Source organism: Uranotaenia lowii, chromosome 1 (assembly GCF_029784155.1).
Source record: "Uranotaenia lowii strain MFRU-FL chromosome 1, ASM2978415v1, whole genome shotgun sequence".
Classification (NCBI taxonomy): Eukaryota; Metazoa; Arthropoda; class Insecta; order Diptera; family Culicidae; genus Uranotaenia; species Uranotaenia lowii.
In genome coordinates this window covers 181,935,852-182,080,030 of record NC_073691.1, presented here as the reverse complement: position 1 = coordinate 182,080,030, position 144,179 = coordinate 181,935,852, and the positions used below count along the sequence as shown (strand labels likewise).

At 36.6% G+C, this 144,179-nt stretch overlaps 9 protein-coding genes, 1 long non-coding RNA gene and 1 other non-coding gene across 11 annotated transcripts; 4 read left to right on the top strand and 7 right to left on the bottom strand.

Annotated features, from left to right (window-relative positions):
* Positions 1–19,932: 19,932 nt before the first annotated feature.
* On the bottom strand, positions 19,933–21,433 carry LOC129738198 (odorant receptor 49b-like). The gene is made up of 7 exons (XM_055729388.1): positions 21,367–21,433; positions 20,940–21,300; positions 20,625–20,876; positions 20,462–20,561; positions 20,291–20,395; positions 20,043–20,204; positions 19,933–19,986 (listed from the first exon to the last, which is right to left on the bottom strand). The coding sequence occupies exons 1-7, from the start codon at positions 21,431–21,433 to the stop codon at positions 19,933–19,935; spliced, it is 1,101 nt and encodes a 366-aa protein (XP_055585363.1).
* Positions 21,434–52,616: 31,183 nt separating this feature from the next.
* On the bottom strand, positions 52,617–53,364 carry LOC129739337 (uncharacterized). The gene is made up of 3 exons (XM_055730749.1): positions 53,087–53,364; positions 52,855–53,013; positions 52,617–52,794 (listed from the first exon to the last, which is right to left on the bottom strand). The coding sequence occupies exons 1-3, from the start codon at positions 53,301–53,303 to the stop codon at positions 52,691–52,693; spliced, it is 480 nt and encodes a 159-aa protein (XP_055586724.1). The 5' UTR covers positions 53,304–53,364; the 3' UTR covers positions 52,617–52,690.
* A 16,462-nt stretch (positions 53,365–69,826) lies between these two features.
* LOC129740747 (U6 spliceosomal RNA) lies at positions 69,827–69,933 on the top strand. Its single transcript, XR_008736364.1, has one exon. It is a non-coding gene; the product is annotated as a U6 spliceosomal RNA (small nuclear RNA).
* Positions 69,934–71,861: 1,928 nt separating this feature from the next.
* On the top strand, positions 71,862–74,236 carry LOC129739327 (odorant receptor 49b-like). Its single transcript, XM_055730740.1, has 6 exons — positions 71,862–72,471; positions 73,294–73,545; positions 73,615–73,714; positions 73,772–73,876; positions 73,939–74,094; positions 74,160–74,236. Exons 2-6 carry the CDS (start codon positions 73,370–73,372, stop codon positions 74,208–74,210), a joined length of 588 nt encoding a protein of 195 aa, XP_055586715.1. The 5' UTR covers positions 71,862–72,471; positions 73,294–73,369; the 3' UTR covers positions 74,211–74,236.
* Positions 74,237–84,399: 10,163 nt separating this feature from the next.
* LOC129738197 (uncharacterized) lies at positions 84,400–86,413 on the bottom strand. The gene is made up of 6 exons (XM_055729387.1): positions 85,890–86,413; positions 85,139–85,390; positions 84,978–85,077; positions 84,814–84,915; positions 84,598–84,753; positions 84,400–84,505 (listed from the first exon to the last, which is right to left on the bottom strand). The coding sequence occupies exons 1-6, from the start codon at positions 86,411–86,413 to the stop codon at positions 84,446–84,448; spliced, it is 1,194 nt and encodes a 397-aa protein (XP_055585362.1). The 3' UTR covers positions 84,400–84,445.
* Positions 86,414–89,294: 2,881 nt separating this feature from the next.
* LOC129739323 (alkyldihydroxyacetonephosphate synthase) lies at positions 89,295–110,302 on the bottom strand. Its single transcript, XM_055730734.1, has 5 exons — positions 109,505–110,302; positions 100,003–100,089; positions 90,616–91,804; positions 90,436–90,540; positions 89,295–89,829 (listed from the first exon to the last, which is right to left on the bottom strand). The coding sequence occupies exons 1-5, from the start codon at positions 109,588–109,590 to the stop codon at positions 89,440–89,442; spliced, it is 1,857 nt and encodes a 618-aa protein (XP_055586709.1). The 5' UTR covers positions 109,591–110,302; the 3' UTR covers positions 89,295–89,439.
* Positions 110,303–123,008: 12,706 nt separating this feature from the next.
* LOC129739322 (aurora kinase B-like) lies at positions 123,009–124,321 on the bottom strand. Its single transcript, XM_055730733.1, has 2 exons — positions 123,806–124,321; positions 123,009–123,744 (listed from the first exon to the last, which is right to left on the bottom strand). The coding sequence occupies exons 1-2, from the start codon at positions 124,129–124,131 to the stop codon at positions 123,135–123,137; spliced, it is 936 nt and encodes a 311-aa protein (XP_055586708.1). The 5' UTR covers positions 124,132–124,321; the 3' UTR covers positions 123,009–123,134.
* Positions 124,322–126,354: 2,033 nt separating this feature from the next.
* LOC129739271 (uncharacterized) lies at positions 126,355–127,354 on the top strand. Its single transcript, XM_055730697.1, has 3 exons — positions 126,355–126,749; positions 126,812–126,960; positions 127,042–127,354. The coding sequence occupies exons 1-3, from the start codon at positions 126,453–126,455 to the stop codon at positions 127,127–127,129; spliced, it is 534 nt and encodes a 177-aa protein (XP_055586672.1). The 5' UTR covers positions 126,355–126,452; the 3' UTR covers positions 127,130–127,354.
* A 691-nt stretch (positions 127,355–128,045) lies between these two features.
* Positions 128,046–131,686, bottom strand: LOC129739259 (DNA polymerase iota). The gene is made up of 3 exons (XM_055730686.1): positions 131,575–131,686; positions 131,001–131,513; positions 128,046–130,612 (listed from the first exon to the last, which is right to left on the bottom strand). The coding sequence occupies exon 3, from the start codon at positions 130,560–130,562 to the stop codon at positions 128,499–128,501; it is 2,064 nt and encodes a 687-aa protein (XP_055586661.1). The 5' UTR covers positions 130,563–130,612; positions 131,001–131,513; positions 131,575–131,686; the 3' UTR covers positions 128,046–128,498.
* Positions 131,687–133,309: 1,623 nt separating this feature from the next.
* Positions 133,310–134,485, top strand: LOC129739321 (uncharacterized). The gene is made up of 2 exons (XR_008735820.1): positions 133,310–134,025; positions 134,096–134,485. It is a non-coding gene; the product is annotated as an uncharacterized LOC129739321 (long non-coding RNA).
* Positions 134,486–134,622: 137 nt separating this feature from the next.
* LOC129738196 (glycoprotein-N-acetylgalactosamine 3-beta-galactosyltransferase 1-like) lies at positions 134,623–138,156 on the bottom strand. Its single transcript, XM_055729386.1, has 6 exons — positions 138,147–138,156; positions 136,866–137,267; positions 136,101–136,239; positions 135,821–136,041; positions 135,597–135,752; positions 134,623–135,529 (listed from the first exon to the last, which is right to left on the bottom strand). Exons 1-6 carry the CDS (start codon positions 138,154–138,156, stop codon positions 135,285–135,287), a joined length of 1,173 nt encoding a protein of 390 aa, XP_055585361.1. The 3' UTR covers positions 134,623–135,284.
* Between the last annotated feature and the right edge of the window lie 6,023 nt (positions 138,157–144,179).

Sequence of the window (144,179 nt, the reverse complement as noted above, 5' to 3'; positions counted from 1 at the left end):
GAAAATAGATCCAATCCAGTGCAAAAATTGGCAACCTCAATCTTGTTCCATAAACTGTCAAACGGTTTAGAATTGCGTCAAATTGGATCCAAATCTCATCAGTTTTGGATCAATCCTTATACCGGTTCTAAAAAATGTTGAGATGAAACTGGTATAATGGAACACGGCTGCGGTTGCTTAGGTCGGAATTTGGGCCTAACCGGCTGTTTGGACCAAGGATACAGGTGCTCGTAAGGATAAGTTCTCGCGAAAATTTTTCCGCTGAAAAAAAAACACTTCCGGCATCAACGATCACAGCCTACCGAGTCTCGGCAACTAAAGTTTTTGATGAAAAACTGGTTTTTCGTACTTCTCCCGAACAAAATCCCATACAAACTTCAGGCTCGTTGAGCGATCCTGAAGTTTGTATCCGAACAAACCCAAATTTGGCAAGAGATCGTGTATTGTGCAAAGGATTAACTCTAGTGTATATGCCGAAGAAAAATCAGTTAATTTGCGGCTATTGGTAAAATGGGTTGTGAAGCTCAGTCTGTGATTTCAATAAAAACAAAGTAAAGCAGAAATTACAAGAGACTCAACCGGCGAATCTGACAATGTCCTTTTCAAATGTTTATGCTGCTATGTTGTTTGTTTTCAAAAGATATCAATTTTTTATCACTCTTATACATATATACATTCTTCCTAGAGCTAAGGGCGAAATCTGGAGTAGTCAATATTTTCAAGGCGTTATTTCGAAAACAATTAAAACCAATAGACTTGTGTTTACTACGATTTAATAGTAATGGTCAATTCTCGCGTGAGTTTTCTTTACGTCTCGTATGAAACACCTCAAGAATTCAAAGAAAAGTACTGCAAAAGTTATCTAAACCATTTTAAAATTTGCATTTCACATATAGAATATTTATTCCAGGCTACAAATATTCTAAATGGAAAGAAGTTTGCGGCTAGTTTATGTCAGTTTTTGTGTTTTTTCGCAATAAAACTCATTGTTTCATACGACGTAATGCAAGCTCCCGCGTGGATTGATAAAAACTGCACGTTAATATCACTCCATAAGAAAGATAATAGTACTTACTTATTACAAATTGATCAACTATTCAATGCTTAATTTAGAAAAATTTCTACACAAACGAATATTTAGCATTAACCATTGAACATTTGCTGCATTAAAGTGAAGAAGGAGTACGTCATTTTCAAGGCCTTAAATTAAAACTCTATTAAAAAATTGTTGAAAATTAAATAAATTTCACACCTACCGACATGAAGGAACTCCTGGTTACGTGGAAAAAACCACCAGCCGTTAGAAAAGCTTTCTTCTGAGCCCGCATCATCATGAATTGAATGGCAAAGCTTTGCTCTCTAGTTTTGAGCAGATCATACCACTGCGAATCGGCAACAGCATGAGCTGATGAAGTACTCTTTAACAACAATAAATTTTGAAAAGAATAATCTTTTCCCTAAATAACAGTCAAACTCGAACAATTTGAATTTGGTTGTACGTACCTGCGTTTCGAGTTCGGAGCCCAGCATCGAGAAAGAAAATATTTGAAACACAATCAAATTAAGTATTACCGCCATTTTCAGAAAAAGCATCTTGTCGTCAAAAGCCTGTTTAGGAAAAAAAAAATCTAGTAACTTCAGTCTTATTTCAAGAGAAAGCGATATTTACAATTGTTAGATTTAACAAAACCATGCATAATATCACGATACACATGCCATATAGCACAAAGATATACGTACTTAAAGCGTTTTCAATTTTTTTGGAGCTTCTGAAATTTTTTAAATGTAGGTAAGTATGCGAATGAAAGTATTCTTGCTTTAAGATTTTGTACCTGTATGCTACTTCCTGTAGTTCAAGAATTTTAAATATATCCATCCGAAATTTCGCCGAATCGTGAAATTCGTGGAGCTCCATAATCTTGATGCGAACGATTTGAAAAAGACCACAGGTTTGTTGCAACAGACACCACTTGAAGCAGTCAAGTGCAACAAGATCCAATGTCATACTGAAAATTAAAACCATTACTGATATCGATATGGCCAACCAGATCCAAAAATTTGATCGATAGTCGAAGAAAATGTAACTGCAAATAACAACTTTAACGTTAAGAAAGAAACAAACATTTGCTGGACCGCTCTCTAACATACTCAACTTGCATCAAAAATGGGAATGCCGGCTTGGAATCATGAAAAATGTATATCACTATTGTCGTCAGGATTGGAACAATCGTATAAAGTACGCAAGATCCCATATTAGCTAATATGTATCCTTTAAAAAGTAGCTCCGGGGATTCCTCTAGCCAAGTCAGCTGTTTATGAACGGCTTGAGAAGAATCCCTACGAAGAGCGTTCAAAGTTGCCTCAATATCGTAGAAAACCTCTCTCAGCAGCTCCTGATAGAAAATGATGATAACGAGTTGAATTCCGCCTTTTGTGAGGTACACAACTTCAATGAAGCCAGTGATGATTCCCTTCCAATCGTGGCCATTGTGATAGATGCACGCTAGCTCTGGCATAAAAAGCCACCAAAAGTAAAGCCAATTCTTGACTTTGGCTCGTAACATCCGATCCTTACCGGAGTTAGAGGTATTTCCACTCCAAAGACCCATGATACCCATTAACCGGATGATAGAGTGCATCATTTTGAACGAAAAGTAAGAATACGTGTGAGATTCTATGTTCTGCTGGTGGTGCTTAAAGCTTATAAATGGGATTCCAAAAAGAATGTAAAAATGAATTGATAGATTGACAGACTGATTCAAATACTATTTGAACGTATTGAGTAAATTAAAAATGATTTCTAGATACGCTAAACTCGTACATCTCATTGTCAGGAGACTTGACCAAAGTACAAACAATTACCACTGACTGTACTGACATGACTCTTAAAACAAAATTCCGTTCATTTTTTGACTGAAAATCAGGCTACCGGCGACATTACGCGACACTTTGATATGTGTTGTGACTCACAACTCACAACTCATCATTTGTGAGCCTATTTGGTACAATAAGTCTACTGAACCATAGCAATCGAAAGAAGATGAACAAGAAGGAGTGCCTGAGAAAACGTTTTCTTCCACTGGTGATTTATTCCCAAACAAAGTGTCGCAAAAAAAAATAGAAACCCTGTCTAACCTACATATTTTCAATCATATTTCTGATTGATTCTCGACCTACTATAAATATTAAACTTTCAACTTTATATATGATGGACAATCTGATTGATTTTTTGCATTCAACAATACATATGATAGATTCAACTATGACTGTATGATTGATTTCATGCATTCAACTATAAATATAATAGATTCAACTGTAATTGTATGATTGATTCTACGCGTTCAATAATACGTTTAGTAGATTCAACTATACTAACATGATTGATTGATCTATGGATATTGTAGAATCAACTATATCTTTACCATTGTTTTTTTATGCATTTAACTATACTTATATGATGCTATGTTAAGATCTGTCCCACAGCGACATTAAGACACGATATTTTTATTACTTTTAAAGGGTGATACGGTCAAAATTTAGTCAAGGGAAAACGCGTGTAAATCGGTGAAATCATAACATTCAGGAAAAATATTCAGTTGGGCCTCCGCTTTTCCAAATCCGAATTGCCGGGCCTTACGCTTAACCCCTGCCATCAGATTTTGTACAGCCACCTTCTTCGCCGCAGAAAGCCAGTTTGCCTTGAACTACTGCTCGTCTTTAGCAGTTTTTTTTTTGGTCTTCTTTAGGTTCCGCTTGACAATAGCCCAGTATTTCTCAATTGGGCGGGGCTCTGGCGTGTTGGGAGGGTTCTTGTCCTTGGGAACCACCTGCACGTTGTTGGCGGCGTAACACTCCATGGCTTTTTTTACCGTAATGGCAAGATGACAAATCCGGCCAAAACAGTACGGAACAACCGTGTTTCTTCAGGAAAGGCAGCAGACGTTTATTCAAACACTCTTTCACGTAAATTTCTTGGTTGACAGTCCCGGAAGCTATGAAAATGCTGCTTTTCAAGCCACAGGTACAGATGGCTTACCAAACCAGATATTTCTTCGCGAACTTCGACAGTTTCATGTGCTTGAAAACATCTGCTACGTCCCAAATCCGAGGTGGCCGCCGACCCGCCGTCGGAAGCGACGGCCCTAAGACATTGGTCTAGGTCCGCTGGGGCTTCCTAGGTCTGCGTGAAAGCTAGGGGTGATCCTTTAGCCCCGTCCGCCACGCGACAGCGTGAAGGACAAAACGTCTTTCAAGTTCGAACGCGCAGCGTGAGGAGTCGGATACCAAAATGGGTTTTAAAGGACCATGGTAAGCATTGAATCAATTAAAGTACCCAAACCATAAACAAAGCAGCACAATATTGGTTCTAAAATAGGAAAATTTTAAAGTTGTAGTTTCGTTTAAAAAATAATTCTGAAAAAATGAATTTCGAACCATATGAAATTTACAAGAATTCATCAGAAAAAAAAAACAAAATAAAAACTAGAGGAAAAAATCTGGGATTTGTGCCATTCTGGGGAAAAAAAATCTGGGAAATGGTGCATTCTGGGGATTTTTTTCTAGGAAATGGTTCATTCTGGGGTTTGATTTCGGGTATTTGTCATTCTGGGAAAATTCATTCTGGGCAATGGTTTTCGGGTAAATGGGATACAATCGATTTCAAGACATATCGTTTTTTTATCATTCTTTTACATACAATTTTTAGTTTAAGGAACAGCTGAGGGTGAAATCTGGCGCAGTCAATATTTTCAAGGCGTTACTTCGAAAACAATTAAAACCAATAGACTTTTCTTTACTACGATTTAATCGTAATGATCAATTCTCGCGTGAGCTTTCTTTACGTCTCGTATGAAAATCTTAAGAATTCACTAAAAAGTACTGCAAAAGTTATCTAAACCATTTTAAAATTTGCATTTCACATATAGAATATTTATTCCAGGCTACAAATATTCTAAATGGAAAGAAGTTTGCGGCTAGTTTATGTCAGTTTTTGTGTTTTTTCGCAATAAAACTCTTTGTTTCATACGACGTAATGCAAGTTCACGCGTGAATCGATAATAATTAAACATTCATATCAGTCCATAGGAAAGATAAAAGTACTTACTTATTACAAATTGATCAACTATTCAATGTTTCATTTTGGAAAATGTCTACACAAACGAATATTTAGCATTAACCATTGAACATTTGCTGCATTAAAGTGAAGAAGGAGTACGTCATTTTCAAGGCCTGAAATTAAAACTCTATGAAAACATTGTTGAAAATTAAATAAATTTCACACCTACCGACATGAAGGAACTCCTGGTTACGGGAAAAAAACCACCAGCCGTTAGAAAAGCCTTCTTCTGAGCCCGCATCATCATGAATTGAATGGCAAAGTTTTGCTCTCTTGATTTGAGCAGATCATACCACTGCGAATCGGCAATAGCACGAGTTGATGAAGTACTCTTTAAAAACAATAAATTTTCAAAGAAAAATCAGTTTCCTAAAAATACAGTCAAACTCGAACCATTCGAATTTGGTCGGACCTACCTGCGTTTCGAGTTCGGTGCCCAGCATCGAATAGAAAACTATTTGAAACACAATCAAATTAAGTAACACTGCCATTTTCAGTAAAAGCATCTTGTCATAAAAAGCCTGTTTGGGAAAATAAATCTAGTAACTGCAGTCTTATTTTAAGAAAAGGTAATATTTACAATTGTTAGGTTCAACATAATCATGCATAATATAACGATACACATGCCATACAGCACGAAGATATACGTACTTAAAGCTTTTTCTATTTTTTTGGAGCTTCTGTAAATTTTCAAATATAGGTAAGTATGCGAATGAAAGAATTCTTGCAGTATGATTTTGTACCTGTATGCTACCTCCTGTAGTTGAAGAATCTCAAGTATATCCATCCGAAATTTCGCCGAATCATGAAATTCGTGCAGCTCCTGGATCTTGATGCGAATGATTTGAAAAAGACCACACGTTTGTTGCAACAGACAAAACTTGAAGCAGTCAACTCCAACAATATCTAATGTCATACTTAAAATGATCACAATGGTTGAAATCGATGTGGCCAACCAGATCCAAAAATTTGATCGATAGTTGAAGAAAATGTAACTGCAAATACAGCATTAACGTTTAGGAAGAAACAAACATTTTCCGGACCGCTCTCATACATACTCAACTTGTAACAAAATTGGGAGTACCGGCTTAGAATCTCTTAAAATGTATATCACTGTTGTCATCAGCACTGGACCAACTAAGTAAAGTACCCAAGCTGCTACATGAGATACTATGTATCCTTTAAAAAGTCGCTCCGGGGACTTCTCTAGCCAATTCAGTTGTTTATTAACGGCTTTAGAGGAATCCTTACGAAGAGCGTCCATAGTTGTCTCCATATCGTAGAATATCGCTCTCAGCAGATCCTGATAGGAAATCATGATACAAAGTTGAATTCCGCCTCTTGTGAGAAACACAGATTCAATAAAGCCAGTGATGATTCCCTTCAAATCGTGACCATTGTGGTAGATGTACGCTAGCTCTGGCATAAAAAGCCACCAAAAGTAAAGGCAACTCAGGGCTTTGGCTCGTAACATCCGATTCTTACCGGAGGTAGAGGTATTTCCACTCCAAAGACCCATGATACCCATTAACCGGATGATAGAGTGCATCATTTTGCGCGAAAAGTTAGAATACCGAATGAGGTTCTCTGTTCTGATGGTGGTGTTTAAAGCTTGAAAATATGATTTTGATAATTACCCCGCGTTACTGTATGCTGTCAGACTCACCTGCACCATTGATTGAAGTAACAGTTTATTACTGATTGAACATGATGTCCCAATCGGGTATGATATCAAAGATGTATGATATAACCTTGTTAGGGCTTATGTGCAACCATATATCTCGTGCGCTTATTAACTTTTCCCCAAGTATACGCTCTCTTCGATTGAGGAGGGCACAATAGTTGCTTAGAAGTTTCTCCGCAATTTCATTTGCGAACCTGCAGAACCTTCAGTTATCGTTTTGAATAGTGTTTATCCTTTTGAGATGCTGTTTTGTTGGACAACGCCCTGTCAAGAGACCTGTGTAAGTACATAACTCGTGTTCACATGTTTAAGTTCAACATGTTTTTGAAGAGTCGTGCGTTCGGTTCAATGAATCTAATTGCCTGAGTTACTCAATAGTGATGCTTTCCCAGTCCTCGAGCTCCATAGTCAAGCACTCCTCGATACTCCGCAGAAAGGTTCAGGTCCAATCAACAGTCCCTGGGATCCTTCCCTAGCTAGCAAGTGTGCTTCTTCGTTCCCTAGGGTACCGCAGTGATCTGGAACCCAGACCACAACAACGGTGAAAAACCCCCACCTAGGGGACATCGCTCAGTTGTAGTGGCACTGATTGTAGGTCCTCCCAAGCTTGCATAAATAGTCAGTCATATCTATTAGCATGGTACAAGTCCAGTCACCAATTGTCGTGTGGCACCCTCGTCTTTTCATAGCTGATTCGATTGAGTTATGATATGCGTTGTCGAATGCCCCTTCAATGTCTAGAAAAGCAGCAAGTGCTTCTTCATAATCTTTTCTAATTTTCTGTTAAGGTATGTCAGGCCGTAACCGTTGACATCCCTTTATTGACGGACATCATTTCTAAAAGACATATTAAGCCCGCTCATCGTTCATTGGCTGGTTGAAAATGTAAAAAATATTATTTGTCTGGCTTTGTAAGGTATAAAAAGAAGGGATCGTCCGCACGGCTTTATTTTTTGTTTACTCATTGAGCTGAATAGTGGTTCTGCTGCAATTCGATCTGCGTTGGACCCCATCCAGTGGTAACCCAACGCAGATATCGCTTTGCCGTTCAGCATCAGACATCAGGCGAACAAGAACAGCGGCGGGGAAAAAGTTCAGCGGCAAAGAAGTGCAGCAGAGGCGCTAAACACCCAAACGGTTGACCACCTTAGAATGAAAAATTTCAACATGAGATGAGCTCAGAGACATGTTGAAATGACCAGACAGGACATGAAAATGTTGATACAATATGACCTGAAAATATTGGTATGACATGATTACAAAATCTTGACATGACATGACATGAAAATGTTGACACGATATGAAAAGAAAATGTTGACATGACATGACAAGAAAATTTTGACATGACATGACATGATATAACGATGTTGACGATGACATGACTGCTTTTCCCTTCAGTCATGTACACTATCACTTAAATTGATCACAAATCGACCAATACCAACAAAGCAAATGCGTAATAATAAAATAATGACGAGAAGGAATTATCGTAATTTTACGCTAACTTATCGGGTGTACTTTAATTACAAAATCTTCACCTTTTTTCCCGGATTTTGGGATGAAGATAACGCGATCCTTTTTTCCACTGGGAGGGCATATGACAGAGGGTCATACTGGCGACGTACATCTCAACTGAAACTGAGGCTGGTGTTATCATTTGTTTTACTTGGTGTATCTGGATTGGAATAATTCCATCTTCACCTTTAAATGGCTCGAATGTACTGAGAGCTTCATCACGTCTGACAATCCGACTGGGTCTTCCAGCCGGATTGTCCATAAGCTCTATCCCTTCGATGGATCCTGGAAAATGCGTACTTAGTAGTAATTGGAGCGTTTCTACTGAGTCTGTAGTGAATTCCTTATTGTGTTTCTTCAGTTGACTCAGTCCATTCGGGTATTTTTATAGAACTTTTTGGAGCCTGGCAGCTTCTGGCGTAGAATGAACGGATTCACAAATGTGCCTCTTACCTTTTCGAATGTTTTTATTGTACTCAGTTAGGGACTTACGATAGTCTTCCCAGTTTGAGTCAGCTTTAACTTTGTTGAAAAGTCTCCTTGTTCTTTTTTTCTAACTTTTCTAGATGTCTGTTCCACCAAGGAACTCTTCCGTTTGAAACACGTTCCATCAGTGCACAGTGGTGCAGAACATTAATCTAGCCGTACGAAATTAATAGCGTCCAGGAATGAAGAGATAGCCACTTGATGTCTTCATTGTTCAGTTTAACAAGGAGCATATTCTGGTTTAAAAATGTTTGGCGAGGGGTTAACTCTACTTTTTTGGGCTACTTTTATCCATTGAAAACGAATTCTGTTGACTTTGGCTCTTACTCTTATACTAGGGTTGCCATCCGTCCCGCAAAAGCGGGACATGTCCCGCTTTTTTGTTGAATGTACCGCCGTCCCGCTTTTTCCTCAAAATATCCTGCTTTTTTTTCTTGGAAAACTTTAACAAACTTTTACAACTTTTACACTGACTTACATTAGTAAAAATCAACCTTCAGCCTTAATTTGAATTCATTGGTTCAACAAAAAAACTTCCAAATAGGTTTTTTTTTCTCAAAATAAGCAGCATTTTTAATAGTTTATACTAGACAATACTTAATAGCTCTTATGTTCTTAGCATTACAGTAAGATTTTAAATCAGTTTAGCGATCTTAGAGCATGTTGAACCGATGCATGTAAAGAACTTTGGTATGAAGAAAATATTTTTTAAGTTGCTTCCAAATGATTATAAATCTTAATTTTTCGTCGTGATATTTATTAAATTTCCTTATTTTATGCACCATCTTTTTAAGATTCAATTGGCGAAAGTACACAATGATGGAAATTTCCTTGAGTTTTCTTATTTTTTTAACAAATTCGTAGTATGTTTGTTACTACACAAATGTTTTATACGCGGTATCAAATCCGCCGTTTTCATGTAGGACTTGAAATATTTTCTTTCAAATAGCATGTTAATTCGCGAGAACCATGGAAAATTAACGTGCTTATGGCAAAAATACCTTGTAAATAGAAGTCATTTAAGAAAAAAATTGAGCAAAAGCGATCCGCGTAACAACCTTAGTGTACTTTTTATGAACAACTTTGGCTGATGGTATTTGAATGAGTTTGGCTAAACAATCAAGCTTTTTTTTAAAAAATTTTTCAAATGTCCCGCTTTATTCGGCTGTGTCCCGTTTTTTTTTCTCTTAAAATGTCCCGCTTTTTTCTGAAAGTTTCTGGCAAGCCTATCTTATACCCTTTTAAAACGTTGGTGCCGATATGCTATTAGTTAAAAAAATATATTTTTTCTAACATTTTATCAATTTTATGCTGCAGCTAAGGTCCAAATCTAGAGTAGTCAATATATTCAAGGCATTATTTCGAAAACAATTAAAACCAATAGACTTGTCTTTACTACGATTTAATCCTAATAATCAATAAATAATAACATTCATATTACTTCATAGGAATAGATAATACCTACTCATTACAAATTAATCAACTATTTCATATTTCATTTTGAAAAATGTCTACACAAACGAATCGTTTGTTTTAACCGTACATTTGCTGCATTAAAGTGAAGAAAGAGTACGTCATTTTCAAGGCCTTAAATTAAAACTGTATGAAAACATTGTTGAAAATTAAATAAATTTTACACCTACCGACATGAAGGAACTCCTGGTTACGGGGAAAAAACCACCAGCCGTAAGAAAAGCTTTCTTCTGAGCCCGCATCATCATGAATTGAATGGCAAAGCTTTGCTCTCTATTTTTGAGCATATCATGCCACTGCAAATCGGCAATAGCGAGAGCTGACGAAGTACTCTTTAACAACAATAAATTTTCAAAAGAAAAATTTGTTTCCTAAATCCCAGTCAAACTCGAATAATTCGAACTTGGTCATACGTACCTGAGTTTCGAGTTCGGTGCCCAGCATCGAATAAAAAATATCTGAAACAAAATCAAATTAAATGTCAACGACATTTTCATTAAAAGAAGCTTGTCATCAAAAGCCTGTTTTGAAGAAAAAAAAAACTTGTAACTGCAGTCTTATTTTAAGTGAAGGCGATATTTACAATTGTTAGGTTCAACAAAATCATGCATAATATCTCGATACACAAGCCATATAGCACGAAGATATACGTACTGAAAGCTTTTTCAATTTGTTTGGAGCTTCTGAAATTTTTTAAATATAGGTACATAACTATGCAAATGAAAGTATTCTTGCTTTAAGATTGTATACCTGTATGCTACTTCCTGTAGTCGAAGAATCTTAAGTATATCCATCCGAAATTTCGCCGAATCATGAAATTCGTGCAGCTCTTGGATCTTGATGCGAACGATTTGAAAAAGACCACAGGTTTGTTGCAACAGACACCACTTGAAGCTGTCAAGAGCAACATAATCTAATGTCATTGAAAATTGTATCGCCGTGATTGCCATCGATATGGCCAACCAGATCCAAAAATTTGATCGATAGTCGAAGAAAATGTAACTACAATTACACATTTAACGTTTAGAAAGAAACAAACATTTACCGCACCGCTCTTAAACTTACTCAACGTGCAAGAATGTCGGGAGTGCCGGATTAGAATCACTTGAAATGAATATCACTCATCAAGACTGGGAAAGCCGTGTAAAGTCCCCAAGCTCCAACGAAAACTACTAAATACCATTTAAAAAGTACCTCCGGAGACTTCTCTAGCCACATCAGCTGTTTATAAACGGCTTGAGAGGAATCCTTACGGAGATCCTCCAAAGTTGCCTCAATATCGTAAAATATATCTCTCAGCAGATTCTGATAGGAAATAATGATGAAAAGTTGAATTCCGCCTTTTGTGAGGAACACAAATTCAATGAAGCCACCTGTCGTACCCGAAACACAATCCGTGTATTTTCACAATACTGGACTAAACATTAAACCAATTTACACAATTTTTTTTACTACATTCATAACACAAGAACCATTCTTCCCAAAACTCGTTTACTGACTGAATGTTTTTTTTTTCTTTTTCTTTTGTTCTCCTCCGCAATGCACGCTAAACATGGTTTAGCTTATTTTCTTCAAATATCATACTGTTCCTATACATATATTACGCCTGTTCAATATTCATTTTTTTTGTTAGCTAGAAACTAAAAATTAAAACCGATATTATTTTAACTTCATTTCATTCTATTCTCGTTCATTTGCTTAATTCATCACGTTTATTCTTTTTTCGTTTGTTCATTTCCTATATTCACCACACCACCCGAATAGAAAAACATTGTGAAAAGACCGTGAATTTCATTTTCACGCAACCATGAATTTTATGATTGAAACTATGCGAATCATGGCATATGTAACCTTGAATACACTATGAAATTCATAGTTTTCGACAGTGAAGTTTATAATTTTGGCAAAATTCACCATGAAAAAAGGGGGTTGTTAAGCAACTTAACAATGAAAAAATGAACTTTTTTCTATACATTTCTGAACACAAAACCGTTATGTTTATGGTCATTTCAGCTTCCAATTCTTACTCGAGTAAACCGTAAAATTCATCTTTTTTCATTGTATTCATATTGTTTCAGATGGTGATGAAATTCAATGTTTATTCATAATATTATCATAGCGCGCGTGATTGTGAAATGTCATGGTTGCAATTTGTTTTTATTTGGAAAAATAATTGATAAACAAACTTTTCTTACTTAGTTTCAAGATCATTTATTTGCTTTTATATATTAATTTATACACTGTGATACACTAATACACTCACTAAAACACATTTTTAATTTTTTTTGTCTGTCACTGCGCACCTGCGGACCTCCTTCTGCGTAACATTTTCTGGGAGGTTTTCGTCCACTGCACACCTCTAGCCCCAGGCGCCGGATATTCGAAAACTTTAGTACGGGATGTGCTCCGGATCTCTATCTGGTATAAGTCAGTCATCCTATGCGGCCCACGTCTGGAACTCCAGCTGCAGTACTCTGCCTTTTGCATCTGCCCCTGGAAAAAAAAAATCAAATAAGGTTTAAGGTGTTTTATTCACATTCACAGTACTCACCGTCACCATCGTAATTCTCCTTTGTATCAGATTTCGTCATTTCAGAGCTTTGTCCGGCTGGATCAATTGGTTCCTATCTTTCCATCCGCAAATGACGCGATAAAATCTGTCCGACTAAATGGCGCGAAATTTTTTTCTTTACACGAAAAATCTTAAATGTGTAAAATACCTGAATTTTACCAATGTTCGGATTTACATTTTACCATCAAATACACTGTTACTTTGAACATCACAAGAGGATTACTGTAATATGATGTTTCCCTCCAATTCGCCAACTATGAAATATCATGAATTAACGATATATTTTACAGTTACATAAAAACCTATGGTGATTTCAAAATTTAAAGTGGTTGATGAAGACTTTGATTTTAGGATGAAGTTTATTGTTAAATTGAAAACCACTGTTCTGTTATATTAATATCATGGTCTTGGCTATTCGGGCAGTGATGATTCCCTTCAAATCGTTACTGTTTCGATAGATGTACGCTAGCTCTGACATAAAAAACCACCAAAAGTAAAGCCAATTCTTGACTTTTGCTCGTAACATCCGATTCTTACCGGAACTAGAGGTATTTTCACTCCAAAGACCCATGATACCCATTAACCGGATGATAGAGTGCATCATTTTGAGCGAAAAGTGAGTGAGGTTCTATGTCCTGCTGGTGGTGCTTTTAGCTGGGATGGGATGGGATTCCAAAAAAAATGTAAAAAATGAATTGATAGATTGACAGATTGATTCAAATACTGTTTAAACGTTTTGAGTAAATTAAAAATGATTTCTAGATACGCTAAACTCGTACTTCTCAATTGTCATTCAATTTCTTCAACTGTCAAGAGAAATATCAAAAGTACAAACAATAACCACTGACTGTACTGACATGGCTATTACAACAAAATTCCGTTCAGTTTTTGGTTAGTAAGCCAAACCGTCGACATAACGCGATACTTTAATATGTTTTGTGACTCTCAACTCGCCATTTGTGAGCCTATTTGGTTCAATAAGTCTACTGAATCAAAGCAATCGAAAGATTCCTTCCCAACCAGGGTATAATAAATGGTCTGATACCGGTATTTCAACAGCAACTATCAATTCTTCATTAAGCGTTTCCGATTGAAAATCAATCGAAAACTTTTACTGTAGAAGATAGTCAGTTGCTGTCGAAACACTGATGAACTGATATAACACTGGGCTCCCTTTCCATCAACCATCATCTCAATAGTTAGTTATAATACCGTTCGTAGTGATGGCGCAAGTAGAAGAGAAGGTTCGGGAATGATGAGCTGAATGTCGCCTAGAGCTCTAGGCGATAAAATTTTCTTTTATTTCGCCTAGGGAGATATGTACATCAGTTCCAATGAGGTACACAGAAAGGCGACGAACAAACACGCACACTATTCCAGTATTCGTTGTTCAAAAAGTCAAATAGTAAACAAATCCTACGTCATTTGCCAGGATGTTTATGTATCTTAGGCGAGAATCGTAAACAGCAGTTGGCAATGATTTTTTTTTATCTAGTTTTCGCTGTTGATGGTTGGTTGTTTTAAAATGCAACTGGCGTCACGATTTGTGATGGTTACAAAACAAAACTTTTACTAACACTTAGCACGGAATTTCCATCGCCACCTGAGATATGTATACAGGTTGCATCAGTTTATCAGTGATCGAAATACCGTTATCTGAACTTATCTTATACCGTGATAAATTAAAGGGAATCTTTCGATTAACTTAAACAGATATTTAGAACGGCTCAATCCAGTAGGTTAATGGAGCCAAGATTGAATTTGTTTTTGCACTTTTTACATTGTATTGCTTAAACTATAAATAAAGCATGGATCATCTTAAATCTGGACCCACGGTCATGGCGAGACACCCATGTCAAAAACCCGAAGTGGTCGGGTTCAAAAATCGTAAAATCTGTAAAGATGGTCAAATCGACTGTGTGCAGCGTTCTCAAACGTTTCCGTGAGATGCATACTATCGATCGGCAGGTTCATACCAAGCGTCATAGTGGAATTAAGAATCGGAAACTGCATTTGAAGGTGTTGAGAACGATCAAGGCAAACCCAGGGCAGTCGGACTATGACACCGCCAAGAAATTCAATGCCGACCGGTGCACCGCCAGAAGGATTCATCTGCGCGAAGGAAAACGATCTTATCGAGCCAGTAACCAACCAAACCGGACATTGAAGAAGAATGTAGAAGCCGAAAGACGGGCCCGGAAATTATACAACAAGATTCTAACGAAGTACCGACGGATGCATCCTCATGAATGACGAAACGTACATGAAGATGGATTTTGAGCAGCTTCCTGGCCAAAAATTTTATAAAGCCATTGGTCAGGGTGATGTCTCGGACAAGTTCAAATTCGTTTTTGCCGATAAGTTTGCAAGAAAGTGTTCAATCTGACAAGGTATTTGTAGCTGCGACCGAAAAACCCCGGTTTTTGTGACAAACAAGACCATGGACTCCAAGATGTACAAAGAGGAGTGCCTGAAAAACGTTTTTTTTTTCGTACATTAGATCTCACAAAAAACCAGTAAAGTTTTCGCCAGATTTGGCAAGCTGCCACTACAACAAAAAGGAACTAAAGTGGTATCGGGCAAACGGGTGGATTTTGTCGAAAAGAACAGGGGATTTTTTTTTATTATCTGACGGGTTTGCGCCGGGGGTCTTCAGATTTTCCCCAAAATTGAAAATTTGGTTCATTTTTGCGACCTTAAAAACACATGTATTTTTTCAGATTTCTAAGATTTTTATTTTTTGAGTTAGCTTCGGTTAGATTTTTTTGTCAATAAAAAATAACCATTTTTCAAAGCTACATAACTCTGTTGTTTCTCAACGGAAATTATAAAATAGCACATCAAAATGCATTGAAATTTTATCAGCTTTCCAAATAGAATAGGTGAAAAAAATTAAATAATGACCTTCATCATTAAAAGTTGTAAATAAACTTTTAATTGCGTCTAAAAGTACCGTCTGCACCACCGAATATTTTGCAAAAAATACCATTGTGTAGCTCGATTTATGATGCAACTTTCATCTGAAGACACCAAAGTGGGCCATTAACACCTTGAAGAGTTATGAAAGAAATAATGACAATAAATCTCTTTTTTTGACAATCAATGGTCGAACAACCGCACTCACATATGGAGATAGCAAGCACTTCTAACAACATGGAAACAAAAAAACTTATCAAAGCTGGTAAAAAACACTATTTTTTCGTCCTTTTCAGACTGCCCTTACTCGCATAACAGTCCCATATGAATTTTCGTCATTCTAGGTCAACATAAGGCTTCAACATAAAAGACTTAAAAAAGAGGTTTTGTTCTAGAAATTTCGAAAAAAAATATCAATTCGTGGCTGTCCTATATGAAATATACTTGAATAACAGTCCTATATGTGAAATACCACGGATTTGGTTACTTTTCAATGTTTCTTTCGGCGAAATAGTCTTTGGTTTATTGCTTTGAATCATTTAAACATTTTTTTAACTCACTTGATGTCGAATGATGCACACTAGTTTTCGAAGGCAGGTCTGACTTTCTTAGGAATGACTTCCTGAGTGAAAACTATCGGATGCAATCAAAAATCGTAAAGAGATTCAACTTACAATGTGGAATTTATGATATTTTTTTGCAAAAGTATGTTTCTTTTTCTGACAATTGCATTTAGAAGTTCAAAAATGATCAAATTTAAGTCTTAGAAAGTAGCTTGGTGAGAAAAATATATTTTTTATGGGACTGTTGTGCTATATTGTTGCAGCTTAACTGACTAATAACGTATTCGTTTATACTCAGTTTTGCACCAGGTCACAACAAGTTATGCACATTTTACTGTCATTTTTAGAAGTTTATGCGCTAAGTTTTGCATCCGTAATTCCCCAGATTTGATTTAAAATGGACGGTGGAACACTGAAGATTCGTGTGTGAGCGATCGAGGTAGCAAAACACTGACGACGAATTATGTTCGTTCTAGTATGGTAAACCTCAAAACTGGGTGAATGTAGAAAACGAATACGGTAAAAGTATCATATTTTCATCATTTTACAGCCTGGGCTGGCCATACTGAGCTCTTTGATTATTTCTACAACATTTGTGCCACTTTCTCATACTTTTTTGATCAATGGGAAAGGATTTTGGTGTCCAGTGCTTAGCTCCCGATATAAAAACTATGTAAAGCACGTCTATATTTCATTTTTTTAATCACATTTTTGTGATCCCAAACACAGGGACTGAACCTTCTACTAAAGCTTAGTTCTTTTAGAAATGGGACAGTTACGAATGCGTGTATCTCAATGACCTTTCGTTTGATCTAAATACTTTCTTTGAAGGAAATGAAGGTAATCTTATGATAATTCATGAAAAAATTTAAAAAAAAATATTTATCGATTTTTGTGAGAATAAATTCTATTTTATTCATGGTACCTCCCTTCGGCCAGCGCACACTTTTTTAGTCATGATAATGATCAATTTTTCAAACTAATACTTCGTCTAATCTGTATTTTAGGTGGCTACATCCTCCTCCTTCAATTTCTGATACTTTTCGGACCAATACTTCTCTTTTAAAAGAAACTGAGGCCACTTTAGTGGATACAGCTGTTTTGAAATTAACAAACTTGATTATTTTTGAGTCACTTTTTGAGCGTTTTTAATGGAATTTCTGCTGGCAAAATCAGGCAATAACGAAGTAAAACCATTAGGAGATTGAACTTGAAGTATAATCGGTTAGTATAGATCGTAGGTTGCGAAGGGTACATAAAAGATTGCTCTTTTTAGGCTTTTGAAAAGAGTGAAAACCATAGTTTTCGTTTTGAAAATTGTTTTTTTTTCCACAGGAGCAGAATTTTAGCAAATCATTATATTTTATACAAAATAACCAGCAAATACATACTTTAATATACTCGGGACCTTGCCACAAGCAGGCGTGGTATAGGATTCAAACGCTGGAATTTGTTTAAAATAAGGTATTTCATAAGTTTTGTCGTTCATCAGAAATCATCTGTCCCATAGCCTCGGAACCAGATATACAGCTAACGAGCTGTGGATCTAGCAAAAAATTTTTGTTTGAGGTTAGGTTTGAATGACTAATTAAGAGGCAACACTTTCAGCTTATCAGAAAAAATTTTTTTTTTGAAATTTCAGCGATCTATGCTTAGTTTTTTGCTTACTGAAAATTAAAATTGCTGGTATGAGACTTGACTTCCCTGATGACCCTTAGCCGAAGTTGCCGATCATATGCTTCACTCCAATGGTTGATTTGAACTTGGTGGACATTTTTGACAGTATTTCCATACTTTTCCACCACTCACACACAGTAGTTCTATGAATAATCAACGGTTTTGTCGGCTATCAATTTGATAATGATGGATTTTGAATGAAATTGTGCAAAATTATTTTTTCCTTTTTCTCTTGCATCGTAAATATCTCAAAAACGCGTAAATTTTAAATTTTGAAAAAAATAGGTCGGATAGTACTTTTTACAGGCAACAAAATGCTGTCAAAATTTTGAATGTCTGATCACTAGTAAACGAGCTATTAGCAAATGAAAGTGTCCCATTTCTAAAAGAACTAAGCTTTATTGGCATTGATTATGCTTCACAATGATCTTTGATCGAAAAATTAATAAGTTATATAGTATATGACTAGGTTGTAAAAGCAACATTCCCATTATTAGTTATATCACTTAAACAATACGATACTCAGAATTTTGGTTAAAATTTAAAGTCAGTTTTGCTGCAAACACTCTGCAAAGCACGAAAAAGTTGTGTTTTTTACCTGCTTTGGTAAGTTCTTTTGTTTCCATGTTGTTAGAAGTGCTTGCTATCTCCATATGTGAGTGCAGTTGTTCCACCATTGTTTGTTTTCGATGCAAAAAAAGAGATTTATTGTCATTATTTCTTTCATAACTCTTCAAGGTGTTAATGGCCCACTTTGGTGTCTTCAGATGAAAGTTGCATCATAAATCGAGCTACACAATGGTATTTTTTGCAAAATATTCGGTGGTGCAGACGGTACTTTTAGACACCATTTAAAGTTTATTTACAACTTTTCATGTTGAAGGTCATTATTTAATTTTTTTTAACTATTCTATTTGGAAAGCTGATAAAATTTCAATGCATTTTGATGTGCTATTTTATAATTTCCGTTGAGAAACAACAGAGTTATGTAGCTTTGAAAAATGGTTATTTTTTATTGACAAAAAAATCTAACCGAAGCTAACTCAAAAAATAAAAATCTTAGAAATCTGAAAAAATACATATGTTTTTAAGTCGCAAAATTGAACCAAATTTTCAATTTTGGGGAAAATCTGAAGATCCCCGGCGCAAATTGTCAGATAACAAAAAAAAAATCCCCAACATCAACCCATCCAACTGCCCTCAATTCCGCCCAGTTGTCTAATCGAGCAGAAGATGGAGAAGAATGGTAGGACGACTCGGGATGCATCAGAGATGAAGAGATTGTGGAACAAAATGGCCGCTGAGGTCAGTGAATAGGGTGTCCAAACTATGACGAGTGGTACTCGACGAAAAGTTCGAAATTTCATCAAAACAACATCGGAATAATTTTTTTAATATTTTTAGTGAAATAAAAACCCTGCATTTTGATGCTAGTGATATTTTGCTTTTCCCTTCAGCCATTTACACTATTACTTTAACTGAGTTAAATGGCCCGTTGATCACAGATCGACCAATACCAACAAAGTAAAAATCCCGTAAAAACAAAATAATGACAAGAAAAATTCATCGTAATTCTACGCTAACGTATCGGTCGTACTTTCATTGCAACATCTTCAAATTTTTTCCCTGGTTTTGGGATGAAGATAACTCGCACCTTTATAAAATATATATTTTTTATCGTTTCATCAATTTTATGCTGCAGCTAAGGGCAAAACCTAGAGTAGACAATATTTTCAAGGCATTATTTCGAAAACAATTAATACCAATAGACTTGTCTTTACTACGATTTAATCCTAATGGTCAATAAATAATAATAATAATAATAATTCATATCACTTCATAGAAAAGATAATAGAACCTACTCATTACAAATTGATCAACTATTCAATTTTTCATTTTGAAAAATGTCTACACAAACGAATCGTTTGTATTAACCGTACATTTGCTGCATTAAAGTGAAGAAAGAGTACGTCATATTCAACGCCTTAAATGAAAATTCTATGAAAACATTGTTGAAAATTAAATAAATTTCACACCTACCGACATGAAGGAATTCCTGGTTACGGGAAAAAAACCACCAGCCGTTAGAAAAGCTTTCTTCTGAGACCGCATCATCATGAATTGAATGGCATAGCTTTGCCCTCTATTTTTGAGCAGATCATACCACTGCAAATCGGCAATAGCGCGAGCTGATGAAGTACTCTTTAACAACAATAGATTATCAAAAAAAAAAATCATTTTCCTAAATTACAGTCAAACTCGAACAATTCGAATTTGATCGTACGTACCTGCGTTTCGAGTTCGGTGCCCAGCATCGAGTAAGAAAATATCTGAAACATAATCAAATTAAATGTCAACGCCATTTTCAGTATAAAAGTCTTGTCATCAAAAGCCTGTTTTGAAAGGGAAAAATATAATGTAGTTACTGCAGTCTTATTTCAAGAGAAGGTGATATTTACAATTATTAGGTTCAACAAAATCATGCATAATATCTCGATACACAAGCCATACAGCACGAAGATATACGTACTTAAAGCTTTTTCAATTTTCTTGGAGCTTCTGTAAATTTTAAAATATGAGTAAGTATGCGAATAAAAGTATTCTTGCTTTGAGATTTTGTACCTGTATGCTACTTCCTGTAGTTGAAGAATTTTCAGTATGTCCGTTCGAAATTTCGCCGAATCATGAAATTCGTGCAGCTCCTGGATCTTGATGCGAACGATTTGAAAGAGACCACAGGTTTGTTGTAACAGACAAAATTTGAAGCAGTCAAGTGCAACAAAATCCAATGTCATAGAAAAATTTATCACCATGAGTGAAATCGATATGGCCAGCCAGATCCAAAAATTTGATCGATAGTCGAAGAAAACGTAACTGCAAATACAACACAAACGTTTAGAAAGAAACCAACATTAACCACACCGTTCTCAAACATACTCAACGTGTATGACAACCGGGAATGCCGGATTAGAATCACTTAAAATGTATACCGCTGTTGTCATCAGGACTGGAACAACCGAGTAAAATACGTAAGCTCCTACGTAAGCCACAAAATACCATTTAAAAAGAAGATCCGGCGACTTCTCTAGCCACATAAGTTGTTTATAAACGGCTTGAGAGGAATCCTTACGAAGAGCGTCCATAGTTGCCTCAATGTTGTAGAATACCTCTTTCAGCAGCTCCTGATAGGAAATGATGATAAAAAGTTGAATTCCACCTCTTGTGAGGAACACAACTTCAATGAGGCCGCGGATGGTTCCCTTCATATCGTTACTGTTGCGATAGATGTACGCTAGCTCTGGCATAAAAAACCACCAAAAGTAAAGGCAACTCTTGACTTTGGCTCGTAACATCCGATTCTTACCGGAGGTAGGGGTATTTCCACTCCAAAGACCCATGATACCCATTAACCGGATGATAGAGTGCATCATTTTGAGCGAAAAGTTAGAATTCCTATGAAGTTCTTTGTTCTGCTGGTGGTGCTTAAAGCTTATAAATGGGATTCCAAAAAGAATGTAAAAATGAATTGATAGATTGACAGATTGATTCAAATACTTTTTTTTTGTTTATTTGTGACACTTTACCAACGCTTTGGCATTCGTGTCAATGATTCAAATACTGTTAGAACGTTTTGATTAAATTAAAAATGATTTCTAGATACGCTAAACTCGTACTTCTCAATTGTCATTCAATTTCTTCAATTGTCAAGAGACTATCAAAAGTACAAACAATTACCACTGACTGTACTGACATGACTATTAGAACAAAATTCCGTTCATTCTTTGGCAACCGTCGACATTATGCGACACTTTAATATGTTTTGATACTCACAACTCACCATTTGTGAGTCTATTTGGTTCAATACGTGTACTGAATCAAAGCAATCGAAATATTCCCTTCAACGCAACCACGGTATAACTTCGAAAAGTTCAGATCTCGGTATTCCGACAGCAAATTACTATCTCCTTCAAAAAGTGTTTTCGATTGAAACTCAATCGAACCAGTATTTCCGGAAACTTTTCCAACCAATCAAGCTGGTCAAGCGATCTTTTCGCTCTTAAAAGGTACTCTCGACATCGTAGAATTTGTCGTACAGTTGTCGCTGAAATCGTACTATTATATACATCTGTATCAGTCTTTTGAACAAAAGTACGGTCTCGATTGTACTGGTTACCATTTCCTTGAAATCGTGACTATTCCGATACATAAAGCCGCATTCTGGGACAGTAAACCGTAAACAGAAACTAAGAAACGCCATGGCCTTGGCCTGGTACATCTTCCGTTTAATGGGTTTGGTGGAATCTCCAACCCAGAGGCCCAATACAGTCAATAGACGTACTACTGTTTTCATCATTTTGGCAAAAGTTAGTGGCAAGATTGTGGAGGTCGCTGTAATAATGTTGTTTTATAAGCTCACTTTTTGAAAATTCTTTCCCGTCCGTCGTCGAGTGATTGAAAGCTTTTTGATTTCCTTGTAGGGGAGAACCCACTGCGACCAGTAGTGGATCTATTGTGGTAATTAGCCCGCGTTACTGTATGCTGTCAGACTCACCTGCACAATTGATTGAAGTAACAGTTGATTGCTGATTGAATATCTTGTCCTTATCGGGTATTTTATCAAAAATGTAGGGGAGAATGAGGATACTTGATCCCTGGGGATACTTGATTCCTTAGCTATATCTCGAAACTGGAATGTCTTACAAAGATCAAATGTTCTAGAAAAATGTGCCAAAATGAGCAAAACAACAATGCTTGTAGTTTAAAATTTTTTAACAAAACAATTGTATGAGTAATTGAACTTTGTTTGAAAAATTTTACAAAATGTAACTTGAAGATCTTTTTTCATCACTTTAAAATGTTCCTTACATGGAAAAAATATGAAAAAAATATTTGTTCCAATGTATCAATCATTCGAGCGTAAAATGAACTTCATAATGCCATATTTTCAAAGCAATGGAAAACTCTCAACTTTTTTCAGAAAAAGTTTTCTAAAATGTTGATTATGGGTACAATTGATCCCCTAGAGTTGGGTATAATTGATCCCCCTTCCAAACGGCATATTCTTCTTCTGAATTGATCGTTATGATTGCTGATTACGAAATTACTAATATTTATCCAAAAACTAATATTTATCAAACAATTGTTTGAAGAAAAGAGCAAAAATAAATAATTTTATCTTATTTAAAAAAAAAGCGCCTTTAAATATGCAATGTTATTAGCGTTGAGACAAAGTTATAGAATTTTCTTCTTATGTCTGTTATAAATTGTGAAATGAGAACAAACATGACCAAAATAGTCAATTAACATTCTATCTTGGGGTTTTGTTTGATTTTTATACAAGGATTAGAGCTTCCTGAATAAAACATCAAGGCTCCTTCAATAGGGGATCAAGTCTCCCCTAACTTCAGGAAAATCGCAATTTTTTTACTCCCACGAAAATGCTTCTAGTTCATCAACGGGTTCAAGTATCGTTCTAATTTTTGCAGCATGAAAACTTGAAGTTACAAGCTGTCAGAAAATGTCAAAGACAGCGAGTTGCTAAATTTTTCCAAAAAGATATGGTGAAAATAAGAAAAGGGGATCAAGTATCCCCACTCTCCCCTATAATCTGCATAGAGAGCGTATGTGCAACCAAATGTCTTGTGCGCCTATTAACTTTTTCCCAAGTATACGCTCTCTTCGATTGAGGAGGGCACAGCAGTTGCTTAGAAGGGGCTCTGCAGTTTCTTTTTCGAACCTACAGTTATCGATTCGAATAGTGTTTAACCTTTTGAGACAATGGCCTGTCAAGAAACCTCTGTAAGTACATAACTCGTGCTTAGTTAAGATCAACATGTTTTTGAAGAGTAGTGCGCTTGGTTCAAAGAATCTTTTTGCCTGAGTTGGAAACAATAGAGGTGCTTTCCCAGTTCTTAAGCTCTATAGTCAAGAAGGCACTCCTCGATACTCCGCAGAAAGGTTCAGGCTCTGAATCTTAGTCCTCCCAGGCTTGCAAAAATGGTCCCATCTATTAGCATTGAGAAAAAAGCAAACATTATTTAATTTATAGAAAAGAAAAGTAATATAAGAGATTAATTATGTGTCTGGTTCAATATGAATTATTATTTATTTATTATTTCATAAATAATAAAGTTGAAATTCGACAAAAGATTTCTGAATAATACATTAATTTATACCTAACACCCCTCGAATGGATGAACTCCACTTTTCCTTACGGATCAGATTTTTTCCATAAATTTCACTCATAACGAAGCATTTCAAACCCGTATTCGTTCGAACATTGGCAACTTCAGTACCTACTTCCGGAAATACTGAAAATTCGAATAGCTTCCAAATACCGAATTTGACCTCTTTGTCAAAGTAGAGTAATTGCATGAAGGTTACCCAGACACCTCTTAAGAATTTAAGGGAATAAGAAATAGGCATTTAAAAGCAACTCGATAGCAACATTCCACATCTTCAAATATTCCACCCTTCCATTATACTCATGATTGATATCCGAATCTCTAAATTTGTATTATCATCGAAATATATTCAAAATTAATGTAAGGTACACCGGGGTAAGTGGGGACGATTTTTCGTATAGTTCAACTTTAAAAAATCATTGAAAAATCAGCAGTGGATCAATTTTGATAAAATCGCGTTCAATGTGATGCAGAACATGTTGTTCACAAATGCTGAAGAGATGAGCTTGATAGACGTAAAGCGAAAAAAGTTAACATGTAAATTGTTATGGACTACTGGTGTCTTCACTTACCCCGCCTTATGGGGTAAGTGGGGACGGTAGATTTTCCCTTTGATTCCTCAGGAAATTTTCAACAAATTTGTGCTTTTACGGTTGAACGCGTTACTTTATTGCTCGAACAGTCCGAAATTTTGAAAAAAAGTTCATGGTACTATGAATAAGGCATCTTTCAATGATTATTGTGTGTAATCCGATATTATCGAAAATATATACTTAATTTAGAAAAAAAACAAGTACTTTTCCCAACTTTTCATGATCTGAATGCTAAATAAAGCTAAATTGTATTGAATGAAGGAGAGAAAATTGAAAAAAATGTGTAAACATCAAGTATGTATAAAGCCGTCCCCGCTTTCCCCAGGTAGGGTTTGGAGACAAAGTTTTAGATTTTTGCAAATAAATTTTCTAAGCGTGTAGGAAAAAGAGAGAAATAAAAGTACCGGTAACGACATCTAGTGGCTCTTAGCTGAGATGCGAAAATTGCGTCGTTTATTTATTTCAAAATCACGGTTGGTATTTTACGCACGGTGGGGTCTCCAGCCTGAACTCTGGTTCTCTGTGTCTCTACTAGGATTTAATCCTAATGATCAATATTGAACAACATTCATATCACTTCATAGGAAAGATAATAGTACCTACTCATAACAAATTGATCAACTATACAATATCTCATTTTGAAAAATGTCAACACAATCGAATCCTTAGCATTAACCATTAAACATTTGCTGCATAAGAGTGAAGTAAGAGTACGTCATTTTCAAGGCCTGAAATTAAAACTCTTTGAAAACATTATTGAATATTTAAACAAAATTCACACCTACCGACATGAAGGAACTCCTGGTTACGGGGAAAAAACCGCCAGCCGTTAGAAAAGCTTTCTTCTGAGCCCGCATCATCATGAATTGAATGGCAAAGCTTTGCTCTCTATTTTTGAGCAGATCATACCACTGCGAATCGGCAATAGCACTAGCTGATGAAGTACTCTTTAACAATAATAAATGTTCAAAAGAAAAATCATTTTCCTTGATTTCAGTCAAACTCGAACATTTCGAATTTGGTCGCACGTACCTGCGTTTCGAGTTCGGTGCCCAGCATCGAGTAAAAAAATATCTGAACCAAAATCAAATTAAATGTCAACGACATTTTCATTAAAAGAAGCTTGTCATCAAAAGCCTGTTTTGAAGAAAAAAAATCTATTAGCTGCAGTCTTTTTAAGGAGAAGGCAATATTTACAATTGTTAGGTTCAACAAAATCATGCATAATATCTCGATACACAAGCCATATAGCACGAAGATATACGTACTGAAAGCTTTTTCAATTTTTTTGGAGCTTCTGAAATTTTTTAAATAAAGGTAAGTATGCGAATGAAAGTATTCTTTCTTTAAGATTTTATACCTGTATGCAACTTCCTGTAGTCGAAGAATCTTCAGTATATCGATCCGAAATTTCGCCGAATCATGAAATTGGTGCAGCTCCAGGATCTTGATGCGAACGATTTGAAAAAGACCACAGGTTTGTTGCAACAGACAAAACTTGAAGCAGTCTAGTGCAACAAAATCCAACGTCATAAAAAATTGTATCACCATGATTGGAATCGATATGGTCAACCAGTTCCAAAAATTTGATCGATAGTCGAAGAAAATGTAACTGCAATTACAACTCCAACGTTTAGAAAGAAACAAACATTTGCCAAACCGCTTTCAAACTTACTCAACGTGCAAGAAAGTCGGGAGTGCCGGATTAGAATCACTTAAAATGTATATCACTGTTGTCATCAGGACTGGGAAAACCGTGTAAAGTCCCCAAGCTCCCACGTAAGCTACTAAATACCATTTAAAAAGTACCTCCGGAGACTTTTCTAGCCACATCAGCTGTTTATAAACGTCTTGAGTGGAATCCTTACGAAGATCATCCATAGTTGCCTCGATATCGTAGAATATCTCTCTCAGCAGATCCTGATAGGAAGTGACGATAAAAAGTTGAATTCCACCTCTTGTGAGAAACACAGATTCAATGAAGCCAGTTATGATTCCTTTCAAATCGTGACTGTTGCGATAGATGTACGCTAGCTCTGGCATAAAAAACCACCAAAAGTAAAGCCAACTCTTGACTTTGGCTCGTAACATCCGATTCTTACCGGAGGTAGAGGTATTTCCACTCCAAAGACCCATGATACCCATTAACCGGATGATAGAGTGCATCATTTTGAGCGAAAAGTTAGAATACCTGTGAGGTTCTATGTTCTGCTGGTGGTGCTTAAAGCTTGAAAATGGGATTCCAAAAAGAATGTAAGAAATGCATTGATAGATTGACAGATTGATTTAAATCCTGTTTGAACGTTTTAATTAAATTAAAAATGATTTCTAGATACGCTAAACTCGTACATCTCAGTTGTCAGGAGTCTTGACAAAAGTACAAACAATTACCACTGACTGTACTGACATGACTCTTAGAACAAACTTTCGTTCATTTTTTGACTGAAAAGCCAGCTACCGTCGACATTACGTGACACTTTAATATGAGTTGTGACTCACAACTCACAACTCATCATTTGTGAGCCTATTTGGTACAATAAGTCTACTGAACCATAGCAATCGAAAGAAGATGAACAAGGAGGAGTGCCTGAGAAAACGTTTTCTTCCGCTGGTGATTTATTCCCAAACAAAGTGTCGCAAAAAAATTTAGAAACCTCATCTAACCTACATATTTTCAATCATATTTCTGATTGATTCTCGACCTACTATAAATATTGAACTTTCAACTGTATATATGATGCACAATCTGATTGATTTTTTGCATTCAACAATACATATGATAGATTCAACTATGACCGTATGATTGATTTCATGCATTCATCTATAAATATAATAGATTCAACTGTAATTGTATGATTGATTCTACGCATTCAATAATAAGTTTAGTAGAATCAACTATACTAATATGATTGATTGAACTATGGATATTGTAGAATCAACTATATCTTTATATTTGTTATTTTGCATTTAACTATACTTATATGATGCTGTGTTAAGGTCTGTTCCACAGCGACATTAAGAAAATCCCGTTTTTATTACTTTTAATATATTTATTGAAATCACTCATTCGAGTAAACCGATTTAGATAGATGCATGTAAAGGGTGATACGGTCAAAATTTGGTCAAGGGAAAACGCTTGTAAATCGGTGAAATAGTTTATTAAAAAAATCAAATTAAATTTCTTTTTCAAGTTTAATTAGTATAAAGTTCAGGAAAAATATTCAGTTAGGCTTCCGCTTTTCAGAATCCGAATTGCCAGGCCTTACGCTTAACCCCTGCCATCAGATTTGGTACAGCCACCTTGTCCACCTTCTTTGCCGCAGAAAGCCAGTTTGCCTTGAACTGCTGCTCGTCCTTAGCAGTTTTTTTGGTCTTTTTTAGGTTCCGCTTGACAATAGCCCAGTATTTCTCAATTGGGCGGAGCTCTGGCGTGTTGGGAGGGTTCTTGTCCTTGGGAACCACCTGCACGTTGTTGGCGCTGTACCACTCCATGGCTTTTTTTTACCGTAATAGCAAGATGACAAATCCGGCCAAAACAGTACGGAACAACCGTGTTTCTTCAGGAAAGGCAGCAGACGTTTATTCAAACACTCTTTCACGTAAATTTCTTGGTTGACAGTCCCGGAAGCTATGAAAATGCTGCTTTTCAAGCCAGAAATATCTGGCTTGCCAAACCAGATATTTCTTCGCAAACTTTGACAGTTTCATGTGCTTGAAAATATCTGCTACCTTTCCCCTTCCTTTTGCCGTATAAAACTCCTGTCCCGGAAGCTGCTTGTAGTCGGCTTTGACGTAGGTTTCGTCGTCCATTACCACGCAGTCAAACTTCGTCAGCATCGTCGTGTATAGCCTCCGGGATTGCGCTTTGGCCGTCGTATTTTTTTTATTATTGCGATTTGGAGTCACTACCTTCTTGTAAGTCGATAGTCCGGCTCGTTTTTTAGCTCGATGCACGGTTGTAGACGATACACCCAGCTTATTTGCCAGCATCTCGGGGAGAGAGGTTAGGGTTTCGTTTGAAACTACCGGCAACTCTCTTTGTCGTCTCAGCGGCTTCCGGTTTTCGATTTCCCCCCGATCCAGACTTCCTGGCTGTCGACAAACGTTCCCCAAACACTTTAATTACATTTGAAACGGTTGATTTGGCAACTTCAGCGATTTTGCCAGCTTTGCGTGCGAGTAGCTCGGATTTTCGCGAAGCGCGAGCAAAATTTTGAAATCTCCCTTGGACGGCATTTTGACAACTGAAGAGTGAATTCCAAAATCAAAATAGGAGCAACATTCTCCAAAATAAGGGGTGTTCTAGTTTTTTAAATACAAAATTGAAAGAAATACGTCAAGTTCATATTGACCAAATTTTGACTGTATCACCCTTAATCATAGGAAGATATCTAGTCAGGTGTTTGGTCTATGAGACCAGTGAGCACAGAAGGATTCCGACTCTGGTAAGTGCACGGTATTCCGGAGGCCTGCCGGAAGATTCCAGTTCTGGACCAGTCGGCGCATTCGGCTCCAAATTATCGATCCTACGAATGATTTCCTGCAAAACAAAGTCTCATTTATCACTTATTTGCTGTGCATTTGCTCGAAGATGAATTTATATGTGTATCTATCATATTTATAGTTGATGCCTAAAACCAATCATACAATTATAGTTAAAATTAACATATTTAAAGTTAAATCAATTATTCCATTACAGTTGAATCTATTATAAATATAGTTGATTGTGTAAGGTCAATCAGCAGTTTGTAGTTGAAGCCATCGTATTTATAGTTGAATGCCAAAAAATCAACTACACTTCGATAATTGGTATAACAAGCTGAAATAATTGGAACAACTGTCATCTTTTTTCTCCGTAACTAAGATTTAACTTGTGTCCTATTTATGATTTAATCATGATATAAATGACTATTGATTGCTTTTGAACATTTAAATAAAGAAAAATTGAAGAAAGTCAATGTTCACGGAATCCAAAAATCGTTATCCTTCGATAGAATTAGCGGAACACCCGTGAGAGAGATTTTCATCCACAATAACACTGTACTAGCACTTATCAATTGAAATTTCGCTCTCGATAAGTTGTGAATTCCGATTCAAATTTATCGTCTTTTAGAGCACCTGTACCCGTGTCTATTCTTGGGTCTAATTTATACAAGAATTAAACCAAAGAAATAAGATCCCATCCAGTGCAAAAACTGGCAACCCCACTCGTGTTCCATAAACTGTCAAACGGTTTAGAACTGCGTCAAATTGGATCCAAATCTCATCAGTTTTGGATCAATCCTTTTACCGGTTCTAAAAAATGTTGAGATGAAACTGGTATAATGGAAAACGGCTGCGGTTGCTTGGGTCGAAATTTGGGTCTAAACCGGCTGTTTGGACCACGGATACAGGTGCTCTTAAGGATAAGTTCTCGCTCCCGGACGAAAATTTTTCCACTGAAAAAAAAAACACTTCCGTCATCAACGATCACAGCCTACCGAATCTCGGAAACTAAAGTTATTGATGAAAAACTGGTTTTTCGTATTTCTCCCGAACAAAATCCCATACAAACTTCAGGCTCGTTGAGTGATCTCTTCCCGTGACCCGAACAGGCCCAAATTTGGCTTGAGATCTTCGATTGTGCATAGGATTAACTCGAGTGCATAAGCCGAAGAAAGGTCAGTTAATTTGCGGCTATTGGTAGGGTAAATGATCTTGAGCGGAACTAATTGGCTCAATTCGACGCAACTCGGAACATTTGATCAAGCGGTATGGGTTTGGGTTATACCCGAACAATTTTTTTTTCAGTTCAGCGGATAGATCTTGGTTTCTACTTTCTAATGATGATTTTTAGAATATTTTAGAGTAAATCCTAATAACTCTACAGCTGTTTTACTGAAGTAAGAATTCTGATCTTGAGCGGAACCAAGCTGATCTTGAGCGGAACTAAAATATGATCTTGAGCGGAACCATTTTCTCCTGTCAACATCTTTAATAGCTCTTATCCTTAATACATGTGTTACTGTAAAAACTTCAATTAAATTTCATCTTAGAAGATTTTAAAGTTCAATAATTTATGTTTTTACGTAAAAAAAGAAACTTAGCGTTTCCAAAGTTGTTTTCAAAATATTTGTTCATATTTATTTCTTGCTTTAAAAAAATCAAATTTTCACTTTGATTCACTGTATCTTATTTCGAAAGAATCGATTCTCTAAACTCAAATTTTAGTTTTTTTATCTCACAAATTAAATTCGTTAGTATATTTGATTAATTTTTGAATGTGCATGTTTAGGGTCATATTGCCCCGAAAAGCTTTTGAAGGTAACGACAAAGTGAGTAATGCAAGAAGATGCCTTTAATTACAGATTTTGCATAACAAAATGTAGAGCAATGTTTTTTAGAAAAAAAACTGATTTTTATTATTTCTTCCTTTAATTTTGGGTCATATTTTCATGATAAATTGGGTCAATTTTATATTTTAGTTGGGAAAAATCAGTTTACGTTGAAAATCTTTTCATAATTTTTCTTTTATATTTTAGTTGGGAAAATCAGTTAACGTTGAAAATCTTTTAATACTTTTCTAATTCAAAGTAAGAAACCTAAATTTTATATTTTCTAAAAAAAATATGGAAATCCATTCGGAACTCTAAAATTCTGTGAACTCTGTAAATATTTCAAAATCTCGTGTTCTGTGACACAGATGCTGTGATAAAAGTTTCCTAATTTTCGAAGGTGATGGAAAGTATTAGAGAAACATGAGGTATCAAAGAATGAAAGAACACAAGCCGTAAATATCATGAAATCATGGCAATGGAGATTGATTCTTATTCTGAAATAATGACTCAACTATATTGGCTTCATTAGTTCTCGAATTATGCCAAAAAATATGTATGAAAGCTTTCCTCCTTCTTCCCGTCGTCACTCTGAAAGAAAGACATTTCTTGTACCCCAAGAAATTAAACTTTTTGTGTGCCTATTTTGGTAAGCTGTTACACCAATTAATTAGTTTTTGTTCTATTCGAGCTTAATTTTACATCTTTTCTGCCCCTAAAGCTGATGTTATAAGAACAATACAAAGGTGCTGCATACATTCAGGGGTAAAAAACCGCGTGTGAGACATAAGGCATAAGGCAGCGCACCTTGCGGTATATTTCGGAAGCTAGTAGTTCCGCTCAAGATCAAAGATGGTTCCACTCAAGATCATATTTTACTTTTAAAAACTACGCCTATATTTGATATTTTGACGGAAAACTTGTAACAAAAACCCGAATAATGCTTTTTTATGAGTTTTTCTACCATTTTATTCATTGAGAATCAGTTTTCAACGGTCAAGGATGACATAATTTGACGTTCAAAGTCAGCGTAGATTGATGGAAATTGCAGCAGAAATGGGTATGTTTCTAAATCTTCTAATATCATTATTTCAGTTAATAAATTTAAGCAAAAATGTCAATGCTTGTATGAAAAGATCTTGAAAAAGTGTTTTTTCAACAATTGGATAAGATTCATAAACAATCATTGCCTAGATCTTAAGAAAAGTAAATGGTTCCGCTCAAGATCAGATTTTGACTAGTTCCGCTCAAGATCATTTACCCTAAAATGGGTTTTGGAAGCTCAGTTTGTGATTTCAATAAAAACAAAGTAAAGAGACTCAACCGGCGAATTTTACAATATCCTTTTCAAATGTTAATGCTGCAATGTTGTTTGTTCCAAAAACATATCAATTTTTTATCACTCTTATTCTTACATTTTTCTTAAGTTTCAGCTACAGCTGAGGGCGAAATCTGGAGCAGTCAATATTTTCAAGGCGTTATTTCGAAAACAATTAAAACCATTAGACTTCTCTTTACTACGATTTAATCGTAATGATCCATTCTCGCGTGAGCTTTCTTTATGGCTGTGAGAATTCACAGAAAAGTACTGCAAAAGTTATCTAAACCACTTTAAAATTTGCATTTCACATATAGAATATGTATCTAGGCTACAAATATTCTAAATGGAAAGAAGTTTGCGGCTAGTTTAATTTAATATTCGTATCACTCCGTAGGAAAGATAATAGAACTTACTTATTACAAATAGATCAACTATTCAATATTTCATTTTGAAAAATGTCTACACGAACGAATATTTAGCATTAACCATTGAACATTTGCTGCATAAGAGTGAAGAAGGAGTAGGGGAGAGGCGGGCTATATGCGCATATTAAGGAAAGCACTCATTTTCTCCCATATCCCAATAGGTAGGAGTCTGAAAACTGTATACACATGAGTGGACATCTGTTTTATATACGTTAGAGCAATTTTTCTGTTAAAATATCTTACAGTTTTTGTGAAAATAATTTTATAATAAAAGAAGTCAAAATAGCCGATTTCCGAAAACGGCGGGCTAAATGCGCATATTTATGCTTTGAGCTATACTTAATTTACGCTTGCAATATTTTGATATTATTGAATTGGAAATGGTAGAAACGGATGTTAAGCAGACGTCAAGGCTGATTTTTTTTCGAAATTTTAGTTATCTCTAGTTCTTTTGCATGAAACATAGTTAGGTATGCAAAATGGCCATATTTTATGGTAATATTTTGTTCATACCGTATTTTTGTCGGATCAGTATAAAGTTCTTCTGTTTTCGCTGTTAGATCATCATTTGAGCGTAGATTTAACGTTTGAATTAAAAAAAAAGTAAAAAAATTATAAGACTAATCTATTTTTCTTGATATAGGCATTTTACCTGCCTTGATATAGGCATTCAGAACCTGTCTCAAATTCCAATATCTTATCATGTACAACTTTGCCAAAAGCTTCAATTTGTTGAATTTCCGATTTCCAGATGAATAAGAAAGAAAAATCGTTAAAATTTTTGTTCACAGAATCTGTACGCACGATAATTAAAGTTCAATATATTATAACAAAACTGACAAAAATCTTGTTCGAATTTTTAAATTTTTTTGACTTTATATAACAATTTAATTTTTTCATGCCATGTGTTAAAAGCGTATTGCCCTCAAACTACACTGATTAGATATGTTGAATGTGCAGCCATATCGTCAATCGGCTGTATGCGCATATTACCCAATATGCGCATTTAGGAACACCTCCCCCTACGTCATTTTCAGGGCCTTAAATTAAAACTTTATAAAAACATTTTTGAAAATTAAACAAATTTCACACCTACCGACATGAAAGAACTCCTTGTTACGGGGAAAAAACCACCAGCCGTTAGAAAAGCTTTCTTCTGAGTCCGCATCATCATGAATTGAATGGCAAAGCTTTGCTCTCTGTTTTTGAGCAGATCATACCACTGCGAATCGGCAATAGCGCGAGTTGATGAAGTACTCTTTAACAGCAATAAATTTTCCAAAAAAAATCAGTTTCCCAAAAATACAGTCAAACTCGAACCATTCGAATTTGGTCGAACCTACCTGCGTTTCGAGTTCGGTGCCCAGCATCGAGTAGAAAACTATTTGAAACACAATCAAATTAAGTAACACTGCCATTTTCAGTAAAAGCATCTTGTCATAAAAAGCCTGTTTGGGGGAAAAAAAATCTAGTATTTGCAGTCTTATTTTAAGAGAAGGCAATATTTACAATTGTTAGGTTTAACAAAATCATGCATAATATAACGATACACATGCCATACAGCACAAAGATATACGTACTGAAAACTTTTTCAATTTTTTTGGAGCTTCTGTAAATTTTCAAATATAGGTAAGTATGCGAATGAAAGAATTCTTGCATTATGATTTTTTACCTGTATGCTACCTCCTGTAGTTGAACAATTTCAAGTATATCCATCCGAAATTTCGCCGAATCATGAAATTCGTGCAGCTCCTAGATCTTGATGCGAACGATTTGAAAAAGACCACAGGTTTGTTGCAACAGACAAAACTTGAAGCAGTCAACTCCAACAATATCCAATGTCATACTTAAAATGATCACAATGGTTAAAATCGATGTGGCCAACCAGATCCAAAAATTTGATCGATAGTTGAAGAAAATGTAACTGCAAATATAGCATTAACGTTTAGGAAGAAACAAACATTTACCGGTCCGCTCTCATACATACTCAACTTGTAACAAAATTGGGAGTGCCGGCTTAGAATCTCTTAAAATGTATATCACTGTTGTCATCAGCACTGGACCAACTAAGTAAAGTACCCAAGCTGCTACATGAGATACTATGTATCCTTTAAAAAGTAGCTCCGGGGACTTCTCTAGCCAATTCAGTTGTTTATTAACGGCTTTAGAGGAATCCTTACGAAGAGCGTCCATAGTTGTCTCCATATCGTAGAATATCGCTCTCAGAGATCCTGATAGGAAATGATGATACAAAGTTGAATTCCGCCTCTTGTGAGAAACACAGATTCAATAAAGCCAGTGATGATTCCTTTCAAATCGTGACCATTGTGATGGATGTACGCTAGCTCTGGCATGAATAGCCACCAAAAGTAAAGCCAAGTCTTGGCTTTGGCTCGTAACATCCGATTCTTACCGGAGGTAGAGGTATTTCCACTCCAAAGACCCATGATACCCATTAACCGGATGATAGAGTGCATCATTTTGAGCGAAAAGTTAGAATACCTGTGAAGTTCTATGTTCTGCTGGTGGTGCTTAAAGTTTATAAAACGGATTGTAAAAAGAATGTTAAAAATGAATTGATAGATTGACAGATTGATTCAAAAACTGTTAGAACGTTTTGAGTAAATTAAAAATGATTTCTACACCCACAATTCAGCCTCTGTGCCAATGGCGGCATCATTGGTACAAGGCATCATTGGTACAAGAAGATAACGCGACTGGTGCTGATTCGATTTGCTCCCACCGGCATTAACCTCCCAAGTTAACCGAATTGCGTATGTCTGAAAGAAACAAAATAAAAACGAATTCACGTCCCTCCATATCGCATCACAAGGCGAAGAAGGATAGAAATAAATACCGGCCAACACCAGGCAGCCAGCGAACCGAGCACTGTGCGTGTGAATGTAGCAAAAGCAACAACAAAAACATTCCTTCAATTCAATCCGCCGCGCCGGCAAACAACCACGGTAGAGCTGTGTGTGTGTATGTAGTAAAAGCAACAACAACAACATTGCTTTAATTCAATCTACCTTCAAACAACCACTGGCTAAGCTGCGCATGTGTAGCAAAAGCAACAACAGAAATATTTCTTCCACTGGCCAAGCTGCCCGGCTTTGGCTGCTGTGTATATGTAGCGTGTGTATGTAATAGCAGGCAGTAAGCAAAGCACAGTTCTCATTCAATGGGTTTCCCGTTCCTTCACTCCCGTTCCCTTTCCAGTTTCCTTCACGAGACAAAGGAATGAATTGAAAGGAGACCAAACGCCGGGAAGCCGCCGTTGTGCGTTTTTTTTTTTGTGATTGATCGGTGACATAAAGCCTATGACAAATATCCCTCATCCTGCATGAAGTTCGAATAGTGCACTGGTTAAGGTGTCGGACTGGCATGACGATATAGATGGTAACTTGAGTTCGATTCTCACTTCGGCGCAGTGATTTTAATTTTAATTTTTTTGTTTCTGGGATGAATTATCCAATAGGAAAGAAATCCCATAAAATGTTTTTCTTGTTTTGCTTGAATGTAGTGGTCATTATTTTGGTTGGGAGCCGTGTCCTTATGCCAGTTACGGTTTTTCAAACATACCGTCTTCGGCACAATGCACATTTCAGCGTATTATCGGCACAGAGATATGCTAAATAGGCATTGGATTTTTGCAACCTCTTCTATGGGTGTAGATACGCTAAACAGGTACATCTCAATTGTCATTCAATTTCTTCAATTGTCAAGAGACTTATCAACAGTACAAACAATTACTCACTGATTGTACTGACATGACTCTGAGAACAAAACCTGTTAAATTTTTGTCACATATAAGATTGTCGACATTACGCGACACTCTTATATGTGTTGTTAACCAACTTAGTTGAATAAGTCTACTGAATCGAAGGATTCCTTTCAATGCAACCACGGTATAAGGAAAGTTCAGAGTCTGGCATTTCGACAGCAACTTACTATCTTCTCCAGAGAGAGAGCGTTACTGAATAAGATAGTAAGTTGCTACCGAAACTGATGAACTGATGAAGCTTGCTGCAGATAGTTTTGGAACAAAAACAATTTCCTGTGTTTCAATTATTTATTTCGGTAACGTATCTTATAGTTTACGGACGGATCAGAATAAAAATTTACAATACGCGTCCAAGCACTGCCAAATTTGGGTAATGATTTTTAATTAGTGCAAGGGGGATTTCACCTAACTTTTGACAGTTCTTACGGGTTTTTCTTAGGAGCAAAAGAATAATTTTCGCTTTCATCGCCCATTCGGATGCGTAGTGTATAGTAAATATTTTCTTTGACATTTTATCCAAACTCCAAACCTACTATGAATCTTTTCACAATGTTAGATCGTACCTTTCATTTTTTCATATAATTTTAAAATCAATTGAATAGTAGAAGTGATATTACAATTAATTGAATTGCAAAACAAAACTATTTAACTTTCATAGCGATCTTCTTGTTCGTTATTTATTCTTCAAATATTTCTTGCTTGATGAGTGCTCGTTCAGTGCGTGTCGCTCATGGTTCAACTTCAATTCTATAATAAGTTTTGTTCAAATTTGTGATAACTTGTAGACTGGCAACATTTCCATCAACCCTCTAATTACTTAACCCTCCTCTTGTTCAAATGTTTTGACTTGGAAGAATCCTACCGATTAACATAGCCATTTTGCAGTTTTTTTTTTGTTTTAAAAATAGTTTTATTGAGTCTTATAAAATAATGCTACACCCAAAATTCAGCCTCTGTGCCAATGGCGTGTAGTCAATTTCATAGCATCATTGGTACAAGAAGATAACGCGACCGGCACTGATTCGATTTGCGCCCACCGGCATTAACCTCCCAGCGCAACCGAATTGCGTATGTCTGAATGAAACAAAATAAAAACGTTTTCGCGTCCCTCCCCATCGCATCACAAGCCGAAGAAGGATGGAAATAAATACCGGCCAACAACAGGCAGCCAGCGAACCGAGCACTGTGCGTGTGAATGTAGCAAAAGCAACAACAAAAACATCCTTCTAATTCAATCAACCGGCAAACACGGCTAAGCTGTGCGTGTGTATGTAGCAAAAGCAACAACAAAAACATTCCTTCAATTTACCGGCAAACAACACCGGCCAAGCTGCCCGGCTTTAGCAGCTGTGTATATGTAGCGTGTGTATGTAATAGCAGGCAGTAAGCAAAGCACAGTTCTCATTCAATGGGTTTCCCGTTCCTTCACTCCCGTTCCCTTTCCCGTTTCCATCTTAAGGCAAAGGAATGCATTGAAAGGAGGCCAAACGCCGGGAAGCCGCTGTTGTACGTTTTTTGTGATTGATCGGTAACAGAAAGCCTATGACAAATATACCTCGTCCTGCATGAAGCTCGAATAGTATACTGGTTAGAATGTCGGACTGGCAAGACGATACAATTGGTGATGTGAGTTCGATTCTCATTTCAGCGCTGTGGTTTTAATTTTTATTTTCTTGTTTCTGGGATGAATTATCCAATAGGAAGGAAATCCCATAAAATGTTTTTCTTGTTTCGCTTGAATGTAGTGGTCATCACTTTGGTTGGGAGCCGAGTCCTTATGCCAGTTACGGTTTTTCAAACATACCGTCTTCGGCACAGTGCACATTTCAGAGCATTATCGGCACAGAGATTTGCTAAAAAGGCATTGGATTCTTGCAACCTCTTCTATGGGTGTAACACATTACGTCTCTAGATCTAAATGGAACTCTCATGCTGGAACATCTAATCTATTATTGCTTGTATCAATAAAGCTGATGTAACTACTTAGATATTTTAAAATTTTTAACTTGTTTTGCTTGTTAATTGTTTGCAAGACTGGACGGAATAGCTCTTCAAAATTTAACAGCGTTCTTCTATTCAACGATTCATTATTTTTCGTTTGTAACAATCTAAATGCACCATTTAGTCTAGGACATTCGCAATATTTGTGACAAATATTTTCTGTTTGTGCACCGCAGTGTTCGCAGCTTTCTGCATCAGCTCTTCCGATGGTGTGTAGGAGTTTTCGGCAAACAACCTTCTCATTGACCCACAGGTACAGAGTTTCTTTTTGGACGGGACTCAGCTTACGCGTGGATATATTTCTCCAAATTTGTTTCCAGGTGATGTTAGGGTTGTTTCGCTCAACTCGTGGTATCTCAGTGTTAGTCAGGAAATGGCAGTAGATTTCTTTTGCACTGTGCCTTCGCTGGAGGTCGTGGGGTAATGTTGGCCATAACTGTTTAATGGTTTTTATATCGGGGAGGCTAGTTGGGGCTAATGTAGGGCTCGCAATCAACGCACTATAGAACGGCATGGATACAGCGTCCGTCAAGTGTCTGTTTAACAACAGGGACTTGCATTTTAGCAAGGGTAGATGAAAATTTAATCCCCCTTGATCTACTTTTCGAGCTAATTGTTGGATAGGCACTCGCGCACAATGTCCTCTCCAAATAAAATTTCCACACATGGACGTTATTTTTGCCAAGTGATGAGAGTTAGGCGTAAGAATTGATGCAATGTACCACACTTTTGAATTCACGAAGGTGTTAAGGAGCATAATTTTCTGTCCAATACTCAACATGCGCTGTGAGTTTAGCCAAGTGAGTTGAGAGATCTTCGACACAAGTGAGTTCCAGTTTAATCTCATCATCACACGAATAGAATTGGCAAAAATTACCCCCAAGATTTTAACTGTGTCCGTTGTTTGTAACCATGGTACACTCATATATTCGCCACTCAAACACCCAATGTCGATTGAAGAAGTATAAGGCCATGAATAGTATAAGATTGATAAAAATAGGACAAGAATTACTAGAAGCATTTCTTTTAAGGTTATAGTTGGTTTCCAAATTCCATTCATTTGTAACTCTCCTCATACATGAATTTTATTACCGTCATGCGAATAGTCTTTTTTCCTTGGGAAAGTGATCCAAAATAAATATTCACATTCATGTCACATGAATGCCAAATTTCAAATCTGCTCACAACACATATTATGTCTCGTAATGTCGACGGTAGCTGGTTTATTAACAAAAATAATGAACAAAATTTTGTCCTACACAGTAAACGAAAATTACCGAGTTCGGTAATTTTTTTACCGAAATCCTAACATGTGGAAATCGTTAAACTGTTCGGTAATTTTTTCGGTAAAAAATAAACGAAAATCGGTAAATGAAGAATCGATTTACCGATGTTCGTTTATTTTTTACCGAAAAAATTACCGAACAGTTTAACGATTTCCACATGTTAGGATTTCGGTAAAAAAATTACCGAACTCGGTAATTTTCGTTTACTGTGTAAGAATAATGTCAGTACAGTCAGTGCTAATTGTTTGTACTTTTGATAAGTCTCTTGACAATTGAAGAAATTGAATGACAACTAAAAATAACGAGTTTGGCGTTTCTAGAAATCATTCTTAATTTACTCAAAACGTTCAAACAGTATTTGAATCAATCTGTCAATCTATCAATTCATTTTTCACAATCTTTTTGGAATCCCATTTTCAAGCTAAAAGCACCACCAGCAGAACATAGAACCTCACAGGTATTCTGACTTTTCGTTCAAAATGATTCACTCTATCATCCGGTTAATGGGTGTCTTGGGTCTTTGGAGTGGAAATACTTTTACTCCCGGTAAAAATCGAATGTTACGAGCCAAAGCCTTGAGCTGGCTTTACTTTTGGTGGCTTTTAATGCCAGAGCTAGCGTGCATCTATCGCAATAATCACGATTGGAAGGGAATCATCACTGGCTTCATTGAAGTTGTATTCATCACAAAATGCGGAATTCAACTTTTTATCGTCATTACCTATCAGGAGCTGCTGAGAGAGGTATTCTATGATATTGAGGCAACTATGGACGCACTTCGTAAGGATTCTTCTCAAGCCGTTTATAAGCTACTTATGTGGCTAGAGAAGTCCCCGGAGCTACTTTTTAAATGCTGTTTAGTAGCTTACGTAGGAGCTTACATACTTTACGTAGTTCCAATCCTGATGACAACAGTGATATACATTTTAAGTGATTCTAAGCCGGCACTCCCGAGTTTTATTCAAGTTGAGTATGTTTGTGAGCAGTCCGGTAAATGTTTGTTTCTGTCTAAACATTAAAGTTGTAATTGCAGTTACATTTTCTTCGATTATCAATCAAATTTTTGGATCTGGTTGGTCACATCGATTTCAATCATTGTGACATGTTTAACTTTCGCATTGAATTTTCTTGCACTTGACTGCTTCAAGTGGTGCCTGTTGCAACAAACCTGTGGACTTTTTCAAATCATTCACATCAAGATCCTGGAGCTGCACGATATTCATGATTCGGCGAAATTTCGGATGGACATACTTAAGATTCTTCAACTACAGGAAGTAGCATACATGTACAAAATCTTAAAGCAAGAATACTTTCATTCGCATACTTACTTTCCTATATTTGAAAATTTCAGAAGCTCTAAAAAAATTAAAAAAGCTTTCAGTACGTATATTTTTGTGCTATATGGCTTGTGCATCGTGGTATTATGCATGATTATGTTGGTCCTAACAATTGTAAATATCGCCTTCTCTTTAAAAAGACTGCAGTTATAGATCTTTCACTCCAAAACAGGCTTTCGATGACAAGATTCTTTTACTGAAAATGGCAGTGTTACTTAATGTGATGGTGTTTCAAATATTTTCTTACTCGATGCTGGGCACCGAACTCGAAACGCAGGTATGTACGACTAAATTCGAATTGTTCGAGATTGACTGTATTTTAGTAAACTGATTTTTCTTTGGAAAATTTATTGTTGTTAAAGAGTACTTCATCGGCTCGTGTTATTGCCGATTCGCAGTGGTATGATCTGCTAAAAAATAGAGAGCAAAGCTATGCCATTCAATTTGTGATGATGCGATCTCAGAAAAAAGCTTTTCTAACGGCTGGTGGTTTTTTCCCCGTAACCAGGAGTTCCTTCATGTCGGTAGGTGTGAAATTTATTAAATGTTCAACAATGTTTTAATAGAGTTTTCATTTAAGGCATTGCAAATGGCGTTTTCTTATTTCACTGTTATGCAGAAAATGTACAACGGTTAATGTTAAAGATTTGTGTGTGTAAACATTTTTCAAAATCCAATATTGAATAGGTGATGATTTTGTAATCAGTAGGTACTACTAACTTTCTTAGGAATGTTATGCATGTTATAATCAATTGATCATTAGGATTAAATTGTAATAGAGACAAATTTACTGGTTTTAATTGTTTTCAAAATAACGCCTTGAAAATATTGACTATTCTAGATTTTGCCCTAAGCTGTAAGAGCGACAAAAAATCGATGTATTTTTCAAACAAATAATTTATCAGCATATACATTTGAACAGGGTATTTTCGAATTCTCCGGCTGAGTCTCGTGTAATTTCTTCTTCACTTTGTTTTTATCACAAACATAAACTGAGCTGGAAGCACGACAGTTTATATCTAAAGGGTGATACGGTCAATATTTGGTCAATATCAACTTGACGTATTTCTTTCATTTTTGCATTTAAAAAACGTGAACACCCTTCATTTTGAAGTTGTGTGTGTAGAATGTTGCTCCTATTTTGATTTCGGAATTCACTTTTCAGTTGTCAAAATGCCGTCCAAGGAAGAAGAGCAGCGTATCATAATTTTGCTAGCGCATCGCGAAAATCCGAGCCATATCAACCGTTAGAAATGTAATTAAAGTGTTTGGGGAACGTTTGTCGACAGCCAGGAAGTCTGGATCGGGGGAAAATCGAAAACCGGAAGCCGCTGAGACGACAAAGAAAGTTGCCGGTAGTTTCAAGCGAAACCCTAACCTCTCTCTTCGAGATGCCGCAAATAAGCTGGGTGTATCGTCTACAACCGTGCATCAAAATACGACGGCCAAAGCGCGATCCGGGGGGCCGTAAACGACGATGCTGACGAAGTTTGACTGCGTGGTAATGGACGACGAAACCTACGTCAAAGCCGACTACAAGCAGCTTCCGGGACAGGAGTTTTATACGGCAAAAGGAAGGGGAAAGGTAGCAGATATTTTCAAGCACATGAAACTGTCAAAGTTCGCGAAGAAATATTTGGTTTGACAAGCCATCTGTACCTGTGGCTTGAAAAGCAGCGTTTTCATAGCTTCCGGGACTGTCAACCAAGAAATTTACGTGAAAGAGTGTTTGAATTAACGTCTGCTGCCTTTCCTGAAGAAACACGGTTGTTCCGTACAGTTTTGGTCGGATTTGGCATCTTGCCATTACGGTAAAAAGGCCATGGAGTGGTACGCCGCCAACAACGTGCAAGTGGTTTCCCAAGGACAAGAACCCTCCCAACACGCCAGAGCCCCGCCCAATTGAGAAATACTGGGCTATTATCAAGCGGAACCTAAAAAAGACCAAAAAAACTGCTAAGGACGAGCAGCAGTTCAAGGCAAACTGACTTTCTGCGGTGAAGAAGGTGGACAAGGTGGCTGTACAAAATCTGATGGCAGGGGTTAAGCGTAAGGCCCGGCAATTCGGATTTGGAAAAGCGGAAGCCTAACTGAATATTTTTCCTGAATGTTATACTAATTAAACTTGAAAAAGAAATTTTATTTGAATTTTTAATAAACGATTTCACCTATTTTCACGCGTTTTCCCTTGGCCAAATTTTGGCCGTATCACCCTTTAAAGCCGCAAATTTACTTACTTTTCTTTTGCCAAGATCTAATAACTTTTTTGTTTAAAAAGAAATCAAGTTACACAAAACCCCTTATCAGGCACGGTTCCACAGAAGAAACAACAATGATGTTGATTTATTATTACAAAATATTTCATTTTCCCGTACAAAGCTGAAAGTTCAAATTAACTCATTCAAACGTTACTTCAAAATTCTGCAAAAAATCATGAATGAGTTTTGAACCAAACCGAACCTTTTGAGACCCGAGGGTTTGAGAAATTCAAAAATGACCCCAAATCGACTCAGTCTACTGGAGCAGGTGTGTTTTTTTTCTTTTTATTTTTTTTTATTTTTTATTTTTTTGTGTTTGGACCTAGATTCAGGATCTCATTTCCTATGAGAAACTGGCCAACAATATTCCAAGCTGAAGTTCAAGCAATTCTAGAATGCACTACAGCCTGTTTGAAAAGAGGATACACAAGTATCTGTAAAAGAAAATGACAGCCAGGCCGCTCTTCGAGCACTAAGTACGTTCACATGTCACCAACTCCAAATTAGTATGGGAGTGTATTGTTGCACTAAGAAACCTGGTCATAAGGATCAGAATATATTGTTTCTGGGTACCAGGCCGCTGCGGTATTCTAGGAAACGAAGAAGCCGACCGGCTAGCTAGGGAATGATCTTAGGGACTGTTGATTGGACCCTAACCTTTCTGCGGAGTATCGAGGAGTGCCTTCTTGACTATGTAGCATAAGAACTGGGAAAGCACCACTATTGTTTCCAACTAGAAAACAGCGAAGGGACCAACTCAGACAAAAAGATTCATTGAACCAAAAACACGACTCTCCGAAAACATGTGCAAGTTAAGCACGAGTAATGTACTTACAAAGATTTCCTGACAGGGCATTGTCCAACAAAACAGCATCTCAAAAGGATAAACACTTTTCAAAACTATAACTGTAGGTTCTGCGGGTTCGAAAAACAAAATGCCATGCCCTCCTCAATCGAAGAGAGCTTATACTTGGGGCAAAGTTAATAAGCACACAATACGTATGGTTGCAGATACGTCCTAAGAAGGATATATCATATATCTTTGATAGCATGTCCGATTGGGACAAGATGCTCAATCAGCAATCAACTGTTACTTCAATCAATAGTGCAGGTGTGTCTGACAGCATACAGTAACGTGGGATAATTACCACAGTAGATCAACTACTGGAAGCAGTGAGTTCTCCCCTACATGGAAAAAAGGTTTCAATCACTCGACGACGACATTATTACAGCGACCTAACAAGCGTGTTTCTGGATGTTTGCTGACCTAGAATTTGGCTTCATCTATAGGAACAGTCACGATTTCAAGGGAACCATATCGTAACCAGTATAATCGAGACCGTATTTTTGTTCAAAGGACTGATACAGATGTACAGGATCCGGCAATTGAAGTGCTACATAGGAACGAACAAATAATTTGATCAAAACAAAAACTTTTTCTTTCAAATTTAATACGATTTTCATCAAAACAGATCATATTTTCAAAATCCATTGACGCCTTTCGATTTGTTTGTCCTTGAGCTTAACCACTCGCTGCAGAAGCTCAAGGCACATATTCTAAAAAGACCGCAGGTGGTTTTGTGGTATTTTATCCCAGGACTCGACTAGATGGCGCTTCAGAACTTCCAACCCGAAATGTTTTGTGGAGAAGACTTCGGGCTTCTGTATATGCTAGGCAGCTAATTCCATAGGATTCAGGTCCGGCGAACTCCCCGACCACTCCGTACTCGAAATTAATCCTCGAAAAAAAAATTCGCACACAAAAATGGAGACCTCTTTTCTTGGTAAGCCAATGTGAAATTCTGCTGAAAAACTACCAACCAAAACCAAAATTTGGACGTGTCCACAGTTCGAGGACATGCCGTAGAACTATTTTCGATACGTAAACTGGTTGATCTACACCTCTTCAGGGTGTTCGGTTGATCTTCACCAGGAAAGTACGGGCGACTCCGACCCAGACCTTGAACAAGACAGATTTCTGTCGTCTTGTGGCCTTTAATGCGTTTGCATAGGTTCGTGATCTTTCTGGCAACCAAAATCTGTAGTTCTATTTTTTCACGAACCGCTGAACGGCGATGAATTCATCGGCAGAAAACACGATATTCTCCAAATTTTTCATACGCGGACCACTTTCGCTGCGCCTTCGCCCTTTCTACCCGCTCTTGCTTCTATTCAAACGAGAGGTCTTGAAATCTTAGGATCTTGTAAGGCTGGGTCTAAGATCCGACGGCGATTTTGATCCGGTGTATTAAAATCTATCGCCAATTGATTGTTTCTACGCCAAGAAATTCTGTCAGGGTGCATCTTGATGATCTTCACCATGGAAGGTGTCGCCACTGTAGCTTGACGATCCCCACCATACTATACTTGGATACTTCTGATCTACAGGTATCTTCCAACTGCGAGCTAAAATAATAAAAACAAAAATTCATACACTCATTAGACAACTCACGAAATATGTCTTTCTACCGTTTCACAGCCTGGAACTAGGCAATCAAAGCACTACGTTAAGGTTCGAGGACTATTTTTACAAAAAAAAAAAACACTTGATTACAAACCCTGTATATAATAGTACGGTTTCCGCGACTATTGAACGACATATTCTACGATGTCGAGAGCTGCGAAAAGATCCCTCAAATACCATTCAAAACCAGCTTGATTGATTGGAAAAGTTTCCGGAAATACTGGTGAAAGCTTACTTCGTAGCTCACGTGTTCGCTTGTTTGTTGTACACGATTGTTCCTGTAATGCTTTCGATACTGCTGTACATTTTAAGTGATGAAATGCCTGTACTGAATTGAATTCTATGCTTCAACTGGAGTAAGCAGCAACTGGAAAAATTTGTACTTTCCAGACAGTAGGTATAAGTGTTTGTTCTTTTACGTTTTAGTTTTGTCATCTTCGATTATCGCTCTGATTTCTGGATCTGTTTAATAGAATCAATATTAAGAATATTCGTTTCCTTTTAGATGGCAAAAAATTAAATCAAAAAAAAGTAAACCTCACCTCGTAGAGAGGTGAAGTTTATCTGGATTGAACAATCAAAATAATCAAAATAATCAAAATGGTATAATTCTCCTTGAAGAAGGTTACTATTTACCGAACCCGTTTAGAGCATGTTCACTGGTGTTGGGAAAAAGTGGTAAAAATTTTGACACTTACGGCACATTTTGAAAATTTTGCAATGCAAAAACATTTTCAAGATCTGTGGCCTTCTAGTTTTTTTACAACACGTGTTGTATTTTCGCATACTGTGATGCAAAAATAGCAATGTTTCTATCACATTCGGGTGAAATAGAAACAGTATTGTAAAAGAATACAACGCCACAAGATCTTGAAAACATTTTTGCATGGTAAAATTTTCAAAATGTCAAAATTTCTACCACTTTTTCGCAACACCAGTGAACTTGCTCTTATTGAGGTTAAGTTGTTTTTTCATTCAGGAATAAGGTTTGCTTTACGCAATATGCGAAAATAGGAACAGAGCGGTGAATTTAGCGATGGTTTCATTTAGTTGTCATTTTTGAGTCATTTAGTAATTTTTAATTCGCTTATATTACAGATTGGTGTTTCCAGTGTTTCCCACATCATTCTGGACTCCGGAGCCGCCAATATTATACCCCAAGTGGTCAGATGAATAGAACAGAGAATGGAGGAGTAATGTGTTAACCATTGAAGGAGGATTTTGCGGCCTTGGTGGCGCGGAAAGACACCGAAAGGCAGCATTGATGTCCGAGAGAGTGCAAAAGTGTTTTCATCCGACAAAACGGAACATTCAAGAAATAAAAAACGCAGTCTACGAGCCGGATCGTCCGAAAGAAGAACAGCTCCAGTTGACATCATGCAACACTTTTCAACTTCAAACTTAATGTCCACTAGAGTGCCCCAAATGACCCGACATTTGGAAAAGTTATGCGATGCAGGCTAAAATTGATCCTAGGCCTAGTATAAGGTCTCATGTCAAATTTGGGCCAGATCGGATCACGGGAAGGGGTCGCTCAACGAGCCTGAAGTTTGTATGGGATTATGAGACATTTTGTTGGGGAGGAACTTGGAAATCCAGTTTTTCATTTTTAACTTTAGTCCCCTTCGGCAGATTTCTTTTAAAAACGGTTTTTCTTAAAGCCTAAACTATGAAAAATATTTCATCAAAAGACTGCATGTCGATTCGAGTTAAGATAAAAAAGTCCTCCCGAACAAAATGTCTAAAAATCCCATACAAAGTTTAGGCTCGTTAAGCGACCCTTTCCCGTGATCCGAATTTGTCCCAAATTTGGCATGAGACCTTGTACTAGGCCCAGGATCAATTTAAGCCTTGTTACCAATCGTATTCGATGGTCACAATAAAACATACGATTCTAAGATTAGTCTAACATGAGAATAAAACTTGGCTTAGGAACGGATATTAAAATTTGTATTTGTTATTTGGTTCATTTGAATACTTATTGTTAGTAGTTGTTAAATTCCTTTTTTTTGATCGAATAATTGTCAATTCTTGTCTAACATAGTTTTAAGAAACATTACTAACCCTTAATAAATTCCACCCCTTTAATTAGTCAACGAAAATTTGCGAAAGTAATTTGTAAAGGCTCCGCATGTAGTCAAACTACACTAACCTTAAATGTAACGGAAACACCGCAACGATAAAAGAGGCAAAACGACCCACTAAATGAGTATACCATATAAAAGTTCCTGACAACTGAAGCAGACATTGAACAGTACAAACATCAGACGTTATATACGTACTGTCAAGGAGAGTTGAGAGGATGTTTCCGGGACTAGAAGGAGAGAGGAGATTGGGAGAGAGAGGGAGATAGAACGAGGAAGAAAGAAATTACGGGGGTCATAGAGAGCCTGGATACGAGGACTCGTTCACTTTCGCTGGGGCTAGAAGAGACTCAACACGTTGGGTTGAACAAGTTTGCGCGTTATAAAGTTTTAGTTCTCCCAATTTAACAAAGTTTGACCATAAAAGTAAAGTTTTGGTCGTTGAGTTCTAGTGCCGTAGAAGTGAAGATCACTAGCTGTGTCACAAGTGAAGTTGGCAAATAGTCCGGTGTACCGCCTTAATCAATATCCGGTGGTATTGTGCACCCATTGTGAGACCCACATGGTGGATTTTACACGACCGACATCTCGCAGCACACCGACCCTAACATAAATTCGACGCTGGTTCGGCGGTTTGACGAAGGCCAACATTAGACGCAGCATTAACGACGGCGCTCGTTTTGCGCTCGGTTATCCAACGGCGCGCCAATCATACGCCGGCGCTCGCGAAAATTCACGACGGACCGGGATTCCGGTAATCATCTGCATCTAAGGTATGTCATCGAATCTCCTCTCTCTCTCTCTCATCATCGCTTTGCTGATTCATCGATGGGCCCCAACGTTCAACCTGTGAAACTGATACCACGTGGCTAAAAATCAATAAATCATTGCATCATGATCAAACAACCCCTTCTTAGTCAATTCTGAGTTAATGAACCAAATCTAAATCCGCATGGGATCTCATTTTCTTGTGTCCACCTGAGTAGCTTATTGATTGGTCGATTAGTCCTCCCGTGGTCGAAAGCCGGCCTTGAGATTGAAAGAAGATTGAGCTAACGGGTAGCAGGGATTCGTCCCTACTTTCAATTGGCGATCCACAAAATGATCAAATATTACAATCTTCAATTGTAATATTTTACCCCACCTCGGGAAGAGTCGAGATTTCAATACGCATCTCGATAAAAATCGCTATTTCTCACTACAAAAGTTTTGGGCCCGGAAGGTTGTTGAGCCGTAGAGTAGAGTATAAAAAAAATTGCATTTGGAGTTGTTAAAAGTGTGCTATTGGTCGCAACGAGTGTTTTTTTGCTTGGTGGTTTCGCACTTGCCAGTTGAAGCCTTTGTTTGAGTTTAGAGAGAAACACGATCGAGTGATATTTTTTTTACACACACGCCACAGAAGTATCATTATGGATACGGATCAACGCTATACGAGAAACAATATAATCTTGGAGGCATTTAATTTGCGCGTTGATTTATTGAAGATAGACGAGTTGGATCACGAACTTAGGATCAGAGGAATTTTCACTCCTGAGAATTGGACACTTTCTAGGCGAAGAAGAGCGTTAGTAGAAGCTATAAAAAACGAAAGAAAACAAGGTCCGTATAAACGAACTCTATTAGAAGACGCAATTTATGAGCTTAGCATTTGTGAATTGAAATTGGATACTTTAGAGAAAACGGAATTATGTTTGAACGCAGTACCTACTAAATGTCATGCCGCATTGCTACATTTAGCAAATCGATTATTAGCACTAATTGAGAACACGGAGGGTAAAATTAAAGATAGTTCAGAAGAATTTTTGGAGAAGGTAATTGGTTATTTAAATAAATATTTTTCTGATTATCCTATTGGATCTAAGGAATACCTAAATATTATGTCTGAAACAGAAAATGGACCCTTAGAAAAAGAAGTCGAGTCTACGGTTGGTTTAGAACACAATAGTGAAGCACTGGAATTAGAAGGAGCAGTGGGAGGAATAAGGGAATCTAATAACCGGGAAGGGTTGTCCGAAACGGAAATGGACATAATTCGATGTCTTGAACGGTTGGGAATCGCGAATCCTTCCAAAGAAAAAGGAGGGACTAGTTCATTTAGTAACTCTCTGTTAGCTCTCGAGCAAGAACTAATTGAGCTTCGAAAATATCGCGAACAGCAGATCGAAAACGAGCAGAATAGACAGTCGAACAGGGCCTTGCCTTGGAACAATCCTTTGGATAATGATTCGCAGGCTCGGTTAGAGGTACCGCCCCCGCATTTGAACACAGGCGCGTATCCTAAAAATTCAATGGTTGTTAAGTCAGTGAATCAATATTCAAGACCCATATCAGTAGCCAGCATAAATCATACAATTTATTCACAGGTCAGAAATCTAAATATTCCACCGACCACTGTTAAAGAAAATTATCAGAGTTTACCAGTTTCTAACGCCACTTTTGAATCATCGAAAAATAAACCGAACCCAACTTACTTTCAGAATTGCGACATTTTTCCGCGAAACACGCGCGCAACATCGGTTTGGCCGGAGTTCAGAATGGCCTCAGCGGGTTCTGATTTGAATAATTCGAACCAACCTCAAAATATTAATCCCATAGATTCGCCAAGAGAATTTTTACCGCCACGTGTTGCCTTTCCATCTCGTCGCACATTGCCTGTGTCGCAGTGGAGTTTCGAAAGATACTCTGGGACTGACCAGGGAATGAAGTTGAATGAATTTTTAGGAACGATTACTCAATTATCAATATCGGAATATGTGTCGGAAGATGAACTTTTTAATTCGGCATTTCATTTATTTACGGGTCCAGCAGCAAGCTGGTACAGATCGATGCGTTACGGTGGCAGATTACGTGATTGGCCACATTTAGTTCAAGAACTCCGAAACACTTTTGTACACCCCGAATTAGACACACTAGTGAGGTCAAGAATTTATTTGAGGCGGCAACAAAGAAACGAAAAGGCTGAAAAAGCCTTCTGTCTTATCAAAGAGAAGTTAATCACTTCCCCGGTGTTGATAAGCCCGGATTTTACTAAGGAATTTATCATACAATCAGATGCAAGTGACGTTGCGGTCGCCGGTGTGCTCACGCAAAGCCTTGAGGGTCAGGAGAGGGTCATAGCATACTTTTCACACAAATTGACAACCCCTCAAAGGAATTATCATGCGTGTGAGAAGGAAACTCTTGCCGCTCTCCTGTCAATCGAAGCTTTCCGTGGGTACATCGAAGGCTCGCACTTCACTTTAGTCACCGATTCATCGGCACTAACGCACATCCTCAGAACAAAATGGAAAACCTCGTCACGTTGTAGTAGATGGAGTCTTACGCTTCAGCAATACAACATGACAATCGTCCACCGAAAGGGTAAGGACCACGTGGTACCTGACGCGTTGTCACGTTGTGTTGCTGTTGTGAATGCTCGAGTCCTCTCTTCGTGGTACGAGGAAATGAAAACCAAGGTTCAGGAAAATCCCGACGATTTCGTAGATTTTCAAATACGCGACGATGTTCTGTACAAATTCGTTTCAGTTCCAGACCATCCCTATGATTACAGATTCGAATGGAAGCTGGTAGTCGCCCCAGAAAAGCGGGAGGCTATCTTGAAGGAATGTCACGATGAAGCATTTCATACGGGTTTTGATAAAACGATAGCACGGATAAAACTTAAGTATTATTGGCCGCGTATGACCAGTGACGTTAAGGAGTATATTCAAAAATGCCAAGTGTGCAAGGAAGTCAAAGCAGCAAGCGTGCCAGTAACGCCTCCTATGGGCCAACAACGCGTAACAACACACCCTTGGCAAATTGTTGCCATTGATTACATTGGACCCCTCCCCCGCAGCAAAAAAGGGAACCAGCACATTCTGGTCACCCTAGATCTGTTCAGTAAGTGGGTAATGCTCACACCTGTTAAAAAAATAGACGCTACTTCCCTCTGCACCATTCTCAGGGACTACTGGTTCTATCGATACTCGACACCGGAAATCATTTTATCCGACAATGCTTCGGTATTTCTGTCTCGGGAGTTTAAGGCACTTCTCGAACGGTTCGAAATCCAGCATTGGTTGAGTTCTAAATACCACTCTCAAGCCAATCCGGTAGAGAGGGTAAATAGGACCATCAATGCTGCAATTCGAACGTACGTTCGTGAAGACCAAAAACTCTGGGATAGTAAACTACAGGAAATTGAAACCATCTTAAACACTTCGGTACACTCTGCAACCGAACTTACCCCTTATTTTGTATTACAAGGTCACGAAGCATTTACCAAAGGTTCTGATCATAAATTATTCACCAAAGGCGCCCAAACTACTGAAGAAAGACAACAGTCTCAAAAAGAAATATTTAATAAAATTTACGATCTAGTTCAAACGAATTTAGAAAAGGCTCATGAAGCGGGCAGGACTAGATACAACCTTCGACATCGACAACATGCAAAGGTATTTCGGATAGGACAGCATGTATTTCGACGCAACATGAAGCTATCCAACGCAGCAGAAGGCTACAATGCCAAATATGGACCATTGTATCTTCCTGCTACGGTGAGAGCTAAAATTGGTACGTCGTCATACGAACTGGAAGACAAGCAAGGAAAATCCCTGGGGGTGTGGCCCGCGGCCCACCTCAAACCAGGGTAGATTTATTTCGCGGCACTAGCACGGTTACAACTCATCACTTGAATGCATAGTTTTCCCAATAAATTAATTCTCCGATGGATAACACCAACGTCGACAGCGACAAGTCCTAGAAGTAATTCGAGTAATAGTTACAATTGAATCTTAATTATGTTCAACCGTTTCTTACCTGTGTTTTGTAACCATCGAGTAACATTATCAACCCAAGTCTGACCGGCAAACAACCGGTAGGGAAACCGGGACGGGACCATCGTCCATCTAGAAAGATTGCTCCAGCCAAGCAAAGATCGAAATAACATCGCTCGTTCTTTTGCTTTCGTGTTCGATTCTATAAACAACCAACCATGAAATGTTCACAAATATTAGAATTCTGTTTATCACTATTTTTATTCCCTTCTTACCTTTCCCTGAAAGTGGTTTCGGTACACTTGTCAGTAATGGTATTCCAGATCCAGAAATAAGGAAGTAATCGGTATTTTTTCCTTCTGAAGCAGAAATAATCAATTTGTAGAAATTGTAAGCTCGCCAATTTGTTTTGGTTTTCGTAAAGTAAACATTGTGAGAATCGGCGTCGATGCCGGCGTCGACGTCGCGTATGTGATCGTGAGTCCGTGTCATTCCGCAGTCTTCGGTTGACGGTTCACATCTCTACTATTTCAGATAGGGTGGTTAGTGATCCACGAGGATTAGAATAGTTCAGCTGCTCAGTTAACGAGCTAGAATATCGTTAAATTCGAGACAATTTCGAGTAACTTCGACTGAGAGATCGATCTGGTGTTGACTTAACTTGGTGGTCTTGCTGGAGGCCGGAGTCTCACGACATTGATGGCCAGTACAGGCTGTAATAGCACAGACAAACCTGAAAACTGAGCGGAGTTGTAATTGCGCAACGCTGATGCCCTATGACCCCAAGATTTACCAGTTAAGAAGACCCTTATCATCTCCAGTCAAATAACGTTACTTATAGGAACTGTTTGGTTGTGAGTACCATCGTGCTGTTTGTGTCAGTATGACCAATATGTTAGTCTCGTAGTATTATGTGTTATGAATGGTTAGAATGAAAGATAGAATGAATGTTAGAAGACGCGTCAAATTGTTAGGGAATAAGAATGAATGTGATGCAAATGAATGGGAATGGTATGAATGATCGCAAATACATTTTAAAAAAAAAGTATAGGTTTTGTCTAATGAATTTAGGCAGTGTGGAAACAAAATTATATCACTCTGGATCGAAACAAAAAAAAAATAAAATAAAAAAAAATAAAAAAAAAAAAGGAAAATAAAAAAAATATATATATTTAAAACTAAAGTAGGAAGCAAAGGAACATAAGATGTGATCAATAGGACGCAGTAGTAGTGATTGCTCCGACCCAACGGCTACCCTTAATAACCTGTGAGAACTACGATTAACATTAAAAGGACGAAAAATTTCTTGTGGAAATTTTTCTTTCTCAGGCGGGGGGATAATTGTTACCAATCGTATTCGATGGTCACAATAAAACATACGATTCTAAGATTAGTCTAACATGAGAATAAAACTTGGCTTAGGAACGGATATTAAAATTTGTATTTGTTATTTGGTTCATTTGAATACTTATTGTTAGTAGTTGTTAAATTCCTTTTTTTTGATCGAATAATTGTCAATTCTTGTCTAACATAGTTTTAAGAAACATTACTAACCCTTAATAAATTCCACCCCTTTAATTAGTCAACGAAAATTTGCGAAAGTAATTTGTAAAGGCTCCGCATGTAGTCAAACTACACTAACCTTAAATGTAACGGAAACACCGCAACGATAAAAGAGGCAAAACGACCCACTAAATGAGTATACCATATAAAAGTTCCTGACAACTGAAGCAGACATTGAACAGTACAAACATCAGACGTTATACGTACTGTCAAGGAGAGTTGAGAGGATGTTTCCGGGACTAGAAGGAGAGAGGAGATTGGGAGAGAGAGGGAGATAGAACGAGGAAGAAAGAAATTACGGGGGTCATAGAGAGCCTGGATACGAGGACTCGTTCACTTTCGCTGGGGCTAGAAGAGACTCAACACGTTGGGTTGAACAAGTTTGCGCGTTATAAAGTTTTAGTTCTCCCAATTTAACAAAGTTTGACCATAAAAGTAAAGTTTTGGTCGTTGAGTTCTAGTGCCGTAGAAGTGAAGATCACTAGCTGTGTCACAAGTGAAGTTGGCAAATAGTCCGGTGTACCGCCTTAATCAATATCCGGTGGTATTGTGCACCCATTGTGAGACCCACATGGTGGATTTTACACGACCGACATCTCGCAGCACACCGACCCTAACATAAATTCGACGCTGGTTCGGCGGTTTGACGAAGGCCAACATTAGACGCAGCATTAACGACGGCGCTCGTTTTGCGCTCGGTTATCCAACGGCGCGCCAATCATACGCCGGCGCTCGCGAAAATTCACGACGGACCGGGATTCCGGTAATCATCTGCATCTAAGGTATGTCATCGAATCTCCTCTCTCTCTCTCTCATCATCGCTTTGCTGATTCATCGATGGGCCCCAACGTTCAACCTGTGAAACTGATACCACGTGGCTAAAAATCAATAAATCATTGCATCATGATCAAACAACCCCTTCTTAGTCAATTCTGAGTTAATGAACCAAATCTAAATCCGCATGGGATCTCATTTTCTTGTGTCCACCTGAGTAGCTTATTGATTGGTCGATTAGTCCTCCCGTGGTCGAAAGCCGGCCTTGAGATTGAAAGAAGATTGAGCTAACGGGTAGCAGGGATTCGTCCCTACTTTCAGCCTGCAGCGCATAAGATTTCACAAGCTTTAAATTTTCCATACAAATTTGGGCCAGTCTAATGTCCACAGATAATCATACCGCTTGTAATTCCAAAGTTTTAAGGTTGATGGGACATCAAATTGACGTAGTCAGGAAATAGATTGATTTCACAAGCTATTTTTAAATTTACAAAAACATGCGATTTTCACTCAACAAACTTTGTTATTATTGAAAAATCAAATAAAATGTTTGATAATTTATATTTGTGAAGTCATAACGCATAAAGCACCAATTGCAGTAATTTTTGGTTTTAGTTTCAATACGAAATTGAACATTTTTGCTGTCAAAAAGTGTTTTTAAATAAAAAGCATAAGGGTGCTGCATACATTTAGGGGTAAAAAATGCTGCTACAAACAAGTTTTTTCCTGATTCCGCCACTGGGAAAAGACGGAATTGGCTTAGGAAGCCCAGATTTTCAAGGCTGCTGCTACTGATTGTTTGTTTTGGTTTGGCTTTCCGGTAAAAAAAAAAGAATTGGCTTTGGAAGCGCAGACTTTTAACCCTTTCCTTCCCATGGTAGCAGAGGTGATCCACAACTTTGCACATCTCGCATTTGAACTGGGCGCTTTGGATCAACACCATTTTTTCACCGAATGTGTAGATATGAGTAAAGAAACATTGCACCAAATTTGAAGAAAATCGGTTAGCTAGGTTTTACTTGGCAGATCAAAAGCTGCAAAAAAGTCGGATTTTTTTCGAATTTAAATCAAGTCGTCATTTGTTGCTCAATAACTTGACAAGTTTTTATAATTTCCTTCAAATAAAAATACTGACGTGCAGAAGGTTGCTTATGCAAGCAGAATCAAATGATGGTTTACTTAGATTTCAACTAAAACATATAAATTTTTGAGTCAGTAAAGTGGATCACTGGTGATACACTGGGAACAAAACGTACTTTTCTTCTTGTGAAGCTTCTTATCAATACTCAAGAAAATCATTTCGTCAACAAAAAAAATTCACTTCAGGATAGTTATTTCATCTACTTAAATGACCACACGTCTCAAAATATTTGTAAAAGTTCGAGATTTTTCTCGAAAAACGGCATGTTTTGTTTCTGTTGAAAACGCAGGTTTCAGTGGTGGAATAGAGTTATCTTTATTCATGTTTCGTCTGTGAGGTCAGTAGAATACAACTATATTAATAAGCGATAGCTAATTGTCACTTTCCACTTCCTATATCCCCTAACCGGGAAAGTACTCATTTCTCAATGAGTACTTTGATACTTCTACTCATTTCTGCCTGCCAACACTGCAGTGTAACTGCTAACCACAGTTTGAGTTATATTGGTCCACAGTGTGATGATGTAAACATTTGTACCGTGTACATCATCACCAGCTGTCATCAGCAATCATCAATGATCAATTGCTATTGTTCTCAATAGACGAATTGACCAAAACAAATAGAACAAAACAAACTGTTTTGGTTCGTCCACGTTGCAGCAGAACCATCTGCTGCCGAAATACTTCTCCCGAAAAACCGTAAGTTCAACAGTTTCCCTTGCGCAAAGTGTCATGGCGGCCAATTGTTCAAGGCAAAAATGAAAATTTCAGATATTTCAATAAATAGACTTTCGAGGGATGCGTATACCAAAGAAGTTTTTCATCAAATACGATCGTTTGAGTTTGTGATCAATGAAGTGATGAACTTCCATGTTTTTTTGCAATTATTTCCTGTTTTTCATTTGCACCCCATGTGTTGTTATCTTCCCAATGGAGCACATGTGATCCACCTCAATCCCCAAATTTATCAAATGGATCATTAAAGTAGGCTTAAATTACGCATCTTTTGTTCTAAAACTTAAGCTGTAAATCAATATTTCTATTTTTAAAACGTGAAAAACCTCGTGGGAAGGAAAGGGTTAAGGCTGCTGTTGCTGTTTGTTTGTTATGATTTGACCATCCGGTGGCTTTTTTTTTTAATGATCCTTAGGATTTTTACATCTGGATGTCATTCATCCCTAATTCCAGTGGCTAAAGACGAATTTGGCTTATGAAGGGTAGATTTTTAAGGCTGATGCTGCTGATTGTTTGTTATGATTTTGCTTTCCGGTGGAAAAAGACGGAATGGCTTTGGAAGCGCAGATTTTTAAGCCTGTTGCTGCTGATTGTTTGTTTTGAATTGGCCTTCTGGTTGGAAAGGATGTTTCTAAGAATATTAATATTCTGCATATTCTTCATCCAATCAAAAAAAATCCGAAAATATTCTACACTAAAGCCTTCTCAAACTATGCTGTTCCTGTCGCTCTGTTTTTGTTAACCAGAGCCGGAACAATCCGGAAACATTCTTAGCAACCGCTTTCTCAAACTGTGCTTTTCTTGTCACTCTGATTATGTTTACGACAGCTGGAATAATTCGATATTTAATATTAACTATAATAACTCGATAGTTAATATTAACTATCGAATTATTCCGGCTGTCGTAAACAGAATCAGAGTGACAAAAAAAGCACAGTTTGAGAAAGCAGTTGCTAAGAATGTTTTCGGATTGTTCTGGCTCTGGCTAACAAAAATGGAGCGACAGGAAAAGGACAGTTTGAGAAGGCATTTGAGAAGAATATTTTCGGTTTAGTTGAAGAATATGCAGAAAATAAATAACATTTTAAGATTTGAAAAGCTTTGGCCGAGATTGGAGTGTAGAATTGAGATGAGGGATATTTGAAACATAAAATTTTGTATTTTAGAAATAACAAAAATCTGCAAATAAAAGATTCTATTAAGAATAGAGTTGAGAAGGAATGTAGAGATGAGATGAAGGATAAAAAAGAATAAATAAAATTTGCAGGATGGACAATAAATAAGTGGTACATGGAATAAAAAATAAGGATATTCGGTAAATAAAATTTTGTTTTTTAAAAAAAAGTCGATGTGTTGAAAGTTTTAATTGAGAATAGGTGGAATAGAGATGTAAAAATGTAGAAATGAGAAGAAGGATATGCAGAAAATAATTTATAAAAAATCAAATAAAATAATAGTTGTATTCGGCAACGCTGAAGATATTTAAATAAATTAAAATAAATTACTATGGCAACGTTTGTTATTTTGGCAACACTAGGAAAAACAAAAAAAATACAAAGTCAGTCATTGATCTATTATTGTGAGTGACAGACGTGTCTGAGTGAATCTCTGAATTGAGATTCACAAGAATAGTAAAATCATGACAACTTGGTCACAGAGCTATCTCCACACTGTTGGATTTGGAAAATTCTGCAATGGGATATATTTTGAAAGAATAATATAAGAAATTATTGAAAATTTTAAATTTGAAAACAATATTCCGAATTTTACTTTCTTACTTGTTATTGCCTACTTGGATTTGCCTATGCTATGTTTTTTTTTCAAACTTTCCCAACTTATATTATGAATGTACTTATATGTACATGTACTATTTCAGTAAGCAACTACAAATTTAGTCATACATCTGCTGCAGCACAGTAAAGTAGGAAAACGCCATCCTCAAAGCCTACAAATTTGAATCCTTGTTAACAAAGCTCCAAGCTATTGACACTTCATAACACTTACCGACATGAAAGATCTTCTGGTTATGTAAAAGAATCCACCCGCCGTGAGATATGATTTGCGTTGGGTTCTCATCATCATAAACAGAATGGCATAGCTCTGTTGTTTATTGTGGATCAAATTGTACCACTCCAAAGCCGACAGTGCACTCGCTGACGATGTACTCTGTAAAATAGTTTAAGGTTTACTGTTTGAGAAGTCAAGCACCATGTATTTTTCTGTCAACATGTATGAGGTACAATGTTTGTTAAACGATACCTGTGTCTCGAGTTCCGTGCCAAGCATTGAGTACGAGAATATTTGAAAGACTATCAAATATAATACGAGTATCATTTTCAGCAAAAGCAGCTTATCATCGAATGCCTAATAAGGCGGGAAAAGAAAATCATTAATTTTTATGGAAGTATAAAGTTTGGCTAAAAGTATATTTGAACGACCTTCGTAGGTCACCGCAAATAGCAAAATATTTCTAATTCAATGCCATGTTCTGATTTAACTTTAATAGACAGTTTTATCAAAAGTTTGAAGCATCAGCGGACGATAAATCACTCGATGTGAACTAACGAACGGTCAGCCAAACTTACTTCCAGATGAAAATTAAAACATAAGAGATATTTACTATATACAAAACCAGCATATTCATACAGAGCATTTCGATGCACATCCCATACAGAACGAAAAGGTACGTACTGAGGGCACTCTCGATTTTGATGGAGCTCCTGAAAGTTATGCAATGAGAAAAAAACCGTAAGTGCTTTAATATCAAAATGAAAAAAGATATTCAATAGTTGAACAAACACTGACCTGTAAGCTACTTGCTGCAGCCCTAAAATAAACAAAACCTGTTCCCGGAATCGCTTCGGCTCCTGGCATCCCTTCAGATCCAAGATCTTCATGCGTATGATCTGAAAAAGGCCACAAATCTGCTGCAATATACACCATTTGAAGCAATCAAGTCCGACGAAAGCCATCGCCATTGACAAGGAAACAAATATTATTAGTATCGATACTATTAACCAGATCCAAAAACTAGAGCGATAATCGAAGATGACAAAGCTGAAACGTGAAATACAAAAACTAAAACTGTCGGGAAAGAACAAATTTTTCCAAATGCTGCTTACTCCAGTTGAAGCATAACATTCAGTACAGGCATTTCATCACTGGAAATGTACAGCAGTATCGAAAGCATTACAGGAACAATCGTGTACAACAAACAAGCGGACACGTGAGCTACGAAGTAAGCTTTCACCAGTATTTCCGGAGACTTTTCCAACCAATCAAGCTGATTTTGAATGGTATTTGAGGGATCTTTTCGCAGCTCTTTGAAGGTACTCTCGACATCGTAGAATATGTCGTTCAATAGTCGCTGAAACCGTACTATTATATACATTTGTATCAGTCCTTTGAAGATAAATACGGCCTCGATTATACTTGTTACGATTCCCTTGAAATCGTGACTGTTTCGATACATGAAGCCAAATTCTGGGACAGCAAATATCCAGAAATAAAGAAACGCCATGGCCTTGGCCTGGTACATCTTCCGTTTAGTGGGCTCGGTGGAATCTCCAACCCAGAGACCCAATACAGTCAGTAGACGTATTATAGTTTTCATCATTTTGGAAACAGTTAGTAGCACGATTGTGGAGGCCGCTGTAATAATGTTGTTTAATAAGCTCACTTATTGAAAATGATTTCCAGCCGTCGTCCAGTGATTGAATGCTTTTTTCCTTGTAGGGAAGAACCTACTGCTTCCAGTAGTTGATCTGTTGTGGTAATTTTCCCACGTTACTGTATCTGTACTGTAGCTGTCAGACACACCTGCCCTATTGATTGAAGTAACAGTTGATTGCTGATTGAGCATCTTGTCCCATTCGGGCATGTTATCAAAGATATATGATATATTCTTCTTAGGACGTATCTCCAATTATATGGCTTGTGTGCTTATTTACTTTGCCCACAGTATACGCTCTCTTCGAATGACGACCCAAGCAACCAAAAGTCGCGTTTTTACTTAAAGTTGGAACTCCGAAGTTAACATTTGGTTGAAACAATTTTACGGGAACTTCAGGTGACTCTTGTCGCGTAAAATTTACTCAGAAATTTCCATCGCCTTTTGAAAGGTTAAACTATCGATTCCGGAACTTCTAAGCGCTTTTAATGGAACTTCTTTCAAGAAGGTCGATAACGTTCGCGTAACATTCTAAAACGCAACATTAAGATAATTGAAGGTGTTTTAAAGAACCTATAAGGGAATTCTAAGCGACATGTCGAAAATGTCTGTCAATTTCTTGTCATGGTATTTGTTTTTTTATATCTGTACTAATATTTACAAATGGAATTCGGGATTTTTTCGAATTTTCTTATAAATGTTAAGATATTCGAATAAATTTTTGATGTTGCGAATTTTTGTTATTATTTATATTGTGTACTGAAAGTCCTTTAAACGAAATCAGGTAAAATCTGTTGACTAACCTATTCAATCATCTCAAATGACATTAAGTTTGAATATTAATTGTTGCAGTAGCATTGAACTACTGCTGGATTGGTCGAGAGGCTGATGAGTTTCATTGCAACCTAGAGAGCAGCGGTTCAATTATCTAGGCGTTAGCAGCTTTTGTAATCATTAAAACCAATGAGATAGACAATGATAGACCAGCAACCTAGCAATCTGACATCTGGTTGTCAGAGCAATCTGTCAATCCGAGCCTAGCCAGAAAAAAATCTGTATCATAAGTGTGTCCTCTTCTCGTCCATAAGAGTCCCAATGAAACAGAAAGAGATACGCTGATGCTACCCATATAGACCCTAACCGCAATGGAAGGTTAATTATATAAGTATGTGAATGTTTTTAGCATGTTGAATGCAAGAAACATTTGATGCGAACACGGGTTTACAATATATAGAAATATAAGCTTACGCAAAGCGAAGACGATTACAGTTGGATTGAACTTTTTATCTGAAAACACATCCGAAATATTCAGAGTGGCCCACGTCACCACACTCTCCCATACTCAGCTTGGTCACATTATTAGAATATGAAAAATGAATGTATCACTTTCGATTAGAAACGAATGTAAAGCATGGATCTTCCAAAATCTGAACGCACTGTTTATTTTACCATAGCGCTCCTAGTTGTCGGATCTGGAATTTTTTGACAGTACTTTGTTTGGAAATGTTTCCTCTATCAGTGCTGAAAATTTCATTGCGATTCGTTTTGTTTCAAAAAAGTTACACGTGATAGAAGCCGCGAGACGAAAATTAATTTTGGACACCCACGTCAAAAACCCGATGTGGTCTGGTTAAAAAAAACCGCGAAATCTGATTTTGGGAGGCTTCCTGACCAAAAATTTTACAAAGCCACTGGTCGGAGTGATGTCCCCATCAAGTTCAAATTCGTTTTTGCCAATAACTTTGCAGAAAAGTGTTTGATCTGGCAATATATTTGGAGCTGCGGCCGAAAAACCCCGGTTTTTGTGGAAAACATTAGACTGAAAAACATTAGACTCCGAAATGTACAAGTAGGAGTGCCTGAAAAATGTTTTTTTTCCTTACATTAGATCTCACAAAGAACCAGTAAAGTTTTTGCTAGATTTGGCTAGCTGCCACTACAGCGAAGAGGTACTAAAGTGGTATCGGGCCAACTGGTGGATTTTTTCGAAAAGGACGTCAACCAACCCAACTGCCCTCAATTATGCCCTATCGAAAAATTTTGGGCTATTGTTAATCAGAAAATGAAGAAGAATGGTAGGAAGACTCGGCAGACAATAGAGATGAAGAAATTGTGGAACAAAATGGCCGCTGAGGGCAGTGAATGGCCGCTGAGTTCAGTGAATAGGGTGTCCAAACTTAGATGAGTGGTTCTGGACGAAAAGCTCGAAATTTCATCAAAACAACATCGGAATAATTTTTTTATTATTTTTCCTTAAAAGTGCAAAAAAACCCTACAATTTAAGTACAAAACATGTTTATTTCGTTTACATAGCTCCGAGATAGACCCTTTTTAATGCGTCCAGTTTTGTAGTGATCCATGTTTTAATTGAACTTTTTTTTAATAGAACATGATTCTCATGACATTAGGTATAGTTATAAAATCATAGTTTACAAACTGACAAAAACCAATAGCAGGCTGCGTTCCACAGAAGAAACAAAAATGATGTTGATTTTTCAGTACAAATTGTTCATTTTTCCGTACAAACCTAAAAGTTCAAACTTAGAGAAGTAGGCGTTGACTTGATAGCATCGCACGTTTTTTTTTTTTCGTTCCAGTGAAAATGAACAATAATGTTATAATTCCTATATGAGTTTTGTGAGAAATCTTTTAAAAATGTGTTAAACGCCTAGACGGATGTGTGATGAATGATTCAAAACCAAAAGTAGGTGGTCTTGTGGTTTTGGTTCACCTGTCGTCTTAAATTTTGTATAAGAGAATGTGTTGAACAGTCTGTTTGTTTTACTAGAGTAAGCTTCAGCCGGGCAAGAAGAAAATAATGTTTCCTGGGCCTAGAATTCGTATCCTTTTAATTAGAAGTTCTGCATTTTGTTGGTCAAATTAATAAAATGCTATTGGGCGAAGAAATATGATTCGGTCATGTGATTCGTCATGATTCGGCTGAAATAGTTGGGGCAGTGGTTTATTTTTGGAATTGTCTTTGGTAATATTGTGGGAAAGTAAATTTGTCGGGAAGTTAACTTAGAAAAGAAGCACTCAAATCCCGAAAAATGATTCATAAGCACTTGCTGGATTATAAAGCAACAGTGAATGGAAGTTGCAGGGATGGTCACCAATTAGTACAGCAGGACCATCAAATACAAATCAATCCATGTTGCCTCCTCCCCTCATCGCCTATCAATGGACTTTGGTGAGATTGTTTCATTTTATTTTAATCAATTTATACCTATTTCGTTAATCCTATTTGCCATGCAGGATTTCCCAGTTAAACATCCCTTCCAAAACCTTTCTGAAACAGCTTTATGGGTCGTATGAGTTCTCTGCACCTAAAAAGTTATTTTTGCTGTAATCCCATCTATCATTGCATGTCACTTGTCACGGTGTGCATCATGGTACCACACTGATCTTCAAGAGCAGCACTTAAAATGAATATTGAATCCAGATACTCATTTTGGCATCTTGCGTTGTCCTTGATTATCAGTTGTACCTCGTGTATCAGCCAATGCAAGATGTGTGTAGTCACCAGTGTTCCGAAAATCACTCATTTTCAATGAATGTTCCTGATTGCACTTCGCAACTGAACGTACAGCGATCGGGTTTTGTTATTGATTGCTACTGGACTTATCCGATCATCCATCGTTCTATTCATCGCTAAAATACAGATCACCTCGCACGATGTTTGCTGTCAAAACAGTGCAGCACTATCATCAAATTGGAATCTCACCATTGAGCGATGCATACGGCAAAAAATGTTGGGCTAGGATCAGGAGTGAATGGTTCAGGCAGTGAGCGAGTGATACATGTAACCGATCATTAGCAAATGTTGTTTGATTTTAAACATAGCCAATTAATAAATTTATTTGATTTTACAGCTTTTTTTACTACAGTAAGAATAAAATCAAACTGTAGTTGTGTTTGTGATGGGAAGATCGTCACTTCCGCCGTCTTTTCAATTTCTAATCAGCCAGACGGATACTGAGTGAGTGACATTCAGAATGGATCAGTTGGTATCTCACTCATCTCCGATATGCGATGTTTGCAAACCCGATGATTCTGAATGATGGGACTCGGTTGGCATTGCTGAGTAGAGCGCTGATCGAAATTGCATACCAGTCGGGCGAAGCAGTTGCGAGAGGCGCTATCCCATTATACAATCAGAATGTATCCAACAGGAAACGCATCCTGAGTGTTTATTTTGATTGATTTTCGGAACATTGGTAGTCACCCTATGCTATGCTATAAAATCATAGTTTAAAAACTTTCCAGGAACTTTTGAAATAGCCAGCTATGATCTGTAAAACCAAGCATTTTTACTATTTGAACATGAGCTCCTAATCCATTTGAAATACGACTTCAGAAAAAAGAGTTATGTTTGTTGCAAAACACCCATTTTTTAAGAACTTTTTTACTTTAAAGTCTGGTTTTGAAGACCACAGAAAAAAGTAACCATAATTTTTAAAAAGCATCTGTTAGCAGATATTTGGTTAATTTAAAAATGGTACAGTTTATGAAAATCGGTTCAGTAGTTTTGATTTTATATCCGAAACAATAATCCGGATCTATATAACCCTAACATGCTAATTGCCCTTTTTTCCTGGTCTGGTAACTCTGTTCCAAAATCTAAACATGGTAAATTGAATAATAATTCTAAGACTATTCCTACAATGAGTATTAATTTTATTAATCTAAACGTTCCTGAGGTATCGCATTGAGAAGGTACAGTTAAGGTCGCAGAGGAAGGTTAAGGATTTATGCAATACTTATTTGTCACCAAAAAACCAGAAAGAAAATTTCCATCTATTCCTATTTGATAATAACTGGTGTCATAGAATGAATTTAAAGTTATCATCAATAAAAAAAAGCTTTATAACATGTAACATTACAAATTCGGGTGACGCAACGATCTTTCTTGTATTTTGAAACAAACATTCGAAAATTTTACGTGCATATTCAAATCATCATATTCACCATTTCAATATACTGAAGAACTGAAATTTTTAAGATACTAAATAAGTTATTTTATAAATAAGAAAAATAACGATAAAAAACTATTATTTTGGCTTAGAAAGAGCGATCCATTGAGAAAAGAGATTTATCGAAGCAAAGCCAAAATTGGATGTCTGTTTAGCAGCAAGAATTTTTTTCTACTGGAATTTCCGGGACTGCGGTCAAAACTTCCATTGGATCGCCATATGTTTAAACATCGATGGGCATATGTATTCTTGACCATTCCACAAAATATTGAATCAGCGCAATACAGCAAAGCCGTCAGAAATTAAATGCGTTTTTCAATTTTTTTTCGGAATTTTTTTTTTATTTAGAATCAACTACAGATAACCTGGTGAAACATATCGACGTAATTTTCAATTGTGTAAAAATAAAAATAAATAACCTACACAATTGTAGAGGCCACATGAAGAAAGTACATAATAAATTTTGGTATTGTTTTTCGACTGGATGATTTTTTATTTTTGGAGATTGAAACGGCTTAGTCAGTCATTTGTGGGAATAAAAACGAGTTATTTTTATTATTGTCCACGATAATGGACAATAATAAAAATAACTCGTTTTTATACCCACAAATGACTGACTAAGCCGTTTCAATCTCCAAAAAGAACATAATAAAAAAAAATAAAAGTTAATAAACACAACAAATATGTAACAACACTGATAGAGAAGCTACGAAGTGTTAACAAAAACATAAATCAGTCCTTCATCAATTCTTGTGAACGACAGACGGGTCTGAGAGAATATCCTAATTGAGTTTCATTAAAATCGTGAAATCACGACAATGGCGTAGTTGGTGAGATGAGCACAAATTTGCAAGACTGATGCTCAGATTGTTTGAAAATGGTTTCGATTCCGGTAAATAAGACGGAGTGACTGGAAAAGCGCAGATTGTTAAGGCTGCTGCTTTGATTATTTGTTCCTCCGTTAAATAAGACGGAACGGCAAAAAAGTGCAGATTGTTAGGCTGCTGCTGTTTTTTTTATTTTTTTTATTTGGTATTCAAAAGAGGATTGGCTTAGGAAGCGCTGGGTTTAGCCTTCCGGTGGAAAAAGACGGATTGGCTTAGCGAACGCAGATTTTTCAGCCTGCTGCTGCTGTTTAGTTGTTTTGATAAGGCCTTCTGCTGAAATACGACGGATTTGCTAAGGAAGCGCATATTTTCAAGGCTGCTTCTGCTGCTGATCATGTGTTTTAATTTGCCTTCCGGTGGTAAAAGACGAATTGGCTTATAACGCGCAGTTTTTGATCGCTGCTGCCACTGATTGTTTGTATGTTCAAACAAATAGGTGCAACAGCTTCGAAGTGTAAAAAAAAAACACAAATCAGTCATTGATCTATTCTTTAAAACGACAAACGTGTGAATCTCCTAATTGAGATTCATAAGAATCGTGAAATCACGACAACAATGAATTTCGAAAATCACCAATCTTTAACCCTTTCCTTCCCATGGTAGCACAGGTGATCCACAACACAACTTTACTCAGCTCACATATAAACTGGCTGCTTTGGATCAACACTATTTTTTCACCGCATGTCCAGGTATGAATGAAGAATCATTCAACTTCAACTAAAACATATAAATTTTCGAATAAGTAAAGTGTATCACTGGGACCAAAACGTACTTTTCTTTTTGTGGAGCTTTTTATCAATACTCTTGAAAATCATTCGGTCTCTATTTTTTTTCTCTTCAGGATAGTTATTTTATCAGCTTAAATGACCGCATGTTACGAAATATTTGTAAAAGTTAGTGATTTTTTTTCGAAATTTTGGTTTTTCTGGTTCAAAGTGTCATGGCGACCATTGCACACTGGTATAGAACATCAATCTAGCGGAACTAAATTAATAGCGCCCAGGAAAGAAAAGATAGACTTTGGATGTCTTCGACAATATTGCATAATTTTATAAGGCGCATACTTTGAAATAAAATATAGAGTCAAGGGGTCCACCAATAGCAAGATAAAAATGCTAACTTTTTTGTCAAGCATTTTAGAGCTTTAGTTTTTTATACAAAGTTGTTTATCTTAACAAAATATATAACTTTGCTGAACAAGTCAAAGTTCTACAATTTCATTCTAAGGAGTTACAATGAAATTAAAAATAAAACCCTTAAAAAAACAGTTTTTTAAATCTGGATCGTTGTTGGGAAGGCAAAACCATTTTCAGTCTTGGAAACAAAGTTGAAAAAAGTTAAGATCAACAATCTTTTAGTACATTACGATGTGTTTTGAAAATGCTGAAGCGCTGTTGAAAGCATTTAGTGAAATATATTAACGATTTTCAAAGAGAAGTTTATCAAATTGCGCAAATTTTCGCACCATCAGCCAATGTGGATTTTATTTTTGGTGTTAAGCGGAATCATTATCATATAAAACTAGCGAGGAACTCGGTGGAACTCGAAGCAATTTTAAGATTCAAAGTTTAGTATTTTTTTCACAAATATCACTTTTTTTAGTCACTTTATTAGTTTATTAATTTATTTGATGCAATGAACTTGCCGAATTTGAGAATAAGAAATAATTAGATGATTTAACCGGTTTTCCGTTTCGAATTTATCAATAGAATCTGTTCTAGTACATCATTATATAAATGATATCTGTAACACGTGAAAGTGATTTAACTCCAAAAGTAAAGTAGCTTTCAGTTTTCAGTAGCTGGTGGCAGGCCAATTTTTGCTCTATTTAACGAAAAAAACACTTTTGAGATAATAAGTTTTCGTTGGATTACAAACTAAATTTGAGTAAAGGATCTATGACCATTTTGAAACCAGAGCTGTCAACACGTTGATATACACCATTTACTCCTGATCGAAGCAAATGTTGTAAAAACAAGTGTCTAAAAAAGTGATATTTGTGAACAAAATACTAGATTTTGAATCTTAAAACTGCTCCGAGTTCCACCGAGTTCCACGCTAGTTTTATATGGTAATGATTCCTCTTAATACCAAAAATAAAATCCACATTGGCTGATGGTGCGAAAATTTGCGCAATTTGATAAAATTCTCTTTGAAAATCGTTAATATATTTCACTAAATGCTTTCAACAGCGCTTCAGCAATTTCAAAACACATCGTAATGTACTAAAAGATTGTTGATCTTAACTTTTTTCAACTTTGTTTCGAAGACTGAAAATGGTTTTGCCTTACCTACAACGATCCAGATTTAAAAAACTGTTTTTTCAAGGTTTTATTTTTAATTTCATTGTAACTCCTTAGAATGAAATTGTAGAACTTTGACTTGTTCAGCAAAGTTATATATTTTGTTAAGATAAACAACTTTGTAGAAAAAACTAAAGCTCTAAAATGCTTGACAAAAAAGTTAGCATTTTTATCTTGCTATTGGTGGACCCTTCGACTCTATATTTTATTTCAAAGTATGCGCCTTATAAAATTATGCAATATTGTCGAAGACATCCAAAGTCTATCTTTTCATCCCTGGGCGCTATTAAATTAGTTCCGCTAGATTGATGTTCTATACCAGTGTGCATTGCTCAAAGCAGAAATGAAAATTTCAAAAATTTCAATAATTTGATTTTTGAGAGATGGGTTTACCAAAAAATGTTTTACAAAATAGCATCGTTTTAGATTGTGATCAATGTGGTGATGAAATTCCATGTGTTCTTTAATTTTTTCTGGTTTTTTTTTTTCATTTCCACCCTATGTGTAGTCATCTTCCCGATGGAACATTTTTGATCCACCTCAAAACCTAAATTTATCAAAAGGATCATTAAAGTAGCCTAAAATTATGTATCTTTTGTCTTTAGTTTTTAGTTGTTAATCAATAATTCTATTTCAAGAACATGAAAAATCTCGTGGGAAGGGGAGGATTAAAATCTGCTAATATTTGCGGTCAGGGGAACACAAACAAACTACAGGCCTAGTATCGCGGAGTATAGCAATAGAGATAGATTTTTTTTTGTATTTGGCATGGTATCATCAAAATTCCACAATAACTGCACAATTTGCAACAATTCACACAATTTCTCCTTTACGCTTTCGTTCCAAGTTTGATTGTCTACAGCAATTTGTAACCGGTTGGTTACAAATCGTTTGATTTTTGTTTTAATTTTCTAGTTTTGTATGTTTAGCTCTAGAAAATTTATGTTCCTTGTCCAGTCTCCCAACATATGTCCTAGCTTCGGCTGGACATATACTAAAATTGGAACGATACAGAGAAGATTAGCATGGCCCCTGCGCAAGGATGACACGCAAAATCGTGAAGCTATAGAGCAAGTTCACCCGTGTTGGGAAAAAGTGGTAGGAATTTTGACAGCTGTAGCACAGATAGAAATTTTTCTATAGCGAAAAATAGATCAAAAGTTTGACCGTTTAATAGTTATCAAATCCACTTTATATGATCATCGACTTGAAATAATGATACGTATATTAAAGTTTTAATACGTGGATAAATTCGTATTATACAATGACGACTCCCATTATCTTCTTCCTAATACTCACAAAGATTGGCTTTGTATCAGATTATTAATGTAAGATTAAATTTTTTTTTCATAAAATCTCATCTTTTGGACGGACTTTAGGATACAGTGGACGAGTTTTCCAGTAGAGTTACTATTCATTTTCTTTACTTTTTACTCGTTCTGAAACACTTTGATCATACGCAAACTTCATCGTATGATTCAGTCATCAAAAGTTGACAATACGGCAATAAAAAAGGTTGAAACCCATTTTGGGGTTTTAACAATTTATTCAATTAAAATTATGTTTCCGGAAAAAATAAATGAAGATTTTTCAAACTTATTCTTTTTATTTCACATTATTATTATATGCATATCAAAATCTAAAATGAAAAATGAAAATAACTACCTTCCGCAACCTACGGATGTTCGCAAAACATCTATTGGACGTCCAGTTCCGGGCAATTCTCCAAATGGCTAAATTTACTTTTAATCGCAGATGTTTTGCTGGAAATCAGGCGTAAACGAAACGGGGGATCCTTGGTGCTGCAGTTCGGGAATTACACGGCTCTATGCGGTCCAGGTTTCGTTTCCTTTCGTCGCCTTTTTATTGCCATCGCTCGGAACTGAGTGTCGACTAATCATCGTTTGCACCAGTTCTAAAACGAAATAATTTGCATTAGGTTTTTAATTATAGATACTTTTTGACTTTAAACTAACTCACTATCAACGATGGAACCAGCGCCTACGAATCCACTTCCTCGCGTTGCTGGTGGCCGGTTGGGTTCCATTTCTCCGCAATATCAGACCTTCCACCTGATTAGACTGCTTTTCCGATAGCGCCTGGAATAAAATAAATTAGTTAGATTAATTTGCTAAAACCAATTTGTAATGAAAAACCTTCGCATCACACCGGGGCAGTTGCCTACCGATTCAGAATTGGCAGTGATGTGTGCTCAATTCCATCACACTAACATTTGCGATATCTCCGCTGTTTGCTTGAAAAGAACGTTGCTCCAGGACCGGCCCGTTTCGATGATCTGATGAAGAATCCGTCCGCGATCTTTTTTTCAAGCGGATGCTTAGGTCAAACATGCACTCAAAGCTCTTGGTTATTACTGAGCCACAGCTCCCATCCATCCTTGCTGTTGATTGTTTCCGGTGTCGACGATTGGCAAATTAAGCTGTGGCGTATGGACGAATATAAGGCCCGGGACACTTTCCGGGGACATTAACACCGAATCTTGTAAAACTTGCGCGAACCGTTCCGATAGATTTTCTTTTTGTTAGATTCCGAAAACCGCGCGAACAAAACAAACAAACTGAATATATTTACCATTTACCCAGCTATCTGGCATCTCTGCGCTTCAAATAAGTGATGGAGCACGCAATTGGCTATGGTATGATAAAAATTGGCTGTAAGTTTCAAAGAGTTGATTAACTTCTTTGTAATTCCTATCAATTTAAGTGATTAGTTTATTTTTTAATCATGATAATGTTACTTAATATTAAAATCCTGAAATTGCTCAAATTCCTTATTTTTCCTTAACCAAGGTTTTGGACATAAGAAAGGTGGCAGCACCGAAGCGTTTCACGCACAAATACAGTTTTACAACGCCGGCTCTATCACTCGGTTCGGTGTTGCAAATTATCGTGTTTTTCCATCACCCTCAGCCAAAAAGTGTTATACGATACAAATTTTGCAGCGCGAAACTGTTAGAATATCAGATTTTCCCAACACCGGTGTACGGCAAAAGTGTTGTGATGTGATGTAAACCATCAAAATTTCCATCTCCATCTCAACCAGTGAACTTGCTTGAAAAAAAAAACAAGATAGCACCACAGTAGGCTACATTTTACTGCTGGCTGCTGTCAATTTACAGAGGAGGAAAAGGAGGAAAGAAAAGAGAAAATGGAAGGCGAAAAGGAAGCTTGCTTCCGGAAAATTTGGGCTCTTCTATATCAGGTGTCCATGTGTGAAGTCATAGTCCTCGTTTAGTGATGGTGAAGTTCCAAGAAATGTTTAGCCTGGAAATGCCAGTTCGCTTCCTCACAGCTCGGCCCGTAAATCCCTTGTGTTCTCGCGCCTTCTCGTAAAGGACCAGCATCAACAACGTCCTCGGGGTCTGAGGACCTCGAAGTATAACGGTGAACTTCCCTTCTCGGTCTGTCCGGATACGGAGCACTCTCTTGGGCAGACCGATTTAAAATTAAAGAAGGAAGACGCCTGCAACGACCAAGTCCAGCAACACCCGCTGGCGCTGACGGTTAGGCCCTTAAATCGACGGTCCTCCTGCTTCCAGAACTGGATTTCCGGAACTACGACGTCGCGACGCAGCAGTAACAGCATCACATCAAGGTTAGTGAAACTATTACACGCCACACAAGACAGAGAACATTGGATACCCAGTAGCCAGCCGACCCTGACTCTTAGAGTACCTACCTTGCCTTGGCTGGTCCAGCCGCTGCTCATATATTCGTTACAAATTTTGAAAGTAATTGACACGTTGAAAGGCAGTCAATATCTTATAGAAAGCTTATGCTTTCCAAGTAGGTTAGCTTCCGAAAATAAGTTTCGCTTATTTCCTGCTTCAGCTCATTCAGTCAGTATCCTTCAGCAGTGGTTACAATAATGATGAACTACATCATGAAACATCTCCACCGCTTGGGTTTTTGGCCTGGTCGGGAAAACCGCAGCGGCATGTGGAGAGCTAAATTTTTAGGGGTTTTTTTTATAACGTGGTTCACCATTCCGCAGCTGATTTTCCTATTTCGGCAGAACTCCAGCATCGGAACTGTTCTAGCTACCTTGATCGAAATGGTCATGTTTGTGAAAGGATTTATGCATGTGGAAATTGCCGTTAATAACCGGTCTGAATTGGAACAAATATTCTATGGCCTACAAGAGATGCTAGATTCCTTAGCCGACGACAGGCACTACGAGGTACAGACTGAACTTAACTTTTTGAACAAAGTTTCTTATCTGGTTCTGAGGGCATACTTCGTGTTTCAATTTCCTGCCACGCTGCTATACTTATTGGTTCCGCCCGCCATGATTGTCGTTTCGTATTTTGAAACCGGAACAACTCCCCCACTGTCAGCGACTATTGAGGCTGAGTAAAAAAATCAAAAGAGATTTTTTTACAACACACTTGGTTTTATCTGAATTTCACCGTTTCAGTTACTTACTATTCGACTTTAAATCCAGCTTCTGGATTTGGCTGCCTGTAACAATTTTGATATCGATCGGGGGCATCATGGTGGCATACATAAATGCTACTGCCGATAGCTTCGCTTGGTGCATTTTGACACACATAAGGGGACTCTTCCGGATTGCTCGATGGAAAATCAAACACCTGGACCAGACTACGAAATCGGAACAATTCCAACGGGATGTTTGTCGGATATCCAACATCCAGGAAGTTGCCTACAGGTGACACCTTCCATTTCATTTGTATGCTGGCATGCTATAAACTACAGTTTTTTTTTCTATATTTTACAGAAGTACACAACTACTTGAAAGCGTTCTCAGTAACTACTTCTTCAAACTGTACGGACTTTGCATTTGTATACTCTGCATGATAATGATGATTGCTGTAACCGTAAGAAAGACCTTATATTTCTCATTTGAAATTGTTTTAAAATAATTTCGATTTCAGGCCTCCGAAAACAGTGTCTTGTTGATGAAGATGTTTCTCATTCTTTGTTACATCATTTGGCAAATATTCGCGTATTCTATGCTGGGGACTGAGTTACACACTGAAGTATCAGCAAAAGTTGAATTCTTGTTTCTGAACAATTAAAAAAAGTAAAACGTCCATTACAGAGTACCCAGGTAGCAGACGAGTTGTTCGAAAGCCAGTGGTACGTTCGACCTGTTGCCGATCAGCAGCTGATTCGATTCATGATCATGAGAGCTCAACGGGCGGCCTACATAACGGCGGGAAAATTTTTCTACGTTACCCGAATCACTTTCATGGTGGTAGGTCATCAGCTTTTGCACGTGAAAAATCTTTTTTGTAAGTTGTATTTTTTCTTAAATTTTAGTCCCTACGAACGGCATTTTCCTATTTCACTGTGATGCGTCAGGTGATTTAGTTTCAGGATGTCAAAGATTAGAAGTGATGTAAATAGTTATTATAAAATATGGCCTACTCTGCCATAATATTGATTTCCAATATAACTCACATTCTTGCTTGAGGTTCAAGCATAAATTATTCGACGCTTTGAGCTGAAAGAAAAAAATTCCATTATTGACGATCTTAGGCTAACGTATTTACTTGGAGTGGACTTGACAAACCGACAGATCTATCTGAAAATCCAAGTTTTACCTAGCATCTGCAAAAAATCTTTGGAAACCCTCAATAAATTCTTAAGATCATTAATTTTTTTTATGGACGCACCTCGAAATCCTAGGAAAAAAAACTCCCTAATCAGACCTTAAGTGTCGATTTGACACTGTTCGCTTAAAACCGCAGCATCTCTTTTGTTTCTCAACCGTTTTTTTACAAAATTCATTGTCTTGGAAACTTTGTAATGTAACTCAATTATGTTTCACAGACATTATTCACCTACAACATTTCAGTTTTTTTTTAAGGGGTTTTTTTTCGGATCTAACTGGGTAACTTGACTTCCGCAATATATTGCAGCCTGCCTGGGTTATCAGGAAGCGAAGAAAGCAGAAATAAACTGCACAGACTTGTGCAGGCCGCGAGTGTATGGCTGTGGGTAGGGTTGATATTTGATGAATTTTTTAAAGTGTGGAAATTATACAAAATGTAAGTTATTTAAAATCGGAAAATAGACAATATGGTTATGATACAGAATAAGGTCGGTTACAGCTAAAGGTAAGCTTAGTGTGTCTTGAGGTAAGTTGGGTATAAAGGTAAGGCTTTTCTGTTGTTAAACTATTTCATTCATTGATTATATTATATGAGAACGTTCAATCAGTTGCCAGCTGGGCAGGTATCTACACGCATGCGGAATACCTGTCGTAGATTCATAACACTGAGAATGTTATGAATTTTATACGGTTGCGAAACTGTTTGCTCGTTCTACAAATAAGACACACACATACACGAAATACATTCATTACATGACAGTTTACACGAAGCCATGGTGTCGGGTATGTGGTAATTTGCATTGAAGATTGGCCGAACTTATAATCTAAAGAATGCAATTTGGCGCATACGTTGGCGAAACTGCGGTGAATCCGTGCACCCATGGTGGATTATCTACATACATACATACATACAACACTTCAGTTTTTTTTTAATGTCCAAGAAAGCTGAAGAGCTAAACGTTGCACATAAAGATATACTATTTTGAAAATTTTTAAGATCATGAACACGAAAAAATTACAAAAGTGGTGTTGGTTGGAGTTGGTTGAGTATCACTCATTATAGTTTGAACACCCTATTCGCTGACCTCAGCGGCCATTTTGTTCCACAATCTCTTCATCTCTGTTGCTTCCCGAGTCGTCCTACCATTCTTCTTCATCTTCTGCTTGACAATTGCCCAACATTTTTCGATAGGGCGGAATTGAGGGCAGTCGGGTGGGTTGATGTCCTTTTCGACAAAATCCACCCGTTGGCCCAATACCACTGTAGAACCTCCTAGCTGTAGTGGCAGCTTGCCAAATCTGGCGAAAACTTAACTAGTCCTTTGTGAGATCTAATGTACGAAAAAAAAGTTTTTCAGGCATTCCTCCTTGTAAATTTCGGAGTCCATGGTCTTATTTTTCACAAAAACCGGAATTTTTCGTCCGCAGCTGCAAATACCTTGCCACATCAAACACTTTCTTGCACACTTATCAGCAAAAACGAATTTGAAGTTGCCGGGGACATCACCATGACCAGTGCAGTGCACCACTGCAGTGGCTTTACATAATTTTTCGCCAGAAAGCTGCCCAAAATCCATCTTCACGTACGTTTCGTCATCCATGAGGATGCATCCGTCGAACTTCGTTGGAATCTTCTTGTATAACTTGCGGGCACGTCCTCTGGCTATTAAGTTCTACTTCGATGTTCGGTTTGGTTGCTTACTGGTCCGATAGGATCGTATTCCTTCGCGTAGACGAATTCTGCTGACGGTGCACCGGTCGGCGTTGAATTTCTTGGCAATGTCATAGTCCGACTACCCTGTGTTTTCCTTGATCGTTCTCAACACCTTCAAATGCAGTTTCTGATTCTTAGGTCCACTATAACGCTTGGTATGAACCTGCCGATCTATAGTACGCATCTCACGGAAACGTTTGAGAACGCTACACACGGTTGATTTGACCATTTTTAACGATTTCGCGATTTTTGAACCCGACCACGTCGGGTTTTTGACGTGGGTGTTCAAAATTTATTTTCATCTCGCGGCTTCCATCACGTGTAACTTTTTTGAAACAAAACGAATCGTAATGAAATTTTCAGCACTGGTAGAAGAAACATTCCTCTACAAAGTGCTGCCAAAACATTCCAGATCCGACAACTAGGAGCACTATGGTAAAATAAATAGTGCGTCCAGATTTGTAGTGATCCATGCTTTAATTTAAAGTATTCTTCTGATAGAAGCATTCTGGCGAGAAGCGAAATGCGATATAACCAATATGACTACATACATATCTCTCGTTTGGTTTTTTATGATTTTATAGTGGCTCCATAGAGCGATATGCGGTCGGAGGTGGTTACAAAATACATGAAAACGCTCAAACCTCTATAAATAATTATAATTTTTTCTAGCCGGTATACGCTTACATTTTCAATTCAATTTCAATTCAATTTCAATTTTCAATTCCAAATTCCGTAGGAATGTTTATCGAACAAAAGTTATGTTCCATCCGGGAGATCCATTTTCTAATAAAGGCGTTTCAGAAGCGTAGGACTTCTATTTGCAGTCAACTTTTTCATCTTATTTTCGCATTGTTTTAATTCTACGGAAAACTTTATCGTAAAGGAAACATTTGATTTTCGAAATTGCACGGGTACATATTTATGCTAGATAACTTAATTTCAGTAGGAGAGAATGGGGATTCTTGATCCCTATTTCTCATTTTCATCATATATTTTTGGGAAAATATAGCATCTCGTCGAATTTTGCATTTTCTGACAGCGTGTAATTCCAAGTTTATATGCTCCAAAAGTTAAAACGATACATGAACTCGTAGATGAACTAGAACCATTTTCGTGAGACTCAAAAATTGTTATATTTTTTAAGTTACAGGAAACTTGATCCTTTACTACAAGAGACTTGATCCTTAATTCAGGGTGCTCTGAACCTAGGCAAAAATCTATCAAATTCCGAAGATTGAAGGTCATTTGACTATGTTTTGCCATATTAAATTCTCATTTCACAGTTTGTAAGTATCAGACAAAGAGTATTCTAAAAGTTTGGCTACTACCTACTGGCTACTACTTATTAAGGTGCAATTTTCTAGTTTTTAGATAAATACAGTATTTTTAGTCCTTTTTAACAGATAATAACTGGATAAACATAAGTTATTACTTTAAAAAATTTGAAAGTTTACTATCGCTTTGGAAATATGGCATTGAGAAGGTCATATTATACTCTAACGATTGACGTATTGGAATTAATAATTTTATTGTAATCTTTTCATGTGAGAAACATTTTAAAATGAAAGAAAAAGATCTTCAAATCACATTTTATTAAATTTTTCAAACAAAATTCAATAACTCGAACAAAATTATTTTTTTCAAATAGTTAAGATTACAACATTGTTATTTTGATCTATTTAGCACATTTTTCTAGAACATTTGATATTTGTAAGACATTCCTGTTTCGAGATATAGCGATGGAATCAAGTATCCTCACTGATCAATTCTCCTCATTCTCCCCTATTTTTCGGTTGAAAATTTTGAATATATTCCGCATTTTGGGCTTTCTTTATATTTCTTCTTTTCTACCTAACCTACGATCATTTTTTTTTTCTAAACAAAGTTAATCCATAACGGTGATTAATTTTAGATCTAGCTGTCATTACCTGTTTTAGATCTAAAACGCATGAGCAGTATTTTTGACACTTCCAAAATAATAATTTTTGGAAAAATAAGTCCATTTCCAGTTTTCTCATGTTTTTCTTAGGTGTAGGTTTTGACAACTGCTAAAACAGTGAATAGTGTGCCATTAGTATGAATAGTTAAATCTACATAATTTCGCTGTATTCTGCTTGAAGAAGTTGAAATAATGATGCTTTGATTTATGCTTATTTTAGTGAACACCGTCTAATGGTGGATTTCATTTTTAGATGGTTAATAAAATTCAATTTTTGATTTTTTTTTGCTCATGAAGTAACAAATTATGAACAGACATAACATTGAAAGACAACAACCTGTTTCTTTAATTATTTTTCTCTAAACACCATTCTTTTCCTCAATAAAAGACAATCAAACTCACAAGACCATTTCAACTAAGGAGATGCATTTAAATCCACGATCATCCACAAAAACAGCTATTGTAAAAAAAAGGAATTCGAATACATAAAATTACGAATTCATAAATTCAATTTAGATCGTTAATCTCTAGAGCTTCTTGCAATAATAATTTGATTGTGAGTTTTATTACTATTGTGTTTATTTAGAGTTTTCAGAGTCAAACAGGGATAGTTAATATCAAATGCAAACGCTACTTTAGTATCAAGATATTAGATCTATGACGATAGACATTTAAATTCAGTTCTAGAATTCAAAATAAAAACTCACAATAATAATTTGAAAAATTTCCCGCATTCGATCTTGGAGTGATTTTTGACTAACTTTTCTGGGTTTCAAGATTCACACCAATCATATTGTCAATATTGTTAACAGATCATTATCAGATAATAAAAATTACTAGTTATAATCCAGTATCAGATTACACAATAAGTTGAAAATTTCAACTGCATTAAAAGACTTGTATAAACTTCACAAGATAACACTATTTTGGTGCATATGTTTTAATAAATTGTTTAGAAAGGTTTTGGCTTCAAAATATCAAATATTTTGTCAGATTTTAGAGCTATTTTAAAACCTGATTTTTCATTTTGATGCAAAATTAAACCTTGCGTGGATACGAAGAAGATCTTAATAAATATATAATAGAAACATTTCTTGATAATTTCTGCTCTTCAACAACAAGTGTATTATTTTCATTTAAAAAATTACATTTATAAAAAAAGATTTCCCAAAGAGCTCATAAGTCGTTTTTTTTTGTATTTATTGATACACAAAATACGAAAATCTAGGTCTCAAAAAATGAAATGAGTTTAAATAGAAAATTAGTTAAAAACGTTTTAAATTCTTTTCTAATTTTGGTTTGGTTCAATGAGATCAAATGGGGAGAGAAGAACGATGTACAGCAACCCCCCCTCCCCCCCCCCTCACTCTTTCAAAATGAACGGGTTTTCACTTAATATTAAAGTTTCTTTTTGTAGAAATGAGATGAAGGGTATGCAGAAAAAAAACAAATTTAATAAAAAATAATTAAAATAAAAGTTGCATTTGGCAACACTGAAGATAAATTAAATAAAATAAATTTCTATGGCAACGTTTCTTATTATGGCAACACTAGGCGCAACAAACAAAACAAAGTTAGTCATTGATCTATTCTCGTGAGTGACGGACGTGTCTGAATGAATTGAGATTTTGAATTGAGATTCTGTAAATTTATTTTTCGGCATATAGGTGAAAGTTTATATTCTTGGAGAAAGAATATAAAAAATGACAAAAATGACAAAAATGACAAAAATGACAAAAATGACAAAAATGACAAAAATGACAAAAATGACAAAAATGACAAAATGAATGTTGGTTAATCGCCGCGATATATTGTTGTTGAATTTAATCGACGTTTTTCGGCGAGTTTTACAAATTAAAAACTGTTTTTTACCAGTTGTCCAGACGTTTCGAGCTACTTTGGCGTTCGCTCCTCTTCAGTGGACAAAATTACTGGCTTTCGTCCATAACAAATTAGTATGGACGAAAGCCAGTAATTTTGTCCACTGAAGAGGAGCGAACGCCAAAGTAGCTCGAAACGTCTGGACAACTGGTAAAAAACAGTTTTTAATTTGTAAAACTCGCCGAAAAACGTCGATTAAATTCAACAACAAAAATGACAAAAATGACAAAAATGACAAAAATGAGAAAAATGACAAAAATGACAAAAATGACAAAAATGACAAAAATGACAAAAATGACAAAAATGACAAAAATGACAAAAATGACAAAAATGACAAAAATGACAAAAATGACAAAAATGACAAAAATGACAAAAATGACAAAAATGACAAAAATGACAAAAATGACAAAAATGACAAAAATGACAAAAATGACAAAAATGACAAAAATGACAAAAATGACAAAAATGACAAAAATGACAAAAATGACAAAAATGACAAAAATGACAAAAATGACAAAAATGACAAAAATGACAAAAATGACAAAAATGACAAAAATGACAAAAATGACAAAAATGACAAAAATGACAAAAATGACAAAAATGACAAAAATGACAAAAATGACAAAAATGACAAAAATGACAAAAATGACAAAAATGACAAAAATGACAAAAATGACAAAAATGACAAAAATGACAAAAATGACAAAAATGACAAAAATGACAAAAATGACAAAAATGACAAAAATGACAAAAATGACAAAAATGACAAAAATGACAAAAATGACAAAAATGACAAAAATGACAAAAATGACAAAAATGACAAAAATGACAAAAATGACAAAAATGACAAAAATGACAAAAATGACAAAAATGACAGAAATGACAAAAATGACAAAAATGACAAAAATGACAAAAATGACAAAAATGACAAAAATGACAAAAATGACAAAATGAATGTTGGTTAATCGCCGCGATATATTGTTGTTGAATTTAATCGATGTTTTTCGGCGAGTTTTACAAATTAAAAACTGTTTTTTACCAGTTGTCCAGACGTTTCGAGCTACTTTGGCGTTCGCTCCTCTTCAGTGGACAAAATTACTGGCTTTCGTCCATAACAAATTAGTATGGACGAAAGCCAGTAATTTTGTCCACTGAAGAGGAGCGAACGCCAAAGTAGCTCGAAACGTCTGCACAACTGGTAAAAAACAGTTTTTAATTTGTAAAACTCGCCGAAAAACGTCGATTAAATTCAACAACAAAAATGACAAAAATGACAAAAATGACAAAAATGACAAAAATGACAAAAATGACAAAAATGACAAAAATGACAAAAATGACAAAAATGACAAAAATGACAAAAATGACAAAAATGACAAAAATGACAAAAATGACAAAAATGACAAAAATGACAAAAATGACAAAAATGACAAAAATGACAAAAATGACAAAAATGACAAAAATGACAAAAATGACAAAAATGACAAAAATGACAAAAATGACAAAAATGACAAAAATGACAAAAATGACAAAAATGACAAAAATGACAAAAATGACAAAAATGACAAAAATGACAAAAATGACAAAAATGACAAAAATGACAAAAATGACAAAAATGACAAAAATGACAAAAATGACAAAAATGACAAAAATGACAAAAATGACAAAAATGACAAAAATGACAAAAATGACAAAAACGACAAAAATGACAAAAATGACAAAAATGACAAAAATGACAAAAACGACAAAAATGACAAAAATGACAAAAATGACAAAAATTACAAAAATTACAAAAATTACAAAAATGACAACAAAGACAAAAATGACAAAAATTACAAAAATTACAAAAATTACAAAAATTACAAAAATTACAAAAATTACAAAAATTACAAAAATTACAAAAATTACAAAAATTACAAAAATTACAAAAATTACAAAAATTACAAAAATTACAAAAATTACAAAAATTAGAAAATTACAAAAATTACAAAAATTACAAAAATTACAAAAATTACAAAAATTACAAAAATTACAAAAATTACAAAAATTACAAAAATTACAAAAATTACAAAAATTACAAAAATTACAAAAATTACAAAAATTACAAAAATTACAAAAATTACAAAAATGACAAAAATGACAAATATAAACTTTCACCCATATGCCGAAAAATAAATTTACAAAATCAATGAACGGTGGTTAACTTATCTTAAGAATTGAAATTCTGAATTGTGATTCTGAATTGAAATTCATGAGAATCATAAAATTACGACACTCTTATTGGTCCATTTTTTGAAAATTTGTGAAATATCCCCCAAAGAGCGAGCTCTAGGAGCAATATTCAAATTCCATTACAGAGCAACTTAAGCAAATAAAAGAGAAACAAAATATTCAAAACTAGGTAACTATAAACTTTAAATAATTTCTTATTTGTTGCCAACATCTTATTGACAGAGTGTTTCAAATTTTTTCTTAACTTTTAGGGGAGATAAGGGCAAAACAAACACCCGGAGCATAATAAGCACTCCTCTTTTCTACAAAAGTACGTATTTTCTTGAATAAATGTTCATGTCGATTTGTTTCGTACTTCTTATAGTATCAATTTTTCACCAAAAAAGAATATTTTCTTATCATCTTTACAGAAATGTATATAAAAAAACAGCTCGGTTCTCAATTGATTAAAATATTACAATTTTTGAGCACCACGAAGTAAGCTTTTATGACATTAAAATCATCTAGATCCATAATGTACGCATTGCAACATTATGTACGCATTATTTCTCATTTTTCATTATCATTAAATTTTTTATTTTTCACTTTAATCAATTTTGAAACGCGTATTTACTTAAATTTGTTGACTCGGGGTGAACAGAGCACTATCAATCGGGGCACAATTAGCGATTTCTGCCGTAGAATCTAGCAGCGAATTCAACTCGTTGTAGTCTACTGAATTATAGAGCTACAGCTTGACCAGTTTACATCTGACGATTGGGCCTCTGATTATTTCTTTCCAATTGGGCTTGTACCACTGATCACACTGACATGACACTTAGAACAAAATTACCTTAAAATTTTGTCTAAAAGCCTCCTACCGTCGACATTGCGCGGCAGCAATTCGAGCAGAAAAATTTGACTCAATAGCATGGACACCAACCTGTTCAGTCCGTTCGAGTAGTCAGAACTGATCGATATGTATCAAATGTCTGGTTTAATTTTCAGCCGGGCTTCAACATCGATCGAAGCACCTCTGGTATTGAAATCGTATACCGGGATTGCGAGCGCGCCCATCGTCTCTAGGCCAAATCATCAGATGAAACAAGTCAAGTTGTAGCGCTATTATTCAGTTAACTTTATCGAGTTAAATTCGCAGCTAGAATCGTCGGCAGAAAACGCTCATAGTGCCCCAATTAATGGTGCTTATTCTGCCCCAGAGAGGGTTCTCATTATGCCCCTACAGTGACTGGTTTTCAGCTTTCGGCAAAAAAAAATTAAAATGAATTTTTAAATTTTTTCATCTACTTCTTCAAATTTTAGCCAATTAAGAAACAAACTATTTTAGTGTCTGAATACGAAACAATTATATAATTCACATATTATAGCTGGCCATTATGCCCTTATCTCCTCTAATACCGCGAAATGAGAAAAATGATTTTTTTTGTCAGTATTAATAAAACGTCTGTCCATTTCAGCATTGCAAGCCTTCTCGGTTCAAATGGTGTATTTCTAAAATGAACATAATATCATTCTTAACAACCCAGGAAAGAGTTTTTTTAAACATTAAAAGCCGCAGAGGTCGGCATTAAAACGCTATTCGCTAGTTAGTCCGCTACATTTTCGTTTTAATATTTATTTTTTAACTTTATTTCTGGAGAACTTTCGGCTCAAAAAACTCCATCACTTCATAGAAAATAACATTTATCAGCATTTCTGCTTGAATAATTGCATCTAGTACAGTTTGTTTATCCTTTTTTTTTTCAACTGAAATCCTGTAAGAAAAAAAATTGTCGATAAAAAAGTAGCGGACTAATTAGCGATTAGCGATTTAACGCCAGACACTAGAAAAAAGCATGTATCTGCATTCTTCCTTGACTGATTACTTGTGGTGACGTTTGTCTATCTGCTGGTACAAAAGTTTGGGGAAAAAATAAATGGAAACGATAATTATCTAACAAAAACGGAGCAGACAAATTAGCGATTAGCGCTTTAATGCCGAACACTGATTAATTACGTTTTTATGAAGTTTTGAAAATTTTTCGCTTTTTTTCGGATGGGCTTTTTAAGGAAAGTATTTGGCAACCCATAGAGTTTTCCTCAAAAGTAAATTGTGCTTTTGTCACTTTTTTCTCTCTACAATAATTCTGAATCCCTGTTAGACGAATTAAAACCGTTTAGTTTGAAACTGAAATCCTTTATTAAAACAGAAAATAATTCTAACACCGATTCTCTCGGTTTTGAGCTTATGAATCTCCATAAAACTGGCGCATCAAAGCTAGATAGGAAACAGCGTTTCTCATAGCCTGTAAAGAAAGTATTGGTTGTTTTGTTACTCACGATCTCTACACATGTTCTTGTAAATTAGAACATAATTTCAAATTATGCTTTCAATTACCATTGCGAACGTTCTACGACTGATCGGGAAGAATTTCCCAGCCGTAATGGCAACTCCCTTCTGAGTTCGCATCAGCACGAAAAATACACATTGCATTTCCCGCGCCGATCGTTCGTACCAACGGGTCCCGTAGATGATGTTTGTTAGCGAGGTGCTCTGTGAGTTGAATTTAATCTAATTATTAAATTTTCATATAAACATGATTCCTCATCTTACGGTATCCATCATTTCATTGCTGAACATCGAGAACGAAAAAATCATGAAGGTAAGGTACTGGGCCACGAAAATCATTCCTCCCAGGATGAAAACATCGTCGGTCTGGAATATGAGAAAGATATCATTCCAATTCAGTTCCTCTTGAATGACGAAGATCTACGGACCAAGGTCATCACGAACATGATGTAACATATTTGAGTTATGCAAAATCCATACAAGAGTGCCACCACGTTATGTAGAGCATGCTCCAATCGAGCAGCACACCTTGAAGAAAAAAACACATTTTTAAAATCTACCAAGGAAAAAGTTCCCGGATCAAACCAACCTGTAGCCGGCCTCGTGGATTTCGACCAGTTTCCCCAACTTGTTTATGTACTGATCAGCATCCACACACGCATCCAACCGAGTGAGTTCCATCCCAATGATTTTGAACAGACCCGACACGTGGTACAGTAAGCCCCAGTGGGTAGTTTCATTGGTCACGAAAAGTGTAAGCATTGCGTATTCCAGGAGTACACTGATGACGGCTATCAGCAGCCACATCCAGAAGCTGGACCGATGGTTGAAGAACAAGTAACTAGACGTAAGCAGAAAAAAACGAAACCAAAAAAGCATCAGTAATTCGATCTTCAATAACAAGAGAATAGTCGTTGGGTCCAAGGACATTTGGTAAGATACTCGTAAGAGCGAAAGGACATTTGATTAGACCGAACCAACATTAGGCCCAAGGAGGTGTTACCGAATATCAAATTCCCGATTCAGCCATTTTGACTATTTAGGCTATGCAACTGCGGAACGCATGGAGTTTGTTTACAAACAAACCACAGAAAAGCTGAGCAAATAATCTAATGTTTGTAAACAAACGCATTGAGAGCCCCGCTTACTACTCTCCTACTTACTGCCAAAGTCGGAGAACCTCGTGTTTCAAAAAACCTTGGTTAGGCCCAAGGTTGAACAAAAACGAGAATGAAAGTTTCGACAAAGAAAGTAAGGAAAAAATAGAATGCGTATCCATTAAAATGAAAATTAATAGTAGAGTAAACATTAAAAATACCACAAAAATCGGTTGAACTTACTCAACTTCAATAAAAGGATTGGGTAAATCTTCGACGTCTATCTTGCCAATCATGTACATCACAACCGATGCGACTACTCCAACTGGTCCGTACAGCTGAATCTGACAGAACACAGCCAAATGATAGTACTTTGACCAGCCGGATACTTGTTGCAGCTTTTTAAGCACTCCCCGGACATCCTCGTGAGGACTATCCACGAACGTTGTCAGCGCTTCCTGCAGCTCGTAGTAGCATGCCTTCAGGGTATCGCAGTGCGAAACGTGGACCAGGAAGCGGATGTCGAACATAAAAAAGGAAACCACCTCGAACGTCGCCTTCAACAGTATCACCAAATCGGTATCCTGTCGGATGATGAAAACGGTTCCCGGAATGATGAGCATCATGGTGAACAGAACCTCGAAGGCATAGACGCGCCAATGGGCTCGCGGTTGAGACGCATCGCTCCAGAATCCGACAATCCGACACAGCTTGGTACTGTAGGGCATCATCGGAAAAAGTTCCTTGGTCCTTACAATCGAAGACATGATCGACTCCACTCACTGGTACACCAACCTTTGAGACAAAGGAAGAATTCAATTCAAAGTTATCCGACATGGCCGCAACTCATGAATAAATTGACTACAGCCAACACGAATTCAATCATGCACGCGGCTCATCATCGGTAGTTAACGACACACGTGCCAGATGAAACGTTAAAAGTTATTACTTTTCACAGACAATGAGATGGACATATGATATCTGAGAAAGTGAAAAAATTGCAATAAAATAGAAATTGTTTAGTAAAATAATTTCTGATGAAAAACAGTAATTCGTGGTCTTCCAAAGAATCATGAACTTTGAACTTTCTAAACTAACCTTGGATAAGTTTAATAACATAATTATAAATTGAAAGAATACTAAACAAATACTAAATTCACTCATTAAACAATAAGCGTCAATTATTGACTGTTGCTGTACGTATTTTATTGGAACAACGTAACTGTTCATAATACATGTTTGTAAATAGTTTCAAATTTTGAAAACATTCTTACAAAATCCTAAACTGTGAAAGTAGGCGATGGCTTGTTGTTATCGCACGTGTTTTTTCGCTCCGTCGCGTTGAAATTCAATTTTTGAAGTTTAAGTTGTGTGTTATTGTGAAATTGTGATTGTTTCTTGGGATTAAAAGATATGCGAAGCTGGAAAAGACAGTTAAACGAGCTTGTAGATGAGACAAGAGAGCCTGGACAAACTCCCTAGCCGAAGAGAGAGAAAGAGCCGCTGCCAATGGAGATATCCGATTACTTTATGACATTTCTCGCCGCCTCAGTGGTGCAAGGATTAATGCAAGAAAGCCGCTAAAAGACCGAGCAGGTATTGGTATTGACCGATCGAACAGATCAGCTCAAACGATGGACTGAGCACTTCGAACAACTCTTCCGAGTCACGAATAGCGATGGCCAACAGAACCCGCAGCTCGAAGCGCCAACAGTAAGCCGCATAAATGGCGTGAACTCGGAAGCGCCCTCGCTGGCTGAAATAGAAGCGGCAATCAAAAACATGAAATCCAACAAAGCACCTGGGATCGATTGCATCCCTGCTCAAATGCTGAAAGCCGACCCTGCCCTGTCAGCACAAATGTAGCACCGTCTTTTCGCTGACATCTGGGATACTGCAACATTCCCGGCCGACTGGATGCAGGGTATCCTCGTAAAGGTCCCAAAGAAAGGAGACCTGACAGAGTGCGGTAACTGGCGAGGCATAACGTTGATCTGTACAACTCTCAAAGTACTCTGCAAAGTGATCCTGAACAGGATCCAGGAGAAAATCGACGCTACACTCCGACGGCAACAAGCTGGATTCCGATCCGGACGATCATGTGTGGACCACATCACATCGCTACGAATCATACTGGAACGAATCAACGAATTCCAGGACTCTCTTTTGCTGGTTTTCGTTGATTTCGAAAAAGCATTTGACCGACTTAACCATGAAAACATCCGGGCGGCTCTAAGGCGACGAGGAGTCCCAGAGAAACTAGTCCATCTCATCGAAGCACAATGCGAGGCATTTTCGTGCAAGGTCTTGCACGACGGTGTCTTGTCCGATCCAATCCCGGTGACTGCCGGAGTGAGACAGGGATGTACCTTATCACCGCTACTTTTTCTCATCGTAATGGATGAGATTCTGACTGGATCGATCGATCGAACCGAGGATTGCTGTGTAATTCTTCAACAAAAGAGCAACTGAATGACCTTGACCTGGCCCAAACACAACTGGATATACAGAGCAAACTCCAAGAGCTCACCGAAAGCTCCAAGGCAGCAAGTCTCAAAATCAATGTCGGAAAGACCAAGTCGATGAAAATCAACACAGAAAATCGTTCCAATTTCGTGGTAGCTAGACAACAGGTTGAGAAAGTGAAGTGCTTCCAGTATCTTAGTAGCCAGATTAACCCTGATGGTGGTACCTAGAAGGACATCGAAACCCGGATCAGAAAAGCCCGATTTGCGTTTGCGAGTCTCCGAAACATCTGGCGCTCACGCCAGATCTCTTTACGAACTAAGATCCGAATCTTCAACTCAAACGTCAAATCCGTATTGTTGTATGGGTGTGAAACTTGGTGCACATATGCGGTGACGACGCGAAAACTCCAAGTTTTTGTGAATCGCTGCCTGCGGAACATCATCCGCGCTTGGTGGCCTGGCAATTGTATCTCAAACGGGGAACTTCATCGCCAGTGTCATCAAAAGGCGCTTGAAATTGAGATTCTGGAACGTAAGTGGAGATGGATTGGGCACACGCTGCGAAAAGATGAAAACGAGATTTGCATAGAGGCGCTAGATTGGAATCCAGAAAGGCATCGAAGAAGAGGCAGACCCAGAAACTCGTGGCGGCGAAGCCTAGCTGATAAAATCCGAACTGTCGACGAGAATCTTGACTGGGACCAGTTGAAGACGCTGGCTCCAAATCGTCAACAGTGGAAGTCTTTTACCACGGCCATATGCACCGGAGGATCGACGCGGGAACATTAAGTAAGTAAGTATGGTTAAAGCCGTCTGGCAATCAATCAAGATGTGTAGAATGAATGTTTGAGGAAAATTTTGATGCCGTTTCTACACAAACATCATACAGATAGACAATACGTGTTTTGGCCGGATAAAGCGTTATCGCATTATGCCAATAAACACAATCCTTCATGAATACCCATTTGATCCCATTTTTGCCCAAGAACCACAACCCGACAAATCTGCCTCAGTGTAGCCCAATCGAAGAATTTTTGGGAACTTTGAGCTCATTGGTGTACAAAAATAATCGTTAGATGTTAATCCTCGGATAGTTGAGGATTACCAACGGGGCGTTTCATAAGGTCAGTTTTAGAATTCAATTTGTCAAAACCATTTGAATAAAAAAAAAGTTTATTTAAGCATTAATAAGCCACCCGCAGTACACAAATATGTTTCCTATTTAAAGCACTAATAAGGAATGTCTTCGCTATTAAAACTAAGAATTGCACTATTTCAAACCGTTTTCAAAGAGGAAATATTTTACACTCTAGAGCAGCATAAAATTAAAGTTTTGATTTAAGCGTGGGTTCCCCGTGACCCTCAACGCTATCCGAACCGCTAGAGCAGGCAGGCAAGAAGTTGCCGACGGCGAAAATATTCTTGGGATCCAGCTCGTTCTTGGTGGCTCGGTACAGCTGAACTCCGGTTTCGGACACGGTTTGCGGGTACCAGCGGGACCGGATCTTCCCCACCCCGTGGTGATGCGATATCGATCCACCGGACGACAGGATCTCCTCCCGGGCGTGATTTTCGATCGTTTCGTACACGTGTACCGGATCCGAGAAGCCGCTGTGATTGAAGCCGAAATAGAAGTAGACACACGCCCCCGCATCGTAGGACTGCGTCACCCGGCACGAAACGAGGTAATGGTTGATATTGTATTTGGCACATTCCTGCAATGAATGTAAAATCGTAAATATTGATATTGGCATTTTAAGTTTGATTTTTTTTTCTAAGGCTTGTGAGATTATTATGATTGCAACTGACAGACTTAAAGTAAACACGATACTCCAGTTGAAATTGTTGATTCAATCTCGAGTAACATGTATGTGTGAGAATTGACAGGACTTCCATTTTTTTTTCATAGTACTGAAGCAACTGTCAAATCACATACAAACGGACCCTACTGACTTTTTGGATCCGGAACATCAGTTCCTCTTTGATTTCAATGGCATTTTGGTACCTACCGAAACGCCAGTCACCAATTTGATCGGGAGTAGCATGTTTACATTTAGGTCGTTTATATGGAACAAACATTCGGCAATCAAATAGTCGATGGTACTGTTGCGTATTAAGCCTAGTCCACATTAGGCAACTTGGACTGCGATTTCGATTACTGAGACTTGTTTATGTTTACATTTGATGAGATTGCCGGCTAAAGTCTCCCGACAAGTATGGAAGACCTTCAGCAACCAAGATGTAAACATAAACAAGTCTCCGCAACCGAAATCGCACTTCAAGCTGCCGAGTGTGAACTAGGTTTTCCAGCCTTGACTCACCTTCTTAACTCGACTTTTAACATTTGTACAAAGTGTTTCGCACCGATCCCACGAAACTGACGTTTCAAACGATTCCGCCACCACACTGTACTCCAGAGCAAGGTCCTAAAATTGATGAGAATTTGTGATGTGAGGGATTAGTTGACACTTACTTCGAGAACCGATGGGATGGCTACTCACTCTGATGTATGCTATGACGAACGTGAGTATATAGCCCTTTTCGCCATTATTGCTTCCGGCCGAGAATCCACCATGTTTGCCGGCAATGGAAATGATCTTCTGCTCGTGCCTCTTCACATCGTCGGTATGGCCTTCGAACACCAAAGTGGCGATTGCGATTTTGTCCAGCTGCATACCTTTGATTCGGGTAATGTACGACTTCTGCAGAGAGCTGGCAATGTTAGAGAAGAATCCTCCCTGAGGTTTCAGTGCTTGTCCAAACACGAACTGTTCATTGTCAATCAACCTTATGCTAGAAGGTTGCAACCGTTCTTTGGCAACTTCCCGCAGACAACGGATCCCTGCACCGAAGTTCGGGAACACTAGGGAACCATACTTCTTCAGCTGTGGCAGTGGACGTATTTTGATCACAACTTCCGTGACCACACCGAGGGTTCCTTCGGATCCAAGAATGACGTGATTGAAATCCGGCCCACAAGAGAGCCTCGGAACGGTAACGTTTTTATCCAGGACACCTTTCGTTGTAACCATTTTGACCTTAACCACGATATCCTCAATATTGCCATAACGGTTTTTCTTCATACCGGAAGCTCTAGTCGCTACCCAACCTCCCAAACTACTAAACTCGTAACTATCCGGTTCATGGCCTGCGGTGAATCCCATTTTCCGCAGCTCTCGCTCCAGATCTTGTCCAATTATACCCGCTTCGAAGCACGCGATCAAATTTGCCTTGTCAATCCACAACAACTTGTTCATCTGACTGGTGTCAAGTACGGCTATCGGACGCCGCTCATTTTCAGGACAGGTTGACGCTCCCGATACTGATGTGCCGCCACCGTACGGTATCACAACCACATTGAACTCATTGGCCGATCGCACAATCTGCTCGACCTGAGTGTGGCCCCTGGGATACAGAACCACGTCCGGGATTCGTTTAAATTGACCACTGCGCAAGGTGTGGATGTCGTGCAGCGATTGGCCATGACAACGCACCAACCGATCCTCTCCACTGACACTGTACTCGATCCCGTGGTGAGCAAGCTCGGCCAAGAAATCCGGACATGGGACCGGATCAGGATACTGTCCGGGAAGCGGATTGCCCGGACATTTTTCCTTCAGATTCACATTGAGGTACTTTTCCACGTAGTCTTTGAAGTATGGCAGCGAGAGGGACCCTCCGATCGGATACCTGAAAGTGATTTTTGAAAAGAATAAATTTTTTGTATAACGAGTATTACAGCACCTGTATCCGAGGTCTTGGGTCTAATTTATACAAGAATTGGACCAAAGAAATAAGATCCAATCCAATGAAAAAACGGGCACCCCCACTCGTGTTCCATAAAATGTCAATCATTTTAGAACTCCGTTAAATTGAATCCAAATCTGCTCAGTTTTGGACCAATTCTTGTACCAGTTCTAAAAAAAATTGAGTTGAAACTGGCATAATGGATTACAAGTGAGGATGCTTTGGTCGGAGTTTGGATCTAATCCGGCTGTTTGGACCACGGATACAAATGCTCTTAGAGCACCTGTATCCGTGGTCCAAACAGCCGGTTTAGACCCAAATTCCGACCCGAGCAACCGCACTGGTGATCCATTATACCAGTTTCAACTCAACTTTTTTTAGAACTGGTATAAGGATTGATCCAAAACTGATGAGATTTGAATCCAATTTGACGCAGTTCTAAACCGTTTGACAGTTAATGGAACACGAGTGCAGTTGCCATGTTTTTTCATTGGATCGGATCTAATTTTTTGGTTCAATTCTTGTATAAATTAAACCCAAGAATAGACCACGAATACAGATGCTCTTAGAGCACCTGTATCCGTGTCTATTCTTGGGTCTAATTTAAACAAGAATTGAACCAACGAAATAAGATCAAATCCAGGAAAAAAAACGGACAACCCCACCCGTGTTTCATTAACTGCCAAAACGGTTTAGAACTGTGTCAAATCGGATCCAAATTTCATCAATTTTGGTGCAAGTTCTTAAAAAATTTTAGATAAAACTGGTATAATGGAACACGGATGCGGTTGCTTGTGTCGGAATTTGGGTAAAAACCAGCTGTTTCTGATTCTGAATTCTGATTCTGAGTTCGGAATTCTGAATTTTGAATTCTGAATTCTGATTTCTGTTTTCTGAATTCTGTGAATTCTGAATTCTGAATTCTGAATACTGATTTCTGTTTTCTGAATTCTGAATTCTGTGAATTCTGAATTCTGAATTTTGAATTCTGAAATTTGAAATCTGAATTCTGATTTCTGAATTCTGAATTTTGATTCTGAATTCTGAATTCCGATTCTGAATTCTGATTCTGAATTCTGATTCTGAATTCTGATTCTGAATTCTGATTCTGAATTCTGATTCTGAATTCTGATTCTGAATTCTGATTCTGATTTCTGAATTCTGATTCTGATTCTGATTCTGAATTCTGATTCTGAATTCTGATTCTGAATTCTGATTCTGAATTCTGATTCTGAATTCTGATTCTGAATTCTGAATTCTGATTCTGATTCTGATTCTGATTCTGAATTCTGAATTCTGAATTCTGAATTCTGAATTCTGAATTCTATATTCTGAATTCTGATTCTGAATTCTGATTCTGAATTCTGATTCTGAATTCTGATTCTGAATTCTGATTCTAAGTTCTGATTCTGAATTCTGATTCTGAATTCTGATTCTGAATTCTGATTCTAAATTCTGATTCTGAATTCTGATTCTAAATTCTGATTCTGAATTCTGATTCTGAATTCTGATTCTGAATTCTGATTCTGAATTCTGATTCTGAATTCTGATTCTGAATTCTGATTCTGAATTCTGATTCTGAATTCTGATTCTGAATTCTGATTCTGAATTCTGATTCTGAATTCTGATTCTGAATTCTGATTCTGAATTCTGATTCTGAATTCTGATTCTGAATTCTGATTCTGAATTCTGATTCTGAATTCTGATTCTGAATTCTGATTCTGAATTCTGATTCTGAATTCTGATTCTGAATTCTGATTCTGAATTCTGATTCTGAATTCTGATTCTGAATTCTGATTCTGAATTCTGATTCTGAATTCTGATTCTGAATTCTGATTCTGAATTCTGATTCTGAATTCTGATTCTGAATTCTGATTCTGAATTCTGATTCTGAATTCTGATTCTGAATTCTGATTTTGAATTCTGATTCTGAATTCTGATTCTGAATTCCGATTCTGAATTCTGATTCTGAATTCTGATTCTGAATTCCGATTCTGAATTCTGATTCTGAATTCTGATTCTGAATTCTGATTCTGAATTCTGATTCTGAATTCTGATTCTGAATTCTGATTCTGAATTCTGATTCTGAATTCTGATTCTGAATTCTGATTCTGAATTCTGATTCTGAATTCTGATTCTGAATTCTGATTCTGAATTCTGATTCTGAATTCTGATTCTGAATTCTGATTCTGAATTCTGATTCTGAATTCTGATTCTGAATTCTGATTCTGAATTCTGATTCTGAATTCTGATTCTGAATTCGGATTCTGAATTCTGATTCTGAATTCTGATTCTGAATTCTGATTCTGAATTCTGATTCTGAATTCTGATTCTGAATTCAGATTCTGAATTCAGATTCTGAATTCTGATTCTGAATTCTGATTCTGAATTCTGATTCTGAATTCTGATTCTGAATTCTGATTCTGAATTCTGATTCTGAATTCTGATTCTGAATTCTGATTCTGAATTCTGATTCTGAATTCTGATTCTGAATTCTGATTCTGAATTCTGATTCTGAATTCTGATTCTGAATTCTGATTCTGAATTCTGATTCTGAATTCTGATTCTGAATTCTGATTCTGAATTCTGATTCTGAATTCTGATTCTGAATTCTGATTCTGAATTCTGATTCTGAATTCTGATTCTGAATTCTGATTCTGAATTCTGATTCTGAATTCTGATTCTGAATTCTGATTCTGAATTCTGATTCTGAATTCTGATTCTGAATTCTGATTCTGAATTCTGATTCTGAATTCTGATTCTGAATTCTGATTCTGATTCTGAATTCTGATTCTGAATTCTGATTCTGAATTCTGATTCTGAATTCTGATTCTGAATTCTGATTCTGAATTCTGATTCTGAATTCTGATTCTGAATTCTGATTCTGAATTCTGATTCTGAATTCTGATTCTGAATTCTGATTCTGAATTCTGATTTTGAATTCTGATTCTGAATTCTGATTCTGAATTCCGATTCTGAATTCTGATTCTGAATTCTGATTCTGAATTCCGATTCTGAATTCTGATTCTGAATTCTGATTCTGAATTCTGATTCTGAATTCTGATTCTGAATTCTGATTCTGAATTCTGATTCTGAATTCTGATTCTGAATTCTGATTCTGAATTCTGATTCTGAATTCTGATTCTGAATTCTGATTCTGAATTCTGATTCTGAATTCTGATTCTGAATTCTGATTCTGAATTCTGATTCTGAATTCTGATTCTGAATTCTGATTCTGAATTCGGATTCTGAATTCTGATTCTGAATTCTGATTCTGAATTCTGATTCTGAATTCTGATTCTGAATTCTGATTCTGAATTCTGAATTCTGATTCTGAATTCTGATTCTGAATTCTGATTCTGAATTCTGATTCTGAATTCTGATTCTGAATTCTGATTCTGAATTCTGATTCTGAATTCTGATTCTGAATTCTGATTCTGAATTCTGATTCTGAATTCTGATTCTGAATTCTGATTCTGAATTCTGATTCTGAATTCTGATTCTGAATTCTGATTCTGAATTCTGATTCTGAATTCTGATTCTGAATTCTGATTCTGAATTCTGATTCTGAATTCTGATTCTGAATTCTGATTCTGAATTCTGATTCTGAATTCTGATTCTGAATTCTGATTCTGAATTCTGATTCTGAATTCTGATTCTGAATTCTGATTCTGAATTCTGATTCTGAATTCTGATTCTGAATTCTGATTCTGAATTCTGATTCTGAATTCTGATTCTGAATTCTGATTCTGAATTCTGATTCTGAATTCTGATTCTGAATTCTGATTCTGAATTCTGATTCTGAATTCTGATTCTGAATTCTGATTCTGAATTCTGATTCTGAATTCTGATTCTGAATTCTGATTCTGAATTCTGATTCTGAATTCTGATTCTGAATTCTGATCCTGAATTCTGATTCTGAATTCTGATTCTGAATTCTGATACTGAATTCTGATTCTGAATTCTGATTCTGAATTCTGATTCTGAATTCTGATTCTGAATTCTGATTCTGAATTCTGATTCTGAATTCTGATTCTGAATTCTGATTCTGAATTCTGATTCTGAATTCTGATTCTGAATTCTGATTCTGAATTCTGATTCTGAATTCTGATTCTGAATTCTGATTTTTAATTCTGATTCTCAATACTGATTCTGAATTCTGATTCTGAATTCTGATTCTGAATTCTGAATTCTGATTCTGAATTCTGATTCTGATTCTGATTCTGAATTCTGATTCTGAATTTCGAATTCTGAATTCTGATTCTGAATTCTGATTCTGAATTCTGATTCTGAATTCTGATTCTGAATTCTGATTCTGAATTCTGATTCTGAATTCTGATTCTGAATTCTGATTCTGAATTCTGATTCTGAATTCTGATTCTTTGTTACTTTGATTTATCGGCCTAGCGGTGAAAAGTGATGTCCTTTTTAGTAGGGACATCTAAAGATTATGAAATTTTTATACAGATGGATAGAAGGTTAGAAGAAATGAAAGATGGTGAAAATGAGCGGGTAGAATTTGTCTAGAAGCATTACCATCACATACCAAATTTTTGTTCCTCACGAGCCTACTACCATGAAGTGGTAGATACAGATAGAGTTGCATCTACCACCACACATTAGTAGGCTTAGCGTGGTCCGCCCCACAAGCGAGAACTTGTAGTGCGGACGAACAAAAAGATGGTATGTGATCGCTCAGATAAGCTCCCTTTAACTCAGAAACGCATCTATCGATGTTTAAGTCTTCTCAGTTTGTTATCTTCGCATTCGTTACATGCGGGGTTTGCATGCGAAACGGTACGGTCGATAGTCTGATAGTGACCAACCACCGATGCTATGATGTCGTGTTTTTATTTCTTTTTGGCCAAAGTTATTTAATTTTATGAAGAGATTAACCTACTAAAAAGGACATCACTTTTCACCGCTAGGCCGATAAATCAAAGTAACAAACAAAAATTACGGTGGTTAATCTCTTCATAAAATTAAATAACTTTGGCCAAAAAGAAATAAAAACACGACATCATAGCATCGGTGGTTGGTCACTATCAGACTATCGACCGTACTGTTTCGCATGCAAACCCCGCATGTAACGAATGCGAAGATAACAAACTGAGAAGACTTAAACATCGATAGATGCGTTTCTGAGTTAAAGGGAGCTTATCTGAGCGATCACATACCATCTTTTTGTTCGTCCGCACTACAAGTTCTCGCTTGTGGGGCGGACCACGCTAAGCCTACTAATGTGTGGTGGTAGATGCAACTCTATCTGTATCTACCACTTCATGGTAGTAGGCTCGTGAGGAACAAAAATTTGGTATGTGATGGTAATGCTTCTAGACAAATTCTACCCGCTCATTTTCACCATCTTTCATTTCTTCTAACCTTCTATCCATCTGTATAAAAATTTCATAATCTTTAGATGTCCCTACTAAAAAGGACATCACTTTTCACCGCTAGGCCGATAAATCAAAGTAACAAACAAAAATTACGGTGGTTAATCTCTTCATAAAATTAAATAACTTTGGCCAAAAAGAAATAAAAACACGACATCATAGCATCGGTGGTTGGTCACTATCAGACTATCGACCGTACCGTTTCGCATGCAAACCCCGCATGTAACGAATGCGAAGATAACAAACTGAGAAGACTTAAACATCGATAGATGCGTTTCTGAGTTAAAGGGAGCTTATCTGAGCGATCACATACCATCTTTTTGTTCGTCCGCACTACAAGTTCTCGCTTGTGGGGCAAACCACGCTAAGCCTACTAATGTGTGGTGGTAGATGCAACTCTATCTGTATCTACCACTTCATGGTAGTAGGCTCGTGAGGAACAAAAATTTGGTATGTGATGGTAATGCTTCTAGACAAATTCTACCCGCTCATTTTCACCATCTTTCATTTCTTCTAACCTTCTATCCATCTGTATAAAAATTTCATAATCTTTAGATGTCCCTACTAAAAAGGACATCACTTTTCACCGCTAGGCCGATAAATCAAAGTAACAAACAAAAATTACGGTGGTTAATCTCTTCATAGAATTCTGATTCTGAATTCTGATTCTGAATTCTGAATTCTGATTCTGATTCTGAATTCTGATTCTGAATTCTGATTCTGAATTCTGATTCTGAATTCTGATTCTGAATTCTGATTCTGAATTCTGATTCTGAGTTCTGATTCTGAGTTCTGATTCTGAATTCTGATTCTGAATTCTGATTCTGAATTCTGATTCTGAATTCTGATTCTGAATTCTGATTCTGAATTCTGATTCTGAATTCTGATTCTGAATTCTGATTCTGAATTCTGATTCTGAATTCTGATTCTGAATTCTGATTCTGAATTCTGATTCTGAATTCTGATTCTGAATTCTGATTCTGAATTCTGATTCTGAATTCTGATTCTGAATTCTGATTCTGAATTCTGATTCTGAATTCTGATTCTGAATTCTGATTCTGAATTCTGATTCTGAATTCTGATTCTGAATTCTGATTCTGAATTCTGATTCGGAATTCTGATTTTGGATTCTGATTCTGAATTCTGATTCTGAATTCTGATCCTAAATTCTGATTCTGAATTCTGATTCTGAATTCTGATTCTGAACTCTGATTCTGAATTCTGATTCTGAATTCTGATTCTGAATTCTGATTCTGGATTCTGATTCTGAATTCTGATTTTGAATTCTGATTCTGAAATCTGATTCTGAATTCTGATTCTGATTCTGAATTCTGATTCTGAATTCTTAAAGCTGGATTTAATTTCTGATTGATTTTAAATTCAGAATACTGAATTATGATTTTGATGCTTTTTCTAAAGCTGATTTTAATTCTTAATTCAGGTTTAAAAATTTTGAATCTTGATGCGGAATCAAAGCTCAGAACTCAAAATTCCAGGATTCCGAATTTATTCCTAATTTATAAATTCTGAGGTTTTGTTTCGTTTTGTGTTTGTTTGAACTTAGGAGTCCTTATTAGCTGCGTTCAATCGTAAGTAGCGATTGGTTTCGACTAGTTTCTGTCAAGTGGTCGTTGTTCAACGGGCTCATGTTTTGGTCGAAACAGGTCTGGTCGTTGTTCAACGGAGCAAGTTGAAATCGGTCGAAACTAGTCGAAACCGATCCAGCTCGAAAGCAGGATTCATTTCTACCACACTAACACATATGCAGCGTGTGTGTCAGACAGAGAGCACGTTTTTGTTTCGTTTTCGCCATTTCATTTTCGTCAAGCGCTCTGGATGTTTGGATTCAGTCGGCGGTCGGTGGCGATTAAGTGCGGTTCTGGATGTTCGTTTCTGGTGGTGCTTGTGGTGACCGCCATCTCCATGACGAAATGGTAGCTAAATCAACACCGGAGTTTTAATCGAATGAATTGTTTTTTTTTCTTTCCAGGTGTTAACCGATGGCAAAAACGACGGGTTTTTTTTTGCAACATTCCAGAAACGAACAGTTGGAATTTGAACCCGCTGCCACCGGAACAACCCCGGTGCGATCGTGGATTAGGATTGGTCATTTGGCAGTTCACTCGCCGGAAGGTTTGTTTCCAGAAATGTCAAACAAATATCAACAAAAAGTGTTTCAAACGATGTGTTAAATAAAATATAAAATAAAATCAAAATGAAGTTATTTGTGTATTTTAATGATATATCAAACATTCCCCCATTAAAAAAAAAACAATAAATTTTGAAATTTCAGATCTGGAGCTATCTTTTCCTCCGGGCTTTGCTAGAAATTTTAGTTAAAAAATATTGCTAAATTGATTGCTAAAATTATAGCTGGTCAAATTTGAGCAAAATTTTTCTAATTTTCGGACTCGAAAATTTTGTGTGTAAAGGGCTTGATTTAAGAATTTGTTAACCTAAATTAAATTATCCCGTGATCTGTTTCGGTCTGTCTAGAAATTTGTGTGTAAAACACACAAAACACGCATTAGTATTGGTGAACGTATGTTCAACGGACGACCTGGTTGAAATCGATCGAAGTCAATTGGAAAGAGACAGATTATCAACTGTCAAAATCTATTCCTACTTGTTTCGACCTATTTCAACCTGTTTCGACCAACTTCCATTGAACACACATATTATAAACATCGACATCTTCCGATTGTTTTGGCAGTTTTCGTATTGTTGCATTCATTTATGGATGCTTACCTATCGCCAGTGAAAATCAACATTCCATTGGTATACTCGAAACGCGAATCTTTGTAACCCCAGCCGTTCCATTTGAGCAATTGTTGTCTGTAAATAAATATAAAACTATAATTAATTTCCAAATATAAAAATATACTTTCTCCCGCATTATTTCATTAGTACTATTTAATTCAACTGATAAAGAAATTTTCCGGTATCATCCGATAATTTAACGGTAATTCTATTTATTCCTAGTCTTCGTGCGACGAGTGCTGTAAATATTTTATCGGACTTTTGAATGCTTCTTACTTCTGGGAAAAGCATGACCGCAGAGCAGCTGTAAGGTTGATCGATATTTGTTCAATGATAAATGGTTGTGCCATTCGATTTCAATCAGGCGACACGGCCGGCGCGGCGATAAGTAAAGGCGTTGTACTTAGAGCAAACAACGATAATGATGGAATAAACTGATCAAATCATTGAATTTTCGTCAGGTTAAAATGCGTTAATCTGTTTTCGTAAGTTATGGTGCCTATCACATTGTTCTTTTTATAAGACCAATAAAAATACAAATCAGTCGTGCCTTCAAGTCCCCTTCTTACTAATCAAAAGTAAGGAATGATTCTCCCTGCACATAAAAACTTTATAAGTAAAATGTTTAACAAAATCATTTGTAAATTAGAAAAAGTGCCTTTAAAAACATTAGTTGAATTGAGTTAATGATAAAGGATTGGGAATCAAAACCTTACTAAAAAATTGTTTTTTTTCTCAAGTTTTTTTTTTAACAAGACACTCTGATGTAATGTAATGTCACAGAGCACACGTTTGGTGTTGCTTTGCGTGTCCATCTGCCAAAATCAGTGGCACGCAACTTCTTCCTCCCGATGGGAAATAGAAAAGCTGGTGGAATGTCTTGCTCCCTTTTTTCAATCAACGCAAATGGGATTGTGTTACGTTACGAATAAATAATTGATACTGGGAACGTCTGTTCCACGAATTTCGACGAGGGAGTGTTAAACACTACTTCAAGAAGTGATTAAAAGTTTCGGTGATTATTGATTTCAGTATTCAATAAATTGTTCCAAATCCCCCTTTTACTAACCAAAAGTTAGAAAAAAATACTCTCGACACATTAAAGCTTTATAAGTGAAATGACTTAATAAAACCATTTGTAAAAAAAAAAAAATGTTCCAATTATAAGATGATCATTATACTTTAAACACACAATCAACAGAACCCTCGTCAGCACACCATGAACAAACACATCAATTTCCCCGGGGCTTGAATTTATTGTATGCCGAAGCTGTCAAAACAAAAATAGCATTCGGTGTGTACAATGAGCCATTAAAGTTTCCCACAAATAGTCAACAGCGAGTAATATCGGCAACAAATCGAGAAATTTTCTGGAGAAGCACAAAATAAACATTTGACTGTAGTTAAAGCTCTACAGGTACTTCTTGGTCCAACAAATATGTGGACAGAAAACTAAAACGCAACTCTAACACTAAGCTTAACGCAATGCTTTGAAGTAAAGAACTAAATAAAGGAGCAAATTCCCAAGCCTAGTCAACACTTGAGGCACTCGAACTGCGATTTTTGTTGTAAGACGAACTTTGTTCCCTGTTTTTTTTGCTGAAAACATGGGACGAAACATGAGTCTCCCGAATAAAAGGGGAAACATTGAGATCGTCTCAAGACCAACTGTCTCCTAGTGTGGACCAGCCTTTAAAGAACGTGAAATAAACCACCGCTAGTTCCCAACGAACATTTTGGCTGATTAAAAACGCCAACTCGCTGAACAAAAGCTGAGGTAAAGAGTGATTGTTGTTTCAGCTTGCTGGCTGAATTAAGGCTTAAATGCTATTTCAGCGTGTAAAGAAGTTTTAGTGCAGCTAATGGGAGAAGTTGAAGAGCAGTTCACGTATCATTTTTTCAGTCTTTTTTCAACCGCTCTTACTACCTTCGAAATTTGACAGACTGATATGATATGATATGATATGATATGATATGATATGATATGATAAAGCTGCAATGCATGATGGCGGATGTTTTGATCTGAAATTATTTTTGTTTATTTTTTAGGCAGCCATTTTCCAGAATTCCTCACTACCTTATTTTTAAAATGTAGAATGGTTCACTCATGATAATTGAAAAATGGTGGTCTCAAATGTGGTGGTCTCAAATCGCACGTCCAGCCAAATTGAAAAAAGTTTTGACAGCTGGCTGAAGTGTTTACGAAAAAAGGGGGTCCAGGGATACCAGGTGTTTGAGATAAAAAATCAGAGCAATTTGAAAAAATGTCAAACTTCAGATTCAAATAAAAATAATAACAATTTCAAAAATTCATAATAAATAAGCAAAGTGATTTCTATCATAATTTTCTTACTCATGTTTATCATACAAACTCAAAAAATAAATAATTTAACTACCCAGCCAACATGAAATCGTAAAAGAAATCATCGTCGAACTCGTATATAGATGCAACTCAAATCGGAATCGTAAATATGTACACTTACCATTCGACCATATCGTTTATTCATCGTAGAAGATGCCACTTCCCAATGAAATACGACTTAGTTACGATATGTTGGATGAAGTCGTATTTAGTTTTGCCGATGTCAAATGAAATCTTATAACGATCGCATAAGATTTCTTAAGAAGCATTTTATTGGTACACAAATTACTTTCGAATCGAAATCGTAAATGACTTCGAATAAATTTGTAAAGAATACTACGTAAGCATCGTCTTTCGTTCTAGGGATGAATGACAGCATGCTGTTAAATTCCCGGAAAAAAAAAAATCGTCTTTCGTATCACGTTGTATGTTTACTAGAATGTCACATTAGTAGGCAAATTAACACCGTGTCTTTCCGATATAGCTACAAATATTATAACAAGTACTACCTGAAACTACCTGAATAACAAGGGCTACCTGAAAATCTAATACATGCGTGAGGATTAGGTAATAAGACGCATGTCAAATGATTATCTGTGCAATGATCAAAATGGGTAATTTTTCAAAAATTGCAAAGTGCATGTGAGATGTAAAATGTAAGATTTGTTTGGAAAATTTGTTTAAAAGAATATATAAAAGGAGGTTAAAGTTGGACTTGAAGAAACTCCGTAAAATAATCTTTGAGTAATTCCTCGGTAGCCCTGTGAAATAATTCAATTGGTATTTAGCGCAGCAGTCAGTTATCATCAAGGACTGGCTTGAAAAGATAAAGTCAAAATTAAGCTGATAATATATAATTACAAATTCAATAATTTAATAGTTGCTTAAAAGATGCGAAGTCATTTTTACATAACACTTACCTACCTAATATGCATTTATCCATTCATTTAGCTATGTAATCGAAAGATGGCTTTTGGTAATTTGTTGTTTACAATTTTTGTCTGAGCTCAAGTATTACTGGCAGTAGGTTAGAAGAAAATTAACTTTCACATAAAATGGGATCACAAATCACTATGATTGAAATTTTTGAAAGATGATTAGCGAAGTCTCATTAAGTTTTGTGCAAGAGGTCACATTTTAAATTAGTTGAAATAAAGAAATATTAAGATATTGAATAATTGATCACTGAAAGAATTCATCAAAAGATGGCTTGCGAGAGGTCAAGTCCCATTTCGTTTGTACGAGAAATTACAATCTAAATTAGATGAAAAAAAAGAACGAAAAGTTTTTAGTCGATCATTGAAATGAATTCATCAAAAGATGGCTTGCGAGAGGTCAAGTCCCATTAAGTTTGTGCGAGAGGTCACAATCTAAATTAGATGAAAAAAAGAAAGAAAATTTGTAGTCGATCATTGAAATGAATTCATCAAAAGATGGCTTGCGAGAGGTCAAGTCCCATTAAGTTTGTGCGAGAGGTCACAAACTAATGAGATGAAGTAAAGAAATGTTGAGTAAATGATCACTGAAAGAATTCATCAAAAGATGGCGTGCGAGAGGTCAAGTCCCATTAAGTTTTGTGCGAGAGGTCACAAACTAATAAGATGAAATAAAAGAATGTTAAGTAACTGATCACTGAAAGAATTCATCAAAAGATGGCTTGCGAGAGGTCAAGTCCCATTTAGTTGTGCGAGAGGTCACAATCTAAATCAGATGAAAATAAGAAAGTAAAGTTTGTAATTGATCATTGAAATGAATCCATCAAAAGACGGCTTGCCCTAAATCAATGTTTATTTTTTCTACACAATGACAATTTTTGAAAAGGAACCCACGAGAACCCACCGACATTTTTTACATGCATTTAGATCATAATCACAACTGTCACTTCTCGAAAAATGAGGTGTGCCAAACTGCTCGCAAACAAGTTATTGCAATTTGAAAAATGTATAATTTTAACCTATTTTTTGCGATTTGGACTAAAAAAACAGCGAAACGAATAAGTTTCCACTAGAAAATCTCATTTCAGTCTTTTTCAATTTAATACTGTGGAAATTTGAGGTATTGTATAGCTAAAAACAAAAATAGGTGATAAAAACCATTTTTTCTAAGGTTTTCTTGAATTATTATTTTTGCAAGGTAAGTACACAACATAGAGCATAATAATGTTCTACAAATTTGATGTAAAAGGTATAATAAACAACTTTGTAGAAAATACCATGCCTGTATCTTGCTTCTGTAAAAAGTTCGATTTTGGCACCACCTTGCGGAAAAAATAGAACTAATTCAAATCCATCAATAGATAGCGCAAATATAGTCAAGTAACTTTGTCGAAGACATCGATGAGCTACCTTGAAGCCTCTGGCCTGCAGTCAATTTTGACCGCAAAAGTGTGGTTCCTGGCCCACCGTGCGACGTAAAATGGATAAAATTCAAAAACTTTTCCTTTTATTTCTTTTTTCTCGCTTTTTTACACTACAAGCAATAAAATAAATTTAAATTTTCAAAACAAACCATAATGAAAGTTTCGAATCAATACTATTTCTCATTGATATTTTTTTAAAATGATGTTCCTTATTCTGAACTGAACTATAAATTTGCTTGAAAATGAATTCTAAGAGCAAGTTCACTGGTGTTGAGAAAAATTGGTAGAAATTTTAACACTTTAAGCACATTTTGAAAATTTTACCATGCAAAAACATTTTCAAGATCTGTGGCCTTCAAGAGTTTTTACAACACGTGTTGTATTTTCCCATGCTGTGATAAAAAAAAACCAATACAAACAGTGCTATAAAAAGTACAACACCCAAAGATTTTGAAAATGTTTTTGCATGGTAAAATTTTCAAAATAGGCTACAAGTGTCAAAATTTCTACCACTTTTTCCAAACACCAGTGAACTTGCTCTAAGTAGTCTAGTTTTCAAATTTGGAATAAATATTTCCGAAACACAGATTTATAAAAAAAAATCTGAATTCCAACGAAAATATCAGTTAAGTTAAAAAATAATCCATTAATTATATTTGTTAAGAAATGAAAATAATTTTACATCATTTTCTCCATTTTCAATTGAAAAGTTGATTGCAAATTCTACTGTAGTATTTTGGATTAAAAAAAAAATATTCACGATTTGAAAGGTGTTGATGATTGAAATATTTGATATTACTTCAATAGTGCCAGTGATCTAAGTTCCAGTTATAAAAATAAAAGGCAAAAAAAAGTTCCTGATTATTGTTCGAAATAATAACTTTATATGTATTTATTATACATCACGTTCAATTATACTGACAAAGTACTTGTCATGTCACGTCATGTAAAAAAAGGAATTTCAAGTTTTGTTTGCGCATGAAAGTTTAGCTTGAAAGTTGTTACTTCGAATCATTTTGCTACTTGCGAACAAAAACAGCCGCAAATGAGTGAATTCACGTCACGAAAAAGGAATCTTTTTAATTTTACGAGAAAATTTTGACATTTTCTGACATAAAAATAATGAAATCTTCTTTGAAAATAATAAGACGATTCTAGAACTCTAAATTATATAGAAATCGGTTGGAATCCAGCTGAGTTACAACAGCGCGAATGAGTGATTTCACGTAAAAAAATGGATTTTTTGTAAAATTTTATATGGAAAATATGCTCTGAAAGCTGTTTTGACCCTCCAGATGGTCGGATTTTTACAAATAGAGCATAATTTAGTTGATTTTTTAATAATCTTATTATTTTCAAATAAAAATACCAAAAGATTAAAAAAATTTTTTTTTGGTGAATCTTTAAATGAAGACAGTAGTAATTTTAACGTATGATCCCTTAATATGTTGCTATTCAAGGGTCAATCAAAATAAGGAAAAAGTTAGGTGCAGATACTGAAAATTTATGATTGTAATAGTCGGAAAAACAAAATATCGTATTTGAAAGTGCACATAAAATTTGAAGGCTCTTATGGTTCAGTATAAACTTAGCTTAGCTTAGATTAGCTTGGTTGACTACTCATATCCACCTTAAATCATTGAACATGAAATGCTGTATAGGTATGATCATAAGTCATAAATTTTAAAATAAAACTTTGCTTTGCTCAACATACGCATTTCAAATTCCATGATCGCTGGCGTGGCTAAGCCCCGTGATTGATCGAGCCCATCAATTTTGTGCAAGGTCCAATAGAATGGTGCTTGGGATTAGCAGACCATTCTCAGTGCATAAAACTCATGCTCTCCCTTTGAAAATGATCAATAACAGCGCCGGCCACGTCCTAGTAGTCAATGAGGAATGAAGGAAGGATCGTTAGTAAGATATTTTCTAGGATCAATCAACAACCTTTCGTTCCTGTATATTCCAAAATCTAGTTTTGAAAAATTCAATTTGAATATCCAAGGAAAGGGTTGTGTTAGTAGGAGAAAGGTTATAGATCAGGATCCATCTAATGGTTCAGTATAAACTTTATGTTTTGTGACGTGAATTCAGTCATCTACCCTGTTCCGTTTAAACTGAGTGAATTCACGTCGCAACTTCAAATAGGAGCATAACTTCGTTCGTTGTTGGTTTATCGAAAAGCTGCGTATATCAACTTGTGGGAAATCTCGATGTCTTCGAATGAGTTGTAGAAAAAAACTTTCTACAACTCATTCGAAGACATCGATATTCTAATTCCACAGAGAGAACAGGAAATCAAAGTTGTATGTACTAAAGTCAAAAATGGTCAATTCTGGCGTGAATTCACGTCACAAAAGTAATCGATTACAACAAAAACAACTTGAATTTTAAAATGACCAAATTATATTCATTTTGAAGGAAATTCAATTTGCGACCGTTTGCTACATTTTTTTTTTCATTTTCAAGTAAATTGGTTGACTTCTAGAATGATAACAGTGCAGAAAAGTCCGTAAAAGTGATTCCACGTCAAGAAGGAATTGTCTTAATGATTTCAAAACACAAAAAATCAGAATTGAGAATTAAAGACAAACTTATTAAAAATATTTCTTACAACTGAAATAGTTTATAATTTGATAAATTTATATGAAAATTTGAAAAAAATGCACTTAAAAATTCTGTGAATTTATTTGAAGGATTTTTTCCCAAGAAACACGGATAATTTCAATGTTTTAATGATTGATTTAGTGGATTTTATAGTGTCCTGAACTGGAATCTTTTGTCCAATTTGGTCCATCACCTTGAGTTTTGATGATATGAAGTTTATAAGTTTTAAAATGAGTAAGTTTTAAATGAAATCAATCCTAGATAACTGATTAATTAACAAATCTACATTTAAGAAAAATCTGAATTTGAATTTGTTTATTATAACTCATTCAATTGAGCAATAATATTTCGATGATGATGATGCCTGATCTAAAAAAGTAAAATTCTACAGATTTTACAAATTTCAAAAACATTACTGTAGAAATTTGAAAAAAAAAAGAAATTTGAAAGATTTGTTGAAACCTGCATAACGATTAAATTTATGCTTTAAAACTTGTCTAAAAGTAAACAAATAGAAAACTTCTATAACTTTTTTCGCCAAACTCAAAATTACTTAAAGTCTTGAGGGAAGTTGATAATTGATTTACAACTTTATTAATATTATGTTTTCGTTTTCAATTTTTTTCAAAAATGTGCAGGAATTTCACAAATGATTTTAACATATGTTTAAAAGTTATTTCGATAAAAAAAATGCTGATCGAAAAAATGCCTATTCAGGTCACCCAAGTTAATAAAAATTAGCTTTTAATTGTTTGCAACTCGAAAGAATTTCAATTTTGTGGCTTCTTGTAATTTATCTAAACTTTTTTGAATGTGATGTGAGCATCTAAAAAAATAAAATTGAGACTGAAATTAGTTTTTTGGAGAATATTAATGCAGTAGAAGATACTATGTAGGTTTTAGATTTTTTTTTGCTAATTCTGATGACCATCTTTAGTGGTGAACACCTGTTACATGGCCTCCAACTTGTTGATGAATAAAATTAGAATTCGAGGAAGGAGGGGAGGTGAATTTTTTCAATTTATTTCGATTATTTTTTCTGTTAAGGGAAATGTGGCATGTTTTATATTTTTAAAACCAGTATTGGACTCCTATGAACGTCAAACATGGATGCAGAATAAATTTCTGACCTCTGATTTTAGACCTGTTTAAATTTGATTTAAAAATCGTTTTCTTCTCTGTTCAGAATTTGATGCTTTGGAGTGACATTGAACAGTCTCTATTCTGACTGTTATAACGAGTTTTCTTTATCATAAAGGATACAAAACACCTTCATAATATTTACAAATGCTAGTTTATCAATTTAACCTTGATTTTTAACGTTTTATTTTAAAAATATTTATAATCGGAAAAAGAACTAGGTAGCATGCCTGCATTTAGGGGCAAAAATAATTATAATTGCTAAATAGTTTGAGCTAAAAACTACAAATGAAATTTTACCTTCACACATTCCCCTAGGCAATCCCACTATTTTCATTTCCATTTTTTCTTCAAAGTTAACGATTTGATAGGGTTCCTATCCATGTGTCGAATACAGGCTTACTCAGGCATTTTTTAAATATCAAAAATTTATCATCAAATGACTATAAAAATAGCAATATAACGGTTCATATACAAAGAAAAAAAAATGTTTTTTCACATTAATCAACCCGTTTGCTTGTAAATGCTTTTTGATATCATCAGGGGAGCTGTTTGTTTGCGAGCCTCGGAAAAATAGATATTTTAAGATTTTGGAATTAGATTTTTTACTAACAGAAAAAAAAAATCAAATACTCAACTAATAGGCTTTCAAACGTAGAAAACAGTTTTCAAAAATTCAAACTATAGACTGAGTTATTGATGATAATGTGAAAAAGTTTTTTGATGGTCGAATTTACCCCGTTTTACGGTGTTTAAAAAAAGAAACAAATCTTCCGATTTAATAGAAATTTTCTTTTAAATGTTCTTTAAGAAAATTAAGGATAATCGTTCTAAGCAATTTAAAAATCTTTCAGACGAAGTTATAAAACTCTTTAAAAGAAATTTTAGCATTCTTAAAGAATGTATAAAAATTTTGATTGTTGCTTGGAAGTGTCTTTCATATGAAACTTTGAAAAGTTAGAATCCTTGCTACAATCGTTCAAAACCACATGTCTCTGCCCTACAGATTCACTCGAACCTACCGTTTTTTGGGAATGGCACTTGCGATTTCGATTGCCGCACTCGGATCCGGCTGAACGCTTTCGTCCTTATTCTTCGGGAGAGTCATGATTTGCCGCCCAGCACGTGGTTTTTCCGAACTCGGTTTCTTCCTTACGACACGAGGCGCTCCCGATCCCCTGGAAGTATGCAAATGCCAAATGGTTTGGGGTGGCGCCCGCCGTTTTTTTTTGTTTTTGTTCTGTTATTGTCTGTTTCTTCTCTCTTCACGGTTTTTCTCTCCCACCCCAAACACCATCGGATGGAGTTTCCTCCCCTTTTGATATCGATTTTTCCGCCTGCTTTGTAGTTTGAAGTTTGGATTTCGCTTTTCTGAGGTTTGATTTGCTCTACTTTTGCCCACTACACATTACACTTTTCGAGGCGAGGAATAATCTGCAAGTTTGTCGCACTTGCTAATTATATTCGTTCTGCCGGTTGACCGATGACTTTCCTAGGGCTGTAATGCAAGTTTCTGAACCCGTGGCGTGGTTAATTGGTTAATTAGAAGCACATGTCGCGGAACTCGGTTACAGTCCGATTTGAACTAAAATTAAAATGTACGAAGTGGTTACTTTTTCTTATTCGCGCCAAAGTCGATTTTCAGTCAGGAAACGAGTCGGCAATATTTGTTTATCTCCGTTGAAATTAATCAGAAATCTTCACCAGATATACAAGCTACCCTAGTTGTAAACTTTATTTTGGGTTGTGAGCTGTCCCCGAACGACGACGACGTCTGGACGTGATTCCGCACCGCTTCGGACTGACTGAGGGAAAATCGAAAGGGGAAAACCTTCAGTGACACAATCGGGCAACGAAGAAGGGAGCATCGACGCCAAGAAGGAAGGTTCCGGCCGGCAGCCAGGAGAAAGGAAGTGCCACTTCTGGAGCGCGGTTCGCGCGGTGCGGGAAACCGAAATCGAGCGCGAGACGCATGGACGTAGCGTCACGCGAGCGAGAGCGAATTTTCTCCAGCTTTACGCATTTGTTTACAGATTACATATAGGGTAACGGAGCCTTCATCAGTCATCTTTTGGAAACTTATAAAATTTATTATTATTTAATATTATTATTATTTATTATTATTATTATTAATATTATTTAATAATTTTCAGGCCAATAGAAGAACAGAAAAGATATTTTTACTGAACAAATGTCATTCAGATCAAATTATATTTTGAATCATTGTATAGGATATTGCACAGAAAATTTAAAAAACTGCTCAAATATCTTTGAAAAAATGGGGAAAATTTCATCATCGGATTTCAAAAACCGATCGTACACATTTTGTTGATTTCTGCTATATTGGACTTAATTTAGATGTGCGTCCAAAAGAAAATAACAATATCGAAATTATAATGTTAGTGCCTGAAATGATTTAGAAATGTCTTAACTTAATCGTCGAGATTTAGTATTGTCTCAACATTTTTTTTGCGAAAATCTACTGCAAAAATCATTGATAATTATGACTCAAATGACACAAAATGATAAAGAATGACATATTACAAAAAGACAAAAATTTCAGGAAATACAAAACCGGAATATATTTAAAGATAAAAAAAAACTTAATGAACGAAATACATAATCGAAATTATGAACGTAACAAGAAAGTATTTTTTTAATTTTTGTCATTCTTTCCATTTTTATTACTTTATCAATTTTGTTTATTATGTCATCTTGGTATTTTTTGTAATATTTTTTTTCAATTTTGATCTTTTTTGCCATTTTTGTAATGTTTGCCGATTTGAATTTGTTTTCCTTTTTTAAGTTTTTTTTTATAATTTAATCGTTTTTGTCATTTTTTGTTTTGTTTTTTTTTTGCATACTTGTTCCAAATTTAATACGACATTGAAATCAATTTTTTTTTCTCCTATTTGTTAAGATATTGTGAGTATTTTAAGACCACCCTAGCGAAAAATATATATTCCACCCTATAGTCCTATTTGCCGCTGATAGTGTTCGTGACATTATGCAGGGCGTTTCACTAACACTTTTCAGTTTTGGGACAATCAACCTCAAAAACGACCGCATGTGTGACGATCGATTGCCCGTTTTTTGTACCGAAAGTTTTTGAGGTTAATTGTCCCGTCTCATCTGCACACGCTCAGCAAGTGTGCGTAAGAAATGTCAAAAACAACTCTATAATTGACATATGGATTACATTTGATGAGTCTCGAACCGAGGATCCCGCAGCAGCCTTTATCTTTCCTTGCGCCTTTACCATTTCCACCACTCTTGATGCTGATAAGGTGGATGAAAAAAAACCCGTACTTCAAGCACTTCAAGTATTGTCCGGGTCACACCACTCTTAATGCTTGTTAACTTTGTACACGAAAAAAAATGAGTGGTTATCCCAAAGACGCTGTCATGATAATTTTACCATTTCAGCGCTATAGTATTTTCAACCATGAAAAGTTTAACATCGATTTTGTAAAAGTGCGCATGAAACAATATTGAAATTACTATGTACCTGGTAATTTTCGATAACTCTCAATGTTTGTTGTCGAAAATACTATGATCATGATAATTTCATCATAATTTCTCTTACAACTAGAGTCCGCATAGTAATTTAGACATTGTGGCACCAATTCATATCAACAAAATACTACGCACATGGTACTTTTGAGAACAAAACATTATTGACTCAAAAACATCAGTGCGTATGATAATTTTACCATGCAAAACATTCTTGTTGTTTACACTAATTCAGGATCATTAATCATCAAACCCGTGAGTAAAAAAACTAATTTTCAGCTGCTTTAAAGTTTCATAACTTTGAAAATCTTTCCAGAGCATCGGGAGAACACACTAACATTGACCGACGTTTGTCGGAAGTGTGAATTTTAATGTTTCAAATAATGTCATAATACATGCATGCAAATAAACAAACAAACATACATAGTAATTTTACTATTTAAATCAAGCTCCTCGCGCCTCCTAATTTTTATCATAACACATACTAGTTTCATCATGGAACATATTAATTTTACTAGGGACGAAGTAGAACAATGCATCATTTCATTGACAATTTTACTAAAACGCAGTCGAATTTACTATGCGCAGCCAAATTGAACACATAGTAAAATTGCTATGCGTAAGGTATTATAAACAACAAAACATATTTGACTCAAAAATATGGTTGCCTGTTGTTCATTTAAACCACGGATTTAGTAATTCTACTATGCTTTTTTTTTTTGTGTGTAGAGTAGCTCTGTATGTGCACGGAAAATAAAAAAAAGGTAAAATTTACCTTTTTACGAGGTGAATTTTTTCCACCCCTCTTTCGAGGTAAATTTTACCTTTTTTTCATTTACCAAGTAAAAAGGTAAATTATACCTTTTTTCAATTCACCTAGCAAAAAGGTATATTTTACCTTTTTCGCGTTCACCTAGCAAAATAGTAAATAATACCGTTTTCCCATTTACTGATTTAAAAGGTAAATGCTGGTTGGTTTGATTGGTTTCTTAAATAAGAATAAAAAAAATACAAAATTCTATCAAAAATTATATTTATTGGAGATAAATAGGGGGCCGTTCAGATACCACGTGGACAGAAAAATGAGATTTTTGACCCCCTCCTCCCCCTCCGTGGACAAGCGTGGATATTTGGCAAACCCCTAGCCCCCTCCCCGGATGTCCACGTGGACAAATTTGAAAAAGTTTTTATTTTAAATACCTATAATTTGACAGTTAGAAAACACCACTTTATGCCTTTTGTTATAGAAATGGCTTAATTTGTAAAACCGAATAAAAATTGTCTGATATAAATTTTTTTTTTCTTAATCATCATATTTATCACTTGCTTTCAAGTAGCTACTTATTGTTTAAACTTGAACTGGAAAGGTATGCCATTTTAAGATTTTGATTTAAACATCTTAATTTTTATTCACCTTTAGAAAATAGTTTGAAAAAAAGTATGTCCACATGGACATGACCCAAACCCCTACCCCCCTCTCCGCGGATAAGCGTGGACATTTCCATACCCCCCTCCCCCCCCCCCCCCCCCTAAGTTGTCCACGTGGTATGTGAACGGCCCCTAGGGACTGGTAATTCGGCTTCGCGTTCTTCTGAGCCGCTATGGCCGCTGAATCCACCTGCGTTGCGTACATTCATGGCCTCCTCCGTTCGACTAATCCGGCCAGGTTCGGCTGGAGGATGACGTGGAATACACCTCAAAGCTCTATGGGCCGATCTGAAACAAAATCAATAGTATTATGACGAGAACCAGCACAACTAAATGATATTTAAGAACACTTACCATTCTATTCCGATTTTCACATATTAGGCACAAAGCAAAACTTGTTCCTAGAATGACAAAACAGCTTAACCTCAATGTTCGGTTCGGCGAATAGTTACTTTTTTTAGAAGAATTGTACCGTTTTGTTTGGCTCAATCCAGGTCAATTACACCTCGCTACGAGGTAAGTTTTACCTTATTTGGATTTACCTTTTTTTCTAGGTGAATTATACTTTTTTATCCGGCTCAATTCACCTCGCTACGAGGTAAGATTTACCTTTTTTGGATTCACCTTTTTTCTCGGTGAATTGTACCTTTTTTCAAACCTCGATTCAGGTAAATTTTACCTCACTGTGAGGTGAGTTTCACCTCGAAGAGGTAGAAGTTACCTTTTTGGCTTTCACGAGCGTTCACCTTTGCTAACTCGGTAAATTTTACCTTTTTATTATTTTCCGTGTGCATATAGTGCTATCATTAGTGCTAATTTTCTTTATTGCTTCTATGCATTAATAATGCTTATATAAAACTAAAACCATTATTAATGTTGATATAATGCCAACTTGCATTAGAAATGTTGATTTCATGCTAACTTGCATTAGAAATGTTGATTTAATGCTGATTCAGGGTTTTGGCTTAATGCTTATGGTTACTTGGGGAACGTAGCAAGAATGTCGTCATTCTTGTCATTTTTGTCATTCTTTCCATTTTTTTTTACTTTTATCAATTTTGTTTATTATGTCTGTAGAGAATATAGTTATGTATTGATAATAAAATCCAATGTCTTGTCAAATAACAAATTGTTGGGCATCTCTAGTCATTCGATTGTATTACATACTTTTGTAAAGTATGAAGCAACGCTTCAAATGAACACACCACTCGTTTTAAAAAGAGTATACATGTATCTTGTTGAAGTACAGATTTTATATTGGAGAAAAAGAGAGGATAAGGAATTTGGAGAGTAGAGAAATCGATCGTATCGGCCGCCATGCTTCAGTTCGTACAGAAACGTTTACGAGTACTGTCGTGTTTATTTTTGGTCGTATATAGAAAAATAGTAATTGTAATTTATTTAAAAAGAAAATGATTATAGCAGATGAATTTAAAGAAAAAATCGCAGATTTACGGCAAAGCTCGATCGTTCACGACAATGGCGTGGTTGGTAGGTGTCGTACCTGCCAAACGGTATGTATCTGTAATATTTTGTCGTCCAAATGAAGGACTTTCTCTCAGCATGATGATTTTTGATTTTCATCCAATATGGCGGACATAAACACTATTTTTCTGAAAATGTAAGCGTGTGTTAACAGAGTAAAAATGGAGGACAAGAACTTATTGAAGTTGAAGATATTTAAACAAAACATTTAAAGATCTGCAAATAAGTATGGAAGTTGGTTGAAGGAAATATACAAAGAATGTGATTAAATAAAGAAACATGAAAAAAAAAACGAAATCATGGATGAGCACAGGGAGGTAAGATATTTGAAGAACAGTGAGGAATGAAGATAATTTAAGAAGTGTCTTATTGCTAAGGTTATTCAAAGTCACCAACAGATGAAATGAAATTTAAATTAAAATATGTTTCGTTGGAGCTGATGAGTCTCCTAAGGGTTAAAAATTGAAAATCAACGACGAAATGATTCTATTGGTATTGAAAATCCCTTACAGCTAGGAAAACAAAATAATAAAAAAACATCATGATGGGGTTAACAGGTTCAAATTTAGAAATTAAAAAAAAAATTAACAAACTTTTGGGTTAATGAAAGTCCCTAACAAGCAAAACTTGAAATTAAGTTCTTCTGGGGTTAATCAAAGTCCCCAAAGGTTGAATGATAAAAAAGTGTCCTACAAGGGTTAATAAAAGTCCCTAGTAGGCAAACCAAAAAAAATCCTGGGGTTAATCAAAGTCCCCAAAGGTTCAAATCATAAAAAGAAAAAAAAAAGGTAAAATTTCCTATTAGGGTGAATAAAAGTCCCTAATAGGCAAAACAAAAACAAAAAAGAAGATATTTTTGGGGTTAATTAAAGTCCCCACAAGTACAAATGATGAAATTTAAAACAAAACTTTTTGGGTTAATGAAAGTCCCTAACAAGCAAAACTTGAAATTAAGATCTTCTGGGGTTAATCAAAGTCCTCAAAGGTTGAATGATAAAATAATAAAAAAAAAGTGTCCTACAAGGGTTAATAAAAGTCCCTAGTAGGCAAACCAAAGAAATCCTGGGGTTAATCAAAGTCCCCAAAGGTTCAAATCATAAAATGAAAGAAAAGTAAAATTTCCTATTAGGGTGAATAAAAGTCCCTAATAGGCAAAACAAAAACAAAAAATGAAAGGTTTTTTTTGGGGTTAATTAAAGTCCCCACAAGCACAAATGATGAAATTTCAAACAAAATGTTTTGGGTTAATGAAAGTCCCTAATAAGCAAAATTAAAAATGAAATACTTCTGGGTTAATCAAAGTCCCCAATAGTTGAAATGATGAAATACAAAGAAGATGGCCTATTACGGTTATTAAAAGTCCGTAAATAAATAAAAAAAAGTGACCTACAAGGGTTAATAAAAGTCCCTAGTAGGCAAACCAAAAAAAATCCTGGGGTTAATCAAAGTCCCCAAAGGATAAAATAAAAAAAAAATTAATTAAAATCAAATTTAAAAAGATAAAGAAACAGATTTTCTATTAGGGTTGATATATAATTGTGCCTAATACCGAAAACGAAGTCTTTAGGGGGGTTAATCAAGTCCCCAATGGTTCAAATGATGAAACACGAAGAAAAGAAGTCCACAGTAAGTAGAGCAGAAAAGTCCTGGGTTTGATAAAAGTTCCCAAACGTTCAAATTATAAAATTTAAAGATACATATTAACTATAAAGGTCAATAAAAGTCTTTAATAAGCAAAAAAAAAAAAGAAATCCTTCTAGGGTTAATCAGAGTCCCCAAAGGATCACATGATGAAATTTAAAACAAATGTCTTTTAAGGGATAATCGGAGTACCTTATGGGTTGAACAATTGATAAAAGCTTCCAAAAGGTTAACTAAAATTCCTAGTCCCCTAAGTTTGAGAAAAACTAAAAAAAAAAAAACATTTAAGGTTTTATCAAAGCTATCAAGGGAAAGAAGTCCTCAAGAAAAATCTCATACAAAATATACCAAAATTATTGTTAAAAAAAAATGTAGTTGGGGTTGATAACATTTCATAAATGCATTCGTAAGAAATTAAAGATGGAACGTTTTCTTTCTATGGATAATGGTCCAAGTCCAAGCAATGGGTGGAACAAAAAAAAAAAAAAAACAAAAGTCGATAACCTACTGAGGATGCTAGCAAGTAGCTAGTGAAATACTATATAGTATTACTAGACTACTTTGAAATAAAAAAACAGAAATAATGAGATCCGTGGGGTTTTCCGAAAACCCCAAAGTTTCAAAAGTTAGTTAAGCAATGATCAAGTAGTTTATAAAGTCATGGAACAATTGAAAAGAAAGAAGTAAAAATAAAAGAAAGTCCTGAAAAAGTCACGTTCAAGCAACAATCAGAAGGTATTTTTCGAAAATTCGAAAGTAATGGATTGAAAGTTCAGTTGGAATATAGAGTAACAGGAATATTAAGGACTGCAACAATTTAAAATCCCATTCAGATGACAATGATAAAAGTTAATGTTAGTAGTTTGATATTCCTAATAAAAAATACATCTATCACATTTAAGATAATAGTACAAAAAAAAAAAAAACAAAATACATTGCTAGAGCAGTTAAAAAACAAAACAAATGAATTAATGAAATCATTTTGAAAACCAATTAAAAATCAACCTTCTTAAGAGTTGAGAGTTGTCGGTATGTGTTAAATTTGAGAGACTGTGTTGGAAATCGAATTTATAAGTTTAATTCCAGATTAATAAAATTTGATTTACATACTGAACTGGAGTTTGATATCTTCAGTCTAAGTCAGAAGTGCGAGCTGGAGATTATAATATGAAGCTAATTTGAGGGTCTGAGTATGAAATGGAATTCGCAATCTCTGAGTTGGAGAGTTGTAGTTCAAGTATTTCAATCCTGTCTTTAGGTCGAACTGGGTACTGAAATCAATACCTTAAATTTGAAACTCAAAATTAAATTTTAACTTTCATAAAAGATCTATTTCAGCTGTCAAGGTCTAAACTTTTATTTAAGAATTGCATCCGAAGTTAATCGAAAATTTCGCCTTGTTTTAGAAATTAATTGTGTAATTCGAATCTTAATTAAAAAACTGTATGGAAATTAGCTTTAAAAGAATCTTCAAGATCGCCCTAAGAAGTTAAACGTGAGTAGCAGAGAATATATAACTGTAGGATATTTAATTTAAAAAAAAAAACTGTATTTTCATACTCTTGAAAGTAGCCGATAATTTTTATGGAACAAAATTGAAAGAAAATAAGTAAAACAGAATAACTGCAAATTTTTTATAAATGCATAAATATGAATCAACAGGCTGAAATTGCAATTATTTCCAAAACCAAGATTTGAATTTTGAAATTTCATCCTGAAATAGTAAGCTTATGATCGGGTTACAGGTCTAAAATTCGTACCAAAGCTTGAAACCTGCAAGGCTGTTTTTCAAGAATGAACGGTTTAGAAAACGAAGTTAAAATCTGGATCTGAAGCCTTAGCTTAAATGGGAATGAAAATCCAAATATGAATCTAGTGAAGCCTGAATATTAAATTTGAAACTGAAATATGTTGAATGAATATCCGAAACTTCATTTATATATCAAAAGGGAAATAAGAATATGAATTTGCATTTTAAACTGAAATTCAACCATTAAATTTGAAATGGAATTTTTTTGTATTTGAGTCTTGATCTGAGTCTGGAAATTTCTCGACAGAAACCTAAATATTAATCAGTCTTCTGAATTTCAAGTCTGTAATCAGTCTGAATAGTCTTTTAAAATTTTCGCTGTTTATGTGGGTGTTGTTTAAAAAAATAACAGAAATTTGGAATAAGTTGCTCGACACGAAGATAAAGTCATTCAATTCATTGTAAAAAAAAACAGAAATTTAGAATAGGTTGCTCGACACGTTGGTTTGGTCAGAAACCTAAATGTTAATTAGAATACTGAATATCAAGATCGCATTAACTCAGAATAAATAAGAGTTACCTTCTAATCAAAAAATGGGTTAAAAATTAAAAATCCGTAAAATCTTATGTTTATTATTCTAATAATTTGTTATCCTAAAATATTCATTTGAACTTAACTTACAAAATGTCTGAATCGCAATCTGAAGCTTGATATGGAAATGTATATAAATGAGGCTTAATTTGATGTTTCACAAGAAATGGCAGAACTAGCTGGTTTCTCTAATTTGAGGATAGAAGATCGTCTTAATAATTATAATATGAAGGCAGCTTTTCAAAAGGATTTGGATGAAAGGTGAAATCTGAAAATAGGTTGCTCGGCATGATCATGCAGGCTTTTAAACTCCGCAGCATCTGGAAATTGAAAATTCACGTCATACGCAAGTTGCAAAAAGCAAACTTCTCGACTTCGAAGAGATTCTACGAGGTATCTACTGCTAATGGTCTAATCTAATGCTAATGGCCTTCTGGTACAAATTATGGAATAGAACTTCCTCATAGACGTGTTCCGACGGTATTTAAATTGGGAGAATAAAGGAATTACCTCGATTATTCACTTGCTGGAATCAAGGATCAAGAATGTTGAAATCAAAAAAAAACTTCCATCGGTTCGTGATAAAAGCAATAATGGGATCTTCCCCGTATTTCAATCTTCAAGCGTCCCAGGGCGGCTTATAGAGAATTCGTTTTCAAGTGGTGGTGCACCGGTGCACTACCGGTAGTGCACTTTTTATCGTTTTCATGCTCGTTTTCACGATAAGTAGTGCACTGGTAGTGCACCATAAAGTGGACGGTGGAACACTCTGAAAATATTTGGTGTTGCTTGCGCTCTCACCAATACTATCATGAATTTTGAAAACACGTGCTTCCCGATGTAAACAAATATCAGCTGGTTGGTTTATTTCTATACCGCAAAAATTGCGTTCGAGCTGTTATTTTCTCTTTTTATCCCGAAGAACGGAAACTTGTTCCGGATTCAATACCAGTGTCGTTTCCAACAGAGGCGGAGAATTTCACCTGGATGGCACGTTCTAAAGCAAACAACGCTCCCAAGAAGAAATGTGTCCAGAAGGCTTGCTGCAATCGGTTCCAGGCGATGCCGAAAAAGAGCAGCAAATCAGAGTGTAAAAAGGCCAACCCAGAGATCTAGTGGAATCGCCCAAACCGAAAGGTATTCTTGTTCGGGAGGGTCCTATAAGTTGGTCTTCACAGCAAGAAGCGTTCAGCTGCATTGAAGCTACTCTGCTACCAGCAAGCTTCGAGCTGTGCCTTAGGGTGACGATGCTCGGTTGCGCCAAGTCCCGGATTCCCACCCGTTGCCCTTCAAAAACGGTAGTTCGATACTACACCCGCATTGGGAGCTTGAATTTCGTTCGTTTCGGTTTGTTAGCAAAATTTTCTTCCCCGACTTCCGCGATCCGAGTTCCAAGATTTTTTTTTTTTTTTTTTGTAATCTTAAATGGAAATAGGTACTCGAACGAAGGATTTGCGAGAAATAAACGTTCAAAATACCGGAACCTTCAAGCTGGGGTAACTGCAGTCTAGCAGCAGCAAACATAGACCGCCCAGAATCAGCCGGTATTGCAGTTCATCAGAGCCAGAGGCGAATCTACTAAGCAAAATAAATCTGAAATCTTAACAATTCAACATAATACATAAATTCATGCTAAAATTTTCATATTGTTTAAAAGACAATGATCAACTAAAGTAAATTTCATTTCAATTTTCGAAGTAAAACGAAAACAAAATACCAGCTGTAATGGATTTTTGACAGCTTGATGTTTTTTGTTGACACTGCCGATTTCACGCACACCTACAAAGGAGAGTGCAAAACTCGATTCATGCTCGTTTTCAGCGTGGATGGTGCAAAACTTTCTGGTGGTGAAAACGAATACGATATTAGTTTCTCCAGGTCCTGATGTCAATAGTTTGTTGTTGCTTGAATCACTTGGTTGGAGAATGTTTCCGAAGTTGAATTTTTGCCATCAGTCTTTGAATTGCTAGCTTGGTGTCACAGGATTTCACGCATAAATTTAAATACGTTACGCTGTTGTTTTGGGGCAGAGTGCCTCCAGTAGGGTGGGTGCATACTGAGGAAAAGTAGGCAAGGGGTACCAAAAGTTTCTCATTGGTGGGGGGTGGAGACGGTGCGCTTTTTGACAGCGAATTGTTCGCCTACCATGCCTACGATTACGATTGCCTGTCACCCCTGTCACAAGATGGACGATTCCGTGCATTGGTATAAGAACACACCTAGCTTTACCCGCCTTGGTTTTGGGGTTGACATAAATACGTTACTGGGTTGACATAAATACGTTACTGGCGTTACACATCTAAATACACGTTTAAACGCAAACAAACGAATTTGAACGAAACGATCTCGGCGATGAGAAATAAGTAAAAGTATTCATCGAGTTCACTTCTCAAAATTGGAGCATATACAAACTATATGGTCATGATTTATTAATAAATGAATCAATAACTTATTGTGCAGTAATTAATAAGATTAATTGGTGTGGACAGGCGATTTCACGTTTTACGTTGTTCTGCAATAAAATACATGTGCAATAAAAAAACAATTTCTGAAAAGACTGTCGCTTACAACAAGCATATTATAGCAAATGCTTTCAAATATGATATGATTTGACATTCTGTAAGCAATCAATTCCATTAGTATTGGTTCCAGATAACTCGAATTTTGCATAGGTAAAAAAAAAGTTTAAACAACAAAGAAAATTTTATATACTTTCCGATATTAAATGTCGCGGTATAAAATGGAATGAGAAGCAGTCGTTAAAAAAGGATTGAAAATTTGAAAAATTATTATAATATTTGATAATATCGTAACCTAGTATAGTTGGAAAGTTATTGTTTGATTTCAATTGTTCAACAATAATACAGTAGGGGTGAAGGCGAATGTAGAGAATATAGTTATGTATTGATAATAAAATCCAATGTCTTGTCAAATAACAAATTGTTGGGCATCTCTAGTCATTCGATTGTATTACATACTTTTGTAAAGTATGAAGCAACGCTTCAAATGAACACACCACTCGTTTTAAAAAGAGTATACATGTATCTTGTTGAAGTACAGATTTTATATTGGAGAAAAAGAGAGGATAAGGAATTTGGAGAGTAGAGAAATCGATCGTATCGGCCGCCATGCTTCAGTTCGTACAGAAACGTTTACGAGTACTGTCGTGTTTATTTTTGGTCGTATATAGAAAAATAGTAATTGTAATTTATTTAAAAAGAAAATGATTATAGCAGATGAATTTAAAGAAAAAATCGCAGATTTACGGCAAAGCTCGATCGTTCACGACAATGTCATCTTGGTATTTTTTGTAACATTTTTTTTCAATCTTGGTCTTTTTTATCTTTTTTATAATGTTTGCCGATTTGAATTTGTATTCCTTTTTTTAAGTTTTTTGATTTTTGTCGATTTGCCATCTTTTGTTTTGGTTTTGTCTTTCTTGTTCCAAATATAATTTGACATTAAAATCTATTTTTCTCTCCTATTTTTAGATTTTGTAAGTATTTTAAGACCACCCTAGCGAAAAATAAATTCACCACTCTGAAGCAAAGTTTATTCTTAGATGCATATGAAACATTCAAATGCGTTACAAGAGGATTAGAGCGAAGGATTTGTTAAATGGTTTGGATATATTTAACAAGTTAATCAAATTCAGTGAATCATAAAACGCCCGCATTACCAAATCCGGGTTAGCCTATCCGCTAGATCACGCCTGCGCTCACATAACTTAGAAAAAAAATACTAATTAGGATAGGGCAATTACTTGTATTTTGAAAACAAAAATTGCCCTGCAGTTGAATTTGCGAAAAAAAAAACATTATAGGCGTAATCACCATTTAAAACAAGATTCAACAAGATAAAACCATATACATAAAAGTTGCAACAAGACAAAAAAAAATTGCTCCATGGGTGAGGATACCCCTTTCTTTATGTTCGTCACGTTACAAATAGGTAGGTATTCCTCACTCCCGTGAGAACTGAATTTCAAAACGAGAGCTCATCTAGTGGAATTTTCACGAAAATGTGAAAAATGGACACAGAGAAGTCCGAACAAAATGGTATGGAATTCGACCATTCGGTACAATGATACAAGCATTTTTAATAAAAACCAAGCGCGTGAAAATTATCATCTTTATTCACAAACTTATAACTGAAACAAAAAAAGGATACATAATTTAAGAAAACATATAAAAGCCAAAAATGAAACTCACAGAACCTAATTCAATAAACTCGAAACTAGCTCCTACTTGTTCATGTTCTCCTTGATCCAAGAATGCTTCATCACATCGATCAGCGTTATGCGGGAGCTACTGGGGATGCGAAGCAGCTTCGAGATCAAATCCTTGGCCCCGGCGCTCATGAACCGGGGATATTCCACCTTTAGCCGCCGAATCTTATCGTAGGTGGCTTCGGTGTTTTCCGATTCGAACGGTGGGAAGCCAACCAGGAACTCGTAGCAAAGAATTCCGAGACACCACTGATCGACGGAATCGTCATAGATTTTGCCCTCAACCATTTCCGGTGGCAGATAGTCGAGTGTGCCGCACATGGTCTTTCGTCGGTTGGAATTGGTGTGCGCAGACCAACCGAAGTCGGCCAGCTTGACGTTGTCGTCGTCGGTCAGCAGAATGTTTTCAGGCTTTAGATCCCGATGAATAACGTTGTTGGCGTGACAGTAATTGAGGGCATCGGCTACCTGGTACGTGTATTTTGCGGATCGTTGTTCGTTAAATCTTCCCTGTGGTGAAGCTTTCAGGTGTTTGTACAGCTCTCCTTGTGAGGCCAACTCCAATGCCAGGTAGATTCGACGATCGTCGTGGAACCAAGTGTACAATCGAAGAATGTGAGGATGTCTGTAATGAATAGTTTTTGTGTATAGACTCAATCCCAATCAGTAACCTATCTGGACCTTACTTTAATCTGGACTGAATTTCAACTTCCCGCAGCATTTGCTTCTCGACCCTTCCTTTGACCAGTTCTGACTTGAACATGACCTTCATCGCTACCATGAATTTCGTTTGACGTTCCCGGGCTAGATAAACCCGGCCGAACTTACCCCGTCCCAGGGCACAACCAAGCTCGAAGTCATCCTTGCTCCAGCGATACTCCTGCCCGTAGGCCGGATGGGACATCATGTTGACGATGTACTGGGTGACACCGACTACGTGATCGGAGCTGATGCCATCGATCAGCTGGGGAAGATCGTCCATCGTGTAAATCCGTTCATTCTTCGCTGCCATCGTGGGGCTAGATTATCGATATATTTTATACAAATAGAAAAACTAACATAAAGTGTCTATCAGAAAACAACTAATTTTTTCCGCGACCAACTTTGATAAAAATCGGATTAAAAATAAAGTGCTGAAATACGGTCGGTCGCCTTTTTTGTGATCTGATTTGAATTAAAGATGGCAAACCGCCCGCGGTTCGAATCCATCGTTATTCAGCCCCGATGACACTGTGTCTTTTTCCCAATGACAGCGACATCTATTCAAGCATTGAATGAAATAATTCATACACGCTTGAGAGAATTGTCTTGAAATCGTTAATATCTGGGCAAGTCTTGGAAAATTCAAAATTGAATAACAAGGGTTCTGTTTTGAACTTATTAACTTGTGTTTGGAAAGTTTATTATTTTTTTCTTTCACGTGAGACAAAAAGAAATAACGAGTTCGAAATGAATATTATGATTTCATTATTATAAAAAAATGTTTTTTCAGCTATAAACAAAGTGATAAAGAATCGGTTAAATTGAAACATGCACTGAATAGCTTTGATACAATGCTTAAAATTTAGTTTTTAACATTTCGTGCGCGTACTTGTTCACATAAACGCCTAACAACAGGAAAATCAACCTCTTATAATTTCCGTTCAATGAACAGACAGCGGCTTGACCAACTTGGCGATTTTCGAGGTAATTTTTTCTTAATTTCACAGGCAAATTAAGAGGCCATAATTACCGGCAAATAATGCACGATCGTAGATTGTTTTCATCTGGCGATTTTTCAAGAAGTTTTTTTTTTTCGAAACATCATTAACAACTTTTTTTTGAGAAGTAATTAATTTACTATTCAATATGATAATAATTTAATAATGGTGTTTTCGCTCTATTTTCAATTCAATACCGAATTATTTATTCAGAACTTTGAATAGTCCTGCATGAAGTTTGGTCGCACGCTCGTTTTTGTTTAACCATTTTTGGTTCAAAAATAACCATTTTTTGGCTTTGGCCCGAAAACTGCCAATATGGTTATTTTTTAAGAATTTTTCCTTCACAAATTTAAACCATTTTTGTAGTTCTAGAGCATTAACCAAAAAATTTTGAAAATAATCGATGTGCAGACGAACGCGTTTTTTTTAAATTCATAATGCCGCGTAACTGAACCGAGTTCTCATTCAAATCGGTCCTTGTAATTCTGGAACATCAAATCTATTGACAATAAAAGGTAAACAATTTAATATAAATTATTTTCGAATAAAAACTCCAACCTAAAAAAATTTTTCAGGACACGGATTAGAAGGCCCCGCTTGTAATTGAACCGCTTGCTACCGGTTCATCGAAATCAGCCACAACAAATGAAAGCTGAAAAAGCTAAGGAAAACGCGAGCAATTTGAACAGTAGTCCTCGCACTATCTGGAAGCGGTCTTCGCACAATGCCCCGGTAAGTTTTTATTTTCCATGGATAAATAAGGTTGGTTACTGAATTCTTGTTTTAGGTTTTCTATCAATTATTGCGGGATGCGAGATATTCCAACGACCATTTTTTCACCATCCTGAAGGAGCTGGAACTGGCTGAACCGCATGAAATACATCATCCGACGGTCATAAAAGAACCATTCAAACCCCCGTGAACGAAAAGCACTGGTGTGGTAATACTGATTTGGCCATTTGCTGAAGCTACGGTTCTACAAAATGTCACCGAGGCATATGGGATCACCACTCCCGGTATTGTTCGGAACCGACGTTAGGTTAGTTTTCTCATTTAAATTCGGTGGTAATCGTGGGGGAATAAATTTTGCTGCTTCAAATGCTGCTGGGTGTTTCGGCTGCTGTTGGTGTTCGCCTAGCGCTAAGCACCACAGATACAAGGAATAAAATAAACAACATACATATTTGTAAATCGTGTTTTTGCTTAATTTAGTCGATAAGTCTATGATACCGTTCAATCCCTCAATATTGCTCTTTAAATATCGGTTGAAAAATAACCGTTTTCTTACTTCTAGGATGCTACCCTTTACGGTTGAAAAATAACCATATTCGAACTTCTCCCCCAGAAGTCATTTTATGACTTCTCAAGGAGAACTCATAAAATGACATTTCCCGGGAAAAGGTCAAAAATGGTTATTTTTGAATCGTAAATGGTTTAATAATTTCTAGCGTGCGGATTATGAGAAAATCAATCTTTTCGTGAATTCTTCTGTTTTTGTTTACACAGTGAGCACACAATTATACATTCGTTATTGTTGCCCGAATGTTCGCACTACACCTCTGATGCGCTCTGGGCTCTGATATAAGCGATAAATAGTGAACGTAGGCTTTAAAGTGGCTTCCTTCAAAAAATGGTAAAAACAAGGATGATCTCAAAGAACTGCCCCAACTGCGAAGGTCAAATTGCGATCGCCTCCAAACGTTGCACCGCCTGTGGACACTCGTTTACCGGCCGTGAACCAGGAAAAAGTGGTCGCCCAAAAGGAAGCGGCAAGAAGAGTGGACGACCATCGGCAGCTGAGCAAAAACGAGCTGCTGCCATCGCTGCCTCGGCCCAGATCCAGCGCCGAAGAACCGGGAGGGTCCGGCGGGAGAAACCCAACTATTACGATTCCTTGCAGTTCGAAAAAAAGAAAAAGAAAACTAAGGTAAGTGATATCGTGATTGAATATGATTGGCATCCTTATGAAAGGACCTCATCTTTTGCTAGCCTACCCGATCAGCGTTGTTCAAGGGCAAAGAAGCCAAACAGACTCAGCTGATTGCAGTGAAGGAAACGGTCGCCGCCAGAGCCAATCGGCATGCTCAACGAAAGGCACGGAAGGAGGAAATCGACGGTGGAGGCGATTTGGCAGCCAAGTAAGGCAATTTTATTACCGATTACCCATATGTTAGGAATTATTTGAGTCGTTACTGAGCAATCACTACGCTATTCTTTAGGCTTCCTTTAGAAAAACAGGAAATCGCTGCACTGATATTATCGGAGATCAACCGGAAGTTGGGGTCCGTAGTCTGGAAGCAGCCTTGAAGGCATCGCCTATTTACCAAAATGATAAATTCCACATCTTGGACCCGATCGGTAAAAGTACCGAAGTCGTAAGTATTGTTTATGTGTACCTAAATAACTGGTATCTTAACCTTATTTAGAGAACCGCAAATTCATAAAAATACAAAAAATGACGAAACTTTAGATGGAATATAAACAGTACATATGGAAAATCCTGAAAGTGAAAGGATTTTTCCGACACTCTTAGTTGTATTGAATGGCAGCTATGAACTGTGAAAGTAGTCCCTGGATAAAATTAGGTAAATACTCCTGGCAATTTCCTACGTTTTCGTTATTTATTTGATAAATAGATCATAACCAATACTCAAATAAGAAATAGAATCGCAATAGATATTCAATTTTATGCTTTTTTCGATTTTTTTTTCATATGGTAGATACCTACTCTAGATTTTGACAGGAGCTAGTTTTCGGCAGATTTTTTTTTATTATTTCCATTGGGTTGCTCAAGCTATATGAGTTTATATTTTGCTATTTTTGCTCTCCGAGTTTAGTATATGTTGAATATAAAAATTCCTCTAAATAAGCTATACTATACTGTTTTTTTCCTTTCAAATGTTACAGTTCTCTACCTAGGTACCTGATCAGAATTTTTAGCACAGTGACATGGTCGTCCACGTGGGGTTACTTGTTCAGCTTGTAGGAAAATCAATGTTTGATCAATGGAAATTTTGGAATTTGCATAAAATTGTGTAGGTATGCAACTAATTGCAAAACAATATTTCTTCAGCACTCGACGTAATTATCCAACTCGCCAGCCCTCGTGGGATAAATTAACTAGGTACTTGTGCTGAAAAATCTTCATTTTGCAACTTGTAGCATAAATCGGGGACTTGTTTCGGTATGCTTTGCTAGAAATGAATGAAATAAACGCATCAAATTCACTATATTACGATCACTTCGGATGCTTTCCATCTGCTGTGATACATTTTATGTATGCTTTTATTGGATCATTTTTTCCGCTATCGATTACATTCTTCGTCCGGTCAGGTTGTTGCAGGGTGTGTCGGAAAAGAATTCATTGGCTGAGTAGCGCTAGTTTTGATATAAATGATGTCTTTTGTTCGAAGCAGTGCGCCAGTTGGAGTTGGGCTGAGAATTCCTTACTCAAAAGCAAACGTTCTTGTTAGCAGAAACTTCATTTAGGTACGGATGTGTGCTTGAGAAACCTAACACTTTCAATAACTTTTAACGTAACATTTGTTCAACAGAAACAACGAAGGACAGTGATCGTGTTCGGTGGCAATAAATATTAATTTCATCTTTCTTGTATTTTAAAAATCAACACGAATAAGAAGGGAAAGAAAACGAGAATCTACGACGCCACTAATCGCTAGGTGTTTTTAACAAAATATCGGTATAACGTGTTTTTTGAGCTGGACTCACCTCCACTGGCCGTTGTCGAGTTCGAGGAAGTTGCAGAAGCGGTGTTAGTGAGGCGCCAATTTTGCAGCAGCTCTTCCTGAACGTCCGAAGGCAGCGCGTTAAACACTTCCGGATCTACATTCGGAGGCAACTCGGTGCTACTGCAGCTGCTATTGCTGGCCATTACGAGAGGATGGGTCGAGCTAGCGCTGGCGGATGGAATGGAGGGCGTTGTTAACGGGGACTGCTTTGCAGGAGTCGATGATGAAAGGTGATTACGAAAAAAGCCTCCCGGTGATTTAGTACTAGTAGATGGAATGTCGGTCAGATGATTGCTGTTACTGCTACAAGGTTCCTGGTCGTACTCTTTCGAGTTCAGTCTAAGATCTGCAACACGCAGTTTGCTGGGCGACGAAGAATCGTCTTCGGCAGCTGGCATAAGGCTGCTGTTCTTTCTTGCTAGAAATGAGGCCAAGCGACGGCATTTTTTCGGGGACGGTTCTGCATCAGATTCCGAACCAGACAGCGATGCCATTGAACCGGAATCTGACACAGCCGCACTAGTCGATGGATCACAATCCATTGCCGTCGGAAAAGACCTATTCGATGAGAAGCTGTCACTCAATGTGAGCGATTCGTTGCTCAAGTTTGTGATGGATTGAACTTCAATGTCGGATTTTTTTATGAGAAAATTGGCGATCGATTTGGAACCCGCCTTCCGTTCTTGGAATTTGAAAAAAGATAAACCTAGCAGGGTAATGTTGTACGGTTGCTGGAGATCTACCATTCGCTCGAAAACCTTCATTACCGTAGCAAGAATCTTTTCTGGAGCACCATCGACAAGTGTTAATTTGCCGTCTTTTTGTCGGAAGAAGGAGGGCGAAATTTTGTCCTGTTTGCACTCGCGATGACTCGTTCTCTTCGTGGAATCGTACTTACGAACCGTAACTTTTATAGCCACCGGCACTCGTCCATCTTCCGCGATGTTTTTAACCAGCCGCACCAAAAGATGGCGAAATTTATCCTCCGCATCCGCTCGAAGTGATATTGCTGGACACGAGTCTTCCAGACCTACGGATTTTGGTTTACCAGTTGGTTTCACTGGTGTATCATCTTTGCCAAATGATATCTCCTTGAGACGGCTTGCCTGCTCTTGGCCCAGCTTCTTGGTTAGCAGCTCAAGCGGTGCTTCTTGCAGATCACGAACAGTTTTTATACCAATTTCCTCCAAAATTTGCGCAGTTTTTTCGCCAATCCCAGTTAAACTTTGGACAGACCCCAAGGAAGCTAAGAAATCTGCCCCACAATTCGGAAGCAGTACCGTTTGTTTGTTCTGCTTATTGGCGCTACCGACAAGTTTTGCCAATAACTTGTTATGGGATACTCCGGCGCAACATTTCAAACCCAACTCCCTAAAAATGCTGTCTCGGATTTCTTTCGCCAAATGGGTTCCAAAAATAAGGCGCCGATCGCAACCACATCCACACGCTTTTCGAAACGCTTCCTTGTCGCTAAGGCCGCTGTCCTTTTCTACCGGTGGATAAATGAAACCTTCTACTGTATTCGCCGTATTTGGATCACAATCACGTTGTTCCAGTCTTAGCTGAATTTCTTGTGTCACGTCCAGATAATTCTCATCAAGTCCCAACTTCTCCACATTGGGCGTATATTTGTGCATAATCTCGTTGATCCGGCAGGACATGTTTTTGTACTTTGTTAAATCCTCCCCGTTCACCAGAACCAGTTCCGGACAAAGCTTCACGGCTTCTGTTATCAGCATCATCTTTCGTATACCATACTCTCGAGCGATATAATTGGACGTGACGACGTTAAACCGTTGTTTCACGCCGACTGGTTTTTCCCGCAGGCTGGGGTCCAAAATTTCCTCGACCTGGGCGTAGAAGTAGTCCATATCGATATGGATAATCACCCGACGGTGGTCTTCAGACACCACCGATGACAGGTGTGCATCTGTTGCTCCCGAATCGCCTGAAGCGGAGACCTGGTCGTCCGCCAGAAAGTCTTCATCCATTGTGTTCGGTCCAGCTTGTCTCGGCCACCGGCCATCCAATTGTAAGAAATCTGTGAAAAAGAACAGTCGTTACAAGGCGTTGGCAACAATGATTTATAATTGAACGAGTTTGGAGTCATCTTCAAAAAAGGCACTCTGTTCCAACCTTATTGATTTATATAAAAAATTACAAACTTTTTTCCTAGACTGAAAATTAAATTGAACGAAGCTTTTATAAAATACTTTGATGTTATTCTCCATCCTTTTATTTAGGAGGTAATTGTTTGATGTTTTGAAGGCTAAACCATTGTATGTCCTATTATTAGAAATAAAACATAGAACTTATTATGTATACAAAGTTTGGAAACATTATCCCAAATTGCTTCTCAGCATTTTGAATAGAAAACAATAAAATAGAGATATTTCATCGAAATAATTCCAGATCATTGCTTTGTTTACCTTTTGAATGGTTTTGCTTGTTGATTAACGCGATTTCACGATTACACTTGGTGATATAGTAATGACGATGATGACGATGTTCTCTGTATGCGGAGCGATGATGCACCTTGCTTTTTCTTTTTAGAGGTTTTCACCTCTCGTTCTTTCCCTTGCTCGTTGCACGGCGGGGGTATTCAACTGGCGCTCTAGCTCTTTCTACCACAAGGAAAGTTACTAAACACACTCCTCCCGACACCATCCGCCTTTACGTTGAACCGTTCACTTCTTCCGTGGAAGGTTTTCCCTGTTGGTTTTTGGGAAAGTTTGACCTTTTTATCAATTTATGAACTTTTCTTTGCGAATTTGTTCAACACTTTCGATGGCGATTAGCATGCCCGAACGTGGTGACTGCCGAATACAGCGAGAATAAGACGGTTTTAATACGGATAAGTCGCAGTCAATTTCTGTTATCAAGTTGCTGGCACTTCAACGCGTAATTTATCGAGCCAAGATCCTTTCTAACTTCCGTACGAGCTGAAACAAACCAAAAGGTTAAGAAATGAGCAATTTGTTATGTTTTCAATCGAATATTTACCGTTCCAAAACAGCACAGAAACGAAGTGATCCACCAAACAGTGCATCCATCACCTAATCATCATCATTCGTTCATCCCCATCAGCCAGTCGTGTGCGCGATGCTTTCCATTTGTTTTTGTAGTAGTGCTAGCTTGCCTTCTCACACCAATACAACCATAAAAAATAGGTTATAGTTTTCAAAAAGGCTGATGTCATTCTGGGGCGATTAAGCATTGCTCTGCTTTCTGCGTTCCAATTAGAACCAGTGCAAAGCATTGGTATGCCATACTGGCGCGGCGTTGAAAATCAACTCGGCGTGCGAAATTCCACTTTCTATACATCTGCTGATTGTAAAAAAGGAAAAAATTTCTTACTATTTTCGCGGAAATCCGAAATTCGTGGAGAATTTGCTTACTGTTGAGATATTATTTAGATAATTATAAAAAAAATAGAATGGATCTGTGCTTAAAAACCCGAAATCAAATTTCGTGATAAAACAATTATTGATTTCAGTTTAAGCGGGCCGCTTTAAATACAGAGCTTAGAATCTTTCAAAACTCGTTTAAAAAACGGACGTTAAAAAAAATGATTTATCAAGTTTAATATTTTGCTATTTAAAATTCTAAACTTGCGTGTTAAATGATTTATTTATTTACTGTAGGATGTGTTTTCTTGCGATATTATCAAATTTTAAGCTTGCAATGAGCTTGGAAATAGTTTCCGATATTAACAATATCCATGAAAATTTAGATATTTCATACCTCACTAAATCATTCTTTTTCCAGAATTGCAAAACAAATTCAATTTTTTTTTAAGATGTTCATAAATCTACGAAATCGAATTCATTCATTTGACGACGATGGCCACAAATAACTGGCTCAGAAAATATTTTTTATGAATAAACTTAAAAAATCAGTGCAATGCTCGTTAATTTCCATAACAACTACGTCATCATTCTAGAAATCTGACGACCAATATGACGGATGATGTAACCTGTTATTTCGAAGAACGTTGGCGCTTTTCTAATGGAAAGTAAATGCGAACAGTTTTAGTTTTGTGGAGAGTGGAAGCAAACCATGGTAACGTTACAAAGCGTCAGCTTGGCAGCACCCTAACAATAAACAACAATAAGAATAACAAAACCGAATCCAAAAAACTTTAGCCGAATTAAGCTGATGACATAGTTATATAGCGAATTGGCTCCACGTGATCTAACCACCTCGCTTGTTGCGTCTCGCTACTTACCGGATTCGAAGCGAACACCTGTTTTGCTTGCAGAACAGTCGTTCGACATTCTAGCAACATGATCTGTCCAGCGTATCCGTCCAGCTTTCGTTACCTTCTGGATACTGGATTTGTCGAAGAGTCGAGCGAGCTAGTGGTTTATCCTTCGCCTCTACACTCCGTTCTCCTGCCAAAGATGGGTTTTAAAACTCGTAGCACGTAGCCTAGAGACAACTCAAATAAAGCTCTTCTATGGGTTTGCACAATTCGACTTTTGTTGATTAACGGCGCACTTCGATTTCAGGGTTCATGTAAACTTTCAGGTTTTCAAACTCGCTCGAAGTGACTTGCCGGAAAGTTTTGATTTCCTCAACTTCATTTTTCAACGATCCAATTGACTCATTTATCGAACTGGCAATTTGATCAATCTTTGGCATTCGTTTTATGCAAAGCATTCAGAATGTCAGCCTTAATCATGTCGCGCCTTAAAGGCCCTTAACGTTTGCTTGGTCATCTAGTGAAACAATAAGAGAGCTCAATAAAGTAAGATTATTGTAACCTGCTTTAGTAATCTGTCCCAAGTAACATTTTAAACACTTTTAGGCTTTATACGAAAAGCGCAAGGTTTTATAATCGCATTGAGAATGCGTTTAAGGCTGTAAAGCGTATTTCGAGAAGATCACAATATAAATACCCTTCAGGATAGTTACAGAACCCTAACACAACTCTCTACTAAAACTCAACTTGAATTCAAATTGATTTCTCTCATTCATTTTTATTTCGGTCTGGAAGGCAGCTACACAACCTTTACAAAACCTTTTTATACAACTACTGGAAAACGTCAAAACTACATTGAAAAAGCCTATAATATCACAGAAAAGAAAACTCTGACGGATAAAAAGCCTATATAGGGATAACAGCGTTGCCATATTGAAATCTGTATTTTCATTCGGAAAATTTGGTTTAGTTTTCGTATCTTTTATTGATTCTGTCTTTAAATAGTCATCTGATTTGCCTCGACCATACTTCAAATTCTATTTTAGTAAACTTTATGAAAAACGATGAAAATCTGTACCGAATTTCAAAAATTTGTCACCTGTTCGTACAGAATCTGTACCAGAAATAAACTCAAAAATCTATAGTTTTCTCGATAAATCTGTCATGTGGCAACCATAGTCTAAGCCAATTCAAGTATCAATAATGGCAGCTAAGTGATAAATTTCCAAATCCACTGCAGCAATCAAAAGGTAAATTTCCATCTTTTGATAGCATTGCATCGTTCAATTGCGGTATGTTAATTGTTTGCAACTTCCGTAGGTTCAAGGGCTTTCGAAATCATGGTGGAAAAGTTGATCCTACTTTGCCAGGCCTGCCGCTATCCTGATGTTGCGTTCCGTCTCAATCATACCACAAATATCCGGATGTTAATGATGGGAGGTCACCAAAAGACAGTTCTTCGAGCAACGCAGCATCAAAAACGGCCTACACAGTACCCCGTTGGCTGTCGGAATTTTCATCACCGGAGAGATTCCGTAGCGTTGGAAAAGAAATCCGGCTAGATCGATCCTTGAAGAGCACCGCATAAATGCAATTTCCGACTACATCATATTAATATAAAGAAGTGATCAAATTAATATTAAGAAGTGATAGAGTGACTCTTTGAAAATTAATAATTGTGTGTAATAAATGAACAAAAAGTGCTCGAAATTATGTGTTGTCATTTAATGAAATCATCAGCTGTTCCGAAAAATGTCGCTTGCAGTAGATGAAACGCAATTTTCCTTTAGTAATATTTATTTCAAATAAAAATCACAGAATGTAAGTGTTTTCATTTCATGCATGAGATATCGTTATTCTACTAAATATTTTTTTACATACTAACAAATGAGAGGAAAACATGACATTTGCAAAAATCGAATAACCAAAATTTATGTATGAGCTCTTTAATTTAGCAAAATCATAAAGGGGCGCTTTTTATTTGCCCTTATTTCGAAAAATCAATCGAAAAATTTCGAAGCGCAACCAATTTTTCATCAATTTTGATAATAACATCTGCATTTTGCCATATATATCTAATTATTATTTTATGCTTTTTGATTTTGACAGGAATGAACCATGACGTTTTTTTGTCGTTGAAATTTCCTTTTTTTTTGAGTCGGATTCTTATATTTTATTAAATGCGATTTAAAACCGTTCTCAGAATAGATTTTTTCATGAATAATTTCTTCATCTGCCACTAGAATTGATTATCTTGTACCAGCTTTCGGCAAAGCCCTTTTGAGTCCATATGGTTGTATAAGGTACTTGTAATGTGTTCTTCAGAACCTCCTGTAGGTGGGCCTTTTTACTCTTATAGGTGTTTTAAAGATGTTTTAATGGGGTTTATATAACAAAACGTTGTTTTATAGCAAAGTTTTTAAGCGCCCTTCAAGTTTCTTAAAAAACTTAAATTGTTACTTGGGTGTATTTCTTTCATCTATATACATGCATCTAGGAAATGTTTCCATTAATTATTAGATGTCTGGTTAACCTGGGATTCGCCCTTATTGTCATTATCGAGGGAATCCGTAGTTTTACTTGAATCAATCGACTGGACAATTTCATCTAATGTCAGCTTTTGAGGCAATGGTTGCGAATGCGCGACAATTCCGTACGGCCGCAGATGATAAATTAGATAATCTAGAACGTACATCTGGTTGGGAGAAACGTAGTGGAACGAGATGGCATTGTCCGAACAGCAATCAAGACCCTGTTGAAAAGGACAAAAAATACGAGTAAAACAACATTTCTCTGGTTTTTACTTCGAGAATACTTTCCTCATCTGTTTTATAGTAAATATACTTCCAAAACCAATGATCTTTATCCATGTGGCTAGGTATGAGATGATGTTCTGGAACAAAAGGAAAAAACCGTCCCCGTCCAAGTGAATCTCGGGAGTCACCAGCCAATACCTTCACCAGTTCTAAGCATTTGCCTTTAGGGGAAGAATATTAGATATTAAAAATGTTGTGTAAAGTAATTTTTGAATGAATATTGCATTACCAATTTCGGCATCTTCGGCTCCTCTAGGATCTTGTCGACACTTTTGGTCTGGGATAGCTTCTTCCACGAATCTCTTGACAGCAGTTTTGCTAAGGACGTAGCCAGCTCCACCGGACATGTACCCTTGCTTCACATGTGGTTTAAATTTGCAACCAAAATAAATTGGAAAGCTCGATGAGTATTGGTACAGCATGTACCGAAGATTCTCCACCACCACGTATCTATTAAAGTAAATCATTGATTAAAATACTCGATTAAGAACTTTTTTTTAATTACTTACGTGTCATCATCAGCCTTAAGAAACCAGTCGGCATCGTCCAGATGATGCTGGTAAATGTATTTAAATGCCTCTTTGGTTTTGCCCCAAAGATTGTCCCGGCCTTCGCCTACAGGAAGAGCAACTGAATCCAACACTGGGTCTGTACAAAGGGAAGTGTTTTGTTTATTGTCTAGTACATATATGAATGCAGGAAGTGGGGGTGAGAGTTGAGAAAAACATTTGAAAAATTTCTGTTAAAAAAATTTACACGAACTGGCGTCCCTGTTTTCCGCATTAGAAGGTATGGTTATGGGAACAGAAAATTCAACTCTAATATGTGTTCCAAACCGATCAAAACTTAAAAATTTAAATTTAATTAAAATCAATAACATAGACGATGCTAGATCATCGATCTAGCAATCTGTCCTCAAACGATATTTTTTCGGCGCATAGAAGCATTTGATATTCTCTTAGAGGCTGAGTAGCATTCTCTTTAGCCACTTAAACGAGCTTCGAAGTAGCTTCAAGAACCTTAATTTTGGGCTGGTATGAAGATTCTTCTTCTTTGATAACTAATCAAAACTGTAGGATCAAATCACGCATCAGTTACCCAGAGATGATGGTATGGCTTCGTGGCAGCGTTCTTACTCGACTGACATCATTCGGGTTTAGGTTCAAAACTCACAGCATCATACTTTTTTTTACCAATTATCTTCGGTTGCTTTGACGAGTGATTTTGATTTATGATAAGCAAATGAATAATTGGAACGCCATCGACTATGTTACCTGCTTCGGAGCTCATGAAAAGGAGTTTGTTGCAACGTGCGCCCCAGGTTCGTTTAACATGCAGTGCTTTCGTCTTGTGATTGCTAGGGTTGGTCATGATCCAACACAGCACCCGTACTTCTTTCTGCAACTGGTTAGCTAGTGAGGAGTTCTCGTGAGCGTGAGCTTCTTCCTCGGCCGCATGAAACCCAACATCTTTCTCTGGACCGGCCGCATCCTTCAAATCGTCTTCCGAATGAGGATCACTCAAAACGAGAGGTAAAGAACCATGGGCATAGTTGAATTCCGAAGGCGACCACACTCTACTGGTACTGGAAGTGATGAGAGAGGTAAACATAAAGCCCAGAATTATTCCGAAGATCAGTGTGACCAGCGTGCGTGGCTGTGCACGGTTACGGGCTCCTGAAACAAGATGAAATATAATTTTCAGTTTTCAACAAATTTCTTGCGTTCTAATTAGAATAAACGAGAAATAGTGCAAAAGTTTGTTCTCGTTAGGTAGCCAAAATGAAACATAAACCCCGGCTAAAGAAGGGGTCGGAAAACGACTATAACAGTTTCAAAAATATGTTAATATTTACCTACTATCCATATGAGTTAAAATATCTCAGTTATTTGTGGTACAATTTTAATAAAAATGATATAAAAATATAGACAGGCTAAAGTGCGTAAAACCTACAACCGAAAACATGTCATGAAAGTCATGTTTCTTAGCCCCTGTAGTTATGCAATTTATCAAAAAAAAAATGCCAAAAAAAATTCCCAGCGAGAATTTATTTCGTTCCACAAAAGTCGTTGATAATCATAAAACTAAGCTCCTGTGATCTTCCAGCGAAATAAATTCGATTTTAGATGCCGATCTGGCCCAAATTTGGAATGGGAACTTGCTCTAGGCGTAGGATCAATTTTAGCCTTCAGCCCATGATTTTTTTTTCCAAAAGTCGGGCTATTTGGGGCACCCTAATGAACACTCAAAATTGAATACGGTATGATGGTCGGGAAAAGAGGGGTACGAAATGTTGCCGTTTGTATTGTTAAATAAGCGTCCTCCTTAAGATGGCTATTATGCCCTTATCTCCCCTAATCGATTTTTCATTTGCTCTTGAAGTAAATCCGTTTTACACTTCTAAGTATTTTAAAAATGTTAAAAAGGATTTTACAAAAATCCCATTGGTCGTTAACGAGCTTTTATAGCTCCCTTGTAGTTGAACATAGAACTAACTCCCGATTCCCAAATCAAAACGAAAAAGGCACTTGAAATCTGATCAGTTCGACACTTACCTAGCTCCATATATTTAATTTCTGTCTTCATCATAACCTATCTTCAACACAACTTTTGGTGACCACTTTATGCTACTACGTTCGTTGACGAACTCTACAGCAAAACAAGTGAACCTAAAGCTCACTTCAATATAAATATAAAATTTCGCCAACCGAAATGCATTCTGGTTCTGTTTTTATTCTACAAAATCTCCAGTATCTATAAGATCAGTTCCGTATCACCCACTCGTTTCAATGCCGGACGTGTCTAATCGTTCGTTCCAATGCAGACAACATTGGGAACTCAAGCCCTTGCTAATCGTCACAGGCGTCCTTCACTTAGTAGGGCAAAACATAAATTTTTGTTTTGCCAGAAGCCACGACCCTCTCCAGAAAAAGTGAACCGTTTGCGAAAAATAAGTAAATAAGCGAACTTCAATCAGATGTGTTTGAATCAATTTTCCAACATAGGAATGCTGATCATCTTCTGACACCTTGTTGTTTAAATCGGTTCGAACCTTAAGGTTGCAAATGTGTTTCATAAGTAACTCCTCTGTAGTTCCTACCATTATCTTATGTTCTAATACACGAGTTTTTGATGGAAATTTAAAAATCGAGCAATAGATGTACAAATTTGACATTTTTCGTTGCCGTAAAAAAATTAACCCAGTATGACGGATTGGCTGAAATCACCTACAAACTTTATATTGCTTTTATTATCCGATACCACCACTGTTGGTGTACAAGTGTTTTTCGGATAATCACCAAATTTTTCAGAATTATATTCTTATAATTCAGTTATGTTTTGTAAATTTATTTTTCGGCATATCGGTGAAAAGTAGTTATGAAATTGATAAAGATGGATAGAGAAGTGAGAAGAAAATTTACAGATGTTGAAAAGAGCGAAAGAGCATTTTTGCGAGGAAACTTATTAACGTACACCATACTTTACCCTGCAACATTTCATTATTTAGGAGAAGTAGTACCGGGATAGAGGTGGCACTACCTTAACCTATACAATGAAATCTGGTTGGTCCGAAGTCTACATGTGGTGGACACGTATACTCCGGACGGGCAAAATATGGCGTACGTTAAGCTCCAGAAAACTTCCCTATTGCGCGCAATGGTTCTATCGATGCGCTAGCCGTGTTGATATTTCGTTATCACGGCATGAATGCACTGTATGAGTGCTAATCATTAGGGTCAACGGTCCAATTTGACTAAGCCCGAATTATTTTGAACCATTGATTGGCTTAGTCAAATTGGACCGTTGACCCTAATGATTAGCACTCATACAGTGCATTCATGCCGTGATAACGAAATATCAACACGGCTAGCGCATCGATAGAACCATTGCGCGCAATAGGGAAGCTTTCTGGAGCTTAACGTACGCCATATTTTGCCCGTCCGGAGTATACGTGTCCACCACATGTAGACTTCGGACCAACCAGATTTCATTGTATAGGTTAAGGTAGTGCCACCTCTATCCCGGTACTACTTCTCCTAAATAATGAAATGTTGCAGGGTAAAGTATGGTGTACGTTAATAAGTTTCCTCGCAAAAATGCTCTTTCGCTCTTTTCAACATCTGTAAATTTTCTTCTCACTTCTCTATCCATCTTTATCAATTTCATAACTACTTTTCACCGATATGCCGAAAAATAAATTTACAAAATTAATTAACGGTGGTTAACTTATCTTAAAAATATAATTCAGTTACCAGTCTGGGCTAAAATGCATCAAAATGCAAATAAAATTCACCTTTTAAATCTCGTATCCGCATACTGAAATATGATTGTTTTGCTTTACGCGTTTGTTACTTTAAAAATTTCATCCGTCCAAACATTAATGTTCAGCACAAATGTTGCACCGTCTTTTCGCTGACATCTGGGATACTGCAACATTCCCGGCCGACTGGATGCAGGGTATCCTCGTAAAGGTCCCGAAGAAAGGAGACCTGACAGAGTGCGGTAACTGGCGAGGCATAACGTTGATCTGTACAACCCTCAAAGTACTCTGCAAAGTGATCCTGAACAGGATCCAGGAGAAAATAGACGCTACACTCCGACGGCAACAAGCTGGATTCCGATCCGGACGATCATGTGTGGACCACATCACAACGCTACGAATCATACTGGAACAAATCAACGAATTCCAAGACTCTTTTCTGCTGGTGTTCGTTGATTTCGAAAAAGCATTCGACCGACTTAACCATGAAAACATCTGGGCGGCTCTAAGGCGACGAGGGGTCCCAGAGAAACTAGTCCATCTCATCGAAGCACAGTACGAGGCATTTTCGTGCAAGGTCTTGCACGACGGTGTCTTGTCCGAACCAATCCCGGTAACTGCTGGAGTGAGACAAGGATGTATTCTATCACCGCTACTTTTTCTAATCGTAATGGATGAGATTCTGATTGGATCGATTGACTGTGCACCGAACCGAGGATTGCCGTGGAATCCTTCAACAATGGAGCAACTGAACGACCTTGACCTGGCTGACGCTCGCCCAAACACAACCAGATATGCAGAGCAAACTCGACGACCTCACCGAAAGTTCCAAGGCAGCAGGTCTCAAAGTCAATGTCGGAAAGACCAAGTCGATGGAGACCAACACAGGAAATCCCTCCAGTTTCATGGTAGCTGGGCAACAAGTTGAGAAAGTGGAGTGCTTCCAGTATCTTGGTAGCCAGATAACGCCTGATGGTGGTACCAGAAAAGACATCGAAACCCGGATAAGAAAGGCCCGATTTGCGTTTGCGAGTCTCCGAAACATCTGGCGGTCACGCCAGATCTCTCTACGAACGAAAATCCGAATCTTCAACTCAAACGTCAAATCCGTATTGCTGTACGGGTGCGAAACTTGGTGCACATATGCGGTGACGACGCGAAGACTGCAAGTATTTGTAAACCGCTGCCTGCGGAATATCATCCGCGCTTGGTGGCCTGGCAATTGGATCTCGAATGAGGAACTACATCGCCGGTGTCATCAAAGGGCGCTAGAAATCGAGATTCGGGAACGTAAGTGGAGATGGATTGGGCACACGCTGCGAAGAGATGAAAACGAGATTTGCAGAGAGGCGCTAGATTGGAATCCAGAAGGTCATCGAAGAAGAGGCAGACCCAGAAATTCGTGGCGGCGAAGCCTAGCCGCTGAAATCCGAACTGTCGACGAGAATCTTGACTGGGACCAGGTGAAGACGCTGGCTCCGGATCGTCAACAGTGGAGGTCTTTTACCACGGCCCTATGCACCGGAGGATCGGCGCGGGATCATTAAGTAAGTAAGTAAACATTAATGTTTTATGATTTCAGTTAATAGAATTTTTTGAAGTATTTTACCCCTGAATGTATGCAGCTACCTTTATGCTTTATGTTTAACCTTCCAAAGCCGTTCGCTAAATATCCGTTTCGGGGAAATATGAGTTGTAATTTGATTTCGTTCTCCTGGCTGTTAATGTTAACCGATTTTGATGATATTATATTCATTGTGTAGGTAATTTATTCTAATTACTCAATATTTCAAAATAAAGTCGATATGTATTACCAGGTTTTCAGAAACTGGTTCAGAAAGTTAAAAGTCCGAAAAATCAATTTTATTTTTAAAATACTCATAACTTCTGACAGCTTTTCTGTATTTAATTATTTCATTGATGTTTGAAATTGTCAAGAATCCATCTATCCGACAATGTATAGATATGTTGGGGTTCAATGAAAGTTTTTACCGCTATGACAGATCTTCCGGTAGAAAAAGTCTTACTTTAAAAAAACGACATCCAGTTTTGGCTTTGCTTAGCTGTATTTCATTTCTCAATGAACCGATTTTAAAAACTCAAATTTTAGTTTTTTGGCGTTGATTTGATCATTATTTTCATAGAACATACTTGGTCTGTCAAAACTACCAGTTAATCAGTATATTGGGATGATGATAAAGATGTTTGAAATGTGCGCTTCGGGTCATATTGACCCGAACGGCTTTGGAGGGTTAAAAACATTTTTGACAGAAAAAAAATGTAAAATTTTTTATAAAAAAAATTAAAAGCTACTGCAATTGATGCCTTATGCGTTGACATCACACATATATTTAAAACACTAAATTTTCAAACGTTTTCGCCTGATTTTTTACTAAATACAAAGTTTGTCGCAACTTATCCCTTTTTCTTAGTAGGGTGAAAATCGCATGTTTTTGTAAAATTAAAAATAACTGGTGAAACAACTATTGGTTTATTCTAGCTACTTCAATTGTATGTCCCATTGACCTTGAAACTTTTGATTAGAGTGTCCATTTCCTGACCATTTCAGCGTTTCCGGTAATCGGGATATCTCACGATTCTTTTCCCGAGACTTCCAACAATTGAAAATGATGGATAGAAGGTTAGATGAAATGAAAGATGGTGAAAATGAGCGGGTAGAATTAGTTTAGAAGCATTATCATCACATATCAAATTTTTGTTTGTTTCAACCTTCTATCCATCTATATAATTTTCATAATCTTTAGATGTCCCTAGTAAAAGGACATCACTTTTCACCGCTAAGGCCGATACCTTGCTGCTGGAACGCACTTGGTTGGGAGTGTTTTCGTTGAAGATTTGAGGAAACCGGTGGTGACGCGCTTCTACATTAAAGCCACTGCACTTGATACTACAGCTATATTTTTTTATCACCCATTTTCCCGCTTTACTTTTCTCAATTTGCAATGGGACTTGAACCTTTGGAGCAAAACATTTAAATTATTTGTTTTGCAGTTGTAATAAAAACGGATGTACTGTTTGTTATAAACGTCGGTTCTTATCTATTGAGAATGATGGTTTTTTATCGAAACGCTTTTAGACGATATTACTAAGTGATAAGTAATAAAGTAAGTAAGTTTTTAGATGAAGTTGCTCGGATTCGTCCGGTCCGGACATGTCTGGAAAATATTCTGGCAATCTTAAATGCTAAGAACTTAACAAGTTTTTTAATTTTTAATTTTGTCTGATATAAATTAAAAAAAAATGCTGCCAATTCTGAGAAACATAAACACAAAAAAAATTATATTTGAATGATTTTCTGTGCTATTTAATATTTACAGCCTTATCGGTGAATGTCATGTTCTCTACGTGAGAACATTTCAAGATGTTAAAATCATAGATTGATAAAAGAAGATTTGAAAAAAATGCCCCGAATTTAAATGATCGATAAGAGATATTATAAGAAGCGTTTTCATTAAGCTTGGACCAACTATTATGAAGTGGAAGAATCGGAGAGGGTTGAGTCGACCACAAAAGTTTTCCCAGAAAAAAGAGGGACATTATGAAAAAAAAGCGGGACTGCGGGACATTTCCTAAAAAAGCGGGACAGATGGCAATCCTAAATTAAGCTTCTGGAGGCACAAGTTTTTTGATAAATAAATTTTCATGGACAAAAATTTGAGTAAAATTTCACAAGTTTGTAGGAATACCCAAGCAACCAGAATTCTCTTGAAAAGGTTTCATATACAAACTTTATCAGCTCTCGTTTTTGTCTGAAGAGAATGCCAATCAGAGCAAAATTTAAGTTCTTAAAGCAACTTTGAAGTTCGTTCAGGTGGCTAAGGAGAATGCTTTTCAGCTTCTAAGAGAATATAAAAAAACTTTTACGCGCTAAAAAAACCAGTTGATAGATTGTTCTGACAACCAGATGACAGATTCCAAGTTGCCGGTCTATCATAGTCTATTTTATTGATTTTAATTATATTGTTTTAATAACAAAAAGCTAATGACGCCTAGAGAATTGAACCGCTGCTCTCTAGGATACAATTAAACTCACTAGCCTCTCGACCAATCCAGCAATAGTTCATTGCCACTGTAGTAATTAGTATTTAAACGTAATGTCATTTGACATGATTGAATGGGCTAGTCAATAGCTTGTACCTTATTTCGTTTGAAGGACTTTCAGTACACTTAATAAATAATAACAGTTCCATCTTTAAGAAAAATCGCGGCTTTTGGTTGCTTGGGTACTTTTTTTATTAAACGTTAGTTGTAGAATATTGAAATCGCACTGAAGCTTCAGGTCATACCAATAATAACTAAAACAGAG

What these genes read in the sequence shown, in the direction of transcription:
- LOC129738198 (XM_055729388.1), bottom strand. Translation starts at nt 21,433, where the DNA reads ATGATGCACTCTATCATCCGGTTAATGGGTATCATGGGTCTTTGGAGT. An exon ending in CCGGTTGTCATACACGTTGA is followed by an intron (nt 20,877 to 20,939) that starts GTATGTTTGAGA and finishes TTGTATTTGCAG; the next exon opens with TTACGTTTTCTTCGACTATC. An exon ending in CTACAGGAAGTAGCATACAG is followed by an intron (nt 20,562 to 20,624) that starts GTACAAAATCTC and finishes TAAAATTTACAG; the next exon opens with AAGCTCCAAGAAAATTGAAA.
- LOC129739337 (XM_055730749.1), bottom strand. Translation starts at nt 53,303, where the DNA reads ATGACACGGACTCACGATCACATACGCGACGTCGACGCCGGCATCGAC. An exon ending in GAAACCACTTTCAGGGAAAG is followed by an intron (nt 53,014 to 53,086) that starts GTAAGAAGGGAA and finishes GGTTGTTTATAG; the next exon opens with AATCGAACACGAAAGCAAAA. An exon ending in TCGATGGTTACAAAACACAG is followed by an intron (nt 52,795 to 52,854) that starts GTAAGAAACGGT and finishes AATTACTTCTAG; the next exon opens with GACTTGTCGCTGTCGACGTT.
- LOC129739327 (XM_055730740.1), top strand. Translation starts at nt 73,370, where the DNA reads ATGGTGGCATACATAAATGCTACTGCCGATAGCTTCGCTTGGTGCATT. An exon ending in ATCCAGGAAGTTGCCTACAG is followed by an intron (nt 73,546 to 73,614) that starts GTGACACCTTCC and finishes TATATTTTACAG; the next exon opens with AAGTACACAACTACTTGAAA. An exon ending in GGACTGAGTTACACACTGAA is followed by an intron (nt 73,877 to 73,938) that starts GTATCAGCAAAA and finishes CGTCCATTACAG; the next exon opens with AGTACCCAGGTAGCAGACGA.
- LOC129738197 (XM_055729387.1), bottom strand. Translation starts at nt 86,413, where the DNA reads ATGTCTTCGATTGTAAGGACCAAGGAACTTTTTCCGATGATGCCCTAC. An exon ending in ATCCACGAGGCCGGCTACAG is followed by an intron (nt 85,078 to 85,138) that starts GTTGGTTTGATC and finishes TTTTTCTTCAAG; the next exon opens with GTGTGCTGCTCGATTGGAGC. An exon ending in GCAATGAAATGATGGATACC is followed by an intron (nt 84,754 to 84,813) that starts GTAAGATGAGGA and finishes TTCAACTCACAG; the next exon opens with AGCACCTCGCTAACAAACAT.
- LOC129739323 (XM_055730734.1), bottom strand. Translation starts at nt 109,590, where the DNA reads ATGACTCTCCCGAAGAATAAGGACGAAAGCGTTCAGCCGGATCCGAGT. An exon ending in AGTGCCATTCCCAAAAAACG is followed by an intron (nt 100,090 to 109,504) that starts GTAGGTTCGAGT and finishes ATTTATTTACAG; the next exon opens with ACAACAATTGCTCAAATGGA. An exon ending in TTGATTTTCACTGGCGATAG is followed by an intron (nt 91,805 to 100,002) that starts GTAAGCATCCAT and finishes AATCACTTTCAG; the next exon opens with GTATCCGATCGGAGGGTCCC.
- LOC129739322 (XM_055730733.1), bottom strand. Translation starts at nt 124,131, where the DNA reads ATGGCAGCGAAGAATGAACGGATTTACACGATGGACGATCTTCCCCAG. An exon ending in GAAATTCAGTCCAGATTAAA is followed by an intron (nt 123,745 to 123,805) that starts GTAAGGTCCAGA and finishes TATTCATTACAG; the next exon opens with ACATCCTCACATTCTTCGAT.
- LOC129739271 (XM_055730697.1), top strand. Translation starts at nt 126,453, where the DNA reads ATGGTAAAAACAAGGATGATCTCAAAGAACTGCCCCAACTGCGAAGGT. An exon ending in AAAAGAAAAAGAAAACTAAG is followed by an intron (nt 126,750 to 126,811) that starts GTAAGTGATATC and finishes ATCTTTTGCTAG; the next exon opens with CCTACCCGATCAGCGTTGTT. An exon ending in GGAGGCGATTTGGCAGCCAA is followed by an intron (nt 126,961 to 127,041) that starts GTAAGGCAATTT and finishes GCTATTCTTTAG; the next exon opens with GCTTCCTTTAGAAAAACAGG.
- LOC129739259 (XM_055730686.1), bottom strand. Translation starts at nt 130,562, where the DNA reads ATGGATGAAGACTTTCTGGCGGACGACCAGGTCTCCGCTTCAGGCGAT.
- LOC129738196 (XM_055729386.1), bottom strand. An exon ending in TTTCATGAGCTCCGAAGCAG is followed by an intron (nt 136,240 to 136,865) that starts GTAACATAGTCG and finishes CCCTTTGTACAG; the next exon opens with ACCCAGTGTTGGATTCAGTT. An exon ending in AGCCGAAGATGCCGAAATTG is followed by an intron (nt 135,753 to 135,820) that starts GTAATGCAATAT and finishes CTTCCCCTAAAG; the next exon opens with GCAAATGCTTAGAACTGGTG.